The 132,363-nt window shown below is 41.9% G+C and overlaps 2 protein-coding genes and 1 long non-coding RNA gene across 3 annotated transcripts; 1 reads left to right on the top strand and 2 right to left on the bottom strand.

Annotated features, from left to right (window-relative positions):
- Positions 1-10,884: 10,884 nt before the first annotated feature.
- LOC135542280 (sodium- and chloride-dependent GABA transporter ine-like) lies at positions 10,885-79,104 on the bottom strand. The gene is made up of 13 exons (XM_064969127.1): positions 78,334-79,104; positions 75,108-75,242; positions 44,721-44,931; positions 42,434-42,566; positions 31,764-31,898; positions 31,128-31,231; positions 28,915-29,039; positions 22,941-23,053; positions 22,413-22,553; positions 19,096-19,195; positions 17,710-17,810; positions 17,328-17,498; positions 10,885-15,704 (listed from the first exon to the last, which is right to left on the bottom strand). Exons 1-13 carry the CDS (start codon positions 78,572-78,574, stop codon positions 15,588-15,590), a joined length of 1,827 nt encoding a protein of 608 aa, XP_064825199.1. The 5' UTR covers positions 78,575-79,104; the 3' UTR covers positions 10,885-15,587.
- Positions 79,105-85,587: 6,483 nt separating this feature from the next.
- Positions 85,588-118,704, top strand: LOC135542274 (LIM domain kinase 2-like). Its single transcript, XM_064969114.1, has 16 exons — positions 85,588-85,834; positions 95,763-95,859; positions 101,805-101,940; positions 106,960-107,069; positions 107,535-107,723; positions 108,194-108,299; positions 108,854-109,068; positions 109,206-109,392; positions 111,855-111,941; positions 112,703-112,834; positions 113,567-113,623; positions 115,831-115,896; positions 116,662-116,839; positions 116,958-117,013; positions 117,211-117,368; positions 117,625-118,704. Exons 1-16 carry the CDS (start codon positions 85,819-85,821, stop codon positions 117,827-117,829), a joined length of 1,995 nt encoding a protein of 664 aa, XP_064825186.1. The 5' UTR covers positions 85,588-85,818; the 3' UTR covers positions 117,830-118,704.
- Positions 118,705-128,954: 10,250 nt separating this feature from the next.
- On the bottom strand, positions 128,955-131,626 carry LOC135551589 (uncharacterized). Its single transcript, XR_010457340.1, has 9 exons — positions 131,487-131,626; positions 131,041-131,111; positions 130,777-130,953; positions 130,625-130,676; positions 130,456-130,542; positions 130,327-130,368; positions 130,085-130,258; positions 129,318-130,005; positions 128,955-129,036 (listed from the first exon to the last, which is right to left on the bottom strand). It is a non-coding gene; the product is annotated as an uncharacterized LOC135551589 (long non-coding RNA).
- Positions 131,627-132,363: the final 737 nt, after the last annotated feature.

Below are 132,363 nucleotides of genomic sequence, written 5' to 3'. Positions count from 1 at the left end.
GGGAGTTCTGATTACCCGCACCTGTATCCCATCAGCTAACTGCACACCTGGTCCTGATCATCATCTCTCCTCTTCATAAGCCCGGACCTGACATCCATTCCCTGCCGGATCGTTAGCCATGAACAGTATGTTGTGCCATAGTATCAGCCTCAAGTTGGATAGAATTTGTTTTGTTGTTTTTTACGTATTGCTTGCCTTAAACTTACCTCCGTTTGTTCTGTCTTCAGTTACTCAGCCGGATCATTTACCCCATTCCCGCCTGGTCGTTGGAGGATTCCGCTACCCCATTGGATCCACCTATTTACTCCCATCAACTCACCACCGCTGCCCGCTACGCCACCTGGATATATCTACCCATTCACATTCACTTGTAAATAAATACTCACCTTCTTCCTACTCTCCTTGTCCTGGTCTGCTTCTGGGTTCGATTTTGAAAAAACGTGACAGAACGATCCGGCCAAGGATGAACCCAGCGGACCTGGACTCCGTTTGCCATGCCATTACCCAGCAGGGGAAGATATTGGGACAACACAAGATGGCGCTACAGGAGATAGCGGGTTCAATCCAGAACTTATCTGCTAGCTTTACACAAATCCAGGATCAGCTCAGTTTGCCGGCGATTCATTCACCACCTGTTTCACCCATCTCACCTGCAGTGTCTGGTGCGGTTTCCTTCCGTGAACCCAAGGTACCGACGCCTGGTAAATATGAAGGGGATTTGGGAAGATGCCGTTCGTTTGTTATGCAGTGTGGGTTAGTGTTTGATCTGCAGCCCCATTCTTACGCCACTGACAAGGCTAGGATAGCCTTTGTTATTGAACTGCTGCGTGGAAGAGCTCTGGAATGGGCTTCAGCCGTTTGGGAACGACAGGAGACCTGCATGGCTTCATACCAGGAGTTCACGGGAGAGATGAGAAAGCTTTTTGACCATCCAGTCCGAGGTAAGGACGCAGTTAAATGTTTGTTCACTCTTCGCCAAGGAGCTCGCAGTGTGGCAGACTTTATGATCGAGTTCAGGACATTGTCTGTGGAGAGTGATTGGAATGAGGAGTCACTACAAGCGGCTTTTTACCAGGGGTTGTCGGAGCAACTCAAGGACGAGCTGATCTCCTATCCAGAGCCTAGTGACCTAGATAGTTTGGTCACCTTAGCTATTCGGGTAGATAATAGAGTCCGAGAGAGAAGGAGGGAAAAGCAGTGGGGTCCATCTAATCAATCTGAGACTCGGTTACCATTCGGGTCAGGAAGTGGACCAGAACGGGTTGATCATTTTCCCTCACACGGGATTAGTGGAGGAGTCCTGCCGCCAGATCCTGAACCTATGCAAATGGGGCGGCACGGGTTAACTAAGGACGAGCGTCAACGTAGACGTGAGACCAACAGCTGCCTCTACTGTGGTAGCTCGGGACATTACATCTCTGTTTGTCCTCAGCGCCCGTTAAACTGCTCGGCTCGTTAAGTTTGGGAGGTTTGTTAGCGAGCCAGTTTCAACCTCTCAAGAGCCCTGTCAGACCTCGTTTTCCTGCTACCCTCATAAATAAGAATCAGAGTTTAGCGATTAACGCTTTCATCGATTCAGGTGCCGATGACAGCTTCATTGATGCCGACTTAGTGGAACAGCTGGGGCTTTCCAAGGAGCAATTACCGGAAGCCATTGAAGCAACCACTCTGAACGGCAGTAGTCTGGCACGGATCACTATGAGGACTGAACCGGTTAAGATGTTGTTGTCGGGGAATCATTCAGTGGTTATTTCTTTTTTCATTTTGCCTTCCCCCCATGTTCCTCTGGTTCTTGGATACCCCTGGCTAAGAGAACACAATCCTTTGTTCGATTGGGTGACTGGTAAGGTAACTAGTTGGAGCATTGAGTGCCATGCTAACTGCCTCAGGACTGCCTGTTCTCATGCTGTCCCCAGTCGGGTCAGTGAGTCTGCTCCTCCTGATTTGTCCCTGGTTCCTGAAACATATCACGAGTTGGGTGAGGTGTTCAGTAAGCAGAAAGCTCAGTCACTTCCTCCCCACCAACCTTATGATTGTACAATTAAGCTGTTCCCTGGAGCTGCCTTTCCCAAGGGACGGTTATACAGTATTTCTCGACCTGAGCAGGAAGCCCTGGAGACCTACATAAAGGAGTCTCTTGCTGCAGGTCTCATTCGTCCCTCGTCATCACCCCTGGGAGCTGGATTTTTTTTTATGAGTAAGAAGGATGGCTCTCTTCGACCGTGTATTGATTATTGGGGGTTGAATGATATTACGATCAAGAACAAGTACCCCTTGCCCTTGATGAGCTCCGCTTTTGATTCTTTACAGGGTGCTACTGTGTTTACGAAGCTTGATCTACGCAATGCGTATCATCTGGTTCGGATCAAAGAGGGGGACGAGTGGTTGACTGGATTCAATACACCTATGGGACATTTCGAGTACCAGGTGATGCCGTTTGGACTTTCCAACGCTCCAGCAGTGTTCCAAAGTTTGGTGAATGACGTGCTGAGGGATATGATCGGTCTGTTTGTGTTCGTTTACCTGGATGACATCCTGATTTTCTCCAAGGAGCTTTCCAGCCACATCCAGCATGTTAAGCAGGTCCTGCAGCGGTTATTGGAGAACCGTCTGTTTGTGAAGGCAGAGAAGTGTGATTTTCACGCCCACACTACATCCTTCCTTGGGTACATCATCTCCAGGGGTGAGATCAAGATGGACCAAGAGAAGGTTCGGGCGGTTCAGGATTGGGCCCGGCCCGGTAGGAGATTGCAGCTCCAGAGATTCCTGGGATTTGCGAACTTCTATCGGAGGTTTATCCATGATTACAGCCGGGTGGCCGCCCCTTTAACTGCTCTGACGTCTTGCACCAGATTTTTCTGTTGGACTCCTGAGGCAGACCGAGCATTTCTGAACTTGAAGAGCCGATTCACCAACGCGCCGATTCTCTCTCAACCTGACACTTTCCGTCAGTTTGTTGTTGAGGTGGACGCGTCTGATGTGGGGGTGGGCGCCATCCTGTCCCAGCGTAGCTCCACTGACGGTAAACTCCATCCCTGCGCCTTCTACTCTTGTCGTCTTTCACCAGCTGAGAGGAACTACGATGTGGGTAACCGGGAGCTTCTCGCTGTGAAGCTTGCCTTGGAGGAGTGGCGTCACTGGTTGGAGGGAGCGGAGCAACCGTTTGTGGTCTGGACTGACCACAAGAATCTGGCTTACGTGCAATCGGCTAAACGTCTCAACTCCCGTCAGGCCAGGTGGGCTTTGTTTTTTGGACGCTTCAATTTTTCCCTGACGTTCCGACCTGGGTCAAAGAACGGCAAAGCGGACGCCTTGTCCCGGATTTTCTCCAAGACAGATGAGAGTGGGGCCAAGACTGAGATGATTCTTCCCCAGAACCTTGTCGTGGGAGCCGTTACACGGAAGATTGAGGAGGATGTGATGGCGGCCCTTCGGATGCAGCCCGGCCCCGGTAACGGTCCACCCGGTCGGTTGTTCGTGCCTGAGTCTGTCCGTTCTTCTGTTCTTCAGTGGTCCCACGCCAGCAAGATAGCTTGTCACCCTGGCGTTGCTCGGACTATGGCGCTACTGCACAGACGATTTTGGTGGCCTGCCATGGGAGAGGATACCCGGAGGTTTGTTGCCGCATGTCCTGTTTGTGCTCAGAACAAAAGTACCAATCGGCCCAGCTCTGGGCTTCTTCACCCCCTACCTATTCCTCGGCGACCTTGGTCTCATCTGGCCCTGGATTTTGTCACGGGATTGCCCCCTTCTGTTGGGAACACGGTCATTCTGACCATTGTGGACAGATTCAGCTGGTTTGCTCATTTTGTCCCTCTCTCCAAGCTTCCATCTGCCACGGAGACGTCCGAGATCCTGGTTAGGGAGGTTTTCAGGGTCCACGGATTGCCCAGTGACATTGTTTCTGACAGTGGTCCTCAGTTTACCTCTGCTGTCTGGAGATCCTTCTATTTGGCCATTGGAGCTACTGTCAGTCTCACTTCTGGATTTCACCCACAATCTAATGGTCAGGCTGAGAGAGCCAACCAGAAGATGGAGTCCACGCTGCGTTGTCTTGTCTCCTCTGATCCCACCTTTTGGTCAACTCAATTACCCTGGGTTGAGTATGCCCATAATACCCTTCCTTCATCTGCCACTGGGATGTCCCCCTTCCAATGCCTGTACGGATACCAACCTCCCTTGTTTCCTTCTCAGGAGAGGGATCTTTCGGTTCCTTCTGTCCAGGCAGGTCCTCCTTAGAGTTTCTGACCGGTACCAGATCCAGGCGAATCGTCGCCGTATTCCTGCTCCCGCTTATACCATCGGAGATAGGGTTTGGTTGGCTCCACGGGATCTTCCTCTACGGACTGAGTCGAGGAAACTGTCACCGAAGTCCATTGGCCCGTTTGTAGTGGAGAAGATCATTAATCCTGTTGTGGTCCGACTCAAGTTGCCTGCTACACTAAGAGTACATCCCACCTTTCATGTCTCCTGCCTCAAGCCGGTTCTCCTCAGTCCTCTGTTGCCCCCTCCTCCTCGTCCTCCTCCTCCTCGGATGATCGGAGGTGGTCCTGTCTACACGGTGCGCCGCATCATGGACTCCAGACGGCGGGGTCGAGGGTTCCAGTATTTAGTGGATTGGGAAGGATATGGTCCTGAGGAGAGGAGTTGGATTCCTCAGCGTCAGATCCTTGACGATGACCTGCTTTGTGACTTTTACCGCCTCCACCCTGGCGCTCCGGGTAGTCCGCCCGGTGGCGTTCGTCGGAGGGGGGGGGTACTGTCACGAATCCCATTTCCTGAGTCTGTTTTTTGCCTGTGTTCTGTCCTGGAGTGTTTTTTCCGGCGTCCTGGAACGCACCCTGTCTGGTTGCCTGGCAATGTAGCCAGTTGGGAGTTCTGATTACCCGCACCTGTATCCCATCAGCTAACTGCACACCTGGTCCTGATCATCATCTCTCCTCTTCATAAGCCCGGACCTGACATCCATTCCCTGCCGGATCGTTAGCCATGAACAGTATGTTGTGCCATAGTATCAGCCTCAAGTTGGATAGAATTTGTTTTGTTGTTTTTTACGTATTGCTTGCCTTAAACTTACCTCCGTTTGTTCTGTCTTCAGTTACTCAGCCGGATCATTTACCCCATTCCCGCCTGGTCGTCGGAGGATTCCGCTACCCCATTGGATCCACCTATTTACTCCCATCAACTCACCACTGCTGCCCGCTACGCCACCTGGATATATCTACCCATTCACATTCACTTGTAAATAAATACTCACTTTCTTCCTACTCTCCTTGTCCTGGTCTGCTTCTGGGTTCGATTTTGAAAAAACGTGACACACACAGCCAAGATAACACAGGAGTAGCTTCGTGACAAGTCTCTGATTGTCCTTGAGTGGCCCAGCCAGAGTCCGGACTTGAACCCAATCGAACATCTCTGGAGAGACCTGAAAATAGCTGTGCAGCGACGCTCCCCATCCAACCTGACAGAGCTTGAGAGGATCTGCCGAGAAGAATGGGAGAAACTCCACAAATACAGGTGTGCCAAGCTTTTAACGTCATACCCAAGGCTGAGGCTGTAATCGCTGCCAAAGGTGCTTCAACAAAGTACTGAGTAAAGGGTCTCAATACTTATATAAATGTGATATTTAATTAGATTTTTTCAAATAAATTTGCTAAACATTTTGGGGTATTGTGTTTACATTTTTTTGAGGGAACATTGGTTGTGGGAACAGTCTGGTGGGAACATTGTAGGGCCATCACAAAAGATACAGTATCTTGCCAAAACACAAAAACAGTCCAGTTGTGCAGATTATTATACGTTTGTTTGTTTAAAAAAAAAGCATTTGTATGCAAGGGAAGCCAGAAAGCATTTGGCATCACATGATATATTTTCATAATAATCAATCAGCAGTGAGCTAAACTGAGTGAGACTCAACTGTGAATGGTAATGGTAAAGTGTCAATGGAATTCAGTTTTGATTTCGCTTCACTCCAATTACATCACATCGAGAGCAATACGTCATTGACAGAAACAACTGTAATTGTAGCATGGTGGCTAGCCAGCTTTCGAAAATTGTCTTTTTCTTACATTTTCCATGGATGGAGATAGGGATTTGGACTTGTAGTTTTACATAATTCTCCGTACTGGCCAATGATTATAATGGCGATTCTGACCCATGATTATAATGGCGATTCTGACCCAACCATAAATTCATAGAGGATGGCAGTTCAATATGTAGCTAGATGTAGAAGGCTAATGTTAACTAGCTAATGTTGCGCATGAAAGGAAGTTAGGCTAGTGAGCAAGCATTCTTTCCAGGTAGAAAATAAAAGTGTGTACTCTATGACAGAGTCAACATGAAAGAGAGGAGGATGGCATTGGCGTTTCTCTACAAGTAGGGTGAGTAGAAAAATACTTGCACACACACACACACAGTATCTGGTGTGACCACCATTTGCCTCATGCATCGTGACATCTCCTTCGCATAAAGTTGACCAGGCTGTTGATTGTGGCCTGTGGAATGTTATCCCACTCCTCTTCAATGGCTGTGCGAAGTTTCTGTATATTGGCAGGACTGGTACATGCTGTCGTACACGTCGATCCAGAACATCCATGGAAGAACTGCAGACCATGGAAGAACTGGGGCATTTTCAGCTTCCAGGAATTATATACAGATCCTTGCAACATGGGGCCATGCATTATCATGCTGAAACACGAAGTGATGTTTTCGGATGAATAGTATGACAATGGGCCTCAGGCTCTCATCACGGTATCTCTGTGCATTCAAATTGCAATTGTGTTTGTTGTCCGTAGCTTATGCTTTCCCATACCATAACCCCAAAGCCACCATGGGTCACTGTTCACAACGTTGACATCAGCAAACCGCTCACCCACATAACGCCATAGACGGTTTCTGCCATCTGCCCAGAAGAGTTGAAAGCGGATTCATCCGTGAAGAGCACACTTCTCCAGTGTGCCAGTGGCCATCAATGGAGAGAATTTGCCCACTGAAGTCGGTTACGACGCCAAACTGCAATCAGGTCAAGTTCCTGGTGAGGACGACGAGCATGCAGATGACCTTCTCTGACACGGTTTCTGACAGTTTATGAAGAAATTCTTTGGTTGTGCAAACCCAGTTTCATCAGCTGTCCCGGTGGCTGGTCTCAAACCAAAACGCATGTGAAGAAGCCTGATATGGACGTCCTGGGTGGGCATGGTTACACATGGTCTGCGGTTGTGAGGCCGGTTAGACATACTGCCAAATTCTCTAAAACGACCTTGGAGGTGGCTTATGGTAGAGAAACATTAAATTATCTGGCAACAGCTCTGATGGACATTCCTGCAGTCTGCATGCCAATTGCATGCTCCCTCAAAACTTGAGACATCTGTGGCATTGTGTTGTGTGACAAAACTGCACATTTTAGCGTTGCCTTTTATTGTCCCCAGCACAAGGTGCACCTGTGTAATAATCATGTTGATTAATCAGCTTCTTGATATGCCACACCTGTCAGGTGGATGGATTATCTTGCAAAAATATGCTCACTCACAGGAATGTAAACAAATTTGTGAACAACATTTGATAGAAATAAGCTTTTTGTGTTAATAGAACATTTCTGGGATAATTTATTTCAGCTCATGAATCAATTTACATGTTGCGTTTATATTTTTGTTCAGTGTAGCTGACGTTGATTGGACTAAATTGTTTTTGGTGTCTTTTAGTTGTGCAGATGAAGCATAGGTAATTTGATGATGTTGAAATGTTGAAGTTGAAATGGTGCTGGAATTGTGGGGGCAGCCCCGGTTTTCTTTGTGACTTGCGGTATCTCTTCGTGGTTCGAAATCAATAGTTGTTTAGTAGTATGAACATTTCTGAAACATTAACTTGCTTGACCAAGCTGTAGGTCTTGTAACTATTTGTTACATGCAATATGCTTTGTGGACTTCACCGGACAGAGGTTGCGCTTCGGTTTTGTGAATAAACAAAGGTGTGGTTGAATATTTTCTGCCACTGCATGTTCTTATTGTCTAGGCCTTAGGTATATATATCACAGTTGCAAGGCATATGAACTATCAGGTTGAAGATCAAACAATGCAATTATCACAAAAAGTTGAGAGTGGTGCTCAGTAATGCGTTATTGGATTTGCCCCAAACATAACACTGTATTCAGGACATTTTTTGCATGATTACTTTAGTGCCTTGTTGCAAACAGGATGCATGTTTTGGAATATTTGTAGTCTGCACAGGATTCTTACTTTTCACTCTGTTAATTAAATGAGTATTGTGGAGTAACTACAATGTTGTTCTAGCTTCAGTTTTCTCATATCACAACCATTAAACTCTGTAACTGTTTTAAAGTCACCATTGGACTCATGGTGAAATCATTTAGCTGTTTCCTTCCTCTCCGGCAACTTCGAAAAAACTCTGGCATCTTTGTAGTGACTGGGTGTATTTATACACCATCCAAAGTGTAATTAATAATTTAATCGTGTCAAAGCCCTTATTTGCAGGTCATTGGAAAACTTCCCTGGTCTTTGTGGTTGAAACTGTGCTTGAAATTCACTGCTCGACTGATGGACCTTACAGATAATTGTATGTGTGGGGTAGAGAGATGAGGTAGTCATTCAAAAATCATATTAAAACACTATTATTTTGACAGAGTGAATCTTTGCAACTTATGTGACTTGTACAGCAAATTTGTACTCCTGGACTTATTTAGGCTTGCCATAACAAAAGGCTTGAATACTAATTTGTAATATTTTGAAAAACATAATTCCACTTTGACATTATGGTGAATTGTATGTCGGCCTGTGACAACAACAAACAATACATTTAATCCATTTTAAATTCAGGCTGTGACACATTTTGAAAAAGTCTTTCTAAAGGCACTGTATCTCTGTCAACATCAGCTGAATATTCCAGGAATGTTTTTAGAACCACTTCTATTGCTCCAACATTTTATTACTGAGGTATGTTCAGGGAACGTTATTAGAACCATCAAGTTATAATGTTGCATTCTAACTTCATGCAACCATTGTAGGAATATTCCCGGCTTATTGTTATTTATGGGTGTTTTGAATAACATATTCATCAACATTAGCATAACATTTCTGTAATGTTTCCTCAGATCCACTTCTATTGCTCCCACATGTTGTTGAGGCAGTATGTTCTAAGAACAATACCGGAACATTGTGAGAACCTTAGTGTGAGAACCTTAGTCGAATGTTCTGTGATAGTTTTTACAGATGTTGTGAACAACATTTTAGTGAATGTTAGTAGAACATTCCGAGGATATTTCAAACATTTTCTTAGAAAAAAAAAGTATTTGGTGATCAAAAGTCTTCTTGGAATGTTTGTGGGATGTTATCATCCTAATGTTCTCACACCCTGACTCGAACTTAATTGGAATGTTAGCTAATGTTCTGGGAAGGTTCCCGGTTTGCTGGAATGTTTGTTGTTATCAAAACACATAATTGGCTGGTTAGGCCTATTCGGGAACTTAATTTGACTTGGGTAATTGTCTCAATATCATATCATTTCTGGGTAAAAATCAAATACCTTACTGTAATTATTTTCAATTAAAATGATCAAAAAGAAACAAAAATAGGTCCTTAGCGAAGAGAAATTTCTCAAGCAAGAATTTAGCTAGGACTGTTTTGAAGTGATCTGAATGGGGAAGGGAAAACTGAGAACTAGCTGTTATTGGCAGAGAAGTTTACAACTCTTTTTTTTCTTAATTACAAATGTTAGATGTCTTATTCAACCTCACATACACTATAAGATGTAGGATCAAATTAAGATCCTACATCTATAGTAAATACTGCAGCAGGGGTATTCAAATGTTACCCTACGACAGGGGTGTCGAACTCAATCCATGGAGGACCGAGTGTCTGCGGGCTTTTGTTTCTTCCTTTCAATTAAGACCTAGACAACCAGGGGAGGGGAGTTCCTTACTAATTAGTGACCTTAATTCATCAATCAAGTACAAAGATGAACCGAAAACCCGTAGACACTCGGCCCTCCATGGAATGAGTTTGAAGCGTGTGCCCTACAAGGTCCAAACTACTGCCGTTTCCTATTCTACCTGATAATTCATTGCACACAACTGGTGTTCCAGCTATTGATCTAGCATCCCCGCCAGCAGTAGTGACCGTGATACATTTCTGTTATGAAGGGGGCAGGAAGGTGGATATTGATCACAGTACAGGCCTATGGCACAGACCCTGCTGAATGTTCAGAGAACTGTACTGCTCCATTGTGAGGCTAATTAACTTAACACTCTCCAAAGGTACTGCATTTAACTAGACTCTGACTTCCACTCTTCTCTGCTCTCCCATGCATGCACAGATCTGTCCCTACGGAATTCCTGCAGAGTACAATAAAAATGTCTCAAAAGAAGAATGAAACCCGATTTGTGCTTAATTGTTAAAAAAAAAGAAAATTTGACCAATCAGAGAAATTAAGATTTTGTGGGTGCATAGTTAGCCAGATTCATTGTTCTGCATTCCCAATCATAACTATAGTATACAGTATTGGTCTAAAGTGTGGAAGAATTTTCCACTAGCTTCCGAGGTACGCTATACTATAGATTTACAACTAGACATTTGTTATGAGTATAAACACTAGCTGGTAGTTATCACCTGTATACAAGAGACAAAGTGGTTGAGTGAGTTTTGCAGGATACCACAGCTAAAAAAAAGCTTCAAATTTATACATTTTCCAAATTTCAATAACATAAGTTAACTAGCTTGTAATGACGAATCATAGACATTTGTACTGGCCTTGGTGGCAACAAACCACTGACCTAAGCTGCATGTTACTGTCTGCACTGTGCTGCCATCTAGTGTTCTGTTCTTCATAACGGACACATTATTGATGAATTGACAGGGCTCATGAAAACCAAGCCTATTTGGCAATAATGTTCTTTATTGACACATACCACTGTGCAATAAACACGTTTCAGATTTTTTTAAGACAGTAAGAAAGAAACAAATCAAACTTGTGTAAAATTTCAAAAGGAGAGACAGCAACTGTCTCAAAAGCATAATGAGCATAAACATTTATACCATTAGATGAAAAGGCATCACCCAGAGTTAATGCAGAAATAGTGTTTGTTATTCAATAAACCATTTAGCTTGATACAAAAACAACTAAATTGTAAAATAAATGTAAATATATGGTCTAAATGTAAGGTACATGAGAACAATTAAAAAGAATAAGCAGCAGTAACCTAAAACTACAATATTTTAAGATGACAAAATAACAAAGATTCAAAAAAATGTCAATATTATGTCTACTAATCTCTGATGCGACACCATTGCTAGAGTATAAGGAACATAGAATTCAGGTGAAATCCTTATCTATAAAAGGAAACCACCAGAGAGAAAGTATACTTTTACAATCCCCAGAAAGAAAACCAAATAATGTCACTCAAACAGAAGGGGGGACTTACAAAGAGTCACTGACAACAATCAAAACGAAACAGGTGGGATTTCAGAAGTCGTTTCTGAAAGACACTCATGGGGTTGTCCATTGAGAGTTGACTAGCAACAACTGGAACCTAAAAGACACCCACCATCAGTGCCCACTAAATTTGCCCAAGAAGAGGCAAACTAAAAGAAAAACCCACATCAAACTTAAAGACAGGACTCAAACCAAAAACGTGGAGCATTCGCCCAACAATTTGTAATGAGTTCAATGAGAAGGTATCCACATTCTTTTGGTCCTGAGCTGCCCCTCAGTCCTGAGCTACCCCTCAGTCCGGAGCTGCCTCTCAGTCTGGAGGAGTTTGTTTAGTGGAGTGGGGCCCTTTAGTAGGGTTGCCAGTCCTAGGTTGGCGGCGAGGGTCACCGTTCCTAGGAGGACACTAAAGCGGACAAAGACTATGGTGGAGTGGGGTCCACGTCCTGCGCCAGAGCCGCCACTGCGGACAGGTGCCCGCCCAGACCCTCCCCTATAGGTTCAGGTTTTGCGGAGTCCGCACCTTGGGAGGGGGGGGGCGGTACTGTCACGTTCTGACCATAGGTCTTTTGTGTTTTCTTTGTTTAAGTGTTGGTCAGGACGTGAGCTGGGTGGGCATTCTATGTTGTATGTCTAGTTTGTCTATTTCTATGTTTGGCCTGATATGGTTTTCAATCAGAGGCAGGTGTTAGTCATTGTCTCTAATTGGGAACCATATTTAGGTAGCCTGTTTTGTGGGTGGTTGTCTTCTGTCTCTATGCACCAGATAGGACTGTTTTCACATTTGTCGGTTTGTAATTTGAAGTGTTCAGTTTGGATTATTATTAAATAAGATGAACACTAACCACGCTGCGCTTTGGTCCTCTCCTTCAATGGAAGAAACCGTTACAATGATGAGCAGATTCTCATTCGTACATTTATTTAGCATCTCCCATGTAGTGTTTTCCAAAAATGCTTCCAACTTAAAGTCAATAGCTTTAATTTTATAAGCCTGTGTGTTCATGCAACTTTATCATCAGGTGGATGTCAGTGACAGACAACTCTACCACAAATGTGTATTTTGAACACTCAAATGTCTGGGCACAGCAGAGCTTCAGAGTAGGTGACTAAAGCGATTACCATACTCATAGGAAACAAGATCCCGGATGAGCCCCCTCTGTGTTACTTTCCCCAGCAAGAAAAACAATGTTGCTCAAAGAGAAAGGGAACTAACAAAGAGTCACTGACTACAATCAAAACAAAATGGATGATGCTGGATTTTAGGAGTCAGATATGAAAGAAACTCATGGGGGTGTCCACTGAAAGTTGACTAGCAACAACTGGAACCTAAAAGACATCCACCATGAGTGCCCACTAAATTTGCCTAAGAAAAAAACCAACACCAAACTTAAAGACAGGACGCAGGTAAGATCAGATAAAGTATTGTTTGTCTCGACCTCAACTAAGGAGCCCAAATTAGAGGTGTTAAACCTTTACCTCTTTCAAGACCACTGGTGCACTGAGCCACCCACTCTTATATAGCACCTGGGACAGCACAGGTGAAACACCTTCCCAATAACAAGATGGCAACCAGCACAGGTGCAACACATACTGACTAATGAGGTGACACCAATTGACACGCCCTACGTGCTTAAGTCCAACCTCAAAACATAAATGGAAAAAACAAAGCCTGTAACAATACCAGACTACTAAGAGTACTGTTCACCACTGTTGTGTAAAATTCTACAGAGGCTAAAATAATTTGCATTGAGTGTTAACATGTTACATGAGAGCCATCCTCCCATTGCTAGGGCAACAGAGAAGCAATGTGACATGTTCATATTTTTTACAGCATATTCAAAATGATAAAACAAACCATACAACTTGTTATAGTTTAACAAAATTGTATAAGGCATGATCAGAGCCATGATTATCTTTTTCATCTGCTATTGTGGTTTGTGTAATTGTAGAAAAATATGCTTGTCATCATAAACATAATTTACTAATTGTAATTTGTGAAAACAAAATGCTGTTTGTCAAACAAACAGGCACAAAATACACTCTTAATAGCTCACTAAATGTGAATAGGATCTTGTTTTATATCAAAAGAGAGTAAACACACCCCTAAAATATATATTTTGTGTGTTTGTAAATTATACTCAACCTGGTTTGGTGATATTCTCTATGATATTTTTGGGGGATATCTTCATCAAATATTGGTCATGCAAAAAAGTGATTTTTTTTTATACAGGGCACAAGGCCAGTGACAAAGTTATCTACACTTAGTTACTATACAAAATTGATCTTATAGATGGGTTAGCTGACAACGTCACAAATTACGCACCCGTGTCGATGGGGCAGAAGTCTGTGTGTTGTTATGATTCTGGACGGTCAGAAAGATAGGGGTGGCAGGGTAGCCTAGTGTTTAGAGCATTGGACTAGTAACCAGAAGGTTGCAAGTTCAAACCCCTGAGCTGACAAGGTACAAATCTGTCGTTCTGCCCCTGAACAGGCAGTTAACCCACTATTCCTAGGCCATCATTGAAAATAAGAATTTGTTCTTAACTGACTTGCCTGGTTAAATAAAGGTAAAATAACAATGACAAGAAGCTCATTTTAGATCATTGTGTATTGATACCATGTCTTGTTTTACTCTTGTCACATCTATGCTAATATGGCTAAAATTACAAATGTAACAATGTATTTGAGAGACAACAAGTGCTCATTGTGCAAATGTATTTATGTTTTCAATAAAGATTTGGAGAGGAAATATAGTTACATGTTGTCAACAGTCCTTTGATTCTAAGTCAACCTGACTGTTTTGCTCCACAGTTGCGCATGCATTGGTTTTGTTGCAAAACAACCCACCCATCTATATATTTCTGTGACTCCTCAAAAGACACCCCATTGTAAATTCAGTCGTATATGAATCTTTTAATGACAAAAGGCACTCCTGGTAATGCTGAGCTCCAATTGTCATTGTTGCAAACAAACATGACATATGACAGAAAACTTCAACCAGAACCCTTAAGACTTGAATGATACCATGTGTAATAAAGTGTAATAAAGCAGATGAATAATGACAGAACCCTGGACTTTTCCCACTAATCAGATGTCATGGCCACTGGTGGAAAAGGCACGCAATTGTCATACTTGAGTAAAAGTAAAGATACCTTAATAGAAAATGACTCAAGGAAAAGTCACCTGGTGAAATCCTACTTGAGTAAACATCTAAAAGTGTTTGGTTTAAAACATACTTAAGTATCAAAAGTAAATGTAATTGTTAAAATATACTTAAGTATCACAATTTAAAGAAAAAGTATAAATAATAAAAAAATCCTTATATTAAGCAAACCAGATGGCACCAATTTATTTATTTTATTTTTAATTTATGGATAGCCAGGGGCATGCAGTAACGATGACCAGGGATGTTCTCTTGATAAGTGTGGGAACTAGACCATTTTCCTGTCCTGCTATGTACTGTATTCAAAATGTAACGAGAACTTTTGGGTGTCAGGGAAAATGTATGGAGTAAAAAATACATCATTTTCTTTAGGAATGTAGTGAAGTAAAAGAAAAAGTTGTCAAAGTAACGCAAAGCACAGATACCCAAAAAACAACATAAGTATTTTTTACTTAAGAACTTTACACTACTGGTCATGGCAACACTGCAGTGGTTCCCCTCCTTACAGTTATCAGTAAAAGGCACACCATATCACCGCCATACATCTAATTGCATATTATCTTTCTAGGAGAGGAATAAATATCATATGCATGTTCCTATATTAGACCAGCCTGGTGGTTGTTCAGTCAATCGCTGAGTTCACTATTCACATGAGCCTCAAATGAACCTCACGGTGTGAATAAAAACTTTGAAACAGTCACAAGATGGCAATGTTGGTTCAAAGAGTTACTCAGCCAAAGATCTATTACTCAGCCATGGACCATTGAGGTCATGGAATTCAAAATCAAATTGGGAGACAAAATATGTTATGTCCAGGGGGAGAGGTGTTGGTTGAAGAGATTACCAGAGGGACAAGGGTAAAATACGTAAATATGCTATTTACATAATCTGTAAACTACCTAGCAACCCACCCCTCCCCATACCAATAGAGCACTCACAGTCACACTGACTCACGCACGCAAGCACTTAGACATACTGGCTGTGGTTACAGAGGAGTGATGATAGACAAGAAAACAGACTCCGGTGTGTCTTCGCTCTGCTCCTCTGGCAGATGGTTGACAGGATCCAACTCTATTGTAGGAGTCACAGCTGTTTTTATTCTCTGGGGGCACATAGAATATATAGAAGAACAGGTTAAGAATCACATAAATAATTTAATTTCTTATGGTGTCTGCTGATGCCCGGACTGCACTTTTGTTATTTATATGATTGTCATGTGGGATAAAACGTACAGTATCAGTACAGTGTATGTGCGCAGTCTGGTCTCGTATACTAAACATAACATAGAAATAGTAAATCCAGGGCATTCAAATGAGTATGATATGTTACACTTGGCATGGTTACATTAGACAGATGGTTACTTAAGGCAAAAACTAAAGTAGTGTGGTTGATTGGGAGGACAGGTTGGCATATAATGCAAACGTCTAGCAACCCAAAGGTTGCGAGTTCGAGTTTCATCACAACTTTAGCATTTTGGATAATTTGGGACTTTTCAACTGATTAGCATGTTAGCTAACCCTAACCCCTACCTTTTATCCTAACTCCTAAACTTAAACCTACCCCTAGCCTAGCTAACTTTAGCCAGCTAGCTACGTTAGCCACCTAGCTTGAATTTCAAATCAAACTTTATTTGTCACATGTGCCGAATACAACAAGTGTCGACTTTACCGTGAAATGCTTACTTACAAGCCCTTAACCAACAGTACAGTTCAACAAGAGTTAAGAAAATATTTACCAAGTAGACTAAAATAAAAAGTAATAATAAAAAGTAACACAATAAGAATAACGAGGCTAGATAGATAATAAACAGCGAGAAGCAGCAATGTACAAAAGGGAGGGGGGGTGTCAATGTAAATTGTCCAGTGGAGATTTGATGAATTGTTCAGCAGTCTCATGGCTTGGGGGTAGAAGCTGTTGAGGAGCCTTTTGGTCCTAGACTGGCGCTCCGGTACCGCTTGCCGTGCGGTAGCAGAGAAAACAGTCTACAACTTGGGTGACTGGAGTCTCTGACAATTTCATGGGCTTTCCTCTGACACTGCCTATTATATAGGTCTTGGATGGCAGGAAGCTTGACCCCAGTGATGTACTGGGCCGTTCGCTCTACCCTCTGTAGTGCCTTACAGACAGATGGCGAGCAGTTGCCATACCAGGCGGTGATGCAACCGGTGAGGATGCTCTCGATGGTGCAGCTGTGGAACCTTTTGAGGATCTGGGGACCCATGCCAAATCTTTTCAGTTTCCTGAGGGGGAAAGGTTTTGCTGTGCCCTCTTCACAACTGTCTGGTTTGTAACATATTGTACATTTTGTAAATTTGTAACATAATACGAATTGTAATTCGTAACATATTATACGAAATGAGCTTTGGACATCCACAAATTAATACATACCATACGAAACGTAATATATCATACTAAATGGTGTGTCTCGGATTTTTGTACAGAATAATAAGAAATGCTCTGAGACCAGGATGAGGTGTTTGTATGTATAATACGAATACAATTCATATTATACATACATACATACATACATACATACATACATACATACATACATACATACATACATACATACATACATACATACATACATACATACATACATACATACATACATACATGTATATAAGCAGAGTATGTATGCATGATGCTACAACAGTATCTGTGAGCTATATTTATGTAAGTATCAGTATGTGTGTTTGTTTTGGTTTACTGAAAGAATGCTCACCTGCAGCAGTGAGCCCTTATTTCTGCAGATCTCTTGCAGGGCTCCCAGAGGGATCCACACGATGGAGACCAGGGAGATTCCCCAGCCCACCACCTCTGCCCAGACAGGGTATGTGTATGACTTCCCATAGCGAGCTGGCGTGTACTGGATGATGCTGGAGATCAGAATGCACTGCAGGGGAGGATAGGAGAGGCAAACAATCTCACTTTAACTCACATGGAGCAGGTTAGACTTGGATGAAACCTCTAAGCCTTACGACAATCACTACTATAACGACTACAAAAAGTAAAACACCACAAATAGAAAATACATTAAATCCTCATCACCATCATAATTATGCTAATTGTACTCCTCCTCATCGTCAGCCAGCCAAAGCACTCACCAAGACCAGCACAGGGGAGAAGACCATCCAGCAGGAGCGGAAATAGATGTTGGGAGCCTTTCCCAACATTCTCTTGATCATGATGGTCATCCGACGCAGTCCTGTAAAAACACATTGCATTAAATACTTAAATGAACTTCGAGACATACAGTACATACTGTTTATAGAGCAAAGTGTATGTGGACACATGCTTGTCGAACATCTCATTCCAAAATCATGGGCATTAATATGGGTATCACCTTTGCTGCTATAACAGCTTACACTCTTCCGGGAAGGCTTTCCACTAGTTGTTGGAACATTGCTACTTGCTTCCATTCAGTCACAAGACCATTAGTGAGGTCGGGCACTGATGTCGGGCGATTCGGCCTTGCTTGTAGTCGGCATTCCAATTCATCCCAAAGGTGTTTGGGGTTGAGGTCAGGGCCCTGTGCAGGCAGGTCAAGTTCTTTAACACCGATCTCGACAAACCATTTTCTTATGGACCTCACTTTTTGCACGGGGGTATTGTCATGCTGAAACAGGAAAGGGCCTTCCCCAAACTGTTACCACAAAATTGGAAGCACGGAATTGTTTAGCATGTCATTGTATGCTGTAGCGTTAAGATTTGCCTTCACTGGAACTAAGGGGCCATGCCCGAACCATGAAAGACGGCCCAGACCATTATTCCTCCTCCACCAAACTTTACAGTTGGCACTATGCATTGGGGCAGGTAGCATTCTCCTGGCATCCGTCAAACCCAGATTCATCCATCGGCCTGCCAGATGGTGAAGTGTGATTAATCTCTCCAGAGAATGCGTATCCACTGCTCCAACACTTTGCGTATGGTGATCTTAAGCTTGTGTGTGGCTGCTCGGCCATGGAAACCCATTTCATGAAGCTCCCAACGAACAGTTCTTGTGCTAACGTTGCTTACAGAGGCAGTTTGGAACTCTGTAGTGAGTGTCGCAACCGAGGACAGACAGTTTTTACGCGCCTCAGCACTCGGCGGTCTAGTTCTGTCAGCATGTGTGTTTTCCCATTTCGTGGCTGAGACATTGACGAACTGACTTGTTGGAAAGTTGGCATCCTATGATGGTACCACATTGAAAGTCACTGAGCTCTTCAATAAGGCCATTCTACTGCCAATATTTGTCTAACAATTGTATGGCGATGTGCTCGATTTTATACACCGGTCAGCAACAGGTGTGGCTGAAATAGCAGAATCCACACATTTGAAGGGGTATCCACATACCTTTGTATATATAGTGTATTTTTCTTGTATAAATAAAGTCCTGTAAGATCTAACTCATAATCAGGATGTTACGTGTAATCAAATACTGTAAGACCAAAATCATTTCGAGGCTGTTGAATGTCATCAATAAGGGTAGAGAAGGGGCTGGGTATTACCAAAAACCCAGCAGACAGCGATGACTTCAAAGAAGGACAGGAACATGAGCGACACCACAGCAGTGTAGTGGTCCATCAGCTGGAACACATACATGCCCCCCTGTGGAGACAGAGTCGTTTTAGTCGTGTACGGATGAAAAAACAAAATACAGTGCCTTCGGAAATTATTCAGACCCCTTGACTTTTTCCACATTTTGTTACATTACAGCCTTATTCTAAAATGGATTAAATAAAAACATTTCCTCAGCAATCTAGACACAATACCCCATAATGACAACGCGAAAACAGGTTTTTAGACATTTTTGCAAATGTATGAAACATAAGTAAATAAGGTATTTCTGTTTATTAAGTATTCAGACCCTTTGCTATGAGACTCAAAATTGAGCTCAGGTATTTGTATTTATTATGGATCCCCATTAGCTGCTGCCAAAGCAGGAGCTACTCCTCCTGGGTTCCAGCAAAATTAAGGCAATTTATATCATTTTAAAAACATTACAATACATTCACAGATTTCACAACACACTGTGTGCCCAAATGCCCCTACTCCACCACTACCACATATCTTCAGTACTAAATCCATGTGTATGTATAGTGCGTATGTTATTGTGCGTATGTGTGTGTGTGTGTGTGTGTGTGTGTGTGCCAGTGTTACTTCACAGTCCCCGCTGTTCCATAAGGTGTTTTTTATATCTGTTTTTTAAATCTTATTTTACTGTTTGCGTCAGTTACTTGATGTGGAATAGAGTTCCATGTAGTCATGGCTCTATGTAGTACTGTGTGCCTCCATAGTCTGTTCTGGACTTGGGAACTGTGAAGAGACCTCGTGACATGTCTTGTGTTGTGGGGTATGCATGGGTGTCCAAGCTGTGTGCCAGTAGTTTAGACAGACAGCTCAGTGCATTCAACATGTCAATACCTCTCATAAATAAAAGTAGTGATGAAGTCAATCTCTCCTCCACTTTCAGCCAGGAGAGATTGACATGCATATTATTGATATTAGCTCTCTGTGTACATCCAAAGGCCAGCCGTGCTGCCCTGTTCTGGGCCAATTGCCAATCTGAAATGTTTTTGTGGCACCTGACCACACGACTGAATAGTAGTCCAGGTGCGACAAAACCAGGGCCTGTAGAACCTGCCTTGTTGATAGTGTTAAGAAGGCAGAGCATCACTGTATAGACAGACTTCTCCCCATCTTAGCTACCACTGCATTAATATGTTTTGACCATGACAGTTAACAGTCTAGGGTTACTCCAAGCAGTTAAGTCATCTCAACTTGCTCATTTTCCACATTATTTATTACAAGATTTAGTTGAGGTTTAGGGTTTAGTGAGTGTTTTGTTCCAAATACAATGCTTTTAGTTTTAGAAATATTTAGGGCTAACTTATTCCTTGCCACCCACTCTGAAACGAACTGCAGCTCTTTGTTGAGTGTTGCAATAATTTCAGTCGCTGTAGTAGCTGACGTGTATAGTGTTGAGTCATCCGCATACATACTTTGAGTAAAGCCAGTGTCAGTATCATGCCATTAGTAAAAATTTTAAAAAGCAAGAGGCCTAAACAGCTACCCTGGGGAATTCCTGATTCTAACTGGATTATATCAGAGAGGCTTCCATTAAAGAACACCCTCTGTGTTCTGTTAGACAAGTAACTCATTATCCACATTATAGCAAGGGGTGTAAAGCCATAACACAGACATTTTTACAGCAGCAGACTATGATCGATAATGTCAAAAGCTGTACTGAAGTCTAACACGCCCCCAATTTTATCATCAGTCATTTGTGTAATTGCTGTGCTTCCCTATAGCATGCTGAAATTTTGTTGTCAGTTTGTTTACTGTGAAATAGCATTGTATCTGGTCAAACACAATTTTTTCCAAATGTTTACTAAGGTTTGCATCCTGTTTCCATTGATCATCCTTGAGATGTTCCTACAACTTGATTGGAGTCCACCTGTGGTAAATTCAATTGATTGGGCATGATTTGAAAAGGCACACACCTGTCTATATAAAGGTCCCACAGTTGACAGTGCACGTCAGAGCAAAAACCAAGCCATGAGGTCAAAGGAATTGTCTGTAGAGCTCAGAGACAGGATTGTGTTGAGGCACAGATCTGGGGAAGGGTCCCAAGAACACAGTGGCCTCCATCATTCTTAAATGGAAGAAGTTTGGAACCCCCAAGACTCTTCCTAGTGATGGCCGCTCGGCCAAACTGAGCAATCGGGGGAGAAGAGCCTTGGTCAGGGAGGTGACCAAGAACCCGGTGGTCACTCTGACAGAGCTCCAGAGTTCCTCTGTGAAGATGGGAGAACCTTCCAAAAGGACAAACATCTCTGCAGCACTCCACCAATCAGGCCTTTATGGTAGAGTGGCCAGACGGAAACTACTCCTCAGTAAAAGGCACATGCCGGCCCACTTGAAGTTTGCCAAAAGCCACCTAAAGACTCTCAGACCATGAGAAACAAGATTCTCTGGTCTGATGAAACCAAGTTGGAACTCTTTGGTGAATGCAAAGCGTCACGTTTGGAGGAAACCTGGCACCATCCCTACGGTGAAGCATGGTGGTGGCAGCCTCATGCTGTGGGGATGTTTTTCAGCGACAGGGACTGGGAGACTAGTCAGGATCGAGGGAAAGATGAACAAAGCAAAGTACAGAGAGATTTGTAATGAAAACCTGCTCAGGACCTCAGAGTGGGGTGAAGGTTCACCTTCCAACAGGACAACGACCCTAAGCACACAGCCAACACAGGAGTCGCTTCGGGACAAGTCTCTGAATGTCCTTGAGTGGCCCAGCCAGAGCCCGGACTTGAACCCAATGGAACATCTCTGGAGAGACCTGAAAATATCTGTGCAGTGACGCTTCCCTTCCAACCGGAGATCTTGAGAGGATCTGCAAAGATGAATAGGAGAATCTACCCAAATATAAGTGTGCCAAGCTTGTAGCATCATACCGAAGAAGACTTGAGGATGTAATCGCTGCCAAAGATGCTTCAACAAAGTACTGAGTAAAGGGTCTGAATACTTATGTAAATGTGATAGTTTTTTATTTGTAATACATTTGCAAACATTTCTAAAAACCTATTTTTGCTTTGTCATTATGGGGTCTTGTGTGCAGATTGATAGGGGGGGGGGTCATGTAATCCATTTAAAAATAAGGCTGTAACATAGCAAAATGTGGAAAAAGTCAAGGGGTCTGAATACTTTGCGAAGGCACTGTAAACAGGTCCAATCATGTTCATACAGTCTACGTCAGAGAAAGAGAGAGGAGGAGGGGTGGGGATTACCCCATGAATAGTAATTATATCTGACAGGATTACCTTACCTTAGTGATGTGAGGAATGCCTAGAAGAAAGCCCATAACACAGACGGCCAGAACGATGACCTCCTGTCTCTTCAGGACACGCAGAACCTTAGGGCCGAAGCCATCTATTATGGACGTCACCGCCACCTCCACCATGGCAAACTGCAGGGCACAGTACAGCACAGTGGACATTTACACTGAGATCTGGGTTTGAGACTGGGGACTGTTTTTGGGTAGTGTGATGTAAATACAGCAAATGTTGATCACTCTCTCACTCAGTTTAGAGGTAGAATTGGTTCCTGTGGATTCTGTTCTGTATTTGCTATTTAAAAAAAACAATAAAATGTACAAGCACCGCCTGTACCAGAATTTGGTTGAGTGGTAACACTGCCAACTCCAGAGTACATGCGCGGTCATGGTTAAATTCCCTGGTCAGGCATTTCTACACTTCCTTTCTTCCCTCCTCTGTCTCGCTCTCTCCTACCATGAACCAACATTTTAAAAAGGTATTGAAATTGTTCATGAGCTAAAATGTTGTATGTGTCTAACCTGGCTGTCCAGTCCCAGGCAGAGAAGCATGAAGAAGAACAGAGGAGCCCACAACTGTGGCAGAGGCATAGTGGAGAAGACCTCTGGATACACCACAAACACCAAGCCAGGACCTGTGGCACGAAAACACAAACATACCATAGAATGGTACTTTGTTGAGAACATTTTAGAGATAAATGACACCAGTGGTTATTCTCAACTTAAACAAGGAAGTCAAAGCATTCAATAATAAAACAAGGTACACCTTTTCCACCCTCAAAACACTTCAATAATTCATGCAGTTGAACACATCCGTAACTTGACCTAACAAAAAACATTAGAGCACAGAAGTGCTCTTCATACAATCATGAAGGGAATGAAACCGAGCCAGATCATATAGAATGTCATGAACACCTCACAATCACCTGACTGTATACAGCCATTACTTCACAGTCACAGAACAAACTATCTAGTCAATAATTTGAGAGCTAGGGACTAAGGTTCTCTGCATTTTTGTCAGAATGTAGTTGTTGACATTGCCTTGTTCTATTCAATGTTCTTTACCTATTTAGTACTCTAAATAGCCCAATTTATGTTGTTACGTTCAAACGAATACATGATCAAAAATTGCTGACATCACTCAAACTAGTGAGGGTTTGGAACTTTACAACCAATTATCTCAAAATCCTCTTTTTGCAAATAGAACCTTAAAAAGTCCCAAGCTCTTAAATTTCCATACACCAGATGTCAGTCGGTGTAGAATTGTCAGTCAGCAGTGAGTGTCACGCCCTGGTCGAAGTATATTGTGTTAGTCTTTATTTATTTGGTCAGGCCAGGGTGTGACATGGGTTTATTGTGGTGTGTTTTGTCTTGGGGTTTTGTCAGGTATTGGGTGTGTGGCTTAGTGGGGGTATCTAGCATAGTCTATGGCTGTCTGGAGTGGTTCTCAATCAGAGGCAGGTGTTTATCGTTGTCTCTGATTGGGAACCATATTTAGGCAGCCATATTCTTTGAGTATTTCGTGGGTGATTGTTCCTGTCTCTGTGTTTGTTGTCACAAGATAGGCTATATAGCCTTTCACGGTCCGTTTGTTGTTTTTGTATAGTTAGTTATTTCATGTCGAGTTCCATTTCATTAAAGAACATGAATAACCACCACGCTGCATTTTGGTCCGCTTCTCCTTCGACAGACGAGAACCGTTACAGTGAGACAATTGTGTGTTTCAAAGTCGGTATCTGAGACCATATGTGGGACTGAGCCAAGCCTGAGCAGGTGCTCATAAGCAGTGCCTGGCAGGCACACTGGTTAATCCCTACTTTACTTTCTCCAAAGGTCCTAATTCACCGTGTGAACAATTACACGTTTTGCTGTTTCACCTGAAGTTCACCTTAAGATAATCCAAGTTTAATTCACCATTCATTTCAATTAGATAGATCTATCTACAGTGAATTCGGAAAATATTCAGACACCTTCACTTTATTACGTTACAGCCTTATTCTAAAAATGTATTATATAAAAACATGTCCTCAACCTACACACAATACCCCATAATGACAAAGTGAAAACAGATTTTTAGAAATGTTTGCAAATAGATTGAAAATAACAGAAATAAACTATTTACATAAGTATTCAGACCCTTTGTTATGAGACTCTAAATTGAGCTCAGGTGCATCCTGTTTCAATTTATCCTCCTTGAGATGTTTCTACAACTTGATTGGACTCCACCTGTGGTAAATTCAATTGATTGTACATAATTTGGAAAAGCACACACCTCTCTATTTAATATCCTACAGTTGACAATGCATGTCAGTTTGGAACCACCAAGATTCTTCCTAGAGCTGGCCGCCTGGCCCAAAACTGAGCAATCGGGGGAGAAGGGCCTTGGTCAGGGAGGGGACCACTCTGACAGAGCTCCAGAGTTCCTCTGTGAAGATGGGAGAACCTTCCAGAAGGACAACCATCTTTGCAGCACTCCACAAATCAGGCCTTTATGGTAGAGTAGCCAGACGGAAGCGATGACAGCCCGCTTGTTTGCCAAAAGGCACCTAAAGACTCTAAGACCATGAGAAATAAGATTCTCTACAAGATTCTCTGGTCTGATGAAACCAAGATTGAACTCTTTGGCCTGAATGCCAAGGTTCACGCCTGGAGGAAACCTGAAACCACACCTACGGTGAAGCATGGTGGTGGCAGCTCAATACTGTGGTGATGTTTTTCAGCGACAGGGACTGGGAGACTAGGAAAGACTGAGAAAGATGAACGGTGCAAAGTAGAGAGATCCTTGATGAAAACCTGCTCCAGAGTGCTCAGGACCTCAGACTGGGGGCGAAGGTTCACCTTCCAACAGGACAACGACCATAAGAACACAGCCAAGACAATGCTGGGGTGGCTTCAGGACAAGTCTCTGAATGTCCTTGAGTGGCCCAGCCAGAGCCCGGACTTGAACCTGATCTTTGGAGAGACCTGAAAATGGCTGTGCAGCTACACTCCCCATCCAACCTGACAGAGCTTGAGAGGATCTGCAGAGAAGAAGTGGACAAACTCCCCAAGTACAGGTGTGCCAAGCTTTTGGCGTCATACCCAAGAAGACTCAAGTTAGTAATCGCTGACAACAAAGTCATGAGTAAAGGGTCTGAATACTTAGGGAAATGTTTTATTTTTAATAAACAGATACTTTCAACATGGCACCGTCAATTTGATTTGGTTTTGTCTTTATGGAGTATTGTGTGTGTAAAAAAAAATAACCATACATACATATACACACACACACACACACACACACACACACACACTCTACCGGTCAAAAGTTTTAGAACACCTACTCATTCAAGGGTTTTTCTTTATTTTTTTACTATTTTCTACATTGTAGAATAATAGTGAATGTCAAAACTATTTGATAACACATATTGTAGTCAATATATCATGTAGTAACCATAAAAGTGTTAAATGAAATTATATTTTAGTTTTCAAATAGCCACCCTTTGCTTTGATGACAGCTTTGCACACTTGGCAATCTCTCAATTAGCTTCATGAGGTAGTCACCTGGAACGCATTTCAGTTAACAGGTGTGCCTTGTTAAAAGTTCATTTGTGGAATTTCTTTCTTTCCTTAATGCATTTGAGCCAATCAGTTGTGTTGTGACAAGGTAGGGGGGGTATACAGAAGATAGCTGTATTTGGTAAAAGTCCAAGTCCATATTATGGTAAGAACAGCTCAAATAAGCAAAGTGAAATGACAGTCCATCGTTACTTTAAGACAGTCAATTTGGAAGTTTCTTCAAGTGCAGTCGCAAAAAGCATCATACACTATGATGAAACTGACTCTCATGAGGACCGCCACAGGAAAGGAAGACCCAGAGTTACCTCTGCTGCAGAGGATAAGTTAATTACAGTTACCGGCCTCAGAAATTGCAGCCCAAATAAATGCTTCAGAGTTCAAGTAACAGACATCTCAACATCAACTATTCAGAGGAGACTTGAATCAGGCCTTCATGGTTGAATTGCTGCAACAACAAAAAAACACTACTAAAGAACACCAATAAGAATAAGAGACTTTCTTGGGCCAAGAAACAATGTACTTTAGACCAGTGGAATTCTGTCCTTTAGTCTGATGAGTCCAAATGTGACATTTTTGTTTCCAACCTCTGTCTTTGTGAGATGCAGAGTAGGTGAACGGATGATCTCTGCATGTGTGGTTCCCACCATGAACCATGGAAGAGGAGGTGTGATGGTGCTCTACTGGTGACACTATCAGTGATTTATTTAGAATTCAAGGCACACTTAACTAGCATGGCTACCACAGCATTCTGCAGCGATACGCCATCCCATCTGGTTTGGGCTTAGTGGGACTATCATTTGTTTTTCAACAGGACAAGGACCCAACCCACCTCCAGGCTTTGTAAGGGCTATTTGACCAAGAAGGAGAGTGATGGTTCTGCATCAGATGACCTGGCCTCCACAATTACCCAACCTCAACCCACTTGAGATGGTTTGGGATGAGTTGGACTGCAGAGTGAAGGAACGGTACAACAGACAGTAATAATCACTTGCAGTGAGAAAAGGAGAGAATGAAAGAGAGAACTAAAAAGGGGCAGACTTCAATAAGGCTGATTTCCGGACTGCGTCATGTTCTCAATTTACTAGGGAAAAAACAGCCCACTCCATAAGACAGAAGTGACACTAATGTGTCTGTGTTTTGCAGATTTGTTTTATAGTTCCAAAATGTTTATTTTTGGAGCGTCACCCAATCCCAGGTAGCCACAGCTTAGGATAGGACTGAGAATAGAATAGCTGTTCTGTTGATTTAAACATCTTTAGATGAGTCATCATGATATCAACTACTTTGGAAACCTAAGTGAAGCTTTCCCACTGGTCATAGAGGTCAATTCAATGTCTATTCCACGTTGGTTCAACGTGAATTTCATTGAAATGACATGGAAACAACGTTGATTCAACCAGTGGGGTCACACTGGCATGCTAACTGGTCACCCAGGTACACTCAGTGAGTGGGTCCAAGTAATCTCTTTCTCCCCAAAAATGTAAAACTATTAGATTGGTGTTGTCATTGGCTGGAGGGAGGGAGTTTCCATGTCCAGTAATTTCTTTCAAATCCACAAAGGGAAGTGAACAAGATTAGTGGGATGCAACCAGACTGATGCTGCCTGGCCCAGGCCTCTGAGCTCTGTCTGTCTGTCTGTCCATCTGCCTGCTGGGTAGGGAGGGAGGACTCTGTCTGCCTCTACATAAACACCCACTCCAAACGCTGTAGTTTTCCACTCCGGCATCCCAGAGAGAAGTGCATCCTTGTGAATGAATCCCTTTGTATTCTACTCTGTGTTCTTGTTTTTCCCCATGGGATGGAGGCAAAACTCAACTCCAAAGTTTTCCAGGGACTAATAAATTGAGGAAGGTGTTGGTTCTGAACTCAATTTGACTTCTATGGGTATCATTCCCAGGAGTTCACAATATGTGTATACTTCAAAGTGACATGGGTCATGTTTGACCTCCTTCCATACATACCCACTAAACATCTGTCAACGATGGGAGGAGTTGTTTGGTCAATCAATACCTATTGACTATTACAAATTAACACTATTCAAGGTATTTACAAACAGTGCTGAAATAAATGTGATGAATCATGATGCCCTGGACCTCGAGAGGAAGTTTTAGGAGATAACCCATCAATTAGACATTTAATAGCTACTCTGGAAATAAAAGTCATATCAGTTGATCAGTGGTAGTCAGTGCAGTTTTACATGAGGGAGGACTTTTTTTTTTAATGAGCATGGCTTTATTTCTATTACAGCATTTGGATGATTGTCATTCATATTCCATTAACCCAGTTCAATGTAACAACGATAGGTTTAGGCTACCACATGATACTAACATTTTCCCTATACCCATCATGAGGATGCTACAACCTAGCCTATGAATGTTCAACTATTGTCTTGCTCTCTCTTTGAGTCAAATACTCACCACATTTTATGCACTGCACTGCAGTGCTAGCTGTAATGTATGCTTTCAGTACTAGATTCATTCTCTGATCCTTTGATTGGGTGGACAACATGTCAGTTCATGCTGCAAGAGCACTGATCGGAGGACATTCTCCAACCTGAGGCTGTCATAATTACTGTGCAAGTCTATGGAAGGGGGTGAGAACCATGAGCCTCCTAGGTTTTGTATTGAAGTCAATGTACCCAGAGGATGGAAGCTAGCTGTCCTCTGGCTACACCATGGTGCTACCCTACAGAGTGCTGTGGAGGCTACTGTCGACCTTATTTGCAAAATAGTGCATTTTAGTCAATTATTTGGTGACGTGATTATATTTAGTATAGTTTTATCTAAAAAGGATAACTTTTTAAATGTTTTAAAAATATATATTTTTTATGAAATTCACTGTGGAGTACGGTCCTCCCCTTCCTCCTCTGAGGAGCCTCCACTGAAGTAGATGGATGAACAGCAATCAAAGAAGTCCCACTTAAACAGGAAGTACTTACCATCTGTGGCGATGTTGTCCACTGGGAGGTTGTGCACATGAGCCATGTAGCCGATTGCTGAGAATATCACAAAGCCAGCCAGGATACTGGTGGCCGAGTTAGCTAAAGAGACAATCAATGTGTCCCTAGGGGAGGACAAGAAAACAAACACAACAGTCAGACTGATGGGATTTCTCAGAGTCAAGTGGATCTCTAAGGAGAACACTTAGCTCTGAGGGCTAAAACTAGCCATTTGGTTTGAAGGACAGTCTGTGATGAGTAACTACAGTAACTGGCCAGGGACAAGCAACATGGTTGGTTGCTTCTGAGGAGTAACCAAGCACTTGTGTAACAACCAGTTCCACTGAGGCTTTATGCCTTCGTCAAAGCTAATAGTGTTCTCAATTCTGAAATACCATTTTAGTCTGCAAAACAACATCCTCGTCGCACATGCTACGTCTATTTAGCTATTCTCACAGAACTAAGATAGAATAACACTGATTTGAACTAGATATGACTTTAAAAGGAGGAGCAGCAGTGCCTCCCTTAGAAGAATGTATGGAGGGGTTTTAGACATTGATAACATTACATGCTCACACAGGGATCTTTTGTGTTTAAATGTTTTATTGATACCAATCATGGGAAACAGCACTACAGTGTACAATGGCACATTTTTAAGGTCACAATTCGGGAATGTATTAACGGATCTGTGGATGTGCAAAATATGGTGGGACTTTATTGAGAAGACACAGTTAACTACTCTTCGTCACCATGAGAGGCAGCAGTGGGACGTCTTCATGGTTGCCAAGGGAAAATCAGGCTTCCCCCAAAAATTGACTTTTTTTAAATGAAAAATAAAATAAATGTAATATTTCGTCTCTGTGTTTCATAATTTTCTCTCAATTCACAAGAGGCTGAATGTATCTCACCGGAGAAAACACCTGAGCAAGTGAACCAGCTTCCCTCGGTCTCTGTATGTGTAGCGCATCTTTCTGATGCCATCTGGTCAAAATAAGTGTGATAATGATGCCGCCGTAGCATTGAATTCAAGGGAAGCCAGCGAACATTTGGCCTCCGTTGATATTTTTCTTTATACAATAGCCATTCAGCGTTGAGCCAAACTGAGTGAGATCAACTGTGAATAGTCCTGGCGCACAAAAAAAAGTATCAAGGGAAGGATTTGGTTCGCGCCAAAAGTAATTTGACAACCAAAATAATTTAATTGATGCTTTACGTTGTTTTGTTGTCCTCCGGTGGCTAGCTAGCTAGGTAAAATTGTCATTTTACTAAATTAGCCATGAACGGAGATTTGGACTTGTGGTTTTACTTACGTAATTCTCCGTACTGGCCAATGATTATAACAACGATTCTGATCCAACCATAAATTCATACATTGTGCCTCTGGCTTGAGAGGATGGAAGTTCAATATGTAGCTAGATGTAGTAGGCTAATGTTAACTAGCAAGTATTTTAGCCAGGTACCTTAGGACAACACAAACTAAAAGCGTGTACTGTATGACAGCGTCAAAAACCGTTTCAGCAACATGAGAGAGGAGGATGGCATTGGCGTTTCTCTACAAGTAGGTTGAGTCAACATGTTTTTTTCTACTTAGGCATGCACACACACACACACAAATCAGTACCATGGACAGCCACATGATATTTCGCTTACGTTGAATGGACTAAATAGTTTTTGGAATCTTTTAGTTGTCACTGTATTTATTAGACTAAACATAGGTGATTTAATGCTATTGAAATGGTGCTGGAATAGTGGAGGCCGCTCCTGTTTTCTTTGTGACTTGCGGTAACTCCAGTGTTCTAAATCAATAGTTGTTTAGTAGTTCAAAAATGTAAGGTTATGTAACTGTTACGTGCAATATGTTTCGTGGACTTCACCGGGCAGATGTTGCTCTCCGGTTTTGTGATGAAACAAATGTGTGGTTAAATTTATTCTGCCAATGTGTCTTCTTATTGTTTCGGCCTAGGCCAAAATATCACATTGTCAAGGCATATGAACTAACATGTTATAGAGCAAACAACGCAATTATCAAAACACATAGGTTGCAATATGGCTTTTATTCCCAGAATTGGCTTCCCCAGTGATTTTACCCACGCAACACTACTGAGAGGCCGTTATTATTTTTTAACTATAGAATTACACTGTGGATCTGCAGACAATCATGGTAAAGACAAAGTGGTACTGTAGTGGTTGGTATAGGAGACTGCATGTCTAACCTAAGGATGTTATTGTTGAACTTGTTGTAACTGGCCATGGAGATCATGGAGCCAAATCCAATTCCAATGGAGTTGAATACCTGGGCTGCAGCGTTAACCCACACCTGCAGAACGGCAGAGGTGAGCGGATAAAGGTGAGAGAGGGACACAACTTCTTTACTCATACTGTAAAACAAGAACACAAATACACTTCTAGGTGGTTTCCCAGTAACAGATTAAGAGTATTGCTTCTACACCTGCATTGCTTGCTGTTTGGGGTTATTTGCTGTTTGGGGTTTTAGGCTGGGTTTCTGTACAGCACTTTGAGATATCAGCTGATGTACGAAGGGCTATATAAATACATTTGATTTGATTAAGCCTAATCCTGGACTAAAATTATTTTTCAATGTTGTCCAAGACTACACTCTTAGAAAAAAAGGTGCTATCTAGAACCTAAAAGGGTTCTTCGGCTGTCCCCATAGGCGAACCCTTTGAAGAACCCTTTTTGTTTCCACAGAGGTTTTGACATGGAACATAAAAAGGTTCTCCTATGGGGACAGCCGAAGAACCCTTTTTTCTAAGAGTGTAGTAGGCTTAATGTGTGTCCGGGAAACCACCCCTTAATCGTTATTGATCCTCTCCTACAGTATGTCAGACCTGAACTTCAAGCAGCTTGCTCCACTTAGGCTTCAGGAAGTAGAGCATCCCATCCTTGGCCCCAGGAAGCTGGACATTGTTGATGAGCAAGGCAAACAGAATAAAGTATGGGAACGTGGCTGTGAAATAAACAACCTAAAGCACAGAGAGTGAGAAGAAAAAGTATTCATTAAGTATAATATTAGATTAAATGCATTGTATTTATTTCTTATTTTATTAGGATCCACATTAGCTACAACCAAGCTGCAGCTACTCTTCCTGGGCTCCACACAAAACATATAACATGACAAAATACATAACATTGATAGACAATTACAGCTGAAGGACAGAACTACATAAAATGACAACACATAACATTAATAGACAATTACAGCTGAAGGACAGAACTACATAAAATGACAATACATAACATTAATATACAGGTAATAGATCATTTATTCTCCCTGTGCTACTTACGACTATTATTGCCTTATCACACCGGAATAATAAAACCCCAGTGCACTCAATTTGTGGAAAAAATAAATACTAAATATATCAATGCTGATTTATCAGAAGGTGCTGCAGCACCCTCAGCACCCCTACTTCCCGCGGCTATGAATGTCACTGACGACTATTTAGGTCTTCTCATACAGGAGTAATAAAACAACAATGTAAAATATACTAATTCCTCCAGCTAAGGCTTTAACCACCGTTTTCACCCTAGCAACCGTGCCATTCAGTTCATAAACGAGCAACAGGTGGAGTTTCCTCCCCCCTAAGGTTTCAATCTAATCCTTCACCTCAGCAACCGTGTTGGAGTTTTCTGCAGCTTAACTTTCAATTGAATCCTTCTCTTTAGCTACATAAGTTCCCTTTTTAGAGATCCATCACTCCACTCCGTTCAATAAATTGACCAGAGTCATCATATCATCAGATGGGGTTCACTTACGTCCTTCACCCTGTCTTGTGCATAGAAATGAACGAAACATTTACTGTGCTACAGTCTACCACCCATAAAGGGTTCATTGAGGTAAAGTGTAATAGTTTTCAGTCTACTGCCCGTAAAGAGGTAGCTACAGTATAGTGCTTAGCCTTTGGATTTCTTCATAAAATGAATAAAGTCTCCTCGATATGGAGTTTCCTCTGGTTATGCTATGGCGTTTCCTCCGGTTATGTTATGGAGTTTCCTCCGGTTATCTTATGGAGTTTCCTCCGGTTATCTTATGGAGTTTCCTCCGGTTATCTTATGGAGTTTCCTCCGGTTATCTTATGGAGTTTCCTCCAGTTATCTTATGGAGTTTCCTCCAGTTATCTTATGGAGTTTCCTCCAGTTATCTTATGGAGTTTCCTCCAGTTCTCATAAACGTGTTTTGCATTTCTATTTTCAACCCCCGCACCACACTCACACCCAGCAGAACCCACCAGCCACGCACAAAATAAGAATACACTTCATTAAAACTTTGCTCTACTGACTAACATCAGTAATCTGATAATATGGAGCAGGACGCCCTTACTCTGAGGCTTTGCTTACAATTGCTTTCTCTGAGTAGGCCCTGATATCCTGATGCCAAGGGCATATCTTATCTTTAACCCAAACACCAGCTGTGCTTGGGAGGGAGATGCTACAGCTATTTAGGTCAGAGGTGTTGTGCTGTGATGTGGTGTTTTATTTGTTTTTTTAAAGCTACTTTTGCAGCTTGCTTACTCAGATTTCAGATGGCAAGGAGTTCCATGCTTTGCCTGGAATTAATTTTGGCTTTAGGGGCTATGAAGAGACCTTTAGCTACATGCCTTGTGGAATATGAGTGTCTGTCAGAGCTACACTATATATACACAAAAGTATGTGGACACCCCTTCAAATTAGTGGATTCGGCTATTTCGGGGACACCAGTTGCACAACATTTTAGACAAACATTGGCAATAGAATGGCCTTACTGAAGAGCTCAGTGACTTTCAACGTGGCATCCTATGACGGTGCTACCTTTCCAACAAATCAGTTTCTCAAATTTCTGCCCTGCTAGAGCTGACCCGGTCAACTTTAAGTGCTGTTATTGTCAAGTGGAAACGTCTAGGGAGCAACAACGACTCAGCCGCAAAGTGGTAGGCCACACAAGCTCACAGAACGGGACCGGCGAGTGCTTAGGTGCATAAAAATCGTCTGTCCTCGGTTGCAACCCTCACTATCCAGTTGCAAACTGCTTCTGGAAGCAACGTCAGCACAAAAACTGTTAGTCGGGAGCTTCACGAAATGGGTTTCAATGGCCGAGCAGCCGCACACAAGCCTAGGATCACTGTGCGCGATGCCAAGCGTTGGCTGGAGTGGTGTAAAGCTCGCCACCATTGGACTCTGGAGCAGTGGAAAGGCGTTCCCTGGAGTGATGAATCACGCTTCAAATCAAATCAAATTTTATTTGTCACATACACATGGTTAGCAGATGTTAATGCGAGTGTAGCGAAATGCTTGTGCTTCTAGTTCCGACAATGCAGTAATAACCAACAAGTAATCTAACTAACAATTCCTAAACTACTGTCTTATACACAGTGTAAGGGGGTAAAGAATATGTACATAAGGATATATGAATGAGTGATGGTACAGAGCAGCATAGGCAAGATACAGTAGATGGTATCAAGTACAGTATATACATTTGAGATGAGTATGTAAACAAAGTGGCATAGTTAAAGTGGCTAGTGATACATGTATTACATAAGGATGCAGTCGATGATATAGAGTACAGTATATACATATGCATATGAGATATATAATGTTACTTACCCTACATTATTCAAGGTAGCATTGTTTAAAGTGGCTAGTGATATATTTACATCATTTCCCATCAATTCCCATTATTAAAGTGGCTGGAGTTGAGTCAGTGTCAGTGTGTTGGCAGCAGCCACTCAATGTTAGTGGTGGCTGTTTAACAGTCTGATGGCCTTGAGATAGAAGCTGTTTTTCAGTCTCTCGGTCCCAGCTTTGATGCACTTGTACTGACCTCGCCTTCTGGATGATAGCGGGTGAACAGGCAGTGGCTCAGGTGGTTGATGTCCTTGATGATCTTTATGGCCTTCCTGTAACATCGGGTGGTGTAGGTGTCCTGGAGGGCAGGTAGTTTGCCCCCGGTGATGCGTTGTGCAGACCTCACTACCCTCTGGAGAGCCTTACGGTTGAGGGCGGAGCAGTTGCCGTACCAGGCGGTGATACAGCCCGCCAGGATGCTCTCGATTGTGCATCTGTAGAAGTTTGTGAGTGCTTTTGGTGACAAGCCGAATTTCTTCAGCCTCCTGAGGTTGAAGAGGCGCTGCTGCGCCTTCTTCACGATGCTGTCTGTGTGAGTGGACCAATTCAGTTTGTCTGTAATGTGTATGCCGAGGAACTTAAAACTTGCTACTCTCTCCACTACTGTTCCATCGTTGTGGATAGGGGGGTGTTCCCTCTGCTGTTTCCTGAAGTCCACAATCATCTCCTTAGTTTTGTTGACGTTGAGTGTGAGGTTATTTTCCTGACACCACACTCCGAGGGCCCTCACCTCCTCCCTGTAGGCCGTCTCGTCGTTGTTGGTAATCAAGCCTACCACTGTTGTGTCGTCCGCAAACTTGATGATTGAGTTGGAGGCGTGCGTGGCCACGCAGTCGTGGGTGAACAGGGAGTACAGGAGAGGGCTCAGAACGCACCCTTGTGGGGCCCCAGTGTTGAGGATCAGCGGGGAGGAGATGTTGTTACCTACCCTCACCACCTGGGGGCGGCCCGTCAGGAAGTCCAGTACCAAGTTGCACAGGGCGGGGTCGAGACCCAGGGTCTCGAGCTTGATGACGAGCTTGGAGGGTACTATGGTGTTGAATGCCGAGCTGTAGTCGATGAACAGCATTCTCACATAGGTATTCCTCTTGTCCAGATGGGTTAGGGCAGTGTGCAGTGTGGTTGAGATTGCATCGTCTGTGGACCTATTTGGGCGGTAAGCAAATTGGAGTGGGTCTAGGGTGTCAGGTAGGGTGGAGGTGATATGGTCCTTGACTCGTCTCTCAAAGCACTTCATGATGACGGAAGTGAGTGCTACGGGGCGGTAGTCGTTTAGCTCAGTTACCTTAGCTTTCTTGGGAACAGGAACAATGGTGGCCCTCTTGAAGCATGTGGGAACAGCAGACTGGTATAGGGATTGATTGAATATGTCCGTAAACACACCAGCCAGCTGGTCTGCGCATGCTCTGAGGGCGCGGCTGGGGATGCCGTCTGGGCCTGCAGCCTTGCGAGGGTTATCACGTTTAAATGTTTTACTCACCTCGGCTGCAGTGAAGGAGAGGCCGCATGTTTCCGTTGCAGGCCGTGTCAGTGGCACTGTACTGTCCTCAAAGCGGGCAAAAAAGTTATTTAGTCTGCCTGGGAGCAAGACATCCTGGTCCGTGACTGGGCTGGATTTCTTCCTGTAGTCCGTGATTGACTGTAGACCCTGCCACATGCCTCTTGTGTCTGAGCCGTTGAATTGAGATTCTACTTTGTCTCTGTACTGACGCTTAGCTTGTTTGATAGCCTTACGGGGGGAATAGCTGCACTGTTTGTATTCAGTCATGTTACCAGACACCTTGCCCTGATTGAAAGCAGTGGTTCGCACTTTTAGTTTCACAGAATGCTGCCATCAATCCATGGTTTCTGGTTAGGGAATGTTTTAATCGTTGCTATGGGAACGACATCTTCAACGCACGTTCTAATGAACTCGCACACCGAATCAGCGTATTCGTCAATGTTGTTATCTGACGCAATACGAAACATGTCCCAGTCCACGTGATGGAAGCAGTCTTGGAGTGTGGAGTCAGCTTGGTCGGACCAGCGTTGGACAGACCTCAGCGTGGGAGCTCCTTTTTTAAGTTTTTGTCTGTAGGCAGGTATCAGCAAAATGGAGTCGTGGTCAGCTTCACCATCTGGCAGTCCGACTGACGAATCTGGGTTTGGCGGATGCCAGGAAAATGCTACATGCCCCAATGCATAGTGCCAACTGCAAAGTTTGGTGGAGGAGGAATAGTGTTCTGGGGCTGTTTTTCATGGTTCATGCTATGCCCCTTAGTTCCAGTGAAGGGAAATCTTAATGCTACTGCATTCAATGACATTCTAGTCGATTCTGTGCTTTCAACTTTGTGGCAACAGTTTGGGGAAGGGCCTTTTCTATTTCAGCAATGACAAGCAAGGTCCAGAAATGGCTTGTCGAGAGCAGTGTAGAAGAACTTGACTGGCCTGCACAGAGCCCTGACCTAAACCCCATCGAACACCGTTGGGATGAATTGGAATGCCGACTCTGAATGGAAGCAAGTCCCCGCAGCAATGTTCCAATGTCTCATGGAATGCCTTCCCAGAAGAGTGTAGGCAGTTATAGCAGCAAAGGGGGGACCAACTCCATAGTAATGCCCATAATTTTGGAATAAGAAGTTCCACATACGTTTGGTCATGTAGATTATATGTTAGTTGATCGAATAGACAGTTTGGAGTTAACACATTAATATTTTTGATCCAAATGTAAAAGAAAATGTATGAAACAACAGAGGTGGAACAGATTCTGTCTCCTCTTTTATTTATTTTTTATTTCACCTTTATTTAACCAGGTAGGCAAGTTGAGAACACGTTCTCATTTACAATTGCGACCTGGCCAAGATAAATCAAAGCAGTTCGACACATACAACGACAGAGTTACACATGGAGCAAAACAAACATACGGTCGATAATACAGTATAAACAAGTCTATATACAATGTGAGCAAATGAGGTGAGATAAGGGAGGTAAAGGCAAAAAAAGGCCATGGTGGCAAAGTAAATACAATATAGCAAGTAAAACACTGGAATGGTAGATTTGCAATGGAAGAATGTGCAAAGTAGAAGTAAAAATAATGGGGTGCAAAGGAGCAAAATAAATAAATTAAATACAGTAGGGAAAGAGGTAGTTGTTTGGGCTAAAATATAGGTGGGCTATGTACAGGTGCAGTAATCTGTGAGCTGCTCTGACAGTTGGTGCTTAAAGCGAGGGAGGGAGGTAAGTGTTTCCAGTTTCAGTGCTTTTTGTAGTTCGTTCCAGTCATTGGCAGCAGAGAACTGGAAGGAGAGGCGGCCAAAGAAATAATTGGTTTTGGGGGTGACTAGAGAGATATACCTGCTGGAGCGTGTGCTACAGGTGGGAGATGCTATGGTGACCAGCGAGCTGAGATAAGGGGGGACTTTACCTAGCAGGGTCTTGTAGATGACATGGAGCCAGTGGGTTTGGCGACGAGTATGAAGCGAGGGCCAGCCAACGAGAGCGTACAGGTCGCAATGGTGGGTAGTATATGGGGCTCTGGTGACAAAACGGATTGCACTGTGATAGACTGCATCCAATTTGTTGAGTAGGGTATTGGAGGCTATTTTGTAAATGACATTGCCAAAGTCGAGGATTGGTAGGTTGGTCAGTTTTACAAGGGTATGTTTGGCAGCATGAGTGAAGGATGCTTTGTTGCGAAATAGGAAGCCAATTCTAGATTTAACTTTGGATTGGAGATATTTGATGGGTCTGGAAGGAGAGTTTACAGTCTAACCAGACACCTAAGTATTTGTAGTTGTACACGTGTTCTAAATCAGAGCCGTCCAGAGTAGTGATGTTGGACAGGCGGGTAGGAGCGGGTAGCGATCGGTTGAAGAGCATGCATTTAGTTTTACTTGTATTTAAGAGCAATTGGAGGCCACGGAAGGAGAGTTGTATGGCATTGAAGCTTGCCTGGAGGGTTGTTAACACAGTGTCCAAAGAAGGGCCAGAAGTATACAGAATGGTGTCGTCTGCGTAGAGGTGGATCAGAGACTCACCAGCAGCAAGAGTGACCTCATTGATGTATACAGAGAAGAGAGTCGGTCCAAGAATTGAACCCTGTGGCACCCCCATAGAGACTGCCAGAGGTCCGGACAGCAGACCCTCCGATTTGACACACTGAACTCTATCAGAGAAGTAGTTGGTGAACCAGGCGAGGCAATCATTTGAGAAACCAAGGCTGTCGAGTCTGCCGATGAGGATGTGGTGATTGACAGAGTCGAAAGCCTTGGCCAGATCAATGAACACGGCTGCACAGTAATGTTTCTTATCGATGGCGTTTAAGATATCGTTTAGGACCTTGAGTGTGGCTGAGGTGCACCCATGACCAGCTCTGAAACCAGATTGCATAGCAGAGAAGGTATGGTGAGATTCGAAATGGTCGGTAATCTGTTTGTTGACTTGGCTTTCGAAGACCTTGGAAAGGCATGGTACAATAGATATAGGTCTGTAGCAGTTTGGGTCAAGAGTGTCCCCCCCTTTGAAGAGGGGGATGACCGCAGCTGCTTTCCAATCTTTGGGGATCTCAGACGACACGAAAGAGAGGTTGAACTGGCTAGTAATAGGGGTGGCAACAATTTCGGCAGATAATTTTAGAAAGAAAGGGTCCAGATTGTCTAACCCGGCTGATTTGTAGGGGTCCAGATTTTGCAGCTTTTTCAGAACATCAGCTGAACGGATTTGGGAGAAGGAGAAATGGGGAAGGCTTGGGCGAGTTGCTGTGGGGGGTGCAGTGCTGTTGACCGGGGTAGGAGTAGCCAGGTGGAAAGCATGGCCAGCCGTAGAAAAATGCTTATTGAAATTCTCAATTATGGTGGATTTATCAGTGGTGACAGTGTTTCCTATCTTCAGTGCAGTGGGCAGCTGGGAGGAGGTGTTCTTATTCTCCATGGACTTTACAGTGTCCCAGAACTTTTTTGAGTTAGTGTTGCAGGAAGCAAATTTCTGCTTGAAAAAAGCTAGCCTTGGCTTTTCTAACTGCCTGTGTATAATGGTTTCTAGCTTCCCTGAACAGCTGCATATCACGGGGGCTGTTCGATGCTAATGCAGAACGCCATAGGATGTTTTTGTGTTGGTTAAGGGCAGGCAGGTCTGGGGAGAACCAAGGGCTATATCTGTTCCTGGTTCTAAATTTCTTGAATGGGGCATGTTTATTTAAGATGGTTAGGAAGGCATTTAAAAAAAATATCCAGGCATCCTCTACTGACGGGATGAGATCAATATCCTTCCAGGATACCCCGGCCAGGTCGATTAGAATGGCCTGCTCGCTGAAGTGTTTCAGGGAGCGTTTTACAGTGATGAGTGGGGGTCGTTTGACCGCTGACCCATTACGGATGCAGGCAATGAGGCAGTGATCGCCGAGATCTTGGTTGAAGACAGCAGAGGTGTATTTAGAGGGCAAGTTGGTTAGGATGATATCTATGAGGGTGCCCATGTTTAAGGCTTTGGGGAGGTACCTGGTAGGTTCATTGATAATTTGTGTGAGATTGAGGGCATCAAGTTTAGATTGTAGGATGGCTGGGGTGTTAAGCATGTTCCAGTTTAGGTCGCCTAGCAGCACGAGCTCTGAAGATAGATGGGGGGCAATCAGTTCACATATGGTGTCCAGAGCACAACTGGGGGCAGAAGGTGGTCTATAGCAGACTGCAATGGTCAGAGACTTGTTTTTAGAGAGGTGGATTCTTAAAAGTAGAAGTTCAAATTGTTTGGGTACAGACCTGGATAGTAGGACAGAACTCTGCAGGCTATCTTTGCAGTAGATTGCAACACCGCCCCCTTTGGCAGTTCTATCTTGTCTGAAAAGGTTGTAGTTTGAAATTAAAATTTCAGAATTTTTGGTAGTCTTCCTAAGCCAGGATTCAGACACAGCTAGAACATCCGGGTTGGCAGAGTGTGCTAAAGCAGTGAATAGAACAAACTTAGGGAGGAGGCTTCTAATGTTAACATGCATGAAACCAAGGCTATTACGGTTACAGAAGTTGTCAAAAGAGAGCGCCTGGGGAATAGGAGTGGAGCAAGGCACTGTAGGGCCTGGATTCACCTCTACATCGCCAGAGGAACAGAGGAGGAGTAGAATAAGGGTGCGGCTGAAAGCAATAAGAATTGGTCGTCTAGAATGTCCGGAACAGAGAGTAAAAGAAGGTATCTGGGGGCGATAAAATAGCATCAAGGTATAATGTACAGACAAAGGTATGGTAGGATGTGAATACAGTGGAGGTAAACCTAGGTATTGAAAGATGGAGAGATATTGTCTCTAGAAACATCATTGAAACCAGGAGATGTCATTGCATGTGTGGGTGGTGGAACTAATAGGTTGGATAAGGTATGGTGAGCAGGACTAGAGGCTCTACAGTGAAATAAGCCAATAAACACTAACCAGAACAGCAATGGACAAGGCATATTGACATTAAGGAGAGGCATGCTTAGTCGAGTGATCAAAAGGGTCCAGAATGGAGAGGTTGGTTGGGGGTCATGGCGATCCAGACAGCCAGCCAGGCCATCGGTAGCAAGCTAGCATAGGATGGACGTCTGTTATTAGCCACCTCTTGCGCTCCGTCAGTAGATTAGTGGGGTTCCGTGTGGTAGAGGGGACCAATCCAAATCACACAACAACAACAAAAATAAAAACAATAGATATAGCTAGAGGCCCAGAAGAAGAAAAAAATAACAATAAAAATAAATAAATAAATTGTCCGATTATCTATTCAGATAGCAGCCAATAAGACAGCTAATGGCTAGCAGGCCGCAGATGGGCGCCCAGGCAACGTCGCAACGGAGGAACCAGACGGATAACTCCCTCGGGTAGACAACGTCGGCAGTTCAGCCGTGAAGGCCCGGCGGGGCTCCGCGCAGGCAGCAAAACGGGTCCGTACAGGTGACCGCAGCCCAGGACCGATTGATGGAACTCCTCAGCTGGCTAGCTCAGGAACAACCGATGCTCGCTCCGGAATCGACGAAAACTCCAACTAGCTTCCAATTAGCTTCTGGATTAGCTTCTGGCTAGCTCCTGGCTAGCTTCTGGCCAGTTTCCGGCCAGCTCCTGACCCAGCTTGTGATTAGCTTCTGGATTAGCTCCTGGCTAGCTTCTGGCTAGTTTCTGGCTAGCTTCTTGGATGATTTCAGACTTGAGGTAAATAATACTTTTTTATAAATATAAATTGGTGAGGCGGGTTGTAGGAGAGTGTTTTGAGGATGAGTTTATGGAAAATTTAAATAAAAAAATGTATGAAAAAAGTTATATATATATATATAGGACACGACAAGACGAGGACAAAAGACGTCTGAACTGCTATGCCATCTTGGTAAGAATGTGAACTCCAGGAGGAGAAACATGATATTTGACAACCATCAGTGCTCCTCCCACTCCCACCACAATGTAGGCCACCCAAGGTAATGGAAAACCCTTAAACATGTATAATGATTCCACACTAACGAGACAGCCTGAGAGAGTGTTCTAAATGTATACATTTAAGGACTAAGAGTATCACTGGTGAGTGCAACCATTTCAAATGAACCAACAGCTATACACTTCAGTTAACCTATACCACAAATTACTAAAATGAAATCATCTACACTCTTAGAAAAAAGGGTTCCAAAAAGGTTATTCGGCTGTCCCAATAGGAGAACCCTTCTTGGTTCCAGGTAAAATCCTTTTGGGTTCCAGGTAGAACCATTTTGGATTCCATGTAGAACCCTCTGTGGAAAGGGTTCTAAATGGAACCCAAAAGGGTTCTACATGGAACCAACAAGTGTTATCCTATGGGAACAAACAAATAACCCTTTTAGGTTCTAAATAGCAACTTTCTTCAAAAAGTGTACTACTCTGAGGAGGACTAACAATAAGCAGCTTCTGTTGTGAGGAAAGAAAATGCACTCTGACCTTGCCAGTGGATTTGACGCCTTTGAAGATGCACAAGTAGACTATGACCCAGGCCAGGATGAGGATGCCAAACAGCTCCCAGCGTAGTCCTCCTGCATCCTCAATACCATTGGTTATCTCCAGAACCCTGTGACTGAGAGAGGAAGGAAGGGTCAGGATGGGAAACAAAGCTAAAGAAACCTTCATAGCTTATCATACTGTTATCATTCAATAACACAAAATCCCTGACTTTACAGTAATCTGTCCTCCTGCTCCAATTCACATCCAACTTTGAGTTTTCATTACTTTTCTCACCATATGATTACCCAAAGAGAGTACAAACCCACTGTGATAAAAACAAGCTATAACAATAACCACAAGAGTCCTGAGCCCTACCCATGTCTGCGACTTTCAGGTCCTACCACTACGTCAATAAGTAAAAAAAAACATTAAATTAAGATTCCCAATGAGATTTCAACCTTTATTAACCAACTCAAAAAGACAGCGAGAAGTTTGTTGAATTCCCAATGTGTTATTATTGCTTTCAACCATCTAAAAGTACAACCAAATTCCAATGGAAAAACAATGTCTGATTTTTGGTTTAGTGATCATCTAACTGGGTTATGGCTGCGCTTTCAACCATTAAAAAGCACAACAAAGATCAAATGGGAATACAATGTCAGCTATTTTGAATTAACACAATATGTGTTATATGTTATCACTGTGCTTCATCTAATATCACGACCACATGACAAAGTACATAGTGCAAGTGATCAATGCTGTTCAAGATTCTGCTATCTTTGCATGCTATCTTGAACATGCACGCTTTCGATAATCACATAAAAATACATTTATAGTTACATTAGGCTACCCTCAAAATGTGGCCATGGATGTGTTACTCATGTTGAATAACTACTGTTACATTATTTTGTAAGATAGCCCGAACTTTACACTATTTACTGCATTACAAAAATATTATTGAATTGTGTTTGGTTGACAATGAATCCAAATGTTAACATTTAAAGAACATCTAACGCTTGAAAAGTTCTGTCACTGGTTTAATCTTATTCTTTAACTTTTCATTTTGGTTTAGTTGGAGACGTAAAGTTAATAGCCAATTAACTGTATTGCAAAGGTGATATTAATTTATAGTCAAACTGGAATTTGATCATTTATATGTTGGATTCATATCTCCATCTCAAACAATAATCAAAGAATAGTTAAAGAATAGGACTAAATTACATCAAACTTTATTTAATGTGCATTTAAAGTTATATTTAGTACTATTATTTGACTTAGATTTTTTGGGTTGAAATGGTGACATGAATCCAACATATCAATTATTTATTTATAGACAAACTGGAATTAAAAAGACAGACAGTCAGTGGCACAGATGGAACTATCCAAGCAGAAAATACATCTCCTTCAAATGTTGATATTTGGTTGTGTTGACAACCAAACACAAACCAATATCCAGTTTGTCTACAAATTAATCATTTATTTGTTGGATTCCCATCTCAACAACAACAAAAAACATTGAAGTTTAAGAATAGGACTAAATCTAATCCAACTTTAAATGCACTTTAAATAAAGTTTGATTGGATTTAGTCCTATTCTTTAACTTCGGCTGTTGGTTGAGATGTGAATCCATCATATTAATGATTCACTTGAAGATTACATTGGACGTCAAGAAAAGCTTGAAACCGTAGGCCATATTTGTTTTTTCTTTGTTTAACAATAGCTGCTGATGACTTTGCAAATGCTATATAGGCTTAAATAGTATCATTGTTGATATGACTTATAAACTATGGTTCCATTTCATTTGCTCTGTTAAACCTACCCTTCTGGAATGACTGATAGTAATGACATTTATTCACTGTTGCTAAGAGGTCACTCAATAATCATTCTCACAATAGCACATTGGTAGTAGTCAGTGAGAGATATAAAAGATACGCATGGCTGGGCTGGGTTAAAACCCTGGATGGGAGACCAAATTAATAGCTGTAGATCAACTCTTCAGTAGGAAGTGCTGCCCAGCCTAATGTTTGTTTTTTTGATAGTGGATATAAGGTTTGAAGATCTGACGTTGTTTCAAAGGGACAAATTCAACATATTTAATACAAAGGTTTGTCAATGTTGAAAATGGGTTACCATTAGGACATAATCCTGTGGTTTAAAGTTTACCCTCAAAACAACAGTTAACGTTAATTACAATGTATTTTAAAACAGATTCCATGGCAATACGTTGACAAATTACAATGAAACAACGTCAATTCAACCAGTTTGTGCCCAGTTGGTCAGTGCTTACTCAAAGTACTGCTGACTGGCTGATTGCAGGTGGGTGGCGTTTCCAGGGAAACCGCTGGAGCAGTTACCCACGGCATTCCAGGTGTTGTTGCAGGACTGCCAGGGGAAGATGGCTCGGAATGAGTTGAAGAAGTAGTAGAGTGCCCAGCTCATAAGAACGTTGTAGTAGGTGCAGAGCACAAAGGAGATCACGACTGTGGCAATGCCCACACCTGTAGAGCGACAGGGAGGGCAAAGAGGACAAAGTAAGATACCTGTCCTACAGTGGTGATGGCCAAGCAGCAGTAGCTACTTTCTCCTCTGGTGTCTCTTGTGTATGGACCTCCTTCGGCAGTGTACTGAACTGTATGTGGATCTGTAAAGGTAGGCCTGGGTAAACAACAATGGTAGTGCTCCCATTAACAATTAGCTGTGGACAAAGTTTTTTTGTAAAGATACTGTACAAAGGTGGTACACTTCCAGGTAATGTGAGGTTCCAAGAAAGATTAATAGCTGCTATGATAGGATTTGAGACATGCATGTTGCTACAATCCAACTAAACTAGTGTAGCATGCGTAAAATAAATGCCTGAGCAGTGTTTCTATCTTTCTGGTCGGGGAAAGGATCTCTTCTGCACTGTTCAACCAATCCATTAAATGTCGAGGAGTCGTTCAGATGCAATGTTGCCCAAAAGCAGATGTCGCGTCCAAAATCAGATGTCGCGTCACAAGCTCTCTTTCCATTTCCCCTGAAAACTGGATGCATCCGGTTATTACCAACCCGCTGAGTGTGCAATCCGACAAACACTTTCCAGGAAAGCCAAAGCTCTTGTACTTGATTGAGGTCACTAATTAGTAAAGAACTCCACTCACCTGGAGGTCTAGGTCTTAAATGAAAGGGAGAAAAAAAAAAAAAACAGCCGACACTAGGCCTTACATGAATTTGACAGCCCATCCCAGCTTTCTCTAATATAAACAAAAAGGTTCAGTAACAGGACCCATTCAAAACCATGCAAACCATGAAAACCAGAGGTGGGTAGAGAACGCAACATTGGCCATAACCGGGTCACAACTAAATACTGTAGGCCAGCAGTTCCTAACTTAGAATAATTCCAGTATTTTGTGGGAACTAAAGAAGAGTCATATATTGACATCCTGTTTCAGGCCTTTTGGCATCTGTGGATATATTGAGTTGGGATTTAATTTGCGACACAGTCATTCAACAACAGGACAACATATATATATACACATTTAAAACACAATAAAGATATATCTATATAAATAAACAATAGTACGCAAGTATAAACACCATGGGACCACGCAGCCATCATACCGCTCAGGAAGGAGACACGTTCTGTCTCCTAGAGGTGAATGTACTTTGGTGCGAGAAGTGCAAGTCAATCCCAGAACAACAGCAAAGGACCTTGTGAAGATGCTGGTGGAAACAGTTACAAAAGTATCTATATCCACAGTAAAACGAGTCCTATATCGACATACCCTGAATGGCCCTCAGCAAGGAAGAAGCCACTGCTCCAAAACCGCCATAATAAAGCCAGACTACGGTTTGCAACTGCACATGGGGACAAAGATCGTACTTTTTGGGGAAATGTCCTCTGGTCTGATGAAACAAAAATAGAACTGTTTGGCCATAATGACCATCGTTATATTTGGAGGAAAATGGGGGAGGCTTGCAAGTTGAAGAACACCATCCCAACCATGAAGCACAGGGTGGCAGCATCATGTTGTGAGGGTGCTTTGCTGCAGGAGGGACTGGTGCACTTCACAAAATAGATGGCATCATGAGGAAAGAAAATTATATGGATATATTGAAGCAACACCTCAAGACGTCAGTCAGGAAGTTAAAGCCTGGTCACAAATGGGTCTTGCAAATGGACAATGAACCCCAAGCATACTTCCAAAGTTGTGGCAAAATGGCCAGGACAAGAACATTTAAGGTATTGGAGTGGCCATCACAAAGCCCTGACCTCAATCCCATAGAAAATGTGTGGGCAGAACTGAAAAAAAGCGTGAGCGAGCAAGGAGGCCTACAAACCTGACTCAGTTACACAAGCTCTGTCAGGAAGAACAGGCCAAAATGCACCCAACTTATTGTGGGAAGCTAGTGGAAGGCTACCCAAAACATTTGGCCCAAGTTAAACAATTTAAAGGCAATACTACCAAATACTAATTGAGTGTATGTAAACTTCTGACCCATTGGGAATGTGATGAAAGAAATAAAAGCTGAAATAAATCACTCTACTATTATTCTGACATTTCACATTCTTAAAAATAAAGTGGTGATGCTAACTGACCTAAGACAGGGAAATTGTACTAGGATTAAATGTCAGGAATTGTGAACACCTGAGTAAAAATGTATTTGGCTAAGGTGTATGCAAACTTCTGACTTCAACTGTACATAAACACACTACATTGTGTGAGGCTGCATGGCCATGGAAACCCATTTCATGAAGCTCCCAACGAACAGTTCTTGTGCTGAAGTTGCTTCCAGAGACAGTTTGGAACTCGGTATTGAGTGTTGCAACAGAGGACAGACGGTTTTACACGTTACACGCTTCAGTACTCGTAGGTCCTGTTCTGTGAGCATTTGTGGCCCGCCACTTTGTGGCTGAATCGTTGCTGCTCCTAGACAATTCCACTTCATAATAACAGCACTTACAGACGACTGGGGCAGCTCTAGAAGGGCAGAAATGTGACTGACTTGTTGGAAATGTGGCATCCTATGACAGTGCCACATTGAAAGTCACTGAGCTCTTTAGACCTAATGATTAAAGCAGTTCAGGTTCACTACCGAGACTTGACCTGGGTCCCCTGCTGTGCTGGGTCAAGTGTCTCAGTTGAACACTGAATAACCAAACATTGTGCAATTTTTTACAAGACATCACCGAAAGCTGGGCTTAACTGTCAGAAACTGTGTTGAGTTTCTCTTCTCTGAATAGTTTTGATTTTAAAAAGTCCTTATCGCCTAAAATATGTGGAGACAACACTTTAGCAGTAGTGTCTTAATGTGTATACTGTTCATAAATCTTTCTACTGGGACACTGCATTACAGAATATACATAAATGTACTCCAAGAAGAACTGAATCTTTACAAACAAATCTGTGAGGTTTCAAGTTTTAATGTCATGTGGACCAGTACAGTGAAATGCTCTAACCCCAACAATGTAGTAATCAATAACAATGTAATACTAAAAATAACATAAGGTATAACAAAAAAGCACAAAGAAAAATAAGAAAAATGTGCAAGGATACTGGAGTGATAGCGGTAGATATGTATAGGGGTAAGGCGACTCGGCATCAGGTTGATAAACAGAGTAACAACAGAGTATATGATAATTGTATGTGAGTGGGTGTGCGTGTGTAGAGCAGCGGTTCCAAAACTATGGGTTCAGGGGTCGCCTGATAAGAAAATGGAGTAGAGGGAGAATTTTCCAAAATCCTGAAGAATATATATTTTTAAAAATATAATGTCGTCTTTATATCTCAAAATTATTGTAATGTGGGAAAGGGCAACACTTGACCATTGCACTTGAATCATTCCCATAGTGAATGACTAGGTCCGCTACGCTATGAAACCACACATTATTTCAGAGACTTTGATATTACCGGCTGCAATTGATATGGTGAAAACAAAGTGTGGGGAGGCAGGTGCACAGAAACTCCCATCAATACCTTTGTCAATACCTTTGTCAGATATCACTGTTAAATGAAGAATTGCTATTGCTAACAATACAGAGGAAACGGACTGAAATTACTTAAACTCCCCCAGCTTATGCTCTCCAAATGGATGTTAGCTTTGAGGGCTAAGATGCCCATCTATTGCTTTTGTTTGCTATACATGTCGGGGGATGCTATTCCTGAAGACATCCTGTTCCGTTTCACGAGAATGAAAGGGCACAGAGGATGTTCAGTGTGCTGTGGTTGTATTGACGAAAAAACAGATTCCATGGGATGGAATGGTGGCACAGATGGGGATCTAGAGAGCATGACAATGTTCTATTTAGTACCGAGGCTTGGTGGTTATCGAGGGGAGAGTGTTGGAAAGATTTTTCGCATTGAGAGGGGAACTGTTGTCATTCGCAATGGATGTAGAAATAAATAAAAAAATTAAAGACTTGGTTGACTGTGTGTAATGACTACATTTTCGTGGACTACACAGAAAATGTAACAGACATATTTGGAAATCTGAACGGATGTTTGCAGTGGAACATTCTACAGATGAGTGAATCAGTGGATTCAGAGGAAATCATTTTTAATGGAGAGAGTCTTTCAAAAGCAAATCATGCCTGCTTCCCTCAGCTGAACATATTTCTAACAGAAAACAGCATCAGTAACTGTCCCATCGCTTGGAGGAGCACTTTGGGACCTACTTCCCAATCCGTTTGACTGTGATCCTGGCTCAGTTGACATGCCAGTAAGTGATGTGACTGAATGCATTCACAGGTCACTAAAGAGGAGTTTTGATTCCTGACTCAAAGGGAATAATACCCTGCCCCCCCAAAAAAATGCAAGCTCTGAGTGGGAAAAAAACGTTTTGAAAAGGTCATCCAACTCAGAATTCAGACTCTGGCCTCTTTTTAAAGCTCAGACTTTCCGACCTGAAGATCACGGGCGTCATGATGTGACCTCGTATTTTTCCCAGTTGTCTTGAAAGCACCATCAAACCCATGGCAGCCTTTGTCAGCTCATATCTGTGTGAAGCTGGATTCAGAGCTCTCGTCTGCATTAAAACCAAATATCGATCCAGGTTGGATGTGACAGCAGAGATGAGGCGTGCACTGTCGACCACGCCCCCTGACTTTGAGAAGCTCCGACGTGACATGCATCAAGCACACCCATCTCATTAGTGGTGGTGAGATGAGAAGACAACCAGAAATACTGTTAGAATGTTTTTCAATTGAATAGAAAAGTTAACATTGGCTGTTAATTACATTTTTTTTTTCACATTGTTGGGGTTCCAAGAATTTTCAGATATCAACATGGGGTCGTGGGCCCAAGAGGTTTGGGAACCCCTGGTGTAGAGTCAGTATAAATGTATGTGCATATTATGTGTGTGTGTTTGTGTGTGAGCAAATTATGAAGTGAGTGTGTGTGTGTGTTGGAGTGTCAGTGTGCGTAGGGCCCTGTGAGTGTATGTAGGGTCCTGTGAGTGTGCATAGAGACAGTGCAAAAATATAAATTAAATAAAAACACAAGGGTCAACTCTGATAGTCCATGTAGACATCTGGCTAGCTTTGTTAGCAGTCTTATGGCTTGGAGATAGGAACTGTTGAGGAGCCTGTTGGTGTCAGACTTGATGCACCGTTACCGCTGCTGTGCGGTGGCTGGTCTATTTAACGATTTTCCCAGGCCTTCCTTTCACATCTACTGATATAGAGGTCCTGGATGTAGTGGGCTGTCCACACCACCCTCTGTAGTACCATGCAATCGTGGGTGCTAGTAGCAATGTAGCCAGCCAAGATGCTCTCAATGATATAGCTGTAGAACTTGACGATTTGAGGGCCCATGCCAAACTTCTTCAACCTCCTGAGGGGGAAGAGGCGCTGTCGCACAATCTTCATGACTGTGCGGGTGTGTGTGGACCATTAAGTCCTCAGGGATTTGGACACAGAGGAACTTGAAGCCCTCGACCCACTCCACCTCAGCCCCATCGATATGGATGGGGGCATGCTCACCCCATTGTTTCCTGTAGACCATGATCAGCTCCATGGTCTTACAAACATTGAGGGAAAGGTTGTTGTTCCGGCACACCACTGCCAGGTCACTGACCTCTTCCCTGTAGGCTGTCTCATCTGTAGGCTGTCTCATCGCAAGGTGATCAGGCCTACACTACCACCGTCAGGAAGTCCAGGATCCATGTTGCAGAGGGAGGTGTCCAGTCCCAGGGTCCTAAACTTGGTGACGAGCTTGGAGGGGACAATGGTGTTGGAACGCTGAGCTGTAGTCAATAAACAGCATTCTCACATAGGTACAGTATCCCTATTATATGGTGGGTGAAGGCCGTGTGAAGTGCAGTTGAGATTACATCATCTATGGATTTGTTGGGGCGGTATGAACATTGGAGAGGGTGTCTGAGATGGAGTTGATGTGTGACATAACCAGCCTCTCAAAGCACTTCATGATTACAGATGTGAGTGCTAGAGGGCAGTAATCATTGTGGCATGAAGCCTGAAGATTTCTGGGGAACAGGAATGATGGTGGTCATCTTAAAACATGTGGGGATTACAAACTGGGACAAGGAGAGTTCAAAAATTACAGTGAATATGCCTGGCAGCTGTTCTGCACATGCTCTGAGGACCCACACTGGGGTACCGTTGGGCTCCACGGCCTAAACGGGTGTTGACCTGATTAAAAGACCTTACTCACGTCGGCGAGATCACCTAGTCCATTGGGACGGTGATGGCCCTCACACCAGATGTTGTCATTGTCAAAGTGTGCATAAAATGCATTGAGTTCATCTGGTGGAGAGGCATATATGGGCAGGTCAAGGCTGGGTCTTCCTTTGTAATACGTAATGTAGCCCCTGCCATGTGGCGGGAATCAGAGCCTGTGTACTATGATTCCACTTTCCCTATATTGTCCTTTCGCTCGTTTGTCCTTTCGCTCGTTTGAGGTCATATGTGGAGGTCATAGCAGTTCTTCTTGTACTTATTCCGGTCCTCAGCCGTAGCCACAGGGTTGTCTGTGATAGCCCTGTCCTTTATTTAACTAGGCAAGTCAGTTAAGAACAAATTCTTATTTTCAATGACAGCCTAGGAACAGTGGGTTAACTGCCTTGTTCAGGGGCAGAACGACCGATTTTTACCTTGTCAGCTCGGGGATTCGATCTTGCAACCTTTTGGTTCCAAGTCCAATGCTCTAACCACTAAGCTACCTGCCACCCCAGTTTAGTGTCATCCTCAGTGTTAATCCAGGGCTTTCGATTGGGGAAGCAACATGGTCGATGCATTTCCCAATGAAGCTGGTGACGGAGGTGGTTAGCTTGTTGATGCTATCTGTGGAGTCTCAAAACATATTCCAATCAGCCCTAACAAATCAATACTGTAGCATAACCTCTGATTCTGGGTGATAATTTCTCAATGGAAGGAGTCACGTGTACTTCCTGTTTGAGATTCTGCTTGTAAATAGGAAACAGTACGGATACATGATCTGATTTTCCGAATTGCGGATGAGGGGCCTTATATGCTTGCTTGTGGGTAGAATAACAGTGGTCTAAGTCTTTATCTCCCCTAGTGGTGAAGGAGACGTGTTGATGGATGTTGGGTATCACGTGTCTTAATGACGCATAATTAATATCACCGGCAACCAGAAAAGCAGCCTATGGAGGTACGTTGTCCTGCTTGTAGCCTCATACAGTTTGTTAAGTGCCAGCTTGTTATTTTCTTGTCCTGAAGTGGAATGTATACAACAATCACAATAACAGCTGAAAATCCCCTGGGAGGTAGAAGGGTTGGCATTTGATCATCTGGTATTCCATGACAGGTGAACAATGGGTCGACTTTTCTACCACGCTTGAGTCAGCAAACCAGTTGTTGTTGATGAAGAGGGAAACCCCTCCCCCTCTTGATTTCCCTTACTCCACTGTCCTGTCCGCACGGTTAATGGTGAATCCATTGAGTTGGATAGCATCTTGTCCGAGAGCCACGTTTCAGAAAAGCAGAGAATATTGCAGTTTCTAGAGTCCCATTGGTTGCTAATCCACGATCTGAGGTCATCCATTTTAGGCCAGTAAAAAAATGCAGGGAAGTGGTGGCCGGTTTCCCCTTCGCCTTAATCTCTCCAGGATGTCTCTTCCCTCTGTAATGCCAGAATTTCCTCTTGGGTAACCCGACCATTGTGTTGGAATTACAGAAAGAGCCCAGGGCAGATGAGTCGAAGTCAAAGTTGAAGCCGCAATTGAGGTATGTAACTGCCGATTTGATGTTCAAAGTTATTGAAAGAAATGATAGTGGATACATTTAGTGAAAATAAAGTAAAATTTGGGTCGGAGCTTGCAAAAAGGCGGACATCCAGTACGGCGCCATCTTGAGTAAGGTCAGGTCATGTTTGGTGGCTCACAAAAGAAAACTAAATATTTTGGCATTGTTAGCAGAGAAAGAATTATGGAATGCTGCTGCCAATATGGAGGGATGGGCTGGAAAACACCTATATCAACACAATGATGGAGCCCAATCTATCCCCACTGATCTCCCGGATCAGTTGGAACTACTACACGTGGTACACCATAAGCCTCTTCTTTTGTCATCCATCCCCGAGTTTGATCTTTCCCTTCACGCTAATTTATTGGCTCTTCCTAACACACCCAGAGTGGCGTAATGGTGTTTGCGTTCTCCCTGTCAAAATGAGTTTCATCTACAGTGTTCAATAACAACCCAGCGCCGCTATGCTGCAGACGAGGAAGAATTCCGTGGGAGTGGTCAAAAGCATTGGAATATTTGAAGAAGAATTGCTTAATTGTATGTACTGCAAAACAATAATATTGTGAATTGTAAGGGATCAGGGGTTGATCTCCAAATGTACAGTTACGGTTATCATTATTTTGTCAAGAAATAACTAAGTAAAATCAGGTCAAATACATTCTCAGTTTAGTAATCTAAAGCTAGAGAACCTCAAAAGCCAACACATTCTTTAGTCCAGTAGCCGATCTCTATCTTTCACTACAGCAAGATTGCAACACATTGTGGGATGATATTGCCAGCAAGGAAAACCAATTGGCTGAGTTTACAATTTGAGAAACACAAAAGCTCTTCTGATGCAATGCTACTTGTACACCTATTATTCAAATGTTAACCCTTTGTGTTAATGTTAACCTTTTCATGACCCAAGTCTCCCTGTGTAGATTCTGCTACTGCACCTGCAAAACTGCTAAGTCTTGGTGATTTCACCTGACATGCCCAACAACAATATAGGCACATAGGTCATCTGATTGTGTTGAAGAAGAACAGGTTCCACCAGATTGAATTAAGAGTGCATTTTTTAAATATGCAATTACATGCCATTGTAGCGACATGTCATATGTTGAACAATGATGAACATTTTATTTAACAAGGCAAGTCAGTTAAGACCAAATTCTTAATTACAATGACGGCCTACACCGGTCAAACCCAGACGATGCTGGGCCAATTGTGCGCTGCCCTATGGAACTCCCAATCACGGCTGGTTTTGATACAGCCTGGATACGAACCAGGGTGTCTGTAGTGACGCTTCTAGACCTGAGATGCGGTGCCTTAGACCGCTGCACCACTCAGGAGCCCTACACATACTTTTACTGTCTGTCTAGAATGTTGAACTGTTATGGACTATTGAGTTCCTTCCTCCAAGCACACTCTCTAAGACAAAGGGTCAGAAAAGTGGCCCTTCACACCTAGGTAAATACCATGTGACTTCACAGGACTACAAAAAAGACACTGCTGTCTCCCCCTTTTAGCCTCTTATCCTGCTGGACCTTCATCGATGAGGGAGAAGAACCTCCATCTTCAGTAGGCTGACCACAAGGAAGGACCTTCGCCTTAAAATGGCAAGAACTGGTAAACTGATAAGTTAGGAAAAGTACATTTATAGAAATTGGGACGGAACAGCCCATGCACTAAACAGTCTCAGATGGAGTTTTCATTTAAGCTAACCTTCTTCAAAGAAAGAAGAAGAAGACCATTTAGAGCACAGCCTCTGCAACTCAAAGGAAGAGCCATCAGGTAGAACAAGCAGGGACAAAACCCAAAGAGCAGTCCATGAGGGACCATCCAAACTCAGAGGAAAGGAGCAAGAAACCACCACCAGGGAACCCCTCAACTCAGGACAGAGGACACACTGCCATCTTTCCAATGTTCACCTCCATACGGCCTAACCAGAGCCAAGGACAACAGACTATCACATCTTTAAATATTAAGATAGAATGAAAGACAAGAGACCTCAATATATGTCCTACCTTTTCATGATCCCTCTCATTATGATTGTAAATATCTTGATTAGAGTTATTATACACTACATGACCAAAAGTATGTGGACAGCTGCTCATCGAACATCCCATTCTAAAATCATGGGCATTAATATGGAGTTGGTCCCCCCTTTGGTACTACAACAGCCTCCACTCATCTGGGAAGGCTTTCCACTAGATGTTGGAACATTTCTGCAGGGACTTGTTTCCATTCAGCCACAAGAGCATTATTAAGGTCGGGGCATTGATGTTGGCCGATTAGGCCTGGCTCACAGTCGGTGTTCCAATTCATCCCAAAGGTGTTCGATGGGGTTGAGGTCAGGGCTCTATGCAGGCCAGTCAAGTTCTTTCACATCGATCCCAACACCCATTTCTGTATGGACCTCATTGTCATGCTGAAACAGGAAAGGCCATTCCCAAAACTGTTGCCCAAAAGTTGGAAGCACAGAATTGTCTAGAATGTCATTGTATGCTGCAAAGTTTAGATTTCCCTTCACTGAAACTAATAACAGCACCAGACCATTATTCCTCCTCCACCAAACTTCACAGTTGGCACTATGCATTGGGGTCAGACTGCCAGATGGTGGTGTGATTCATCACTCCAGAGAACGCGCTTCTACTGCACCAGAGTACAAAGGCGGTGAGCTTTACACCACTTCAACCGACGCTTGGCATTGCGTATGGTGATTCTAGGCTTTTGTGCAGCTGCTCGGCCATGGAAACTCATTTCATGAAGCTCCTAACAAACAAGTTATAGTGCTGACATTGCTTCAAGAGACAGTTTGAAACTCTGTAATGAGTGTTGCAACAGAGGACAGACGATTTTTACACACCTCAGCACTCGGCGGTCCCATTCTGTGAGTTTGTGTGGCCTACAACTTTGTGGCTGAGCCGTTGTTTCTTCTAGACGTTTCCACTTCACAATAACAGCACTAACAGTTGACCAGGGCAGCTGCAGTAGGACAGAAATTTGACGAACGGACTTGTTGGAAAGGTGGCATCATATGATGGTGCACGTTGAAAGTCACTGAGCTCTTTAGTAAAGGCATTCTACTGCCAATGTTTGTCTATTGAGATTGCATGGCAGTATGATCAATAGTATACATCTATCAGCAACTGGTGTGGCTGAAACTGCCGAATCCACTCATTTGAACGGGTGTCCACATACACTATATACACAAAAGTATCTAGAATGTACAGTATAAAGAACTTGTGTTTGTCTTGTTATTCTGGGAAAGAACTCAAATTAATTCTCAAAGAATTTATACCTTCAGATTCATCTATGTATTACTATATTATCTAATTTTGGTCATGCCTTCTTAGACAAACTCTCTGAGGAATTACAAGACACATCTCAGGGACACCAGGATACCAAGGAGACAATCAGCCAAAACATACAGTACACGTGAGGCCGCTCAAAGTATAAATAAAACAAAGCAAATCTTGGTCTAACAAATAAAATACAACATGTGTGCCCAAACCAGTGGGTTTTTAGACATAGGAAAGCATTTAGCAAAGGAAGAACTGTCAGCTCAGTTTGAGCTGCTGTGAAACTGGAGAGACGTAGTTGTATAGAATGTGAGAATATGAGTTTGGTGTATGATAAAATCCACAAGGCCATGTGGAATATGATGTGGAAAATAATCACATTAGGGGTCAACAGGAATATGCTGCATTCTGTATCCAAGCTCAACCACAAAAGTGACAAATTGTATATTACTCTATGGAATTACAAAATGACATTACAAACACAACCCACAGATAAAAGGTACAATGGTGGGTCAGGAGAGGAATGGGGTAGAGGATTTTACAATGATACATTCATATACTACTGAGTAAGTATACTGTAGGCATTAGTCCAGAGTGAAAATTGTGTTGGTTGAGCAGAGGAGAAGTTTGTGGGGAATTGATTGGGAGAACTGATGACAGAAATATCACAGTTACTATGTGTGGCATAGTAATATAAATTAAAAAGATATATACAGAAAGAACTACCTGCTTTTGGCCTTCACTTAGCACAGAGCCATTACCAGGCTGAAATGAGCGATAAATCAAGGGACGGACCCAAAAGTTTTGACCGGGTAGACTATCTCTGTCTTTGAGGAGATAAAAACTATGGAGAAAAGTCTGAAGTTAGAACAGGTGACAGAATACCTCATTGATTCAAACCCAAGATGATCAATGGCTGTTGATGGCTGGGCCTTGTACATTGAGGGAGCATTGGGTGACCGCTAGTGTCCTGAAGATCCACACATTCCATGGTCAAAAATAGTGCAATCTTCCAGACTACCAGAGTCAGAGGCCATTTGGTGTTCAAAGGCATTTGTATTTAACCAATCAGAATTCTTCAGTATGATTTGAAACATATTCAACTCTCTAAATAGTGAAAGTTGTATTATCTAACAGTGTCCCTACTGGACTGCAGAATGAGATCCAGGCAGAAAGTTTGAAATCTTTAACTTAGATGGAAAGTAGTACCCTGCAGTTGACACTAGAAATAGAACATCTTCTCTCAAAACACTGAGGACTTTGAAGGGATTGGTTTCGAGCCACTGATTTTGAACCTATAAGCTTATTTGATGTTTCAAAAGTAAATGTGTCAGGTTTTTTTCTGATAAAAACAATATGTTGTGAATCTGTGAATATCAAGAACACATGTTGAATCACCCATATCTGATTCCAAATTAAGATTAGAATTTGCTACTTTTATATGTTCAGAATGTAAACCATTTCACTCCTTTAGTAATTTTAACATGTGTCAACTCAAAAACGTAGCCCCAACTGTTTCGTAGTAGATTTTGATCAAAACAATTCTTCCAGAAAGCATGGGCCAAAGAATTTGAGAAACTAATTCAGGCACTACAATGTAAATTGTACAAGGTCTCAGCCATCAACACAGCATCTGAAATCATTTGGTTTTGTGACAGATGTTTTATTCAATACAATACACATAATTGATTAAACAAGCAGACGGCACAGGCAGTTCTCAGGATAACGTGTGTTCCTACTACCACAGTCCAGCAAAATGCCAAATGAGTGCTTTCACAGAATCAGAACCTAGGGAATCTCTGTAATTCATTTTTTTTTACCATGATGAACAGTAGTTATTGTAGGGTGGCTTCTGACAAACTATCTTTCAAACCTTGTTGATTGATGAGGAGGCAGGACTTCCGCCATTATTTATGAGGCGGGCATGTCCAGAGGTAATCAAATTAGGTAAATGAAATGAGATAACCAAGGGGTTTCAACCATTGTATAAACATCCGGTTTGTGGGGGACGGATTTGGAAGGGGTTGGTAATTAGGCTTAGTTATGTTAATTAAGACTATAGGTTAGAGTGAATTAGTTTTGTGTGGGTGTTGTCTGTGACTGATGTCTTTTGATGTCTTTTCATATCATATGGCTTAATGTCAGGTAGAACCTGACCCGGGAGTCGTGATTTATGACCACAGATGTCAAATCTGGGATTAGGGACAGATTTTTTATAGAAGGGTATTTGCACACGACTCCCAGGTCAGGTATTATTATCATAAGTAACATGTAAAATACTATTATAATAAATGTGTAAGATCATTGAAGATCTCTTGCACATGTGAATATAATTATATCCACGGATGCTGCAGACAACAGTTTTCAAGAAGTTACATTGGTGATGGAAAATGTCAGATATTCAAAGACCATCACATCTGCCATCAGTGAAGCTTATGTTAGGAACTCAGTCCTGCCAGTGATTAATTGACAGGTCTTAATCCTGCAGGGCTCCCTGTCAACCTTCAAGTGGATAGACCACTTATCCCAACAGAGATAGGGTGAAAAATTGGAGAGACATTGGTATAAGGGAGGTTGGGGTACTTTCTGGAATGGTCTTTTCACTCACGGGATACAGTAGCTCACCCCAAGAAACCTTTGCAAGGGTTAAATCTGCATAAACATTGTTGATTTACTGTTACCTTAAAATAAGACAGGCCCTCTCGAGACCCCTTTATAATTAAGGTGTGGTGTGTAGTTTGAATTTAGTTCAACTACCACCAAGCTACTGCAAATTTTGGTAGTGTTTTCAGTAGTTAATGACTTTCTCCCCCACGTAGCAGTGTAGATAACTATTGAAGCTACACACTATTTTTTCTGTCACTAAAATAAAATGTGTGAAGTAGGTGAAGTAGGAAAGAATGTCCTTTATCTTTCGGCATCAGAGCTGCTTAATTTACACTGGTCTCCAGAGTGATCCGTTCTTGCTATTCATAGTCTATGACATTTCAGACTTAGATGTCATACTTTGTCAAAGTAGTTTGGATGTAGTGAACAACTTTTCAATCTAGATTTAGTTAAGTCAATTACAATACCCCATAATGATGAATCAAAAACAAGTTTATACTTGTTCATAACAAATTTAATCATTGTTTAGTGTTTCTGTATCAAATCAAGTCATTTGGGGTCATTTTGACACCAACCAAAAACACCTAATTCTGTTTATAGTACTTTGAGAAAATATAATTTTCTGGAGACATGACACATGAATAATCCATACCACCAGAAGTAGAGGGGGACCTTTATCGGTGACTCTTCTAAGATTGTACTTTTCTATACCATGTATCATATGACCGTGTACAACAACAAAAAATTACTTATATATACATTTAGTTCCAGTCAAACCAGCTCATAAAAGTCTGTTAGTGCTATGAATACGTTAGAATGGTAATACAGAGAAACAATTCTCTGAATGTACACATATTGGTGTGTACTCTCAGAAAAAATATATATATTACCAGACTTCCTATAATATCCTCCAATATTCTATATGTGCAACTTGATATGGTATTTGGGTTGCTATAACATTTGACCTGAAGTGACATTGAGGATTTGAGCATGCTTTTTGAAGCATCCTGCCATTGGCACTACCACGCTTATTGTTTCACTAGCAGCGATGCGAATGCTGGCCAAAGGTAAGTAAATAATGAAAACAGCCATATTTTTGGTCATAGTCTCTCGGGATCAATGGGTGAATCACTTTGTTAATAAAATTAAGTAAATGTAAAAATGTTGGTGTACCACCCCTTTAAATGGCAGTAGTTTTTACCACAAGACATAATGACATCATGAACACGTTACTTTTTTACCACATTAGCAACAACCATTTGTGTGAAGATTTAAATTCACTAGTGATGGGGATGGAAAATCTATATTGATATGTAAAAAATGTTTTGATACGATGTGGATATCATATCAGTTTTAGAAATAAGTTACATAAATAACATTGCGTCAGTGTTCCTTTTCTGTTAACTTCAAAGGCTCTGTGAAATTCAGACAACTGCTTGTTGATTGCCCAACGGGCTAAGTGCGAATGCCCTGGGGCTTAAATATACCCAACCAGTTTGAATACAATTTGGGGGCCCATCAACCATCAGCAGACAATTAGGTATGTAGGTAAGTATGCTAAATTGAGGGCCTTTGAGAAGGTCTGTAAGATAGTCATGTTATATACTGTATATAGTCAGTGTTAGGAGAAAAGTACTCTGAACATATATTTTACCAAGCTACCAATTACAGAACCATTCAAGGTTTTTCCTCCTTATTTTTACTATTTTCTACATTGTAAAATAATAGTGAGGACATCAAAACTATGAAATAACACATATGGAATCAAGTAGTAACCAAAACAAAGTGTTAAACAAATCAAAATATATTTTATATTTGAGATTCTTCAAAGTAGAATCTTGATGACAGCTTTGCACACTCTTGGCATTCTCTCAATTAGCTTCATGAGGTAGTCAACTGGAATGCATTTCAATGAACAGGTGTGCCTTGTTAAAAGTTAATTTGTGGAATTTCTTTCCTCAGTCAATATGGAACATTTCAAGAACTTTGAAAGTTTTTCAAGTGCAGTCACAAAAAACCATCAAGCGCTAATGAAACTGACTCTATGAGGACCGTGAAACTAAGAGTTATCAGCCTCATAAATTCACTTAATGTCAAAAACTGGGAGAACAAGAAAACAGGAACTAACAAGAAACAGGAGTACGGGGAAAAAAACAGCTGGTAGGCTTGATGAGACAAGACGAACTGGCAACAGACAAAAAGAAAACACAGGTATAAATGCACAAGGGATAATGGGGAAAATGGGTGACACCTGGAGTGGGGTGGAGACAAACAGAAGACAGGTGAAACAGCTCAGGGTGACAGCTACCACAGCATTCTGCAGCGATACGCCATCCCATCTGGTTTGCGATTAGTGGGACCATTATTGGTTTTTCAACAGGACAATGACCCAACACAACTCCTGGCTGTGTAAGGGCTATTTGACCAAGAAGGAGAGTGATGGAGTGATGTATCAGATGACCTGGCCTCCACGATCTCTCGACCTCAACCCAATTGAGATGGTTAGGGATGAGTTGGACCGCAGAGTGAAGGAAAAGCAGACAACAAGTGCTCAGCATACAGTGGGGCAAAAAAGTATTTAGTCAGCCTCCAATTGTGCAAGTTCTCCCACTGAGAGAGGCCTGTTATTTTCGTCATAGGTACACTTCAACTATGACTATGACAACTATGGACAGACAAAATGAGAAAAAATAATCCAGAAAATCACATTGTAGGATTTTTAATTAATTAATTGGCAAATTATGGTGGAAAATAAGTATTTGGTCCATAACAAAACTTTCTCAATACTTTGTTATATACCCTTTGTTGGCAATGACAGAGGTCAAACGTTTTCTGTAAGTCTTCACAAGGTTTTCACACACTGTTGCTGGTATTTTGGCCCATTCCTCCATGCATATCTCCTCTAGAGCAGTGATGTTTTGTGGCTGTTGCTGGGCAACACGGACTTTCAATTCCCTCCAAAGATTTTCTATGGGTTGAGATCTGAAGACTGGCTAGGCCACTCCAGGACCTTGAAATGCTTCTTACGAAGCCACTCCTTCGTTGCCCGGGTGGTGTGTTTGGGATCATTGTCATGCTGAAAGACCCAGCCACGTTTTATCCTCAATGCCCTTACTGATGGAAGGAGGTTTTCACTCAAAATCTCACGATACATGGCGCCATTCATTCTTTCCTTTACACGGATCAGTCGTCCTGGTCCCTTTGCAGAAAAACAGCCCCAAAGCATGATGTTTCCACCCCCATGCTTCACAGTAGGTATGGTGTTCTTTGGATGCAACTCAGCATTCTTTGTCCTCCAAACACGACGAGTTGAGTTTTTACCAAAAAGTTATATTTTGGTTTCATCTGACCATATGACATTTTCCCAATCTTCTTCTGGATCATTCAAATGCTCTCTAGCAAACTTCAGACGGGCCTGGACATGTACTGGCTTAAGCAGGGGGACACGTCTGGCACTGCAGGATTTGAGTCCCTGGCGGCGTAGTGTGTTACTGATGGTAGGCTTTGTTACTTTGGTCCCAGCTCTCTGCAGGTCATTCACTAGGTCCCCCCGTGTGGTTCTGGGATTTTTGCTCACCGTTCTTGTGATCATTTTGACCCCACGGGGTGAGATCTTGTGTGGAGCACCAGATCAAGGGAGATCATCAGTGGTCTTGTATGTCTTCCATTTCCTAATAATTGCTCCCACAGTTGATCTCTTCAAACCAAGCTGCTTACCTATTGCAGATTCAGTCTTCCCAGCCTGGTGCAGGTCTACAATTTTGTTTCTGGTGTCCTTTGACAGCTCTTTGGTCTTGGCCATAGTGGAGCTTGGAGTGTGACTGTTTGAGGTTGTGGACAGGTGTCTTTTATACTGATAACAAGTTCAAACAGGTGCCATTAATACAGGTAACGAGTGGAAGACAGAGGAGCCTCTTAAAGAAGAAGTTACAGGTCTGTGAGAGCCAGAAATCTTGCTTGTTTGTAGGTGACCAAATACTTATTTTCCACCATAATTTGCAAATAAACTGGAATTTGTTTTCTCATTTTGTCTGTCATAGTTGAAGTGTACCTATGATGAAAATTACAGGCCTCTCTCATCTTTTTAAGTGGGAGAACTTGCACAATTGGTGGCTGACTAAATACTTTTTTGCCCCACTGTATGTGGGAACTCCTTCAAGACTGTTGGAAAAGCATTCCTCGTGAAGCTGAGAATTCCAAGAGTGTGCAAAGCTGTCATTAAGGCAAAGGGTGGCAATTTGAAGAAATATATAAAATACATTTTGATTTGTTTGACACTTTTTGGGTTACTACTTGATTCCATATGTGTTATTTCATAGTTTTGATGTCGGCACTATTATTCTACAATGTAGAAAATAGTAAATATAAAGAAAAACCATTGAATGAGTAGGTGTGTCCAAACTTTTGACTGGTACTGTACTTCATGCTGGAAGAAGTTAAGCTACACTAAAGCTTACCTTAACATGCTGACCATACCGCTCCCATCGCATGTTAGATGTTATTCAATTATTGAATCAACACTGCTCACACGCGCCAACGAGCGTCTGCGTTGCCAAGCGCTTAAGTAGAAGTCAGTTTTATTTGTGAAGCTGAAGGAGGTGCAAGTCCTGCCTCTCCCATCTCCTCATTGGTTAATAGAAGCAGATACCCACATGCCATCTCCTCATTGGTTATACCCACGTGGGTGATTGAAAGATGAACTGAGTTCGGTCAGTCGTCGTGGTAACTATGAAAGTTAGATGCCAATTGCCATATAAAGTCCAAAGAAGAAAAGCCTGGAAGGAGGAGAGTTGACTTGAAACGATTCGGTTGACCGTTTCATGTGTGGATTAATTGTCGGAGTAGAGGACCTTGTGCATTTAATGTAAAATAACAACTCAACATTTATATCCCAGAACTAATTATCTAGAAACAGCATGCTATCTTAATAGGACAAATTAGCTAGCAACTGCAAGATAGCCAACTAAATTGCCATAAATGTGTAATGCTTTTCGACCCTTCCCCAAAATAACAATTGGTTCAGAGTTTGTTTTGATATTTCTACCTGCGTGTCGTGATCGTGTTTGGTGTGTGGGGACAAAAATCAATTTGGGCACAATGGTGCGTGGCCGGTTTGGATACAGTGTTAGAACATATATTGGACTTAACTAAGGTAAAGACTCATGTGAAGGCCTAATTACAGAGGAGGAACTTCTAGATGCAATTAAAGTCTTGTAGTCTGGGAAAACTCCAGGGCTTGATGGTATACCAGTTGAGGCATAACAAATATTTTTCGATGTACTCAAACTACCATTATTAAGATGTTATTACTACTCAAATAAAAATGGTAGATTATCAGATACTCAGCAAGAAGGTCTGATTGTACTATTACTGAAACATGACCCAGGTTCTAAATATAAAGATTCAGTCCACCTAAAAACTGGGGACCCCTTACACTTAAGTGTTGTGATGCCAAAATTCTAGCAAAATGCATAGCGCAAAAAATTTAAAAAGGTATTGTCAGATATTATTTATCCTAATCAGACAGCTTTTAACATGGACGATACATTGGAGATAATATAAGACAAGTACTAGAAACAATAGAACACATTTGAGAAACCAGGTCTGGTATTCATAGCCGACCTTGACAAGGCCTTTGATAAAGTATGACTGGAATTTATATATAAACGCCTGGACAATCTCCTATACAATGGTTTAAAGTTTTGTATAGTAACCCTAGGTGTAAAATAGTAAATAATGGCTGCTTCTCAGAAAGTATTAACAACTGTCTAGTGGAGTAAAACAAGGATGTCCACTGTCAGCAAATCTATTTATTATGGCTATCGAAGGGTTAGCTATTTAAAATAAATATATATATACATCAAATGTATATAGTTGAAGTCGGAAGTTTACATAAACTGAGTTTAAATGTATTTGGCTAAAATCCTTCACAATTCCTGATATTTAATCCAAGTAAAAATTCCCTGTCTTAGGTCAGTTAGGTTCACCACTTTATTTTAAGAATGTGAAATGTCAGAATAATAGTAGAGAGAATTATTTATTTCAGCTTTTATTGCTTTCATCACATTCCCAGTGGGTCAGAGGTTTACATACACTCAATTAGTATTTGGTAGCATCGCCTTTAAATTGTTTAACTTGGGTCAAACGTTTCGGGTAGCCTTCCACAAGCTTCCCACAATAAGTTGGGTCAATTTTGGCCCATTCCTCCTGACAGAGCTTGTGTAACTGAGTCAGGTTTGTAGGCCTCCTTGCTCACACACACACATTTTCAGTTCTGCCCACACATTTTATATGGGATTGAGGTCAGGGCTTTGTGATGGCCACTCCAATACCTTGATTTTGTTGTCCTTAAGCCTTAAGCCAACTTTGGAAGTATGCTTGGGGTCATTGTCCATTTAGAAGACCCATTTGCGACCAAGGTTTAACTTCCTGACTGATGTCTTGAGATGTTGCTTCAACATATACACATAATTTTCTTTCCTCGTGATGCCATCTATTTTGTGAAGTGCACCAGTCCCTCCTGCAGCAAAGCACCCCCACAACATGATGCTGCCACCCCCTTGCTTCACGGTTGGGATGGTGTTCTACAGCTGCAAGCCTCCCCCTTTTCCTCCAAACATAACAATGGTCATTATGGCCAAGCAGTTCTATTTTTCTTTCATCAGACCAGAGGACATTTCTCCAAAAAGTACAATCTTTGTCTCCATATGCAGTTGCAAATTGTAACCTGGCATTTTATGGTGGTTTTGGAGCAGTGGCTTCTTCCTTGCTGAGGGGCCTTTCAGGTTTTGGCGATATAGGACTCGTTTTACTGTGGATATAGATACTTTTGTACCCATTTCCTCCAGCATCTTCACAATGTCCTTGTTGTTCTGGGATTGATTTGCTCTTTTCGCATCAAAGTACGTTCATCTCTAGGAGACAGAATGTGTCTTTTTCCTAAGTGGTATGATGACTGGGTGGTCACATGTTGTTTATACTTGCGTACTATTGTTTGTACAGATGAACGTGGTACCTTCAGGCATTTGGAAATTGCTCCCAAGGATGAACCAGACATGTGGAGGTCTACCATTTTGGCTGCTTTCTTTTCATTTTCCCATGATGTCAAGCAAAGAGGCAATGAGTTTGAAGGTAGGCCTTGAAATACATTCACAGGTACACCTCCAATTGACTCAAACGATGTCAATTAGCCTATCAGAAGCTTCTAAAGCCATGACATAATTTCCCAAGCTGTTTAAAGGCACAGTCAATTTAGTGTATGTAAACGTCTGACCTACTGGAATTGTGGTACAGTGAGTTTGTAACGGCTTTCATCCAACTCCTCCTCTGACCAAGAGGTGGAACAAGGATCGGACCAAAATGCAACGTGGTTCGTTCGATACATCTTTAATGTTGAAGAACACAAACAATACAAAACAACAAACGTCGAAAACCGAAACAGCCCTGACTGGTGCAACAAACACAGAGACAGGAACAATCACCCACAAACACACAGTGAAACCCAGGCTACCTAAATATGGTTCCCAGTCAGAGACAACGATAATCACCTGACTCTGATTGAGAACCGCCTCAGGCAGCCATAGACTAATCTATACACCCCACACAACCCCAAGACGAAACACACTACAAATAAACCCATGTCACACCCTGGCCTGACCCAATACATGAAGATAACATAATAAATATAGACCAGGGCGTGACAGAGTTATAAGTGAAATAATCTGTCTGCAAACAATTGTTTGTCATGACAAATTAAGTGTCGTGCACAAAGTAGATGTCCTAACTGACCAAAACTATAGTTTGTGAACAACAAGTGTGTGTGTGTGTGTGTATATAGCCACAATTCTCACGCCCTGACCTTAGAGAGCCTGTTTATTTCTCTATTTGGTTAGGTCAGGGTGTGATATGGGTGGGCATTCTAGTTTTCTATTTCTTTGTTGGCCGGGTTTGGTTCCCAATCAGACGCAGCTGTCTATCGTTGTCTCTGATTGGGAATCATATTTAGGCAGCCTGTTTTCCACCTGAGTTTGTGGGATCTTGTTTTTTTCCACAGTTGCTGTATAGCCCTGCAGAACTTTACGTTCATTGAGCTTTTGTTGGTTTTGGGTGTTCATCTAAAATAAAGTAATATGTACACTTTCCACGCTGCGCATTGGTCTCATTCTGACGACGGACGTAACAACAATCTGCAAAATTAAAGCTGATCTACACCCCTCTACTAGTATTAGTGTATGGGATGTAAAATGTAAACCATAATTCTAGAAAATGGATGTATGCAACATCAGTGGATATAATTGTGTGTGAGAGATCCTTTGTCATCTTAAAAATCTGATCAAATAATATTTTAAATGTAATATGTTCATAGTACATCAATCAATTCTGTGAAACCAGACTTTAAGGTTATCAAATTGGTGCTATCAGACAATATCCACTTTAACCTGTCACCCCGTTTCTCCCTACTTACAGTGCCTTGCGAAAGTATTCGGCCCCCTTGAACTTTGCGACCTTTTGCCACATTTCAGGCTTCAAACATAAAGATATAAAACTGTATTTTTTTGTGAAGAATCAACAACAAGTGGGACACAATCATGAAGTGGAACGACATTTATTGGATATTTCAAACTTTTTTAACAAATCAAAAACTGAAAAATTGGGTGTGCAAAATTATTCAGCCCCTTTACTTTCAGTGCAGCAAACTGTCTCCAGAAGTTCAGTGAGGATCTCTGAATGATCCAACGTTGACCTAAATGACTAATGATGATAAATACAATCCACCTGTGTGTAATCAAGTCTCCGTATAAATGCACCTGCACTGTGATAGTCTCAGAGGTCCGTTAAAAGCGCAGAGAGCATCATGAAGAACAAGGAACACACCAGGCAGGCCCGAGATACTGTTGTGAAGAAGTTTAAAGCCGGATTTGGATACAAAAAGATTTCCCAAGCTTTAAACATCCCAAGGAGCACTGTGCAAGCGATAATAAAATGGAAGTGGAAGGAGTATCAGACCACTGCAAATCTACCAAGACCTGGCCGTCCCTCTAAACTTTCAGCTCATACAAGGAGAAGACTGATCAGAGATGCAGCCAAGAGGCCCATGATCACTCTGGATGAACTGCAGAAATCTACAGCTGAGGTGGGAGACTCTGTCCATAGGACAACAATCAGTCGTATATTGCACAAATCTGGCCTTTATGAAAGAGTGGCAAGAAGAAAGCCATTTCTTAAAGATATCCATAAAAAGTGTCGTTTAACGTTTGCCACAAGCCACCTGGGAGACACACCAAACATGTGGAAGAAGGTGCTCTGGTCAGATGAAACCAAAATTAAAATTTTTGACAACAATGCAAAACGTTATGTTTGGCGTAAAAGCAACACAGCTCATCACACCATCCCCACTGTCAAACATGGTGGTGGCAGCATCATGGTTTGGGCCTGCTTTTCTTCAGCAGGGACAGGGAAGATGGTTAAAATTGATGGGAAGATGGATGGAGCCAAATACAGGACCATTCTGGAAGAAAACCTGATGGAGTCTGCAAAAGACCTGAGACTAAGACGGAGATTTGTCTTCCAACAAGACAATGATCCAAAACATACAGCAAAATCTACAATGGAATGGTTCAAAAATAAACATATCCAGGTGTTAGAATGGCCAAGTCAAAGTCCAGACCTGAATCCAATCGAGAATCTGTGGAAAGAACTGAAAACTGCTGTTCACAAATGCTCTCCATCCAACCTCACTGAGCTCGAGCTGTTTTGCAAGGAGGAATGGGGAAAAATTTCAGTCTCTCGCAAAACTGATAGAGACATACCCCAAGCGACTTACAGCTGTAATCGCAGCAAAAGGTGGCGCTACAAAGTATTAACTTAAGGGGGCTGAATAATTTTGCACGCCCAATTTCTCAGTTTTTGATTTGTTAAAAAAGTTTGAAATATCCAATAAATGTCGTTCCACTTCATGATTGTGTCCCACTTGTTGTTGATTCTTCACAAAAAAATACAGTTTTATATCTTTATGTTTGAAGCCTGAAATGTGGCAAAAGGTCGCAAAATTCAAGGGGGCCGAATACTTTCGCAAGGCACTGTACATCTACCACCCAGACTCGTCTACATCTACCACCCAGAATCAACTATTTTTATGCAGATTTAACCCTCGCAAAGGCTTATGCGGGTGATCTACTGTATCCCGTGTGATGATGTAGATCTTTGAACATCAGACATTTTCCATCACCAACGTAACTTGTTGAAAACTGTTGCCTGCAGCGTCAGTGGATAGAATTATATTCATATGGGCATGAGATCTTCAATGATCTTACAAATGTAATAATATTTTAAATGTTACATATCTTAATATGTGTAACTATCTTTTTGTGAGTACAAACATCCTTCTATAGAAATTAGTCCCTAATCCCAGATTTGACATCTGGAGTCATAAATCATGACTCCCAGGTCAAGTTCTACCTAACATTACGTCAGATGATATAAACAGACATTAAATCACAGACAACACCCACACAAAGCTAATTATAGAGTCTTAATTAAACATAACAAAACCTAATTACCAACCTCCCAAATCATGGGTGAAACCACTTGCGTCTCATTTAATTACAACTGGACACGGACCCCTAAAATCATGGTGGAAGTCCCATCCCCCTATTCAATCAATCAAAGAGATGTGAAAGATAGTTTGACAGAAGCCAACCTACTATAACTACTATGAACACATACAAACACTTCACTTCAATTATCTGCTATGAAGCAAGTGTATGAAATATGGAAAAAAATGGCACGTGTAATTACCATTAATAACAGTTTGTCAGCTCATAAAATAATAATATAATAAAATAATGTTAATACACATTCAGCGATTAGGTTGGATAACATAGCGTGGATGTGTCAAGGAAACAGAAAAATGTAATTTGCCACAAACTTGCATGAACAATTCTAAATGGTCAGAAAATGCAGCATGAAATGTATATCATGACAAATAGTTCAAAGTGAAGTGGAACTACAGTATAACCTGAAAATGTAGTCCTTAATTATTATTCACTATTAATAAAATTGTGTTTATTAATCTGAAACCATTTGTGGTTGGTCATTTGTTTGTATATTGTCACCCTAAACAGGAAACTGCTTTTGAGCGGTCTTTTGTGCAACAAGTTTAAATGACTTACCCCTCTAAGAAAACCACTGCATTGTTGTTACTTCTATTGACATTGTTCTAATAAGTGATGATACTGATGCCAATGCCATAAAATGTACTGTTGATATATCACACATGAACTTCCATCCCAACTTCTTAACCTGAATTTAAGGACAATCCATTGGGCACAATATGTCATTTCAAAGTGGATAATTGGGTAATATTTGGTTGAGACGTTGATCAATGAGATTGCAACCTAGATTACAGTTCAAAAGTTTGGGGTCACTTAGAAATGCCCTTGTTTTTGAAAGAAAATACAATTTTTTGTCCACAGAGTTCCTCTGTCCAGTGTCTGTGTTCTTTTACCCATCTTAATCTTTTATTTTTATTGGCGAGTCTGAGATGTGACTTTTTCTTTTCAACTCTGCCTAGAAGGCCAGCATCCCGGAGTCACCTCTTCACTGTTGACATTGAGACTGGTATTTTGTGGGTACTATTTAATGAAGATGCCAGTTGAGGACTTGTGAGAAGTCTGTTTCTCAAACTAGACAGACACTCTAATGTACTTGTCCTCTTGCTCAGTTGTGCACCAGGGCCTCCCACTCTTTCTATTCTGGTTAGAGCCTGTTTGCGCTGTTCTGTGAAGGGAGAAGTACACAGCATTGTACGAGACCTTCAGTTTCTTGGCAATTTCTCACATGAAATAGCCTTCATTTCTCAGAACAAGAATAGACTGAGTTTCAGAATAAAGGTCTCTGTTACTTCCCATTTTGAGCCTGTACTCAAACCCACAAATGCTGATGCTCCAGATACTCAACTTTTTTATATCAGCAAAACAGTTTTTAGCTGTGCTAACATAATTGCAAAGGGGTTTTCTAATGATCAATTAGCATTTTAATATGTTTAAGCTAATCCAGGTTTATCAACGTGACATTGGAACACAGGAGTGATGGTTGCTGATAATGGGCGTCTGTACGCCTATGTAGATATTCCATTAAATATATATTTTTTTTAATCAGCTGTTTCCAGCTACAATAGTCATTTACATCATTCACAATGTTTACATTGTATTTATGATCAATTTGATGTTATTTTAAATGGACAAAAAAAAAGAATTTTCTTTCAAAAATAAGGACATTTCTAAGTGATCCCAAACTTTTGAACGGTAGTGTATATTCACCCACTCAAAAAGACAACCAAAAGTCAGTTGAATTTCCAATTATCACTATGCTTTTAACAATCTAAAAAGCACAACCAAATTCCAATGGAAAAACAATGTCAGATTTTTGGTTTAGTTGTCACCCTATCAATGCACTTTCAACCATTTAAAAGCACAACCTGGTTAAAATTAGAATATTTTGTTTATTTGTATAACAGATTGTTTTATCACTGGTCTACATGAAAAGTATATGGTGCAACCATCTCCCCAGACTTCTGCATGCTATCTTGAACATGCTTTATGATCACATAAGAAATGTATACAGTTACAGTAAACTCAAAATGTGGCCGTGGATGTGTTACTCATTTTAAAAGGTTGAACGTTACATTAAGATTAACTTTAGGGTATTTACTGTATTACAAATGTAATATTGAACTGTGTTTGGTTGACAACGCAACCAAATATTAACAGAGTCACTGGCTTAATCCCATTCTTTAACTTGTATTTTTGGTTGAGTTGGAGACGTGAATCTAACATATCTAACTTGATATGGGCTATTTATTGTATTTTAAAAGTGATATTGAATTGGGTTTGGTCGTCAACCCTACCAAACATCAACATTTGAAGGAGATGTATTTTCGGCTTGGATTGTTCCATTGACTTAATCTGGCTTTAATATCTTCTGCTTGGATAGTGCCACTGACTTAGTCTGGCTTTAATTCCAGTTAGTCTACAAATTAATAACTGATATGTTGGATTCACGTCTCCATCTCAACCAAAAATCTAAGTTAAAAAATAGGACTAGATCAAATCAAACTTTAAATGCACTTTACATTCTTTAACATAGATGTTTGGTTGAGAGGGAGACATTAATTCATTTTTTTTCTGCAAATTAATAATTTATAAATTGATTATGGCAGACTGTCAGTGGCACAGATGGAACTATCCAAGGCGTAGTTACAGTACATCCCTGGGTGGGATCTCCTTCAAAATGTTGATATTTGGTTGTGTTGACATCAACGCATCATCACGCTGTAATGCTGAACTTCAGTTGATTGGAATTTAAAGGCTATGTTCCCTCGTTAGCGGAGACCACATTCACAGTAAACGCTGCATTCAGGGTCTTCAGAAAGTATTCCCATCCCTTTTCTTTATCCACATTTTGATGAGTTACAGCCTGAATTTATAATGGATTACATTTAGATTTTTTGGGGTCACTGGCCTACATACAATACTTCATAATGTCAAAGTGGAATAATGTTTTTCAAAATGTATACAAATTAATTCAAAATTAAAAGCTGAAATGTCCTGAGTCAATAAGTTTTCAATCACTTTATTATGGCAAGCATAAAGTTCAGGAGTAAAAATGTGCTTAACAAGTCACATAATACGTTGTATGGACTCACTCTGTGTGCAATAGTGTTTAACATGATTTTTAATGACTCTCTCATCTCTGTACCTCACACATACAGATAATTGTAAGGTCCCTCAGTCAAGCAGTGAATGTCAAAAACTGATTCAATCATAAAGACCACAGAGGTTTTCAAATTCCTTGCAGGTAAGGGCACCTATTGGTAGATGTTTTTAATTTTTTAAATTAAAAAGCAGACAATGAATATCCCTTTGAGGATGGTGAAGTTATTCATTACATTTTGGATGGCGTAGCATTACACCCAGTCACTACAAAAGATACAGGCATCCTTCCTAACTCAATTGCCGGAGAAAAAGGAAACCGCTCAAGGATTTCACCATGAGGGAGAAAACTGAGGATGGATCAACATTGTAGGTACTCCTGTACAGAATAAAAAATATTCAAAAACAAGCATCCTGTTTGCAACAAGGAAATAATGTAATACTGCAAAAAAATGTGGCAAAGCAATTGACTTTTTGTCCTGAATACAAAGTGTTATGTTTGGGGGCAAATCCAATACAACACATTACTGAGGACCACTCTCCATATTTTCAAGCATAGTGGTGGTTGCATCAAGTTATGGGCATGCTTGTAATAATTTTTCAGGATAAAAAAAAAAAAAAATACCTGGCTCCGTCTGCTTTCCACCAGACACTGGAAACCCAAAATACAAGGCCAAATCTACACAGGAGTTGCTTACCAAGAAGACAGTGAATGTTCCTGAGTGGCCGAGTTACAGTTCTGACTTAAATCTACAGCAAGAACGGAAAATGGTTGTCTAGCTATGATCAATAATCAATTTGACAGAGCATGAAGAATTTGGCTGTAAGAAAAAATGTGGAATAAGTCAAGGGGTATGAATACTTTCTGAAGACACTGTAAGTAGGCTCCATTGGAAATTTAAAATTGGGAAATCTGTAGCGCTTCAGTGATACCTGATATTTAGATTGAATCGAGCCCTAAATATCATTACATTTCGCTAGGCCTTTTGTTTGTTGAATTCTGCGTTGAATTCAAACAATAGCTGTTGATGACTTTGCAAAGGTTATATAGGCCTAAATGGCATCATTGATTATTAATTTGCTCTGTTAGACCTACTCCTTGTAAAAATAGCACATTGGTAATAGTCAGTGAAAAATATCATAGCTAAGCTGGGCTTGGCTTGGTTAAAACCCTTGATAGGAGACCAGAGGGTAGCTGTAGACAAATCAATTCTCCAGTACATTGTGTTAAGGTACAGATTCAACATATATTTTATACAAGGTTTGTCTTTGTAGAAACATGATTACCATGATGACATAATCCTGTGGTTAAAATGTCACCCTCAAAACAGTTGATTACTTTTTTCAAATCCAATTTATTTTCCACTTAATTTGTATAGTGATGTGCAATCTAAGTTTGTCAATGTATAGTTTGGGCAGTTTGTGCCCAGTGGGAAGGTTAATTCTATGTGTTTTAACCTGTGCACTTGGATTCCTATTTATCAGCACATCCCCTTATAATACCAAACCCGGGCATAAGTACACACACACGACAGGTTTCCTTTTGAACTAATTAGGCTCACATTGTAGGATCACTCCTTTCACTGTGAAGTGAAGCCAAAATGGGGCAAACATCATGTCAGTGTACTATTTAACTAGATGGAAAGAAGACTGGCCAACAGTTAATTGTCACGGATAAAAAAAATCTCACAAATGTGGATTTTACTCTGTATTGCGTCACATTTGCACCTGTTCTTTTCAGAGGGGCCTGAGACATCAAACATTGAACATGAGGTTAAGAAGGAATATGATTTTATTCACTCCAGAAAATAACAGGTGCAAACCCATCTAACCAAAATAAACTGAAACTTTAAAGAATTACTTGATACAATTCATCACATTTCTCCTTAGTTGGTCTATAAGGATGGGTCTGTTACATATTACTTTGTACATTATTGGTAACGTTTAATTTCTAGTGGCATCAATAAACCTTTCAGATCAACGTTAACAACAAAAGAAAAACATATAACATTATGATGTGTGATAAACCTCCATAACAAGTTACAACAATGATTTAGGCTTTGTCCATACTAATAATGATATTTGGAAATAGTTCATTTAAAAATAATCCATCAGGCACTACGTGTACTGGAAAGCTTATGTATGACACATGAAGTGTTACCCATGAACAGTAGGTATGAAACTGAACATGTGACAGATGAAAAAAACAACAAAAAACAAGCTGTGAACAAGCACAGCTTTTAAGAAACAATCTTATTTGTAAAGGACTGTTTGTACAAAGGCCATTCCTTTTATAACTTGTAGCATGTGGGCAGGAGTCTAACGTGGGAAGGAGAGCTTAAATTAAAGCTAAACAACAGGGTGCACCTTGTTTTTGAAAAAGAAAGTGAAGTAGTGAAGAACACTTAAGGGTGAAAGTAATGGTGCAGAATTATTGCATGGGTGGTATAGTGTAAATACCTATGAGTATCAGTTAATTGCATAAATCCTTCTATTATTATTTTATTCTGCGAACACCTAGTATAAACCCAATAGGCTATTCATGTGTAATGTCTAAATAATTAATAACATGTCAACAAAGATGTAGACTATTGTTTAAAGCCAATTTTGAGTCATATGACATTGTCGAGTAACACCGGAACCTGATAGCAGTTTATTAAACCCTTCCCCTTCTGAACAAAGGAGCAACCTGAACCTTCACATGTTAATCCCTTTACCCGTGCCAAGTAGGCCTACTGTACATATGCGCTCATTAAAATATCATTGTCTCTTTGCTGGACTCTTCCAGGTTGGCTAAAACCAACAATAAATGGTGGATAAAGGCTAAACATGTGAGGCTTGGGAACCATAGGCCTGTGGATAATACTCACCTTTGAACAAGGGGCAGATTGTGGCTAGAGCATGCACCGGTCCCAGACGGGTGTACTGCCCAATAGCAAACTCCATGAAGAGAAGGGGGATGCCACACAGAAACAGCATGAGAAAGTAAGGAATGAGAAAGGCACCTAAACGAAGGGAGATATGGAGCCAAATAGATTAGTAACACAAGAAGTGTTCAAGATAAACTGCAAATTAAACAAGACATGTATTGTTTTTCTGGACCCCCGCAAGGCCGGAGTTTGTTAAGCGTAACATTTCACAAAGCTATACACAGTGTCACAAAATGCTGGCTGGTGGCAATAACATATGTTGGAAATTCAAACATTGCTGATTGTAAAATAAATGTCTGATGCAACATACTAATCAGCTACCAATATATAGTTTTATTTGAATATACAACTGTCCTGTATAGGCTACTTGAACCTGCATGACATGAGCAGTCCTCACGCTACCTCCCAGCTTGTATAGAAAGTTGTTGTGCGTGAAACCAGTCTATTAATGCCAAATAATACAGTCAGTCCACCCTCAAATCACTAGCTTAGTGGGGATTGTTTCATTCTGCAGTGTACAATCTATAGCTATATACTGTATTTGGCTGCTATTTATACACTTTTTTTAAATGACACATGAAACACAACCAAAAAAAGAGAAAAAAAAGTTGTCGGCTTGAGGATAAATTCAGCCATTATTTATTGTTGAACTCAGCGGATTTTGTCTGGCTAATAGCCTACACAAATGGGCTGCAATATTCAAAGTAAATTCAATTAAATCAAATTAAATCCGACAAGAGACTCCCCGGTCTCCTGAAGTCCTCCTTTTTTGTATGCAAATGTTTTCACTACGGCCTGTAGGTCAATTGCGCTGCACACAACTTAAACTTAGTCTTGAATGATGCGTGCCAAGATACAGCGGCTTTGGAAAGTATTAAGACCCCTTCTCTCCTATCCACATTTTGTTACCTTACAGCGTTATTCTAAATTGGATTCAATTATTTTTTCCCCAACAATCTACACACAGTACCCCATAATGACAAAGTGAAAACAGGTTGACATTTTTGCAAATTTATACAAAAATAAAAACAAATACCTTATTTAAGTATTCAGACCCTTTGCTATGAATCTCAAAATTGAGCTCAGGCACATCCTGTTTCCATTGATCATCCTTGAGATGTTTCTACAACTTGGAATCCACCTGTGGTAAATTCAATTGATTGGACATGATTTGGAAAGGCACCCATCAATCTAGATAAGGTCCCACAGTTGGCAGTGCATGTTAGAGCAAAGGAGGCCCGTGATATGCGCTTTTGAACACCTGAGTAAGCTCCACTCATTGCACTGGCGCCGTCGAAGCCTTGACCACGGCATTTCTCACTGATATCCCCTTATACTTTCAATCAGTTGAATTTTGTATTTTTCAAGGCCTGAGGCCCAAGAAACAATGAACTCTCAATGTTGGTTCAATTCAATTGAAATTCGACCCAGGCAGTGCACCATCAACTATTGTCTACTACTACCACCAACACAGCATCTCCGTTTACAGAGCAGATCCACCCTATCTCAGTAACTGGATAGAGGTCTGGACTGCTAGCCCAGGAAACGGTCATATATGGAAATTACCATGACAGATAGCTTAACACCAAGGAGGATGAATAGGCAACACATGGTGTGTCTTACTGTAATAAAATCAAGACATTCTTAATTCCCTAAACTACAACTAGAAATGTCCTTATACTTGTTTTAAGCTCTCGGGTGAGGGAATGAGATGCAGACCCCTTATTGTAGTTGTCACAGACAGGATTTGAACCCTGGTTCCTCACAGGAGAAATATACATCTTGACCATTAGACCAAGAGGCAATTCCCCCACGAGATCATAAATCCAATTTATGTCTGCTACATAAACCAGGGATGTGAATGTATGCCAGATTAATTTAGTGCCTTCTAAGTGCCTGAGCAAACCAGTGTGATGGTATCTGTCAAGGTAGCACATTTCTGTTATACAGTGAGGTCCGTGGCAAAGCAGGAGAAGAAGTAAACTATTTGTATTTATTTGATTTAACCTGTATTTAACTAGGCAAGTCTAATGAGGAAATACAACAGAACACAATCATCCGTGTCTGTTGTGTGGGAAGGTCTGATGTTTTTCCGAGTCACACATGCCTAGATCTCAGCTGTGCTGTAAGCCAAGGCAATGCAAAGTCATGATGATGATGATGCAACAATAAAGGACCAGTGCAGTCAAAAATGTAATTTTCCTATGATATATATTTCCACCTATGTGGTTTGAATAACACTGAAAATTATCATATAATTTTAGTGTAAGAGCTGTTCGAAAAGATAGAGTTTGGGATAGAGTTTTTGCCTGCCTCGTGATAATTCGTTAATAGAACAATATAAACAAGAGTTCAAAACCTCTGCCAGTTTCCCCCTCCCCACTTAGCCCACTCCAAGACAGTCCCAGCAAAACTAGTGGTGTGGCACCTGGCTCCTTCAAGAAGTCCAGTTTATATTCATAACATCTTGACATTAATCTCAACCTGAAAGTCTTCCTTTGTGGTGTATTTCAGAAGATGTGGCAGACAGAATCCCTGAGATCCAAGTTTCAACATTTTATTAAAAACAGAATCCATATGGCATCATTTGGCTCAATCCAATATTCTATAAAAGGCATGCAAAGTAAGATTAAAATCAGCAAGTAAGCAAAATGTCATACATCTTCAAGAAACAAACATCCAACATAAATGAACACATTATCTTTATTCTGAAAACAACCTTGTTATTGCAGAGTGAAAAGGCTTCTCCTTTTTTAATTAGTAAGGCTATTGTTCAACCCAAAAGGCACATACACCACAAGTAAAGTTTGTAGGCTACATCACAGATTGATCATACCGGTTGGCAGGTAGACTAGCAGTTAGAATGTTGGTCCAGTAACCAAAAGGTCGTCAGTTTAAAAGCTCCAAGCCTACAAAGTGAAAAGTCTGTTGATGTGCCCTTGAGCAAGGCACTTTACCGTAATTTGCTCCAGGGGTTCTATACTACCATGGCTGACACCGTAAAACAACACATTTTACTGCACTTATCATGTGTATGTTGCAATAAAAAAAATTGCAACAAACAGGATTGCAAACTTCATGTGACTGCTCAGTAATTACACTCGTTTCTAAATTAAACAAACCGAAAAATCTTTCTGGATGTATACTTCCACATATGCATGCTTACCTCCACCGCTCCTGTAGCAGAGGTATGGAAAGCGCCACACGTTCCCAAGTCCCACCGCGTACCCCACTGACGCGAGGACGAACTCAAGGCGGCGACCCCAGGTGGCTCTTTCTGCTGTCGCGTGCCCCACTTTCTTTGATAACATAGCATTCACGTTTAAAGGTGCTTTCAAAGCAATATCAGTCTCCTCTTTGTAGACTCCCTTGGTGGTAGATGATGTCTTTTCGGACCCCACTCCCATTGTAAAAGAGTAATAGTCTTGACTCTCACCAACAATTTCAATTAAGTCATGGGCTACTATGCCACTTACGAACAGATAACAGTCGAAGTTTCAGCTTAATCAATAGGCTAAATGTGACGAGAACATTTGTAATAGAATAAATCAGTAGGATAATACTGAATATTATGAACAAAGCCTATAGCAGGAAATATATAATAGGCGCACGAGTAAAATGTCTAAACCAAATAGGCTACAGACAATCTGGACAACTCAATTCCCTTATGAAACACAATTATATTGGTATACTAGCTTTAGCCTACATCGTGCGCTATCTCACTGTAGGCATCAGATGATACCTCATTCGACGACTGCCTGACATATCACAACTAATGCCCCGATTTACCATCAATTCACATGCAGGATAATATGCACTAAACTCCCGGTAACCTACCCGTTCTTATTATACCTCAATGAACCCACCGAAACATTTACCTAAAATGTTCATTCCACCTGCTTATGTACTGTCAAAAAAAAATCGGGAACCCGCCCCTACGTGCCGTAGTTTCCTAGTGATGCCCTTGTTGTGGGGTTTCCACTAGTTACCACAGCCACAAACTACTAATTGGCAGTCAAAATTAATGAACACAAAAATGGTCTTAATTTAAGGTTAGGGTTAGGCATAAGGTTAGCAGTGTGGTTAAGGTTAATATTTGGTTTGAGTCGAGTGTGATGCAATTATGTATATAATCCCTGGATTGCAGATGCTATGTATTGGACATTGACAGTCTCTGAAGCCACCGGTCGGCCATATTGGCTCTACCATGTAGGCGCAGTCCTCCTAAGAATTAATGAAATTCCACAGTATTTCAATTAAGTGTCACATATATTTACAAAATTACATTACGTTTTTATTTTGTTGTAGTGGGGACGACAGTAACATTAGTAGTCTCTAATAATTATATTTTTTATAGGTTTTTATATATTTTTTCAGGTTTTATTTTTATGTTTAGCTCACATTATATAATTTTAAAGTATGCATTAAGGGGTCTTTAATATAATAAAAACGTGGCGGAAACGAATTGAGACATTAATAAATGCATTTCTATAGCTTCAAACTGTGTTTTACGACAGTGAGGGAGTGCCAAGATGGAGGCGCAGGGGTTTCAAAACAGTGCCCCTTATAAATCATCAAGTGTAAATATAAATCATTGGTGCGATGTCTGACGTCGCTGTTTTAAAGGCTGCGTTCATACAAGCAGACCCATTTTTCACTAATTGGCCTTTTAACAAATAAGATCATCTCTGAAAAGCGCAGACGTGAAAATATTGCATGTGTTTGGTCATAAGACCAATTAGTGAAAAACAATATCAGAATTGCGCTGCCTGTGTAAACACTCAAATCAAACCTTTTCAGTTGATTATCTTTCATTATCACTTGACTTGTAAAGGAGTTAGATGAGATTCTTAATAATTTTATTTGGAAGAACAAGCCTCAATATCTAAGGAAATCAATTATCAGTAGTACCCAGAAACAAAGAGATCTTGTGGTTTTAGATTTCAATATAGGGTGAATTCAGAAAGAGTGGGACATATAAACTGGGAGAGTTTAAACGCCCACAACATTAGAAATCCACCTTTTCGAGTTGAAAGATGGCCAGAGCTTACCCAATGATGTTACCCAATGATGTAAGTCAATAAGTTAGCGTTTTAGTCAAAGTATGATATGGCAAAACCGAACTACCTGCTTCATGCAAAATTGTGCCAATGACGTGTCTTATGAAATTACGTATAAATAATTTTTCGCCTATGTTTAATTGAAGGCTGGGTTTTATTTGATTGGTACCACCCACCAGCATGGCTTTGTTTATTAATCAGAAACATATACATAGTTTGAGTCGCTGCTGAGTAATATTAAAGTCATAATACCTATAAAACTTTTACAGATGCACAATGGAGAGCATCCTGTCAGGCTGTATCGCCGCCTGGTACGGCAACTGCTCCGCCCACAACCGTAGGCTCTCCAGAGGATAGTGAGGTCTGCACAACACACCACCGGGGGCAAACTACCTGCCCTCCAGGACACCTACACTACCCGGTGTCACAGAAAGGCCAAAAAGATCATCAAGGACAACAACCACCCGAGCCACTCCCTGTTCACTCCGCTATCATCCAGAAGGTCGGTACATTTGCATCAAAGCTGGGACCGAGAGACTGAAAAACAGCTTATATCTCAAGGCCATCAGACTGTTAATAATTAAAAATTGGATGTAATAAATGTATCACCAGCCACTTTAAACAATGCCACTTTATATAATTACTACATTACTCTTCTATGTATACAGTGGGGCAAAAAAAGTATTTAGTCAGCCACCAATTGTGCAAGTTCTCCCACTTAAAAGGATGAGAGGCCTGTAATTTACATAATAGGTACACTTCAACTATGACAGACAAAATTAGGAAAAAAATCCAGAAAATCACATTGTAGGATTTTTTAATGAATTTATTTGCAAATTATGGTGAAAAATAAGTATTTGGTCACCTACAAACAAGCAAGATTTCTGGCTCTCACAGACCTGTAACTTCTTCTTTAATTGGCTCCTCTGTCTTCCACTCGTTACCTGTATTAATGGCACCTGTTTGAACTTGTTATCAGTATAAAAGACACCTGTCCACAACCTCAGTCACACTCCAAACTCCACTATGGCCAAGACCAAAGAGCTGTCAAAGGACACCAGAAACAAAATTGTAGACCTGCACCAGGCTGGGAAGACTGAATCTGCAATAGGTAAGCAGCTTGGTTTGAAGAAATCAATTGTGGGAGCAATTATTAGGAAATGGAAGACATACAAGACCACTGATAATCTCCCTCGATCTGGGGCTCCACGCAAGATCTCACCCCGTGGGGTCAAAATGATCACAAGAATGGTGAGCAAAAATCCCAGAACCACACGGGGGGGACCTAGTGAATGACCTGCAGAGAGCTGGGACCAAAGTAACAAAGCCTACCATCAGTAACACACTACGCCGCCAGGGACTCAAATCCTGCAGTGCCAGACGTGTCCCCCTGCTTAAGCCAGTACATGTCCAGGCCCGTCTGAAGTTTGCTAGAGAGCATTTGGATGATCCAGAAGAAGATTGTCATATGGTCAGATGAAACCAAAATATAACTTTTTGGTAAAAACTCAACTCGTCGTGTTTGGAGGACAAAGAATGCTGAGTTGCATCCAATGAACACCATACCTACTGTGAAGCATGGGGGTGGAAACATCATGCTTTGGGGCTGTTTTTCTGCAAAGGGACCAGGACGACTGATCCGTGTAAAGGAAAGAATGAATGGGGCCATGTATCGTGAGATTTTGAGTGAAAACCTCCTTCCATCAGTAAGGGCATTGAGGATAAAACGTGGCTGGGTCTTTCAGCATGACAATGATCGCAAACACACCACCCGGGCAACGAAGGAGTGGCTTCGTAAGAGGCATTTCAAGGTCCTGGAGTGGCCTAGCCAGTCTCCAGATCTCAACCCCATAGAAAATCTTTGGAGGGAGTGTAAAGTCTGTGTTGCCCAGCAACAGCCCCAAAACATCACTGCTCTAGAGGAGATCTGCATGGAGGAATGGGCCAAAATACTAGCAACAGTGTGTGAAAACCTTGTGAAGACTTACAGAAAACGTTTGACCTGTCATTGCCAACAACAAAGTATTGAGAAACTTTTGTTATTGACCAAATACTTATTTTCCACCATAATTTGCAAATAAATTCATAAATCCTACAATGTGATTTTTCTGGATTTTTTTCCCTCATTTTGTCTGTCATAGTTGAAGTGTGCCTATGATGAAAATTACAGGCCTCTCTCATCTCAAGTGGGAGAACTTGCACAATTGGTGGCTGGCTAAATACTTTTTTGCCCCACTGTATACTGTACTCTATACCATCTACTGCATTTTGCCTGTGCCGTTCGGCCATCGCTCATTCATATATTTGTATGTACATATTCTTATGAATTCCTTTACACTTGTGTATAAGGTAGGTGTTGCGAAATTGTTAGATTACTTGTTAGATATTACTGCATGGTTGGAACTAGAAGCACAAGCATTTCACTACACTCGCATTAACATCTGCTAACCATGTTAATGTGACAAATAAAATTTGATGTGCTTTGAAAACCTAGTGGTCAAACACGGAAATGGTTCCAATCGGCTTTCCACCATTCATTTTTCACATAGAGCATTTTACAAACACTTCAAATTATCTTTGAACTTGAATCAGAAAAACCGCTACCCTCTCTGTCATCCCTGTCTGTACCAGACATTGTTAAAAAACAAGGGCACCTGGAGTATGCAGGCATCCTGGCTGGGATAGCGCTGTTGGTGGAGCACAGAAGGCTATACGGCAGGCAGTTGGACCGCGCCCCCAACTGGCACACCATGAGAAGAGGGAGGTTGACGGCCAGCAATTATGGAGCAGTGGTTAGGGCCAAGCGTGTTACTCCTTCGTTGCTAAAAAGGGTCCTCAGATCAGTCGTTGGATGGGGTGTCTGTATAGTGGGGCACAGATAATGACGAGGAGGGCACCAGACCATCCTGTGAGGCATCAAGGCAAATGGCTACAGGGATGGGTGTGCAGGAGTTCGGGCTTTGGGTCACGAGATCTGGGATCCTGGGTGCCTCACTGGACGGTCTGTTGGGCACCACAGCCGTGGTGGAGGTCAAGTATCCCTATGGTGCAGGGACCTTACCATTTAAAGAGGCAGTCAAGTCGAAGAATTTCTATTTCGAGGAGAAAGGGTCTTACAGCCTCCGTGAAGATGATTTTTTTACAGGTCGAAGGTCAGTTCCACATCACTGGACGGGACACCTGCTTCTTCATTGTGTGGACCACCAAAGCCAACATCAGCATGACAACCTCTGACAGACTCGTATTGCTCCTCCTGTCAGTACCTGTTTTCAGGGAAGCCAATGGTCCAAAATTATTCCACATAGTTCATACACACACTAGGCTCCCAGAATAGGTTATATTATATACAGGTTTTGCTCAAAGCAGCCAACTAAAGTAATGTAGTTAACGTAAGTTAAATCACAACGGCTGGTCTGAGTGCATCTCCTCAGTTTCATTCAGTAGTACATCAAAATTCACACTACATTTTATCATGGTCACAGTGGGAATTTGTACATGTGATGTTCAAATTATTTCTTACCCCATTCATCCCTGCCTGTACCTGACATTGTTGAAAAACAAGTGAACAATAAATAAAAATCGTACACAAACAATAGGCTTCTAGAATAGGTTAGGTTATATTCAAGTTTTGCTCAAAGCAGTCAACTAAAGTAATGTAGTTAATATAACGTAAGTTAAATCACAAAGTTTTAGTGCATCTCTTTAGTTTCATTCAGTAATACAACACAATTAGAAACACAAGCAATTCGCTGCTACTGAAATAGCATCTGCAAATCTGTGTACTGTATGTGACCAAAACTTTGATTTGAATAATAAAAATGTTGATAAGACCTTAATTAATTGAAACAAACATCACTTGGGTAGCGGTAGATTGATGTTTATTGTCATATAGCGATCTACCAAAAAGTGCCACAGACTCACAATGGCTTCTTCTAGCGGCTTGGTTTGGAGTTACAAGGTATTCAGTGTGATGGTTGAACCCATTTTGGTTGACTAGTTTCAGTCGTGTTTTGTCACAGTTTTTCAAAACGTTATGTCTATCTAGAGGAATAAATGCATAAAAAAATTATGAACGGACAAATAATTGACTTGAATGGGGAATCCTGTTCTATTTCTATGCATTTAATCCTATCTGATAGGCGAAATCCAGATGTACTGAACAAAAATATAAACGCAACATGTAAAGTGTTGGTCCCATGTTTCATGAACTGAAATAAAATATCCCAGAAATGTTCTTTATAGCATAAAAAGCTTATTTTTCTCAAATGTTTACATCCCTGTTAGTGAGCATTTCTCCTTTGCCAAGATAATCCATCCACCGGACAGGTGTGGCATATCAAGAAGCTGATTAAACAGCATGATCATTACACAGTTGCATCTTATGCCGGGGATAATAAAAGACCACTTTAAAATGTGCAGTTTGTCACACAACACAATACCACAGATATCTCAAGTTTTGAGGGAGTGTGCAATTGGCATGCTGACTGCAGGAATGTCCACCAGAGCTGTTGCCAAAGAATTGAGTGTTTGTTTCTCTATGTCGTTTTAGAGATTTTGGCAGTGCATCCAATCTGCCTCACAACCGCAGCCCCAGGACCACCACATCCAGCTTCTTCACCTCCGGGATCATCTGAGGGGGAGCTGAGGCATATTTCTGTCTGTAATAAAGCTCTTTTGTGGGGAAAAAAACTAATTCTGATTGGCTGGGCCTGGTTCCCAAGTGTATGGGACTAGGCCCACCTATAGCTGCGCCCTTGCCCAGTCATGAAATCCATAGATTAGGGCCTAATTTAAGATAACTTATGAAAAGCTGGGCGCAGGTATACTGCCGGTCAAAAGTTTTAGAACACCTACTCTTTCAAGGGGTTTTCTATGTTTGTATTATTTTCAACATTGTATGAAATAACACATATGGAATCATGTAGAGACTTGCTTGGGTTGAGAGAATGCCAAGAGTGTGCAAAGCTGTCATCAAAGCAAAGGGTGGCTATTTGAAGAATCTCAAATATAAATATATTTTGATTTGTTTAACACTTTTTTTTGGTTACTACATAATTCCATACGTGTTATTTCATAGTTGTGATGTCTTCACTATCATTTCTACAATGTAGAAAATAGTAAAAATAAAGAAAACCCCTTGAATGAGTAGGTGTTCTAAAACTTTTGACAAGTATCCACTACACCAAACCGTAGAATAGTAGCTATCCTGTGTGGAGAAATAAAGTGAGATCCCTACTTTTTGACAGTAGATGGTGCTCCCGTTTCAGTGCAGTAGTGTATATTGGCATGTGGGCTCTCCAATTATTTTCTCCTGTTCCAGGTGTTGCTGTTTGATTCCATCCGGTCTCCGTACAGGAATTTCAACTGCATGACGTCATTTATCCTGCTAAAAAAGTTAGGCTACTGCAAAACTGAGCCGGGATATGAACCTTCCTTGGAAAATGTGACGGGATTTAGCGGACAATTTCCCTAGAACTGGATTTAAGATTTTTGGATGTGTAGATTGAAAACACCCCATTGTAACTCATGCTGGATCACGATGAGAACTTTCTGAGAAGAAAAAAAATCGACGACACACAGAAATTAGCTATATGGAGGAACTGGAAGGTGAGCGGTCTAAACTTTTTTTCCCATTAAATTGTTAATTTGCTTAGCCTACATGTGGATAACAATGTGGATTTAAAAAAATATATATTGTTGTTATTATATCAAAAATATTTGGTGTGTAAAGGGAAGCCCAAGTTACAATCAGTAGGGGGGACGCACTATTTTCTGGACTTGGTCAACTTTCGACCAGATAGTGTTTGTCAAATGAGAACTTGCTACAATGTATCTGATCATAGGGACATACATAGAAAGTAACTAACTACGGCAATGACTCTGCCATCAATGCTCAGCTGATTATGTTGACTTATACTATGTATTCTACTGCGAGTCCAATTCACTACCCACTTTATATTTGTAAATATAGTCAATTATTCCTGTGCATACTACCCCTATTACTTGTTATTTTGTACTTTACTGTTATTGATTAATGTAAGCTACTGCATTGTTGACGGAGCTAGAATTTTGCTGCACGTTTTATACCTGCTGTAAACTGTTGAAATATGAAGAAATAAGATTTTACTCAAACTTGAATTTAGCTTCTTGGATTCATTGGGCTTGTTTGGTTGCTTCAGCTTTACCACTCAATAATTTACATATACACTAGAATTAATGATGGGGGCGCTGTGTTGAAGCCACCTTGCCTCCACCTTGGCACTCCCACACCATTGTAAAAAATATTTTGGAATCTATAGAAATCCATTTATTAATATCTACATTTGTTTTTGCCTCATTTATTCTATTAGATACCATAATGCATACTTTTAAATGATATTATGTGAGCTAAAAATACAAAATATGTAAACATTTTACTTAAAGAATCTTTTTTTGAGATTACTAATGTTACTATCAACAACAACATTTTTTAAATTAATGTAACTTGTCCTTGAAGCATTTCATTGAAATACTGTATAATTCCTATGGAGTACTGCTCCTACTGGGGAGTGCCATTATTGCCAACCGGTGGCTTCAAAGTATCTCAATGGCCAATACATAGCATCGGCAATCCACGTTTTATATACCTAATTGGAAGCAACCTACTTCAGATGAAAGTCGAGGAGTGGAGTTGAGGTATGTACATCTGTGACAGCCGAAAGTCGGACACTGATTGGTTTTCCAACAGCAAGGCTCAGTGCAACATGGCAGTGTTGCCATTGTTGATTAATCTTTTCTTTGTAATGTTGAAATAAACATGTCTCCAAACCCCATATCACACACTATAAATGTGTGTACATTGTACTGTCAATTAGGGAGAGAGGGACTCAAATATCAATCATTTGTACACTGTATACGTTGCGGCAAAGTTGCTTCCTGTTTCAGTCACGTCCTGTTCGCGTGGGTCAAACAAAAACACTTTAATGATTGGTTGACAGTTATTGCCTCCCACAATGCAGGTGATGGCTGCAAGTTGCAGCTGGTGAGGGGCAACTGCAGAAAATTGCAGTCGGCTTCATGACCATTGATCACATGGTTGTTGTAAAGTTCGTGCAGTCGACATTTAGGCGCAAGTCAGACAATTTTCATCCCCATAATGCAACATACTTTGAAAGGTCACCGACTTGACAAAAGTGAGCTTCTCGAACACGCCCACTCAATTCTAAATCCCCCAGTTTTCACACCATATTCATTGCATAGAGCTTGCTAGGGGTGTATTCATTACAGAAGCATTTTTAAGAAGCAAACAGAGGAAACAGGGAGTGACCTACCTGAATTTGTCCAATAGAAACTCTTGTTTGCGTTTTACATTTGGAGTAGGTCCCGTGTGGCTCGGTTGGTAGATCATGGCACTTAAAACGCCAGGGTTGTGGGTTTGATTCCCATGGGGGACCAGTATGAAAAAGTATGACAATGTATGCACTCACAACCCTGGTGTTGCAAGCGCCATGGTAAGTCTCTCTGGATAAGAGCATCTGCTAAATTCGATTAAAACATTTCAAAAAACGTTTTGTGGCTGCAGGGGCAGTATTGAGTATCTTGGATGAAAAGGTGCCCATTGTAAACGGCCAGCTCCTCAGTCTCAGTTGCTAATATATGCATATTGTTATTAATATTGGATAGAAAACACTTTAAAGTTTCCCAAACTGTAAAAATATTGTCTGTGAGTATAACAGAACTGATATTGCAGGCGAAACCCTGAGGAAAATCAAAGCAGGAAGTGGCTTCTATTTTGAAAACTCCATGTTCCATAGCCTCCCATTGCTCCATTTAAAGGCATATGAACCAGATTCCTTTTCCTATCGCTTCCTCAAGGTGTCAACAGTCTTCAGACATAGTTTCAGGCTTTTATTTTGAAAAATGAGCCAGACCGATAACACCGCGTCAAGTGGTCACGTGAGTTTTGCTCGCGCAACAGAGTTTGGATAGGTATTGCTTTTCCCTCTCCTACTGTGAAAGACATTTGCAGTTGATATACACTGCTCAAAAAAATAAAGGGAACACTAAAATAACACATCCTAGATCTGAATGAAATATTCTTATTAAATACTTTTTTCTTTACATAGTTGAATGTGCTGACAACAAAATCACAAATGTGATTTCCATTGATAATGTATCAACCCATGGAGGTCTGGATTTGGAGTGACACTCAAAATTAAAGTGGAAAACCACACTACAGGCTGATCCAACTTTGTAATGTCCTTAAAACAAGTCAAAATGAGGCTCAGTAAGTGTGTGTGGCCTCCACGTGCCTGTATGACCTCCCTACAATGCATGGGCATGCTCCTGATGAGTCCTGGACAGTCTGTGGTGTTGGGAGATGGAGCGAGACATGATGTCCCAGATGTGCTCAATTGGATTCAGGTCTGGGGAACGGGCGGGCCAGTCCATAGCATCAATGCCTTCCTCTTGTAGGAACTGCTGACACACTCAAGCCACATGAGGTCTAGCATTGTCTTGCATTAGGAGGAACCCAGGGCCAAACGCACCAGCATATGGTCTCACAAGGGGTCTGAGGATCTCATCGCGGTACATAATGGCAGTCAGGCTACCTCTGGCGAGCACATGGAGGGCTGTGCGGCCCCCCAAAGAAATGCCACCCCACACCATGACTGACCCACCGCCAAACCGGTCATGCTGGAGGATGTTGCAGGCAGCAGAACGTTCTCCACGGCGTCTCCAGACTCTGTCACGTCTGTCACGTGCTCAGTGTGAACCTGCTTTCATCTGTGAAGAGCACAGGGCGCCAGTGGCGAATTTGCCAATCTTGGTGTTCTCTGGCAAATGCCAAACGTCCTGCACGGTGTTGGGCTGTAAGCCCAACCCCCACCTGTGGATGTCGGGCCCCCATACCACCCTCATGGAGTCTGTTTCTGACCGTTTGAGCAGACACATGCACATTTGTGGCCTGCTGGAGGTCATTTTGCAGGGCTCTGGCAGTGCTCCTCCTGCTCCTCCATGCACAAAGGCGGAGGTAGCGGTCCTGCTGCTGGGTTGTTGCCCTCCTACGGCCTCCACGCCTCCTGATGTACTGGCCTGTCTCCTGGTAGCGCCTCCATGCTCGGGATAATACACTGACAGACACGGCAAACCTTCTTGCCACAGCTCGCATTGATGTGCCATCCTGGATGAGCTGCACTACCTGAGCCACTTGTGTGGGTTGTAGACTCCGTCTCATGCTACCACTAGAGTGAAAGCACCGCCAGCATTCAAAAGTGACCAAAACATCAGCCAGGAAGCATAGGAACTGAGAAGTGGTCTGTGCTCACCACCTGCAGAACCACTCCTTTATTGAGGGTGTCTTGCTAATTGCCTATAATTTCCACCTGTTGTCTATTCCATTTGCACAACAGCATGTGAAATTTGTCAGTGTTGCTTCCTAAGTGGACAGTTTGATTTCACAGAAGTGTGATTGACTTGGAGTTACATTGTGTTGTTTAAGTGTTCCCTTTATTTTTTTGAGCAGTGTATTATCGATTTATATATTTTCAAAACAACCTGAGGATTGATTATTAAAAAAACGTTTGACATGTTTCTGTGGACATTATGGAAACTATTTGGAATTTGTCTGCGTTGTCGTGACCACTCTTTCCTGTGGATTTCTGAACATAATGCGACAAACAGAGGTATTTTGGATCTAAAAATAATCTTTTTGGAACAAAAGGAACCTTTGTTGTGTAACTGGGAGTCTCATGAGTGAAAACATCCAAAGATCATCAAAGGTAAACAATTCATTTGATTGCTTTTCTGATTTTCGTGACCGAGCTACCTGATGCTAAGTGTACTTAATGTTTTATCGTGCGATCAATAAACTTACACAAACACTTGGATTGCTTTCGCTGTAAAGCATATTTACATGATAGGTGGATTAACAAAAGGCTAAGCTGTGTTTTCCTATATTACACGTGTGATTTCATGAATATAAATATTTATAGTAATATTTATTGTATGTAGCGCTATGCTATTCAGCGGTTGTTGATGACACTTATCCCGATATCGGGATTGCAGCCATAACAAGTGTTAATGCGTAAACGGTTTTTGCAACAGATGAAGCTTTGCAACAGAATAAGTGTAATGATATCATCCCAGCTTGTCCTAAAAGCCGGAAACGTGTTATCCCTGGTTCGTTCAGCCAATCCTATGGGGGAAATGAATGAGGTCTGAGGTTAACACAGGCTTAGGAGATCTCTTCAGTAAGTTAACATTACCTTTATGAAGCCTTTATGTGCTTGTTTTGTTTACATAAATGCTTCAAAATTATGAACATTTTATTTCAGCTGATGATGATTATCTCCTAGAACAAAACGTATAAGATCTCCAAAGCCTGTGTTTACCACAGACCTTATTTTCACCATAAGCTTTGGCTAGCGAGCCATGGCGGAGTTGGTGCCTACAAAAAGACGGCATTGCTATTGCTCTCTATTGGAATGGAAGCGTCGTGAGTGCAGGCTTTTGTGAGAACAAAACTTTGGGAAAAGCTCAATGAAAGATCTTGTTTAAGAATGATACGCAGGCTTGTCTGAAAGTTTTCCTTGTTACTTGAGAATCACTTATAGCCTTAACTTTATAATGTAAACAGCCTGTGTTACCCTATGTTCTACAAAAAACAGTATCAGAGTTTCTCAACTCCACGATGTACATCACATCAATGGAGGTGAGGTGCGACGAGTCTGGGCGAACTGTACCCCCAACTACATCGAGTCGCTGTCAGACGATTCTTAAACTCTTTCCGTGTACCAATGTTTGTCCAGTGTAAAGGTACGCCTTTGTTTGTTTAATGAAATGTGTAGTTTTTGATAAAAAGTATAATTTTCCATTTTTGGGATCTCTGCCAAATCCAACTGATAACTCTAACAATCAGGGCAAGCACAGGTACAAGTATGAATCAATCAATCAATTGTATTTATAAAGCCCTTTTTACATCCACAGATATCACAAAGTGCTATACAGAAACCCAACCTAAAACCCCAAACAGCAAGCAATGCAGATGTAGAAGCACGGTGGCTAGGAAAATCTCCCTAGAATGGCAGGAACCTAGGAAGAAACCTAGAGAGGAACCAGGCTCTGAGGGGTGGCCAGTCCTCTTCTGGCTGTGCCGGTTGGAGATTATTAGAGTACATGGCCAGTAAGGCCAGATTGTTATCAAGATGTTCAAACATTCATAGATGACCAGCAGGGTCAAATAATCACTGTGGTTGTAGAGGGTGCAACAGGTCAGTACCTCAGGAGTAAATTATCAGTTGGCTTTTTATAGCTGAGCATTGAGAGTTCGAGTCATCAGGCCAGGTATTCCTGAGGCATAATCCTAGGGAGCATACTTAAATTCATACAGGACACCAGAGAAGACAGGGGAATTACACCAGATGTAACAGACTAACCCTTGCCCCCCGGGACATAGAGTGTTGCAGCATAGATACTGGAGACAGAGGTGGGTGGTTCAGGGGACACTGGCCCCGTCCGACGATGCCCCCGGACAAGGCCAACCGGGCAGGATATAACGCCACCCACTTTGCCAAGCACAGCTCCCACACCACTAGAGGGATATCAACAGACCACCAATTTACTTCCCTGAGACGAGGCTGAGTATAGCCCAAAAATATCTCCTCCTCCGCACAAGCTCAAGGGGGCACAAAACTGTCTAACTCAACCCACTCAAGTGACACATCCCTCCTAGAGATGGCATGGTAGAGCACTAGTAAGCCAGTGACCCGTAATAGGGTCAGAGGCAGAGAATCCCAGTGGAGAGAGGGGAGCCGGCCAGGCAGAGACAGCAAGGGCAGTTCGTCGCTCCAGTGCCTTGCCGTTTACCTTCACTACCCTGGGCCAGACTACACTCAATCATAGGACCTACTGAAGAGATTAGTCTTCAGTAAAGACTACAAGTGGTAGTGTCAGCTTGAAGTCGTAACTTCCTACTCCATTTGAAAACAGTGGATTATGGGGCATAGTTTGACAGATCACACAAAATGAATCCCAAACTATGGATTTCAGCAAACACGCCTTTACACAGGACAGACATGGGTACACAGTAAGCGTTTTAAGAATTCACATTTTTGCAAGTATCGACTGACTGCGACACGATGTAGTCGGAGGTACAGTTCGCCCACACTCTTCAATTCCACTCCATTGATGTGATGTACAGTGCCTGCAGAAAGTATACATACATCTTGATTTATTCCACATTTTGTTGTTACTACCTACATTTAAAAAAAAGTTAAATTTATTCTCACATCTACAGACATACCCCATAATGAGAAAGTGAAAACTTATCTTAAGAAATGTATTGAAAATGAAATACAGAAATATCTAATTTGCGTAAGTTTTCACGCCCTTGAATATACAAGTTAGAATAACCTTAGGCAGCAATTACAGCTGTGCGCATTTTGCACATTATAAAAACAAAAAATATTACATTTCTGTCAAGTTGGTTGTTGATCCTTGCTAGACAGCCGTTTTCAAGTCTTGCCATAGACATTGAAGCAGATTTAAGTCAACTGGAACTAGGCCACTCAGGAACAGCAACTCCAGTGTACATTTGTCATTGAGTTTTAGGTTATTGTCCTGCTGGAAGGTGAATTTGCATGTGCTTAGCTCTATTCCATTACTTTTTAGCCTAAATAACTCTCTAGTCCTTGCCGATGACAAGCATACCCATAACATGATGCAACCACCACCATGGTTGAAAATATGAAGAGTGGTGCTCCGTGATGTGATGTGATGTGTTGCGTTGCGTTGGATTTGTCCCAAACACAATACTTTGTCTAAAGGACATAAAGTACATTTCTTTGCCACATTGTTTTGCAGTTTTACTTCAACGCTTTATTAAAATCAGGATGCATGTTTTTGGAATATTTTTATTCTCTGCAGCAGGGTTCCCCAATTTTGTGGTAGTACTTGGGGCCCCCCCCCCAAGTTTTCATATTTTTTATTTCTTATTTTTTGGGGACATAAGACTGTAAAAACACCAGGAAATCAGCTCCAAGTGATTTTAATTGAGGGATTCTGTTCCCAAGTATTCCCACGCATAAGAGAGAGATGTGATCGTAAACAAATGTAAGACATTTTAAAATAAATGTCAAATATTATAAATGTTTGGACTTCTTGCAGTCAATTTCCAGTCTACAAATGATTTGTAATTATGTTCCAGCCCCCTGACCATCCGCTCAAGAAAAAAATAGACCCACGGTTGAATCTAGTTGATGATCCCTGCTCTACACGCTTCCTTCTTTTCACTCTGTCATTTAGGTTAGTATTGTGGAGTAACTACAATGTTGTTGATCCATTATCAGTTTTCTCCTATCACAGCCATTAAACTATTTTAAAGTCACCATTGGCCTCATGGTGAAATCCCTGAACTGTTTCCTTCCTCTCCGGCAACTGAGTTGGGAAGGACACCTGTATCTTCATAGTGACTGGGTGTATTGATACACCATCCAAAGTGTAATTAATAAGTTCACCATAATCAAAGGGATATTCAATGTATGCGTTTTCTGGATTTTCTTTTCTTCTCATTTTGTCTGTCATAGTTGAAGTGTACCTATGATGAAAATTACAGGCCTCTCTCATCTTTTTAAGTGGGAGAACTTGCACAATTGGTGGCTGACCAAATACCTTTTTGCCCCACTGTAGATACTTTTGTACCTGTTTCTTCCAGCATCTTCACAATATCCTTTGCTGCTGTTCTGGGATTGATTTGCACTTTTTGCACCACAGTATGTTCATCTCTAGGTGACACGTCTCCTTCCTGAGCAGTATGACTGCTGGGTGGTCACATGGTGTTTATACTTGCATACTATTGTTTGTACAGATGAATGTGGTAACTTCAGGCATTTGGAAATTGCTCCCAATGATGAACCAGACTTGTTGAGGTCTACTTTGTTTTCTGAAGTCTTGGCTGATTGTTCTTCCCGATTTTCCCATGATGTCAAGCAAAGAGGCACTGAGTTTGAAGATCGGCCTTGAAGTACATCCACGGGTACACCTCCAACTGACTCAAATTATGTCAATTAGCCTATCAGAAGCTTCTAAAGCCATGACATAATTTTCTGGAATTTTCCAAGCTGTTTAAAGGCACAGTCAACTTAGTGCATGTAAACTTCTGACCCACTGGAATTGTGATACAGTGAAATAACATGTCTGTAAACAATTGTTGGGAAAATTACTTGTCATGCACAAAGTAGATGTCCTAACTGACTTGTCAAAACTGTAGTTTGTGAACAAGAAATTGTGGAGTGGTTGAAAAACAAGTTTTAATGACTCCAACCTAAGTGTATTTAAACATTCTGACTTCAACTGTACATAAATACTACGTGGTCAAAAGTATGTGGACCAACCTTCAAATTAGTGAATTTGGCTATTTCAGCCACACCCGTTGCTGACAGGTGTATGAAATCGAGCACACACCCATGCAATCTCAATAGACAAACACTGGCAGTAGAATCGCCGTAAATGAAGAGCTCAGTAACTTTAAATGTGGCACCTTCATAGAATGCCATCTTTCCAACTAGTCAGTTTGTCCAATTTCTGGCCTTGACTGGCCTGCACAAAGCCCTGACCTCAACCCCATGGCACACCTTTGGGATGAATTAGAATGCCGACTGCGAGCCAGGCCTAATCGCCTGACATCAGTGCCCGACCTCATTAATGGTATTTTGGCTGAATTCAAACAAGTACCCGCAGCAATGTTCCAACATCTAGTGTCAAGCCTTCCCAGAAGAGTGGTAGCTGTTATGACAGCAAATGGGAGACCAACTCCATATTAATGTTCATGATTTTGGAATGAAATGTTCGACAAGCAGGTGTCCACATACTTTTAGCCATGTAGCGTAGGTAGGGGTGAAGTGACTCGGCAACAGGATAGATAATTAACAGTAGCAGCAGCGTATGTGATGAGTCAAAATAGTGCAAAAATGGTCAATGCAGATAGCTACACGGGCTATTTGGTTAACTATTTAAGTTTTATTGCTTGTGGTTTCAGGGGTCCTTTTGGTTCCAGACTTCATCAGTACCGCTTGCTGTGTAGTAGCAAAACAGTCTATGACTTGGTTGGAGTCTTTGACAATTTTTAAAGGCCTTCCTCTAAAACCACCTGGTATAAAGGTCCTGGATGGCAGGGAGCGCTGCCCCAGTCGCTCTGGATAAGAGCGTCTGCTAAATGACTTAAATGTAAATATGTAAATGTACTGTGCCGTACGCACTACCCTCTGTAGTGCCTTGCGGTCAAATGTCAAGCAGTTGCCATACCAAGCGGTGATGCAGCCTGTCAAGATGCTCTCAATGGTGCAGCTGTAGAACGTTTTGAGGATCTAAGGGCCCATGACAATTATTTTCAGCCTCCTGAGGGGAAATGGCTCACATCAACATCATGACTCACATGTATGAGCCACACATTTGTTCAGTCAACTAAACATATTCAGAAATTCGTTGCTACTGTGATATGACTTTTATGGATGGATAGAGTATGCTTTTCTTTTAACTAAATCCTTGAACCCTACAGGTACACATGGACGCCACTGTGCGGGTTGCGGAGGAGTGATTCAAGATGCATTCAATGTGAAGGTTCTGCAAGGAACTTGGCACAATACCTGTTTTCAGTAAGTCATACTTTTAAATGTGGATTTCAGTTATATTCACTGTTTTATTTAATTGACAATTTATTGTAGGAATCACGTGCTGTTTGCACTATGCATTAGAACTGTTTTGACATTAAATAAGCAGCATTGACGTCAACAATGGACTGTTTTGCTGGTCAACATACAGCTTTTGACAATTTCAGGGATTCTTTGGGGTGAAACTGTATGCACATGTTTAGAAATGGACTTGTGGGTAGTCCTATAGAATTCTACCTGTCCTGTGAAATGTTTTATCATTTTCGTCAGGAATGTCTCTGTTCATTGTTCAAACTATTCTACAGTAACGCAGAACTCCATTACAGTACTTATTGAAAATCTAATCACTCAAATCCCATTTGCTGATAACACCATTCTACTTTTTTTTCTTCAAACCATTGTAATTAGAAGTTAGTACAACAAGTTAACAACTTTAAGGTGGTAGATATTTGTTATCCTTTTGCCTTTTTAAAGGTGGAAAATAATAGACATGAGGCATTACTCGCACATGAATTTGTATGGGTCACAGAGGATCCCACCACCTCTCTCTCCGCCTTGTGGACTTTGGCCCTGGCAGTTTCTCTTCGTCCTGTGGCTTAGTCATTGTCAGGATTGTGACTGTCTGGCATTCTCCGGTCACTGGCCCCCAGTGATAACCCTCTAGACTTGGGCTGAACAGAGGTCAATATAGTAGGACCTATGTACAGACGCTCAAATAAAAACCATTTTTAGCTCCCAAAGCTCTCTTTGTGAAATACGATCACTCAGGTTTTGTTTTCCCAGAAGAGAATGTATAGATATGATGATGGTGCTTCAATTAGATAAGCAGTCCAAGAGTCATGGTCTAGATGATGATTCGCCCCACAGCGTTTTTGTGGAATGGAAAGTTGGGATTGAGGGCAGAGTCACAGCAGCTCTGTTCATATAATCAGGAGAGGGAATGTATTTCTGACACTCGCTGTGACCATCCAGCACACAACGTGACGTAACACGAATGAAAGAATAGAACTGTTGAATGGAACTGAATAAAGTAGAGCTGTTTTTTTCTAGAGCTCTGAATTCCCCCTGAATATAATAAATGAATTAGGAATAAAGCCTAAGAGGACGCCAGATTCACGTCATATCATTTCAGTAGTCTCCCTTGGGTAGAAGGGTTTGAAATCTGTGAGTGTTCCTTCGCCCAGCACTCAAATTTCAAACAAAGCTTTTCAGCAACAGTGTCCTTATATAACCCAGGATTTGGGTCTCTATTTCTATAATGGCTCTTTTATAGAACCACGGAACCTTGTGTCAGTTCAAAAGCCAAGTCCTTGATACAGCTGTGCAATTCTCACTCTCTCTGTCAGTCTGTGTCTAGGCATTTCCATGTAAAAAGCCCCATGAGAACTTAACATGTGAAGTTCATCCAATTTGGTGAATAATAAAAGCTAAGAGTCTAAGGCATATATATTGTTCAACCATTTTCCATACTAAAAATCTTGATTATGTAAAGGCTTTGATTTCTGGTCTAACATATGGAAAAGGGGTCTGAGAAAACATCTAGCAGAAAGTCAAATTTCACATTTCTCTCCCTCGTGAAAAGGGAGGATAATGGAAGTTCACAGAAGTAACAAGGTAGACCTACTAATTAGTTATTGATTTTACTGATACAATTTGGTTTATGATTTAAAATGAGTCATTCTGTAACTAAATCGGTAACTCTCTCTCCCCTCTCTCTCATTAATATCACTGACACCTACCCATGAGCCTCCTCTTTCCATTTACTGTAACCAGCCCTCTCACCCGCTGAGCTCTGACCGACACCGGACGTTGAGAGTTGCAATTTGGTCAGTCCAAATTTTAACCAGGCATAGACTACTGTTTCACAAGTTTGTACAGAAAAGTAGAGTATAGTACTGTACAGTGAAGAGTGGCGTATCAGTCAGTACAATACTGTAGAGTTTAGTACAGTAGAGCACACTAGTACTGTATATTTTACTGTACTGAACGATACTTTACTCTACTGTTATGTACTCTGCTGTGCTGTACTCTGCTGTATTGTGATGTCCAAACCTTTTAAATAGAAAAATTACTCTGCGTCATTCTGTTACCGTGGAATTGCCCCTTTGTCTCTCTCTCCCCCTCCTCCTTCTCTCTTCCTGCCCAAGACCACCTCAGTCATTTTCTGTGAAATTAACACTTTAGATGGAGCATCTGCTTTGGGAAAAACCGCCATCGAGCCAGACTACCGTACTGACGCTCAGCCAAGTGTGCTGGAGTTTAGCGCTCAGTAGTCAGACCCCCTGGCCCCAAATCTGCCTGTTTTCTGGTACTTTGAGATGACAAAAGTCCTGTTTTTGTAAAATGTTGTACACAAATTTTGTCCATGGAGGACACAATTCCTTTCACTCTCCATGTGGGACATTGTCTAACTTTAAAGCAACTACTGTAGTTTCCTTTTCCATGTTACCCCCTGCTCCGTTTTATTGTGCACACAGTCCTGCACCTCCCCCAAATTGTGCAGCATTGTGAAAGGCTGACGTTATCCCTGTTCCAGTAAAGCTGACATGCAGACGAATGTATAGGTAAAGACTAGACTAGACAGTGTGTGTGCCCCGCTGCCGCATTCCTAGACAGCGATTCAGAGTCGTGGCCAGCTGCTCCCGACACTGCACAGAGTCCTTTGTTTTTCCCAGGGAAAACTGGATTTTGGGTTGTCCCAAAGGACTGTCCTTTATGAGTCGATGTTAGTCCTCTAAAAGAGTTGAAGCCTTCTGGCTCAAGTCATAATGATGGTACTTTCCCCTTGTTAGTTGTCTGTGGGGTCCAATAATATAACGTTGATGTGTTTGACTTGAACTGTTACTCTCTGTTCACATTGGTTGCCTTCTAAAATGAAAATGTGCTTTCACTTAGCCAATGATCTGGTGGCCACTGCTCTGGCTGGTTTGCTTTGGTTTGGTTACTCATGAGTCCCTTGATAACAGCCAGACCTGCATTGACCAATACCAACCATGATTGCAATGTGTGCTATTGTGTTCTTGATATGTTGTTATTAAATCGGATCTTAGTCGGCTAACATTGAAAGTTGTACATGCAGTCCATTAATACATATTATAAAGTTTGAGAGGTTTCAGGTTAAGTTCCGTGTTATGGCATCTTGAACTAGTGTTTCTTGTTTGCATTACTACGACACTGCTTCCCCATAGGCCTAGTGCTTAGTGTCAGTTTTCATCATAGAAAACTTAAGTATGGATTCTAGTACACTACAATAAAAGGCATTAAAGTTGGCCTTCCACAGGTATAGTGGAATTGAGGAAATGGAATAAGTAATGTTTGCCCATTGGTGTTTGTTCATAGCATTGTTGGAGGACCAGTCCTTCCTCTCACCTGAGACAGATTTTTCTCTTTTTTTTTTCCTTCTTGGATAAGAAATGGCACCCGTGTTGTTTTGAGGTGTTTGTAAGGTCAGATAGTCTAAAGGCCAAAACAACGATTATTTCTTCAGAGACATGACTGTGTAATCTCCAGTTATCTGTCATCCCCTACACTGGGATTGACAACCAATGTTTGTCATGAGGTATTGGGTTGTTTTGGAATGACAGGGAGGGAGGACACAGTGACTCAACAGGGACCAGCCAAGGTTACTTTGTTCAGTTTTACAGTGAAAGTTGTTTTCCCTGCAGCATACCTGGAGCCCCTGTGAGACTCGTCTGTCCGAGGCACCACATTCTTCACACTTGTCGCTTGCGTGTTTGTCAGTGTAGTTCGGCCTTCTGTTGCCTTCTGTTTCTGTTTCCGTGACTGTTATAAAAACAGAGCAGCAGGGGCTGCTCACAAATACTCACATACAGTGCATGCCTAGCAAACAGGCAGCCATGAGTACACAGGCAATATGCAGGTAGGACACTACTACTGACCACAGATTGGCTAGCAGACTAAACTGTTGCTCACAGATGAGAGTATAGAGGAGGAAAAAGACTAGTGTTTTTAAAATGCAGTTCCTTTTTCTGTCACTTGTTTAGTCTCGTTTTGTAACCGGGGCGTATTGTCTCGTCACCGGGGCATATTGTCTCGTCAACATTCTGTCAGAATGTTGATCTTTATCTGGACAGCCTTTCAGACCACTCTGCTTTTCCACATAATCCCTCTGTGCACCGGAAGGCCCGGAAACCTCCTTTTCACTCTTTTCCTGCTTACCTATTCTTGCTTTAATTTCTGTGTGTGGGCTGCATTTCCTCACACAATGTACCAGAAGCTATTAACCACCTCTGTAAGGTTTACCCAGTAATAAACATTGTGTTAAAGAATGAACCATTATAAAAGGGAATTGATTTACCTTATCTCCAGGAGTGGATTGTCTCTCCAAAGGCTGATCAATTGAGATTAGCTCTGCTGCATGGTTCAGAGCTCATTGTGATCCTCAGACCCAGGCCAGCAGTGGGAAAAACTACAGCAAATCCCCAGACCGGCAGGTGGTTGGCATATTTGTTAAGACTGTTACCTCAGTGTTTGTCTGTTGCCAGTGTACCGACTGTTCTCCATATGAATATCAGTCAGTATGCAGAACTGGCAACCTCTTCTTCACAGGGAGCTGTCTGTGTAAGTGGGTTGCCAGGTTAGTGGCTTCATCTCTTTGACAGAGGTGTAGAATTGATTGTGTGCCTGACACAGCTTAACCTGGTGCCACCATTTTGCATAACCTGTGAAACGTTCGGAAGGTGCGCTCATAGCCTGAAGGTGCTCTCTCTGCAACTTCAGCATTCCTAACTCTGAACGTTTCGTGACTAAGTCCGAGCCATACTTTTCTGCCTGATTTGCCAAGTTTCACTCCAGTCAAGGATGTGGATCAATCCGCTCTTGAGTAGTGGCATGGCAGGATAATTGGTCTAATCATTGTATTAACCACAGTGTAAGTTGATACCCCTTCACCGGGCTGTAGATGGTTGTCAGGGTTTCTGTCAGAAAGGTGCTGCAGCCTCTCCAGAAACATCTGGAACACATTAAGATGCTGGAATGTGGCTGTGGACGGGGAGGGCTGAGGGCAGTGTTTGGTGTTGGTTGCTGGTATTTAGTACCAGGTTAATGACCATTGTTTCCCACCGTCTACTGCTTATCGCTTCATTCTTCTCTGAAACCACATCCCTCAGGTAGACACTGTGTGTGTAGTCACTAGTCACCCTGTTCTCAGTGTTGCCCACCTTGTGCTGGAGCACACCAATGAGACGTGACATGTCTCAGAACAAGGTAGCCTACTTCGTCATCGTACCTGACGATCAGAGACGAGCACATACCGTCCTTCTAAAGAAAGGCCTGAAGCAACCGCTGCACTCCAGTGCAACATGGGAGTGGAAAGTATTATGTTCACCAGTGTAATTTCTCACACGATGAATGGCTTCTGCTGCACTGTGTCTAATGTGCCAGTTCCTCTCATTAAAGCATACTTTCACCTCCACACTCACTTTGTTGGTTGAGGTTTGGTTGAGGGAAAGTTTACAGATAAGTCTGGTTAACTGTTTTGGCATTGGTTAAACTATTTCCAATGTTACCTGACTTCTATCGCACACTAAGCATATTTGTCTTTGTCAAATGCTGTTTTCTTTCAGGGTCTTTTGCAAGGTATTTCTGCTCTAGCTTTGTGTCTTGTTTATTTGTTTCTATATGTGTATGTCAAATCTCTCAGCTCAGTCAATAGGTGAACGCTCACAGACTCCATTGTTTGAGAGTGGACTCTCTGCTCAATTGGAATCTTTCAGGAATCTAACACAAGCCTTTGAGATTGTCAACTTGTCTTTGAAATGATGCACCCAGGCTTTGTAGTGAGTCTCCTTTGAATGGCCTTGAAACAGATTGCTTTACACTTGATATGGTCTCCACTGAAAGGATTTGTCTGTCCACTCTACTCCCTTCATTTCCTGCAGAGGTCATGAAGTGTGTTTTCCCATCCACAGGTGCTCGGAATGCTGTGACCACCTGACCAACTGGTACTATGAGAAGAATGGCAAGCTGTACTGCCGTAAACACTACTGGGAGAAGTTTGGGGAGCTGTGTCACGGCTGTTCTCTGCTCATGATTGGACCTGCCATGGTAAGTTGCCCCGTGTGAAATCAAGATGAACCCTGGTTGGCCCAGGATCCAGAGTATCAGGTATTATGATGCAGGAGGCTTCTAGCTTGGTTCACTTGGATCTCATGGAACATGAAGAGGACAGTGTTGGCGAAGAACTGTTATTAACTGTGTGGTTCCAGCCCTGGTATATCAGACCATATACCCCGGGTATGACAAAACATTTTATTACATTGGTAACCAGTTTATAATAGCAATAAGGCACAAGGGGGTGTGGTATATGGCCAATGCACCGTGGCTAAGGGCTGTATCCAGGTACTCCGCAATGCGTTGTGCTTAAGAACAGCCCTTAGCCGTGGTATATTGGCCATATGCCACACCCCCTTGTGCCTTATTGCTTAATTATAAACTGGGTGGTTTGAGCCCTGAATGCTGATTTGGCTGACAGCCGTGGTATATCAGACCGTATACCACGGGTATGACACAGCTTTTATTTTTACTGCTCTAATTACGTTGGTAACCAGTTTATAATAGCAATAAGGCACCTCGGGGGTTTGTGGTATATGACCAATATACCACGGCTAAGGGTTGTGTCCAGGCAATGACAAAGCTGTACATTTAATATAATATTTGAATAATAATTCACTGTCAAGGTTACCATTGTATTCAGAGGTTAGATGTGTAGGGCCATACTCAAATAACACCAGTTCAGTGAATCACTGTTCTTTTGATGTGAGTTCAGGGGGTTGTGGACTAATAGGATCTGTTTTTCCTCTTATGTACACAAATGATGGAACTGTCAGCTTTACCCCTGTCCCCTCATCTGTGTTGTAACAAACATCTCCTTGGTGATTGAGGTCAATACTTATGTACAGAAGAGGTCATGGGGGCTGGGCTATGGCTCAACAAGTAATCACCCACACAGAGCAGCCATACTTTGCATCCTGGTTGCTTTGAAAGATAGCCGACTGGACCTGAACCTTCACCTCTGAATCTGTGGAAGTTAGGTTCCCCATCACAATGTGTGTATTAGTTAGGTCCCCCATCATGGCCCTGCTCTGGTCTCTGTACAGTCTCCACAGTTCACTTCCTCCAGCACAATCTTTGGGGTGAATACCGAGAACATGGAGTGATTTTGGAGCCAGTCCATCACCTGATTCGGTCCACTGTGGTGGAAAGGCAATGGATACTACGCACACTGCACCACCAGACCACCACACTGTTTATTGGGGATGGTTTTTGAAAGATCGACTATCTGTTATTAAGGGAAGGTTAGAATGGTTATGGTCGACTGCGTTTGTCAAATCTATGTTTATCTTCCAGGATTAGACCATGAGCTCATGGTTATGATATGGAAGAGTCACTGAAGGCTGGATATTGGTTAGCTTTCTTGTTGTTTCATCAGTGCTATGGAATGCCCATGCCTCATGCATGGGGTTGGAGTGCTGTGGAACTTAATTTTAACAGTGTTATTGGCCCAATTTAAATCAAGTCTAAATTAAACTGCTGCTGGCACAAACAATTGCTGGTCACAAAAGGATGCTTTCTCTTAACTGGATTAAAGGGGGGTCCCAAAAGTATTCTTTTTTTAGAGCAAGAAGTTTGCCAGTAAGCAAAACACACAATGGGCCTTTCTATTTGTTCTTGGCCACATTGGCTCTGAAAGCGAGATGCCAAGTATTTCTGGCAGAGTTGAATTGGCAGGCTTCTCTTAGATAGCAGCCGAACCAACACGGCGTAAAATCGTATGGATGTTGGGTCTTTCAGGAGAGGAGAGCAGTGTGGAGCAGGCCGCTACTTATGGCCGTTGTGTGTTTCATGGGCAGGTTACGGCACAAAACTGCATTCAGTTCTCCTAATTAGGAGATCGAGCATGAAATTTTGTTTTCTTCAGTTTTACTTTTGTTTTACAGTTCTGACACGTTGTAAGATCCTTCTTTTTGTTCCCTTTTATTTGGATGAGATGGGAAAATGAACTCAAGTGTGTTGTGTAAGAGACGTTTGCTCTGGACTCATGTTGGTCATGCACGCACACTAGCCTCCCCTCTGAGAGAGCCTGCACACACACACAGCCACCTATGGACTATGACACAGCCATGTGTGTCGAGCTGTGGCTCCTTCAGGCTGTTTCTGACTGGGGTCAGTGTGGTAATGCTCCAGCCTGGAGGATGGGAGGCACAGCCACAGATGCACACATGGCTTACATCACCCAGCCTAATCTCACTGCTGCCTGCAACGGCAACAATATCCTTTCCCAACAGTCTTACTCATAGCAGCGTACAATGAACAGCAGGGGGGTTAATGGAAAAGGTTATCCCACTTCAAAGACTACAGGTGTTCATTAATATCTTCACATTCCTTATACGTTATTCCCTGTTTGAATTCATCTGGGGAAGAGCATGCGTCTTGGCACAACAGTTGTAAGACTCCCCTGGAAGTCTTAATACTGTAGATTATCTCCCCACACTCTCCAGGCCTCATTTAGGTTTTCCAGCTGCCTGCCCAGCCTTAAAAAGAAAGAATTGGGGGAGCGGTTGAGGTTTTATTGTCACATACACCAGAAAATTGCAGAGAAATGTGTTATTTTACAGGGTCAGACATAGTAGCACAGTGCCCCTGGAGCAAATTAGGGAGAAGTGCCTTGCATAAGGGCACATCAACAGATTTTTCACCTTGTCGACTTGGGTATTCGAACGAGCGATCTTTCAGTTACTGGCTAAACGCTACAGTGCATTTGGGAAATATTCAGACCCCTTGACTTTTTCCACGTCTTTTGTTATGTTACAGGCTTATTCTAATATGGATTCGACTGTCTCTCTCCCCCCCCAATCTACACAAAATACCCTATAACGACAAAGCAAAAAAAACAGGTTTTTCTTGGGTATGACCCCACATGCTTGGCACACCTGTATTTGGGAAGTTTCTCCCCTTCTTCTGCAGATCCTCTCAAGCACTCAGGTTGGATGGGGAGAGTTGCTGCACAGCTATTTTCAGGTCTCTCCAGAGATGTTCGATGGGGTTCAAGTCCGCGCTCTGGCTGGCCACTCATGGATATTCAGAGACTTGTCCTGAAGCAACTCCTGTATTGTCTTGGCTGTGTGTTTTGGGTCATTGTCCTGTTGGAAGGTGAATCTTCGCACCAGTCTGAGAAGCTGCCCCGGAGTGCTCAGGACTTCATCAAGGATCTCTCTCTGTATTTTGCACCGTTCATCCTTCCCTCGATCCTGACTAGTCTCCCAGCCCCTGCCTCCAAAAAACATCTCCACAGCAGGATGCTGCCACCACCATCTTGGTTTCATCAGACCAGAAAATCTTCTTTCTCATGGTCTGAGTCCTTTAGGTGCCTTTTGGCAAACTCCAAGCGGGCTGTCATGTGCCTTTTACTGAGGAGTGACTTCTGTCTGGCCACTCTACCATAAAGGCCTGATGGGTGGAGTGCTGCAGAGATGGTTGTCCTCCTGGAAGGTTCTCCCATCTCCACAGAGGAACTCTGGAGCTCTGACAGAGTGACCATCGGGTTCTTGGGCACCTCCCTGACCAAGGACCTTCTCCTCCGATTGCTCAGTTTGGCCGGTAGCCACATCTAGGAAGAGTCTTGGTGGTTCCAAACTTCTTCCATTTAAGAATGATGGAGGCCACTGTGTTCTTGGACCTTCAATGCTGCAGAAATGTTTTGGTACCCTTCCCAGATCTGTGCCTCGACACATTCTTGTCTCGGAGCACTATGGACAATTCCTTCGACCTCATAGTTTGGTTTTTGCTCTGACATGCACTGACAGCTGTGGGGCCTTATATAGACAGGTGTGTGCCTTTCCAAATCATGTCCAATCAATTGAATTTACCACAGGTGGACTCCAAGTTGTAGAAACATCTCAAAGATGATCAATGGAAACAGGATGCACCTGAGCTCAATTTTGAGTCTCATAGCAAAGGGTCTGAATACTGTTTGTATTTCTGTTTGTTATTTGTAATACATTTGCAAAGGTTTCTAAAAACCTGTTTATGCTTTGTCATTACGGGGGTTGTGTGTAGATGATGTTTTATTTATTTAATCCATTTTAGAAATAAGGCCGTAATGTAGCAAAATGTGGGAAAAGTAAAGGGGTCTGAATACTTTCCGAATGCTCTGTATAACCTCAGGAACCTCTGCTATGGCACAGGCCCTGTTTGTACTTGTCCCTTGCTTTAGAGGGTGGATACTGGGGATCGGGTAAAAAAAAAATCAATACAGTAGAGTTTTGCTATTTTTTTATTTATTTTTTGACTATTATATTGATTCTCCCCTCAAAAAAGGTAGTTTTTGCTAGGTAGTTGACGTTAGCTAGTCGGCTGTACCTGTGCTAAAACTTCAGTATTTCTCCTATTGCTTGGCCTCATTCTTCTTAAATGCTGCGGTAACATGTTTTCAGCACTTTTTTCCACCCATGACTTATCAAAACTCGTTTTCATTATGACTCTCGATTGTCCCTCTGCAGCAGAGACATAGTGAGCAATATGTTTGGAACATTGAATCGCAATTCAATCACTGTATCAAATCGCAATACATTTTGAATCATGATAAATTGTGAAATGTATAGAAGAACAATGCATATCGTATTGTGTGGTCCCTGGAAATTCACAGCTATAGTGGATAAGTTGTTTCATTTAGCATGAGTGCAGGACCAACAGATTGGGAGTGTGTAAGTTGTAGATAAAAAGGGAATGAGTAAGCGAGGGTGTGAGGAAAGTTAGCGAGGGTGAGAGTGTCAGCAAAGAGGTGTGCTGTGATTGGAAAAGGCAGGGCTTGGGAGCTGGGAGGTAGATGACATCATAGCAGATTCCAGACAGGCTGAGAGTGGAGCAGCTGTTACTGACTGTGTTACTGCCACAAAGAGAGGACAACACCATCTAGCACACAACACGGGACAATACAGAACACCACACAGTGTACAACACAGCTCAGTACAGCAGGATCACCCTGAAGAATTCTCTGCTTGGATCTGGAACACCATGGGAAAGATCAAAGCCAGGAGACAAACTCACCTTTATCTGTTCTTCCAGGTGGCTGGAGAATACAAGTATCACCCAGAATGCTTTGTATGTCTGAGCTGCAAGGTGGTCATCGAGGACAGAGACACCTACGCCTTGGTGGAGCGATCCAAGCTGTACTGGTGAGGGTTATTTTACTATCTACTGCTCACAGAGTTGTTGGTTTTATTTGTTTAGATTCTGTTTGTAAGTATGGTGTTAAGTCAGATGTTGATAGAGGTAACTAGGGAATGTGATGTTTGTTATTGCAAACCGTCAACATCACTCTTTCTGATTGATCTTTTAGGAATCTGGTGGGTCTGTCACACTGTAGAGTCCCCTCTATAGTCTGACTCTCTGCATACCCCTCCTTCCTGCACTCTCCTCCTTCATATTTTTCTCCAATAAAACATTATTGTTCCCCAAAGGGAAATTATTTTGCAGAAAAGTATGAAAGTTGGAAGAAAGTAGAATAATTTGATGTTTAAACACTGATGAACACTTTTGAATACTTTAAGAACTGGTAAGAACTTAAAAAACCTAATTATCCACAACAATACCCCTTTATTCCTTGTTTCTTCTCTCCTCTCTCCTCCTCCTCGGTGTAGTGGGAAATGCTATAAGCAGGTAGTCCTGGCACCCGTGTTGGAGAAGCGTTCGGCCGATTCGGCCCTGGACTCTCTGCCCCACACGGTCACCCTCATCTCCATGCCCTCTGCCACCAACAGCAAGAGGGGCTTCTCTGTCTCTGTCCTAAGAGACGTTGCCAGCGGCTCCGCTAGCGTTCAAGTCAAAGAGTGAGTGGATTTAACTGTCGCACACAACTAGTGAATCTGTACACCCTTCACTATCTAGGCCTGAGTGGGACAGGGGGAGTGGGACAGGGGGAGTGGGACAGGGGGAGTGGGACAGGGAAGGTCGTGTTCTGAGACGGATTATAGGTTTGCTGGAATAACAGGGCATTAGTCCTGATGTGTGTACATTACTAATACGATTATGTAATCTGGATTTAATAGTTAAACCCCACATCTCTTTACTTTGGTGTTTATTATAGTCTTGATCCAGGTCAGGCAAAGGAGTCTCTCATTAGCTGATAGATGTACGAGATGTTGTGGACAGACGGACAAACCCACCTCTGTATTATCCAGGTGCTCACTGCTGATTGGTCAACAGAACCAGCTCTCCGTTGACAGACCTATATGGAGTCATAGTTCATTCTGATACTGGTGCTCCAGACTGACATGGCTATGTGCTGTATTTCTCTCAGGGTCAGAGGAATGCATATCAGCCCGGAAGTTCGGAATGCCATCCATGTTGGTGACCGGATCCTGGAGATCAACGGTCTTCCAGTGGGAACACTGATGGAGGAAGAGGTGAGTTGCAGGATCCAGCATTTGACAGTACACTGAATAATAAAACATTGAAACTATTCAGACTATTCAGTTGTGACCCAGTGGTGTATAAAATGTGACTATTACATTAAGTATTTGTTACTCTAAAATAGATTTCAGAACATGTGATCTTTGCATTCCATTCATGCTGCTTTTCATTTAAACATTCTTTAGCTGGGAGAGGATGGCATCTGAAAGGACTCCAACACACAATCTCACAACACACCTCACTCAACCATGTTCATTCCAATGGTGCATTCACTAATTACATTTTAGTTCCCACCTTTCCTGTTTGCAACAAGGTGCCTTCCAATTTGAATGATTTGGCTTCATTCAAGTCATGTAGTTTAAGTCAATTTGATAGTTCTTCCGTTGTCAGGAATCAGGATCCTTTTCTCATTGGATCCCTGCCTAGTTCTAATTCTGTATAGGCCTTATACCAACACCTCTCTCATTAGTGTTGCTGGCTCATGTTACTATGTCAGAGAGGACTTTGGGCCTAGCAGATTATGTATTCTGATTGATTTATGTTTCAGGTGGAGGACCTCATTCATCGGACCAGTCAGACGCTGCATCTGCTCATAGAGTATGATCCAGTCAGGCAGCGGTTGGACAGGCTCCGACTGGGGTCCTCGCACAACCGCTTGGGGGTCCCCGCCACCTCCCGCATGCGCCTGTCTTCGCCCTCTGACAGTGTCCTGGAGAGGACAGATCTGGTGGATGATGCCACTCTAAAGAGGAGGTCTCTAAGGTACAGCTTAACCAGCCAATGTTGGGAGAGAGAGTTTAAGCATTGGGACAAAAATTGAGCGATACAAAGTTATTTATTTGTTCCAGTAGAACCTGATCAATGTCTTACTGACCTTTGTTCCTCTCCGTTAATGGAAGGCGTAGCAACAGCATCTGTAAGTCCCCTGGGCCAGCCTCCCCTAAGGAACACCCTATCTTGACCCGGGACATCGGGCGCTCTGAATCCCTGCGCTCCTCCAGCAGCTGCTCTCATCGCATCTTCCGCCCCTGTGACCTCATCCATGGAGAGGTGCTGGGCAAGGGCTTCTTTGGCCAGGCTATCAAGGTCAGCTTTTCACTCAAAAATCAACATCTTTTCCACACACATCTCAATCTGTATTTCCATACCTATTTGCTATAACTTTAACCAAAGCCTAAAGGAGTGCATGTGTCCACAGGCGTAGAAGGAAGCTAAAGTAATTCCACTGCCTAAAAATAGTAAAGCACCCTTTGCTGCCTCTAACAGCCGCCCAATCAGTTGGCTGCCTGTTCTTAGTAAACTGATGGAGAGAATTGTTTGACCAAATACAATGCTATTTTTCAGAGAACAAGTTAACTACTGAATTTCAGCATGCTTATAGAGAAGGGCACTCGACGTGTACTGCACTGACTCTGATAACAGCTGATTGGTTAAACATAAAGCTGTCCCGACCTAAAAAAAAAGTATTGGTCAATTGAGTTATCTGTTCTTTCGACTCAATCGATTGGTCTACATTTTTCCATACATTCACACCCCGTGTGTTTTAATAAAATCAACTATGCACTGCGCTTGTCTGATGCTTTAAGCACACTGTTTGATGAAATGATTAAGACACAAATTACTTGAGGGAGCCAGAGATCAAGAGCCCCCCCTCACAATTGTTTCTGATCTGCGTGCCAGTTATGATTTTCAAATGCACATTTTTGTGGAACCGTTTAATTTCAGTTATAATAACGGGCTTCCCGCGTGGTGCAGTGGTTAAGGGCGCTGTACTGCAGCGCCAGCTGTGCCACCAGAGACTCCGGGTTAGCGCCCAGGCTCTGTCATAACCGGCCGCGACTGGGAGGTCCGTGGGGCGGCGCACAATTGGCCTAGTGTTGTCCGGGTTAGGAAGGGTTTGGCCAGTAGGGAAATCCTTGTCTCATCGCGCACCAGCGACTCCTGTGGCGGGCCGGGTGCAGTGCGCGCCAGCCAAGGTTGCACAGTGCACGGTGTTTCCTCCGACACATTGGTGCGGCTGGCTTCCGGTTTGGATGGCGCTGTGTTAAGAAGCAGTGTGGCTTGGTTGGGTTGTGTATCGGAGGACGCATGACTATCAACCTTCGTCTCTCCCGAGCCCGTACGGGAGTTGTAGCGATGAGACAAGTTAGTAGCTACTAAACAATTGGATACCACGAAATTGGGGAGAAAAAGGGGTAAAATTCACACACAAAAATAATAATAATAACTAGCACCTGGGTATGGCCCGGAAACTCGCGCGAGCAAACTTGCAACATTGTATAAACTATTCTGGGCACTCGGTTTCCCACGCCAGTGGGACAGAGCAGTATTTGCACAACGTATAAGAAGTAATCAGGTATTTTTTAAAGTTTACACTGGGTCAGAGCATGACATTTCTCCATTTCACGCTGAGGCTTGTCGGTGATTGAAAGGGAGAGAGCTGGAAAGATTTTTCAAATAAATTGTCATTCTAAATTGATGTAAAATAGACTTTGTTTACTTGCTGTTTTGAGGTGTAGAAAAACATACTTTAAGAAGCTACACAGCTGAGAATCAGAAATACCCAAATGGGTACATTTTATACATTTTACGCGCAGGCTAGGTAGCCTATAGGCCTTCGTGAATTGATAGACGCAAACAAGTTATGAAACATTGAATGTACATGAATTGGCAGGATAGTTCAATCTGGAAGCCACACTCCCCTTCTTGACTCAACATTTTAAATTATAGGCCTACACATTATCTTCACACATACTCTCACAAACGGTGTCTGGTTCAAAGGAGTAGCCAATTATGGAACAATGCAATTTCACTTATTTTTCGAAATTTGCTTGGTGTGCCAAGGCAAATAACTACCCTCGCGGCACGCATGCCTGTCTTGGTGATGTTCCATTCCCGTGGCCTCTGCAATGGATTCATCCACTGAGACAGGTATGCCGTGATTTTGTCTTTTTGTGACTGCTCGACTAAACAAATTTCAATCAACAGCCTATCGACCAAACAATCGGCCAGTCGACTAAATGGGGTCTAGTTAAAAGAAATCTAGTTAAGTTATTGATAGTTGGCCCTAGTTAAAAGAAAAATTGATAGTTGGAGCTCTGTTAGATTTCAGTGCAGCCTTTGATGTTAATGATCATAAATTGTTATTGAAGAAACTCACTTGCTATGGCTTTCCCTGCCATCCCTTGGTTGGAGAGTTCTCTAATAGAACCCAGAGTGTTCTCCATTGGAAGCTCCTCTAACAGAAGATGCAGTGCATTTAGAAAGTATTCAGACCCCTTGACTTTTTACACATTTTGTTACATTACAGCCTTATTCTACACACACACTCAAACACAACTTTTTTTGTTTTTTTGTTGCTTTGTTTGTATTTTAAATTTGTGTGAATGTCCATGTCTGTCAGTGTATGTGATTTATTGTCATGTTTCGTTTTTTTGTGGACCCTAGGAGTAGCTACTGCTTCCACAAAACCTAATAGGGATCCAAGTAAACAAATGACTCTCACATCTACACAGATGTCAGTGTTTTGTTTTTCTCCATTTTGACAGGTGACCCACAAAGCCACTGGTGAGGTGATGGTGATGAAGGAGCTGATTCGCTGTGATGAGGAGACCCAGAAGACCTTTCTAAAGGAGGTCAGTAGACTAATCTGGTTATACATTGGGCCGTGATTTATTATACCCACAAATGAGAGCTTGCCAACTGTCCCTGTATTTGCTTCATAGATGGATTCCTTTAGGCCAACCTTATTATTTTTTGTATGCATTTGCTCCAGTCCTCAGAGGGAAAAAATAAGCTTGTGATTATTTTGCAAAGATAAAATATCTCCAATGTGGAAACTGATTACTGTGGTGATAAACACAATGTAATTGTGAAAATTATGATAATGCCCTTGTGCAAGAGCTGTTTGTGTCGTCACAATGTGTTGTCACAATGTGTCGTCACGCTTTTGATCTGCTTATAATAGACCAATGCCTATACATATGGGTAAGGGGGTGGGCTCTAGACCATCCTATCAGCCAGAGATGTGTATGTAAATATCTTGACATTTCTTTCCTGTTGCCCACACAGTCAGACTGAGAATTTCAAGGGCCAAAGGAGGCTCAGGGAAATAAATGGAAAAAAAATATTTTGGAGTTTATTCGTTTAAATAAACACACCCAGTGAATTTAATAGACATACAGTGAAAATAAAATGACAAAGACTGCATGGTGGGGGCTTTAAAGGAAAACTCCACCCAAAAACTATATTTTGCTATTTGTTTCATTAGTCCATTGTTGACATGGTCCCAAAAAATTTTGCATCATGCAAAATGTGTCATATGGGGATGATTTCTGTATTTTTGAAAGTTACATATCTTGAAAACATACCTCTTTCTTTCTCTCTCTCTCCCCAGGTTAAAGTGATGAGGAGTCTGGAACATCCCCACGTGTTGAAGTTCATCGGCGTGCTATACAAGGACAAGAGGCTTAATTTAATAACGGAGTTTATCGAGGGAGGCACACTGAAGGATTTCATTAGAGACATGGTGTGTTTCAACTAGTTAAATTCACTTCACTCTCTTTATGCTCTCCCACTCCTCCAAAATAGCATTAATGTTGGCCTTGGGTCTGCTGTTTTCCTTAAAGGAGAAGTAATTTTTTACAACAAATCTAAATATTTTATGTAAATGGTATGTTATAGAACTTTTTTTTGGGTGATTTCACTTTTTATTTTTTATTTACTTACCCCAAACAGCGAATCACTTCCTCATTCTTGTTGTGCGGTATAGGGGCCTGTAAAAAATGTGTACATGGGCTCCAAAAACACCCAAATACGTCCTTTTGGAAACAGCAAAGCTCTCAGTATATTGATACGGGTCTTTTAGATGTTATACACATAACATTGTGTCATTCCTAACTTTATCCGCAACATTATATTCAAGACCTGCATCACTATACTGAGAGTTTTGCTGTTTCTTGTAGGACGTATTTCAGGGCCCCCATACTGCACAACGAGGGTGAGGAAGTGAGTCACTGTTTGGGGTAAGTTTCTCAAAAACAAGTGATATTGCAAAAAAAAAGGTGTTTAGACCCTAAAATGCCATTTACACATTGATTTGTTGTTAAAAAAAATTACGACTTTTCCTTTTATGGGCCTGTGCTGTGTGGGACTGGGACTCACTGACCTCAGCTAAAGGCTGTTGGCTCAGTGGTGGGCTGGCTGGCATGTCAACCAGCAGATCTATTCATGTAGTTCTTTCTTCTCTGGGTTGTTATAGGACCAGTTTCCATGGGAGCAGAGGGTCAGCTTCGCTAAAGGTATTGCTTCTGGAATGGTGAGTTGGTGCCTTCCAGGGATATTTACCATTGGCGGTAAAACACTGTCCATATAGACACTGGCTGCTTTTTGTTCAGCTGGATTAGCCTCCGATATGTATGGTGGTAGTTTAACACAATGCATTTAAAGGTACAGTACCTGAAGTGTGTAATTCCAAAATGCTATGTATCCATTTACAGAAATGTTTGTAAACTAGCTTTTAATGTTTTAAAGAAGTTATGAAAGTGTAGTCCCCCCCCCCCCCATCTAATCACGGAATGAGGTCGTTAAATAACAGACATGTACAGTGCCTTCAGAAAGTATTCATACCCCTTGACCTATTCCACATTTTGTTGTTAGAGCCTAAATTCAAAATGTATTAAATTAATTTTCTTTCCTCCCCCCCACAACACCCCATAATGACAGTGTAAACATGTTTTAGAAATTTTGGCAAATTTATTGTAAATTAAATACAGAAATATCTCATTTACATAAGTATTCACACACCCTTGACCATCCGCTCAAGAACAAAAATTGTCCCGTGGCTGAATCTAGTTGATGATCCCTGTTCTACAGGCTTCCTTCTTTTCACTCTGTCATTTAGGGTAGTATTGTGGAGTAACTACAATGTTGTTGATCCAGCCTCAGTTTTCGCTGATCAGTCTTTAAACTGTAACGGAGTTTAAATGTATTATAATATAATCTATTACAATCTATTTCTTTTTTTATAAAATAATGTCTTAACATAATTCTATATGGCTTAAGGTGTGTGTGTGTGTGTGTGTAGGCCAGTGATGCAACATTTCAATTTAATACTTTTTATTTATTTTTTATTTTATTTATTTTAATTTCATTTTTTTGAATTTGACCCCTTTTTCTCCCCAATTTTGTGGTATCCAATTGTTAGTAGCTACTATCTTGTCTCATCGCTACAACTCCCGTACGGGCTTGGGAGAGACGAAGGTCGAAAGCCATGCGTCCTCCGATACACAATCCAACCCGGAAGCCAGCCGCACCAATGTGTCGGAGGAAACACTGTGCACCTGGCAACCTTGGTTAGCGTGCACTGTGCCCGGCCCGCCAGAGGAGTTGCTGGTGCGCGATGAGACAAGGATATCCCTACCGGCCAAACCCACCCTAACCCAGGCAACACTAGGCCAATTGTGCGTCGCCCCGCGGACCTTCCGGTCGCGGCCGGTTATGACAGAGCCTGGGCGCGAACCGAATCTCTGGTGGCACACCTTAACCACTGCGCCACCCAGGAGGCCCGTTAATTTAATACATTTTAAATTCAGGCTGCAGCACATCAAAACGTCAAGGGGTGTGAATATTTTCTGAAGGCACTGTATTTGTTTGAAATCTCGCCTTTTGACGGTTTCGTTTCAGAGACAAATAATCATGCTTTGTTGCAAAATACTATACATATTTCAAAGGTTTGGGTTCAATTCGAAATGTCATTGTTTTTGAATGAAAAGCTAAACATTTTTTCCATTTGTGCTAACATAATTGCGAAGGGGTTTTCTAATGATCAATTACCCTTTTAAAATGATAAACCTGGATTAGTTTACACAACGTGCCATTGGAACACAGGAGTGATGGTTGCTGATAATGGGCCTCTGTTCGCCTATGTAGATATTCCATTAAAAATCAGCCGTTTCCAGCTACAATAGTCATTTACAACATTAACAATGTCTATACTGTATTTATGATAAATTTGATGTTGTTTTAATGGACAACAAAAAAATTGCTTCTAAGTGACCCCAAACTTTTGAACGGTAGTGTATATCCCACCTTTACACAAGGTGATAAATAATTACATATTTTAATAAAGAACTGTGCAAATGATACATTTGTGACATCAATATTTTAAAATCTGCCTACTTGAGGCAGGGATTGCCCTTGCTCATGGGTCATCCTGGAGTGGTTGGGGCTGTGCAGTGACCAATCATATGCTCCAGAGACCTTACTGTCTGTCTTAGCCAACAGTGGCAGGCATGGGCCTGCATGTTTCCCTGGAGACCAGCTCAATGCTGACAGTAATCCTAATTCTTTCCCTTTCCACAGTTCCACCACAGAAACACAACTATGTGGGGCAACAAAAACAAATTTATATTTTCCCACTTAAGGAATTGTCAAATGATGAGGTTTCTGTCTCTAATATGGCGTGTTTGCTTCCCTTTGGATGATTGGTTTGTTTGACTCATATTTTTTCTTTCTTTATTTCAGGCCTACTTGCATTCAATGAGCATCATCCATAGAGATCTTAACTCTGACAACTGCCTGGTGAAACTGGTAGGTGATCTGTCCTGAATTGTACATTGCATGCAATCTTGGAAATAGATGTATAGAGGAGCAGTGATCCCTTTCAATTTTCCTGATTTTTAATTTACAGAAACACCATAAAGATACTAATCCAGACTCATTATCTCAAATGAATCATGAAGTCGTTGTTTCTCTCTTATACCAAAGTGTTCCTTAACAGTTAAAGCTAGATGTACCTTGGGCGTACTTGGGCGTACCGTAGGTTATTGTTTCAGATGATCCTGGGGGCAGGGTGTTCTAGAGCATGTTTTGTTGTTGTGACAGGAGTCTGTTACTGAGCCAGTGCAGTCTTGTCGATACAGGCCAGGGTCCGGTAGAGCTAGGTTCTATTGTAGCAGCCGAACACAATTTACAACAACATGTTGTGTAAGTAGTAAAGTACAGGCTTATATAGATCTTCACATCTTTCACTCTATGGCAACACTCAATGAGGTGTATTGAGTCTAGTCTGTTATTTCCATTGAGGTGGCATCTGTATAATTGTCTCAGTTCAGTGACGTTATATACAGGAAGACAACTCATTGATTAAATTTGATACACATTTCTGGTCATATTGCATTGTGATTTATTTGTTTTATTTGTCAATGACTTTACACACAACAAGCAAAATCCATTGAACAATCTTATTTTATTGTTGACCCATATTGATTGAGGTATGAACAAAACACCTACCACTATTACATTGCCACTTCATATGCTCTTGACCTCTGACTTTTGACCCCTGTCCTCCCTCAGGACAACACAGTGGTGGTGGCAGACTTCGGCCTATCCCGGCTCATGGTGGAGGAGAAAGTCAAGCACCCTCCCCCAGAGAAACTGGCCAATAAGAAAAGAGTGTTCAGGCGCATTGATCGTAAGAAGCGCTACACAGTGGTGGGGAACCCCTACTGGATGGCTCCAGAGATGCTGAACGGTGAGCAGAGCAGGAGGACCCAGCGTGGAGCTGTGGATCACACGGATCAGTCACTTCAACACGTCTTTATTCACTCTATGCTGGTCTGTTAATTAACTTCCTATTTTGTCATCCTCAGGTAAACGCTATGATGAAAAGGTGGACATTTTCTCCTTTGGAATTGTGCTTTGTGAGGTAAGAATGCCATTTTTAAAGTCTTGCTTTTTATATTGACAGTATTAGGCTATGAGTTGAATTGAAGGATACATTTTGTGCTTCAAAGTTAGGCTAATATAGCTTCAGTATCATTTTCATCAGTTTGATTTGTCCAGTGTTAGTCAGATACTGTAATCTGGAGTGTGGATCAATTCTTAACTCTGTCTCTGTTGTAGATTATTGGGCAGGTGAACGCCGACCCAGAGTGCCTTCCAAGGACCTATGACTTTGGCCTCAATGTAGACAAGTTCATGGAGAAGTTCCTTCCTGATGACTGCCCACAAGCTTTCTTTGCATTGGCTGTGGCTTGTTGTGACCTCATCCCCGAAAACCGGTGAGTTTTATACAGTATCTTATGGCTTTTCACTCTGAGTAATGTATTACAGTTGAATCTGTTGTATTATCTAGATTATATTTGTATGCTAGTGACAACAGCTCTAGTAGGCATGTTTACAAAACATTCTGTAATTGAATGCTCAAAGGCTCAGGCTGCCTTCCCAGGGACACTCCCTCATCCTGACCTGCCTGCCTAGCTACATTCCTGGTTGTAACCTCTAACCCCCCCGTGTCTCCCCCCACTCCCTCCCCAGGCCTGCCTCCCAGAAGCTGGAGGACTGTTTCGAAGCCCTGTACCTCAACCAGGAGATGGGCATCCCTCTGCCAGCCGAACTGGAAGAGCTGCACCAGAGACTGTGTCGACTCCACCCCCCCAAAGACAGCTCCTCTCCGTCCCAGTCCACACCCCCAACGCCAGCCCCTGCTGAGGATCCCAGCCTGGCTGACAACAGCACCTAGCCCACCTTCCAGGACCACCGTCTGCACTGGATGAGGAGTGGGAAAGACAGACCTAACTCGTGCCATCTGGGAACTGGATACCCTGCACTAGCTGGACAAAAAACCCAAACACCAGGACATGCAGGGTACACATCTATTTTTACCATACTACCAGAACATGTTATGTGGTGCACTGTCTCTATAAAATGAGGAATCAAATTGAGAGTGATCTCTCCACAGCATTTAATATCAATCCTCACGTGAAAGCTGTTGTGTTTTTCACTGGGTTGTTTTTTTGGGGTTGGTCTGAAGTTGAAGTTTGCTGAGTATGGAATGTAGAGATGAGACCCAGCCCATGAGAAGACTCCTTCAGCAGGCAGGCAGCAGCAGAGAAAACAGAGATGTGTGACAGACTGGCTTGATTGATGACTGGCTCAGAGTTAACGCAAGACAGGGAGTTTGGAGTGAAGTTTGTTAACCATCAGGAGGACATGTCTAAGAACAAAACAAACACTCTCTGAGGAGGCCAAGTCACATCAGTCAGATAAATATGTGGAGCTGTGTCAAATGAATGTTATGAGCTCACCGACCAGAAAAATAGTTGTTGAAGAGTGCTTCACCTTGCGGTGTGACTCTCTGAGGTCCTTGATCTTAGAGAGAACTTTCAAACTGATGGAATCAGATCCACTCTACAACCGTTAAGTGTAATCATGTGCACTCATCCTTCAGTCTTAAGGCGTCCGCATGCTTTCCAGCCTAAACATTTCGGAAGAGTTTGTGCATATATAGATTATGACATTTTGTGACATTCGGTGAGGTTTTTTTTTCAGGTGTTCAGATGTGATTGGTCAAAGGTAGGGATTCTTCAATAAAGTCTTTGTTGTCATTCAATGAGAGACGACGTGTTTTCATGAGAATTTTGTCATTAAGAAATACAGCTCCAAATATCTTAGTTAGATGTAAGATTGTGCAACTAAGATCTCTAAGCAAAAACATCAAGATGAATGACAGATTTCTTGAGTTACCTTAGATTCATTCTGACTACTTTGATGAAGTGTATCCTGGCTACGGCGTCTCAAAATGGACAGACGGTACCATTGCTGCTTTTTTTCTTGTTTTTCAAGCGAAGGTCTTTTAAGGGAGTATGCGAGCACACTTGGTTCACCTCGCCGACTTCGACTCGCCAGCCAAGCTAAAGCATGCTGATGCCTTTGTCAGTGGAGGGTTTATGGGGCATCTACCGACTTCCAGTTACTGTAGAGTGTGGTAATGGTTGTGTATAGATTTTCTTACCATTCGCTAAATGTTCTCATTCCACTTTATTAACTACATATGACATTGTTTATCTGTTCATGTGCAGTCATGGACAGATTTTAAATTGAATTGTGATTTGGGGATTTTTAGAGCTATTGACTGATTTGGAGTTTATAGAATGAAATTAATATGGTTGTTTTCACATGTAGCTAAGCTAGCACACTTTCAGAACCAGACCGGTACCTGGTGCTTGATGTTAAAGGCCCAATGCAGCCGTTTTTATATCAATATCAAATCATTTCTGGGTAACAATTAAGTACCTTACTGTAATATAATTCCATTAAAATGGGCTTTTTAGCAAAACTATTTCTCAAGCAAGAATTTTGCTAGAACTGTCTGGGAGTGGTCTGGGTGGGGAGAGTAAAACTAGCTGTTATTGGCAGAGGTTTGGAACTCATTTAACCAATTTACTGCATGATGTCACCATGGAAAGCTGAAACTCTCACCCATGCAAACCTGCCGATTTAGAAGGTTCTGTGTAGATTGTATTTTCAACCAGCAACTATCAGGAAATAATATTGATCACATTTTTTCACACTTACTGTGTTCATTTCAGCAGCTGTAGGACAATTATTCAAAACACAGGAAAAACAGAATTTGGACTGCACTTGGCTTTAATGACTACTCAACACAGCTCTGTATGTGCGTCAGAATCTCAGCTGCTGATTAAACACTGAATATGTGTAGTAAATGGAGCTCTGCTCTCAAAGGCATTGTACAACTTACTAAAAAGTGACTTGTATAAATAAAAAAGCTGGATTTATTTGTTTTTGTGAAGTTTGCTGTAAGAAATGTATATATGAATCTATCTGAGAATCAAGGGTTTGTATATTTTGTTTAGACATTATGTACAATATGAAGATTAAAATAACCTTTGAGGTTGTTTGATAGCATAATCTTTCTATGGTACTGACTTGTACAAATTGTAACCACTATCATTTATATCACCATAGTGTTGAATTAATTTAATGAATTAAACAATACCATTTTCAAAGGAGTTTCTTTTTTTTGCCTATAGTGCTAACTTTACAAACAACATTATTTACTTCAGTGGCACACACAGAAATCCTCCCCTCCCCTTGTAAATGGAGGTAGATGACCACTAGAGGGTGGTTTTGCGTAACTTTGCGTCTCTGATAGTCTAATTTAATTCCCAGTGAGCATGACTCATTCTCTTAACAGGAATAGCAGGTTTCAGCTAAATTACATTTTAAATTGAGAGAATTGTGGTGAATTGGGATTGTGCAGCAGAGCATCATGGGGGATGTGTGTGTTAATCACGTTCTATATAAATGTTTGAACTGCATTTCTGTCTTCCGTCTCATCATTATTGAATTGTTTTTAGACGTAGTTATGAAACCCATGAGATAAAACAAAAGATCTGTACCTACAGTTTTTACATTTTCCGTGGTACAAGAATGTGTAGTGCAATTTTGTTTTCGGTGAAGGAACGGCAGTTGAAAAGTTGAATAAGCCTTTATTATATACTGAACAAAAATATACACGCATCATGTAAAGTGTTGGTCCCATGTTTCATGAGATGAAATAAAAGATCCCAGAAATGTTTCATATGCACAAAAAGCTTATTTCTTGAAATGTTTTTGCACAAATTTGTTTACATCCCTGTTAGTGAAATTATGTCATTGTCATTTGCCAAGATAATCCATCCATCTGACAGGTATATCAAGAAGCTGATGAAACAGCATGATCATTACACAGGTGCACCTTGTGCTGGGGGACAAAAGGCCACTCTAAAATGTGCAGTTTTGTCACACAACACAATACCACAGATGTCTCAAGTTGAGGGAGCGTGCATTTGGCATGCTGACTGCAGAAATGTCCACACTTGCCAGAGAATTGAATGTTCATTTCTCTACTATAAGAGAAATTAACGTTTTAGGAGAATTTGGCAGTACGTCCAACCGGCTTTACAACCACATCACATGTAACCACACCAGCCCAGGACCTCCAGCTTCTTCACTTGTAGGATGGTCTGAGACCAGCCACCAGTACAGCTAATGAAACTGGGTTTGCACAACCAAAGAATTTCTGCACAAACTGTCGTCGTTTTCACCAGTGTCTTGACCGGACTGCAGTTTAGCTTTGTAACCAACATCAGTGGGAATGGTCACTGGCACAATGGAGAAATGTGCTCTTCACATGATGATTCCTGGTTTCAACTGTTTCAGGCAGTGGCATCATGTGGCCGAGTGGTTTGCTGATGTCAACGTTGTGAACAGAGTGCCCAATGGTGGTGGGGGTGGGGTTTGTTGGGGGCAGACATAAGTCTTCGAAAGCCAAGTTAACAAACAGATCACCGACCATTTTAAATCCCACCGTACCTTCTCCGCTATGCAATCTGGTTTCCGAGCTGGTCATGGGTGCACCTCAGCCACGCTCAAGGTCCTAAACAATATAACCGCCATAGACAAAGACAATATTGTGCAGCCGTCTTCATCGACCTGGCCAAGGCTTTCGACTGCCAATCACCACATTCTTATCGGCAGACTTCACAGCCTTGGTTTCTCAAATGACTGCCTCTCCTGGTTCACCAACTACTTCTCAGAGTTCAGTGTGTCAAATCGGAGGGCCTGTTGTCCGGACCTCTGGCAGTCTCTATGGGGGTGCCACAAGGTTCAATTCTCGGGCCGACTATTTTCTCTGTATACATCAATGATGTCATTCTTTCTGCTGGTGACCCTCTCTGATCTACCTCTACACATACAACACCATTCTGTATACTTCTGGCCCTTTGGACACTGTGTTAACAAACCTCCAGACAAGCGTCAACGCCATACAACACTCCTTCCATGGCCTCCAACTTCTCTTAAATGCAAGTAAAACTCAATGCACGCTCTTCAACTGATCGCTACCCGCCCGTCTAGCATCACTACTCGGTTCTGACTTAGAATATGTGGACCACTACAAATACCTAGGTGTCTGGTTAGACTGTAAACTCTCCTTCCAGACTCGCAGTAAGCATCTCCAATCCAAAATTAAATCTAGAATCGGCTTCCTATTTTGCAACAAAGCCTCCTTCACTCATGCTGCCAAACATTCCCTCGTAAAACTGACAATCCTACCAATCCTTGACTTCAGGGATGTCATTTACAAAATAGCCTCCAACACTCTACTCAGCAAACTGGATGTCGTCTATCACAGTGCCATTCGTTTTGTCACCAAAGCCCCATATATTACACACCACTTTGACCTGTATGTCCTCGTTGGCTGGCTCTCGCTTCATATTCATCGCCAAACCCACTGGCTCCAGGTCATCTATAAGTCTTTGCTAGGTAAAGCACCGCCTTATCTCAGCTCACTGTTCCCCATAGCAGCACACACCCGTAGCATGCACTCCAGCAGGTATATTTCACTGGTCATCCCCAGAGTCAACTCCTCCTTTGGCCGCTGTTCCTTCCAGTTCTCTGCTGCCAATGGCTGGAACGAATTGCAAAAATCACTGAAGCTGGAGTCTTATATCTCCCTCACTAACTTTAAGCATCAGCTGTCAGAGCAGCTTATCGATCATTGCACCTGTACACAGCCCATCTGTAAATAGCCCGCCCAACTACCTCATCCCCATTTTGTTTTTTTTGCTCCTTTGCATCCTAGTATCTCTATTTGCACATTCATCTTCTGCACATCTGTCACTCCAGTGTTAATGCTACATTGTGATTATTTCGTCACTATGGCCTATTTATTGCCTTACCTCCCTAATCTTACTACATTTGCACACACTGTATATAGATTTTTCTATTGTGTTATTGACTGTACGTTTATCCCATGTGTAACTCTGTTGCTTTCTTGGCCAGGTCGCAGTTGTAAATGAGAACTTGTTCTCAACTGGCCTACCTGGTTAAATAAAGGTGAAATTTAAAATAAATAAGCCACGGACAACGATCAAAATTGCATTTTATCTATGACAATTTGAATGCACAGAGATACTGTTACGAGATCTGAGCCCATTATCGTGACATTCATCCACTGCCATCACCTCATGTTCCAGCATGATAACGCACGTCCCCATGTCGCAATGATTTCCTTATATGAACTGTAACTCAGTAAAATCTTTGAAATTGTTGCATGTTGCAATTATATTTTTGTTCAGTGTAGAATATGCATATAACGCAACCTCTGCCTATGCCCAAACGTATCGTATAAATAAAACGTTCTATTTCATGGGAACATGCATTTAGATCTTCTTGAATTACTGTTTCATGAGCGTATTAGAGCAGATGGTGTTAACCAACTATTGGCCTTTCTTGTATTTTGGTTTCATTCAAGGCATACTGTATATTCTGCCTTGTGGCGCGCTCTGTTGAGTTTTGACACACACAAAAAAAAGCTTCAGCTAACCATCTGTCAAGAGATTTTTCACTCCCAATGATAACTAACAATCAATAAGCTTTGACCAATTCCCCCTAGGTTGTAAGCTAGGGTTAATAAGAATTAGGCAAAGACTTTGTAGTTTATTCATGAGCGCGCTCTGATGTCCATAATACAAAGACATTCATTTTATAACTTGCTCCCTACTTACGCACATACCTCCACACAAACAGTAGATATTCTATGCACATACATGCACACGAACAGTAGGTGAGTTCTCACCACTGTTTATCACTACCAAGCCGACAGTTCCATTCCCCCAAGATTAGAGGAACCTTAAAAAGGACTCCATGTCCTATCATAAGTTTCTCAGAGTTCTAGTCAGATCGGATCACACACTGTTGAATTGTTCTCTGTATTTTCTTAGACACACACACACACTACCAAACCTTATTGGACTTACGTTTAGTACTTTAATCATTCATTATACATGCTACATAAACTAATAATCACTAATTAGTTACGTTTCAGGGTGGAATTCTTTAATCGTTACCTTTAAGCATAATTCCCTTATCAATATCCTAAAATCTCATTAGAAATGAGGTTTTATTAACAATAATAAGTGATGAGTATGACTATAAGGGACAGGCAACAGATATTGATGAGATTTCATTTTAAGAGATTGGAGTGCACTTTGTGCTGCTCTCACAATGGTGTTAAAGAAAATGAACCAACTTCCTGAAGGTTAGCTCCGCCATTCGGCCAGTTGAGGGAGAAAAAAAACTATTTGCAGTAGGCCTATAGACTAATAGGCCTATGACTACGTGGTATAGCTATTTGTAGGCTATAGCCTAATGTTAAAACAAATACATACACACTACATGACCAAAAGTATCTGGACATCTGCTCATCGAACATCTCATTCCAAACTCATGGGCATTAATATAAAGTGGTCCCCCCTTTGCTGCTATAACAGCCTCCACTCTTCTGGGAAAGCTTTCCACTAGATGTTGGAACATTGCTGCAGGGCACTTGCTTCCATTCAGCCACAAGAGCGTTAGTGAGGTTTGGCACTGATTTTGGGCCTGTCTTGCAGTCGGTGTTCCAAGTCACCCCCAAGGTGTTTGATGGGGTTGAGGTCAGGGTTTTGTGCATGCCAGTCAAGATCTCCCACACCGATCTCGACAAACCATTTCTGTATGTTCCTCACTTTGTACTTTTGTATATGCAGTGCATTTGGAAAGTACTCAGGCCCCTTGAATTTTTCCAAAAATATTTAATTTACAGCCTTATTCTAAAATAATTATATTATTTCCTCAGCAATCTACACACAATACCCCATAACGACAAAGCGAAATCAAGTTTTTTGACATTTTTGCAAATGTATTAAAAATAACTATGTATAATAAATAACTATTTACATAAGTATTCAGACCCTTTGCTATGAGACTTGAAATTGAGCTCCAGTGCATCCTGTTTCCATTGATAATCCTTGAAGTTTCTACACCTTGACTGGAGTCCACCTGTGGTAAATTCAATTGATTGGACATGATTTGGAAAGGCACACACCTGTCTATATAAGGTCCCACAGTTAAACGTGCATGTCGGAGCAAAAACCAAGTCACGAGGTCGACATAATTGTCCGTAGAGCGGCACAGATTTGGGGAAGTGTACCAAAAAATGTCTGCAGCATTGAAGGTCCCCAAGAACACAGTGGTCTCCACAACAAGACTCTTCCTAAAGCTGGCCGCCCGGCCAAACTGAGACAACTCTCCAGAGTTCCTCTGTGGAGATGGGAGAACCTTTCAGATCGACAACCATTTCTGCAGCACTCCACCAATCAGGCCTTTAAAGTAGAGTGGCCACATGGAAGCCACCCCTCAGTAAAAGGCACATGACAGCCCATTTTGAGGTTGCCAAAAAGGACCTGAAGGACTCAGACCATGAGAAACAAGATTATGTGGTCTGATGAAGCGAATGTTCACCTTTCAACAGGACAACGACCCTAAGAACACAGCCAAGACAACGCAGGAGTGGCTTTGGGACAAGTGTCTGAATGTCCTTGAATGGTCCCTCCAGAGCCCGGACTTAAACCCGATCGAACATCTCTGGAGAGAGCTGAAAATAGCTGTGCAGCGACGCTCTCCATCCAATCTGATAAAGCTTGAGAGGATCTGCAGAGAAGAATGGGAGAATGGCATACAGGTGTGCCAAACTTGTAGCGTCATACTCAAGAAGACTTGAGGCTGTTATCTCTGCCAAAGGTGCTTCAACAAAGTATTGAGTAAAGGGTCTGAATACTTATGTAAATGTGATATTTCAGTTTTTGGTCAGAAAGGAAATTATGTCCAAAAACTGAGATTTGTTTTCACAGCAATAGGTTGCAAACTGCACTTGGTAATTAACTTAACACTGTGCCAGCTTGTGATAGATGTGAAGTTATCACTGAGTTCTTAAAGGGACAGGCTTTCTTACATATAAACTCAGCAAAAAAATAAATGTCCCTTTTTCAGGACCCTGTCTTTCAAAGATAATTTGTAAAAATCCAAATAACTTCACAGATCTTCATTGAAAGGGTTTAAACACTGTTTCCCATGCTTGTTCAATGAATCATAAATAATTAATGAACATGCACCTGTGGAACGGTCGGTCGTTAAGACAGTAACAGCTTACAGACGGTAGGCAATTAAGGTCACATTATGAAACCTTAGGACACTAAAGAGGCTTTTCTACTGACTGAAAAACACCAAAAGAAAGATGCCCATGGTCCCTGCTCATCTGCGTGAACGTGCCTAAGGCATGCTGCAAGGAGGCATGAGGACTGCAGATGTGGCCAGGGCAATAAATTGCAAAGTCCGTACTGTGAGACGGCTTAGACAGTGTTACATTACATTTACATTTAAGTCATTTAGCAGACGCTCTTATCCAGAGCGACTTACAAATTGGTGAATTCACCTTCTGACATCCAGTGGAACAGCCACTTTACAATAGTGCATCTAAATCATTAAGGGGGGGGGGGGTGGTGAGAAGGATTACTTATCCTATCCTAGGTATTCCTTGAAGAGGTGGGGTTTCAGGTGTCTCCGGAAGGTGGTGATTGACCTCTATCGTAAGATTAAAACCCAACTTTATAACTTCCTCTTTGCTCTCCACACTTATGAAATGTATCCTATTTCTTTAAAAATAACACACGCAAGCGCCAAAATTATAACATGCGTCAGTCAATCTATAAGAATGAAAAACATTTCGGTAACCACTTTCCATTGCCATTCTCTCACCGCTATTATTCAGAATTTCTTTAACTTAGGTAACTGTCTTCTCTATTGATACAGTAATTTAAATACGACCCAATTCTCAATACATTATTCCAGCAGATAATTTAGTGAACAGACATCGTCTTGCATCAGAATTCGCTTCGTTATTATTTTAAGTTGAATTAGTCTATCAATTTAACCTAAACAATCTATTGAAAACGTTCAATTTATCTCTTATACAAACACTAGCGACCATAACTTTCCAGGCAAAACATTCAAATAGATTATTTACAATCAAAAACTCTGAATTCAGCCAGCGCCATGACTGGAAACGGAACTCGGGCCTCCCGCGTGGTAGGTGAGAATTCTACCACTGAACCATTAACGCTATTGCGAAAGACCAAGATTCTCCGTATATAAACCCAATTTTTAAGTAAAATCAAAACACGTCACTATCGGTAATTCCCAGAAGAATAATAGCCCATTTTTGTACAGGGAGACGGGATGGACAGCTGATCACCGTCGCAGTGGCAGTCCACGTGTAACAGCACCTGCACAGGATCGGTACATCTGAACATCACACCTGCGGGACAGGTACAGGATGGCAACAACAACTGCCCGAGTTACACCAGGGGCCTGTTGCACAAAACTAGGATAAGGGATTAAGCCAGGATATCTTGGTGATCCTGGCTCAATTGATCCGTAATCCGGTTGCACTAAAGATGGATAGGGGGCAGGAGGATATGTTATGGTATAAATTACCATGGAGATTTATTCTGTGGAGCTAGCCTGCTCCAGACCAGGCTAAATTTCAGGATCTATTTAATCTCATCCCTAATGTCAGTCAGCAGTCACCACAAATGGAAACCAATAGTTATTTCACTGCTCACTATACATTGTTATCACATATAACTAGACACACTGTTATTATTTAAACGTTTGTGATCATTAATTTCAATGATTTTGGATAAAAAATGATTTTTAGATGATGTTGCTATCATTAGATAATTTACAGTTTCCCATAGACTATAAGGCTATATATAAAATGATAGAATATTAGGGCCACAGAGGGGAAAAAAACACAAGTCATAATATTGTAACCAGTTGTTTTAAAGGAGGACAGTTGTTAAAATGACAGATGTGGGGCATTTCGTGAAATTGTACTTCAGTATGGTTTCATAAACAAAGACATGCTGATGTGCCAGAATATTAAGTATCACATTGTCATAAGTATCAAAACTGTAAAAACAATATGTAGCTTTTCTGCAGAAAGAACCAGCCTCATAAATGTATGACTTTATCCTTTTTCTTCAGTGTGGCCCTAGTACTCTGTCATATAAACAAATACACATTCCATATGAATATAAAAAACAATGTGTAACATTATGTTCCTTTATTGAATAAGGACAAAACAAAGCAGGTAAACCATCAGCTCCTTTCGAAACTGAAGTCACAGTGACTCTACAAGATGGAAAGCACAGAATCCAAGCATAATATACAAAATGATACATACACATTCAAAGGTCTGTATATAACACACCCTGCATGTCTGCACACTAAAATAAATGCAGGACAAATCCATACACATCAACTGAACAGACAAATGAATGGATGCAGTAGCCTCCCTGCAGCCTTGTATTACACACAGTATACCGCACAAACATCATAAGAGGCCAAATTCGTCAAAAAACGAACCCAAAAAAACCCAAATTCCTCTGCCACCGCAGGACATATTTAACCAAAATTGAAAGCACACATACTAACTAAAATAATTCAACACATATTGGTCCCTCAGCAGCCGACCACTGTCGTCATCAGGGAAGATTGCCGGATTGTCCCAGTCCATGGCTGGTGGCACTCTGGGGGCCCTCTCCTTCCTCAGGCAGGCCACATTGTGGAGGACAGCACAAGCCACAGTAATATCACATGCCCTAACAGGGCTGACCCTTAATTTGTGAAGGCAGTGAAAGCGTGCCTTCAGGAGGCCAAAGGTCATTTCAACTCTGGCCCTGGTCCTGGCATGGGCATGGTTGTAGGCCTGCTGTGCTTCCTGGGGGTCTGTGAAAGGTGTCAGGAGAAAAGGCTGGCAGCCATACCCCCTGTCTCCCAGCAACACACCAGAGAATTCACCTGTCAACACAAAATCTCATCATTACTACCTCATAAACACAGTGATATTCTTGACACAGCCATGATGGTTATAAATAGGGGTTGTGTGGCTTACCTTGTGATAGGCACATAGATTTCAGAGGCCCGAAAGATTCTGGAGTCATGGACTGAGCCAGGCCATTTTGCCACAACATTGCTGATCACACAGTCAGCATTGCAGACCATCTGAAATCATAAGATGAGGAATATTACACCAATCAATGCACATCACTGGCAATGCAGAGTGTTCGTCAATGGACAATATCAAAAAGTTATGTTCACCTGAACATTAATGCTGTGAAAGGATTTCCTATTCACAAAATCGGCCTCATGGGCACCTGAGGGGGCTTTTATCCTTATGTGTGTGCAGTCCACTGCACCAATGACATTGGGGAAACCTGTCACACAAAGTAATGAGTATCCTACTATGTGTTAACAGTTGTCCTGTAATTTGTAGATCCTCTTACCTGCAATCCTATAGAACTCCTCTTTGATGTCACAGAGTCTTCTGTGGCCAGGGAAGGAGATGAAGACATCTGCTAATGCTTTGATAGCCAGACACACACTCCTTATTGTGCGGCAAATTGTGGCCTTGTTCAGCTGTTCTGCATCCCCCACTGAGTACAGGAAGGCTCCACTAGCAAAAAGCGCAAGGCCACACAAACCATTTGCTCCACACTCAGTGCATGGCTCCGTGCAGTGCGGTGCTTAATCCTGGGACCCAGTAGTCTGCATAGATACCTGATGCCATCTGCAGAAAACCTGTATCTTTCATATAGATGGTCATCAGGGAAGGCCAGTGGGTCCAACCGGTCCCTGAAGACCCTTTCTCGCCTGAAGGCTCTCCTCAGCACAAGTGCTTCTTCATCCACCACATCTCGCACGAATGGGCATGCCATTGTCAGAGCAGAAAGGAACACACAATTTTGGGCCTTCATATAGGCTAGTGGCCACACCAGGTGCTGGGGGGGTGGGCAAAAGAGGGCGATGCCTTATAACGATGACTTGGTTGTACTGATTGCTGGGAAAATAAAAAAAACCTTAGAAAGATGCCACCGTCCTGTGTGCTCACAATAAGAGCTCATATGTCATGGCTCACTTGACTTTACGAGAATATACCTAATTTTTATTTTGAGCTGTGTCATCTTCTTGGAGCTGGGGGAGGAAAGAAAAATAATGATTAATACATTTGTGTTACAGTTAGCATACAGTGTACATTGAAGGCATATCTCACCTCCCTCTCAAGTTTTTTTATTTCAAGGTCCAGTTTCCTAATTGTCCTCTTTTTTATTTCGGACTCCAGTGCAAGATTTTCCATCTTTTTCTTCTTGTACTGAATGTCTATGTCTGCCAGTTCTATTTGGCGCCGGAGGTGGTTGCCATACAACTTTCTGATAGCTTGTGAGCTCTGTGAACACAATACAATTAGCGCAGCTGGAATTTGGCAGGATGTGGTGTCCTTTTATTAATACGCACTATGTTGCCAGGCTGGTTTTCCCACTGTATAGCATCTGGGTCCTGTAAAATAAATTAGATTTTTTGATTTTGATGAGGACTCCTCACCATTGTAGAGTAAATAGTACTTTCACAGTCTTAACATGATACCTCATGCCTTCTGGAATCCAGAGAGATGGTCTCCTCCTCATCATCGTCTCCATCATGTGCTGTTGCTGCTGCACTGGGGCCTTCACCCTATCACATTTAATCGGATTCATATTGAAGCTAGTAGACAAGACATGCCAGGCCTACAGTATGCCTTTGATGGAGTACTCACTGGATCAGCATCGTCTGGTGCTTGTGCTGGTGGCTCTAACAGGAACACAGTGCTGCGAGACACTGCAAGGCAATAGGTAAACCAAAGGCAGACAGTCCAAATTGATTCAATATGAATGTGGTTGTATCCCATGTAGAGATGGAAGGACATACCTTGAATGAAGCGGGTGGCATCTTGGGAGGAACCTATGCTCGTCTCTTTCCCCCCAGGGATCCCCTCTAAGACGGGCCTGCCTTTATTTAGCTCCAAGGCCATGTCCTCTGCTGGGGTAAGGTCAGCCTTTGGTGACCCACCACCCGTGCCTTGTCTGTGGGTATTCTTTTTCACTGCTAAAACAGTACAGACAATGTGTGAGCAGGCACCTTCTGGGTACAATATATGCTTGTGCTTTGTTAAATATTAGTCAGGGACCATACCATTCTGCAGAATGTTCTTGTATTTGATTTTGACCTGCTGCCATGTCCGTTTTGGCCCGTTCATGTTTAATCTACACACACACACACACACACACACACACACACACACACACACACACACACACACACACACACACACACACACACACACACACACACACACACACACACACACACACACACATTTAATGGAGTCACACTGCAAAATATTACTTGGTATTTTTGTCTTGTTTTCAGTAAAAATATCAAAATATTTATCATAGCTTTATACAGTGTGATGGAGTTACTTTACACAATTTCACTCATATCTGCAGTGCATTTCAATTAATAATTTAACCGTTTCATAATTACAGTACAACTGCATTTTTGGAGATGTGAATTAAATATTTGAATTGTAATTGTGATGTTTCAGCGGAGCGGTGAGTGTGTAATTGTGCACTACTTACGCATTCAGGCGGTCTGCAATACTTTGCCACGCTTTTTCTCTTTGCTTTATCACTGTGGCGGTGTTGCCTTTCTTCTTAATTATATCTTTTACCTCCTCGTATGCCTCCATGAGGATTTGTGCTTCCGACGGGGAAAAGTACGCGGCTCTAGTTGCCATGGTAAATCAGTTCATCTGTGATCTGTGGCGGGGTCTATTTGAGTGAGCCGTGAGCGCGCACCTATCCAGGATTGGTTTCACCTGGCTTAATGAATCCGTGTCTGCTCATCCTGGCTTGGTCTTTGTGCAACCAATTAAGCCTGGACGCACATGTTTTGGCTTCATTGAGCTCAGCTGAGTCATTTATCCCGGATGTCTTAATTCTACTTTTGTGCAACAGGCCCCAGGAACGCACAATCCCACCATCAGTGCTCAGACTGTCCACAATAGGCTGAGAGAGGCTGGACCGAGGGCTTGCAGGCCTGTTGTAAGGCAGGTCCTCACCAGACATCACCGGCAACAACGTCGCCTATGGGCACAAACCCACCGTCGCTGGACCAGACAGGGCTGGCAAAAAGTGCTTTTCACTGGCGAGTCGCGGTTTTGTCTCACTAGGGGTGATGGTCAGATTTGCGTTTATTGTTGAAGGAATGAGCGTTACACCGAGGCCTGTACTCTGGTGCGGAATCGACTTGGAGGTATAGGGTCCGTCATGGTCTGGGGCGGTGTGTCACAGCATCAACGGACTGAGCTTGTTGTCATTGCAGGCAATCTCAAAGCTGTACGTTACAGGGAAGACATCCTCCTCCCTCATGTGATACTCCAGCATGACAATTCCACCAGCCACACTGCTCGTTCTGTGCGTGATTTCCTGCAAGACAGGAATGTCAGTGTTCTGC

This window comes from Oncorhynchus masou, chromosome 1, assembly GCF_036934945.1.
Source record: "Oncorhynchus masou masou isolate Uvic2021 chromosome 1, UVic_Omas_1.1, whole genome shotgun sequence".
NCBI classification, from domain to species: domain Eukaryota; kingdom Metazoa; phylum Chordata; class Actinopteri; order Salmoniformes; family Salmonidae; genus Oncorhynchus; species Oncorhynchus masou.
Note: the sequence above shows the minus strand (reverse complement) of the source record. Positions and strands in the feature narration are given on the sequence as shown.

Bases quoted from the DNA above. Each gene is read 5' to 3' on its own strand.
- LOC135542280 (XM_064969127.1), bottom strand. From the start codon at position 78,574: ATGGGAGTGGGGTCCGAAAAGACATCATCTACCACCAAGGGAGTCTAC. The intron at 31,899-42,433 runs GTCAGAGTGCAT...TCTGTGCTTTAG, and splicing joins GCGTCAAATCCACTGGCAAG to GTTGTTTATTTCACAGCCAC. The intron at 17,499-17,709 runs GTGAGTGCTTTG...CCTCCCCTGCAG, and splicing joins TCTCCCCTGTGCTGGTCTTG to TGCATTCTGATCTCCAGCAT.
- LOC135542274 (XM_064969114.1), top strand. The intron at 107,070-107,534 runs GTGAGGGTTATT...TCCTCGGTGTAG, and splicing joins GAGCGATCCAAGCTGTACTG to TGGGAAATGCTATAAGCAGG. The intron at 111,942-112,702 runs GTCAGTAGACTA...CTCTCTCCCCAG, and splicing joins AGAAGACCTTTCTAAAGGAG to GTTAAAGTGATGAGGAGTCT.